At 45.1% G+C, this 137,159-nt stretch overlaps 1 long non-coding RNA gene across 1 annotated transcript; it reads right to left on the reverse strand.

The window, feature by feature from the left end:
• Positions 1-21,886: 21,886 nt before the first annotated feature.
• LOC122922368 lies at positions 21,887-58,132 on the reverse strand. Its single transcript, XR_006387131.1, has 3 exons — positions 58,001-58,132; positions 24,348-24,494; positions 21,887-22,106 (listed from the first exon to the last, which is right to left on the reverse strand). It is a non-coding gene; the product is annotated as an uncharacterized LOC122922368 (long non-coding RNA).
• Between the last annotated feature and the right edge of the window lie 79,027 nt (positions 58,133-137,159).

Here is a 137,159-nt window from a genome sequence, read left to right on the forward strand (position 1 = left end):
AGCATGGCTTGTTACTGCTTCCCCACTGCAGTGCTACACTGCTTCCAGCTACTGACTGATGACTAACTGGTGCTGAACGCGGATAATTCAGAGGTGGAAGTGGAGGAGAAGTGGGGTTTGGAGCCACTAACATAGGTGCTGGCAGAAACCCTGATAAACCTAGGGCCCGCAATCCTTGGTTTCGGTAGCACCTGTGCCATCCGAGGGTACGACTTGCTCCCGGCCTCCACAACATTCACCCAGTGCGCAATCAGGAAAATGTAGCATCCCTGGCCGAATGCACTGGTCCATGTGTCCATGGTTAAGTGGACCTTCCCAATAACTGCATTGGTTAGGGCACATGTGATGTGTGATGTGAAAAATAGTGGCAGCTGGGGACTGCATAACGAGGGATTGCCGCCGACATCAGGCTATGGAAGGCTTCAGTGTCCACAAGCCTTAATGGCAACATTTCCAGGGCCGGTAATTTGGAAAGCTGCGCATTTAGTGCTATGGCCTGTGGGTGGGTGGCTGGGTATTTTCTCTTGCGTTCAAAGGCCTGGTATAAGGACATTTGGACGGTGCGCTGGGACACGGAAGTGGATATGGTCGCTGATGTTGCTTGCAAAGGTCCAGGAGCAGGGCGGGAGGTATCCGGGCCTGCGCCTTCAACACGGGATTGGCCACATGTAATATAGTGGAAGAGGAGGCAGTGGTGTGACCCGCACACACAGATTGTGAACCCAGGCGTTCGTCCCACTTATTACGGTGCTTGGATGCTATGTGGCGGATCATGCTGGTGGTGGTGATGTTGCTAGTGTTCACGCCCCGGCTCATTTTCGTATGGCACAGGTTGCAAATTACTATTCTTTTGTCGTCCGCACTTTCCTCAAAAAAGCGCCATACTGCAGAACATCTACCCCTTGGCAAGGGAGATTTCCGCAGTGGGTGCTCCATGGAACAGTTGCGGGCCTGTTTGGTGTGGCCCGCCTTCTTCCTTTTGCCACCCCACTGCCTCTTCCAGCCTGTTGCGGTGCTGCAGATCCCTCCCCCTCTGTACTGCTGTCCTTGCTCGGCTTTCCATCTTCCCAGGTTGGGTCAGTGACCTCATCATCCACCACCTCCTGTTCCACTTCTTCACTCTTATCATCCTCCTGCTTTGTTGACCTAACCACAACCTCAGTGATTGACAACTGTGTCTCATCCTCTTCATCAACCTATTGTCACAGATGAAGTTAGCAGAAAGCTGGAACTTATAAATAAACGAGTGACTGGCTTGATACCAAACTAAGGAGCATATAGGTGAGCCCTATAAAACCCTAAAAGCTCTCCCTGACTGCTATGCCCATGCAAAGGTCTTTATAGTAGACGATTGCATGCCCACATACCTAAGTCTGTGTGACACCTGAAAACCCTATAATAGTAAGGGGACACGACCACCGGCTCCCTGCACTTAATACGGACGGAGTCAGGGTCAACTAGAATCAAGCCAGCAAGGGAACACGATAACGTAAAGGACTTATCTGAACAAACAGCAGGCACAGCCTCCAGCAATGACCACTTCATCCAGGAAGTAATATAAACCGCAAAGTGAGGCAGTATGGGAGGGAATATAAAGGAAAAGGATTAGTCTGAATAAGTGGCACCTGGCAGAAGGAAAGGAGATGATAAAGTGAAACCAAAACAAAGAACATCATACAAGAGGTAGAGAAGAACCTCTGCCAGACCTTCTCACAGGACTGGCGGTGACACCAATAGACACAGTAATTGCAGTTGACTCATTGGCAACTGTGGATGCTCCAGAGGTTGGGAATCAGGACACAAGATCTCTCTCCCTCTTCAATGGTGCTTGGTGAGAGGGCCAAATCAAGTAATATCCGAGTGTGGGATCACTTGTTTGGCCACACTGTACATGGTGGAAGGAAGGAGGATCAGGGTGAGGATTCTGTTGACCAGACTCTTGGCTACAGAGACTGGACTTTGTGGAAGACAGGGTGGTGCTTAACTGACTGGAAGCATTATGTGCTGCAATCCAACCGACCACCTGGTCGCACTGGTCTGACTTCAAGAGTGGTGTCCTGCGCCATCCTGCAAATTGGGACATGAAGCTAGGTATCGTGGATGAGTGTGTTTCTTGTGCTCTGGCAGCAGGCACAGTTTCTCCGCGCACAGGGCCACGGCCTCTGCGTGCACCATCAGCATCGTGGCCACTTCCCTGTCCCCTACTGCTCACCTTCTTCATATTAAATGTGATATATGCTTGAAAGTATATCACACGTACAGTAGCGTAGGATTTGTAAGGGTATGCACAAAAAGATTTACAAAGGTATTTGTGATGAGGAAACGTTACACAGGACAGATACCACAGGTAATGTCACTGTTCGTAGTGTGTATGGAAAAAGGTACACTGGATGTCACTGATATTTTAGAGATGCGCACACTTTAAACAGGAGATGTGGCGCTGATAATTTAACTATCCGCAGCGGACACTGTCTACGGAAAAAGTACACAAGATGTCACTGATATTTTAGGGATGCGCACACTTTAAACAGGAGATGTGGCGCTGATAATTTATAGCTGCTGTCACACACAATAGTCCTTAAAAGGACTTTTGGGTCTCTGAAATTTTTTGGGTATAAAAATGTTCCTATTACACTCCCTACACTGTCTGTCCCTTCCTATGCACAGCTCTCCTTAACAGTGAGCAATTTAGCGCAGGTTGCGCTACAAACATATATTGCTGCTGTCACACACAATAGTCCTTACAAAGACTTTTGGGTCTCTGAAATGTTTTTGTACAAAAAAAATATATTCAATTACACTCCCTACACTCTCTGCCCCTTCCTATGCTCAGCTCTCTCTGACTACAAATGAGCCGAACATGCGTCATTGGGTGCTATATAGAACCCGATGACGCGTTCCGGCCAGCCAATCACTGTAATGCCAGTAGCCAACATGGCTACGGCATTACAGTGAGGGCAGTACTTACCCGCACGTTTATTGGCTGCGTAGCAGCCAAGAACTGTGCGGGGAGGAGACTCGAGCATGGTGCTCGAGCACATGCGGTACTCGGCCGAGTACCGCCATGTGCCGAGCATCGAGATGCTCGAGCCGAACAGGTGTTCGGTCGAGCATGCTCGATCATCACTAGTTTTTATAGCATTCACTGTGCACTAAAAATGACATGATGACCTTAATCTGTGGGCAGTCGCGTAACTAGAAATGACTGGGCCACACAGCAAATTATTGAATGGGGCCCCCCTCTTACCCCAGTAACTTCTTCACAACCCCCTCCTTTCATGCAACCCCTACTCCTGTGGCTAGTAAAGATCGCTCTCTGAGACCATGCCCGTCAGCCGCTCTGTCTGTTTTCTACACGGTACACACTATCCCTGTATATAATGTCATTATATAATACTGTTCAGGGGGCCCTGACAAAAAAATCTTTTGGTCCTCCTCCTGGGTGGGCCCCTTCTGAGTCAGGGCCCCAAAACAGCTTATTCCCCTATAGCTATGCCCCAGACTGTGGGTCAGTATTTGGAATGTCTAATTTATATAGTTTTTTTTATGTTTATGTTTTACTACTTTGCAAAAAATAAAAAACCTTTGAAAAAAATGTTTTTCTTTGCATCATCATATTCTGACAGCCCTTACAGTCTATTGAACTGTGTGGGAGCCTGTTTTTTTGCTGCACGAACTGTACTTTTAATTGATACCATTTTGGGGTACATACCACTTTTTGATGATATTCAATTTTCAGGTGGGGCACAAGGTGACCAAAAAAGGTGAATCGTGCATTTTTATATTTTCCTCCATTATGGCATACTTGGCAAATTTTTTAAATATTTTAATAGAGTATTTTTCGACCTATATGACTCACCTGCTCATAAGACGCCCCTAGATTTTAGAGGAGAAAATTAAACAAAATAAATATTTTTCATCAAACCTCATCTTAGAACCCCAGTGTTAATAAGACCCCCAATTAGACCTTAGATCAGACCCCCATGATAATAAGACCCTCAATCAGACCTCAGATCAGACCTCTATGTTAATAAGACCCCTATTCAGACATATAAGATCAGACCCCCAATGTTAAGACCCCCGATTCAGATCACAGATCAGACAAAAACAATAAATCAACTTACCTCTCCTTCTACATTCGTTGACGCTGCTCCGAGGGTCTAACCGTTGCGTTGCAATCTGTGCCTGAAATACGTCTAATATAGGCGAATTTCAGCATCAGTCCAAAGACTGTATTACTTTATTCTTATTCTCTCTAAGCAAAATAATATTGGCCCCATCACCAAACCTTGGGGTAAAACACGACCGGGCCCATTCGAAGTATGAACATGTTGTATCCTTCATGAGATATTTGATGTCTCATATTTCACAAATTCTGTATGTGTAGTGTCGTTCTGCTGAATGATTCACACAGAATGTATTTATGACCTCCAGTCATTGATAGCAGCTGGGATACCACAATGAGCTATAAAAGAGTTTTTTGAATTGCCAGCACCAAAGACTCATATAATGACTCCGCAAAGACAAACATTAACATTTACGGTAAACGTGTTCTTGATCTGAAACATTTGCAAAACTGCTTCTAATTTTTGGTTGCAGTAGTGCCCGTCACACTTTTACTGTATGTTGTGTATTAAGGCCTCTTTCACACTTGCGTTGTCCGGATCCGGCGTGTACTCCACTTGCCGGAATTACACGCCGGATCCGGAAAAACGCAAGTGTACTGAAAGCATTTGAAGACGGATCCGTCTTCAAAATGCTTTCAGTGTTACTATGGCCCCAGGACGCTATTAAAGTCCTGGTTGCCATAGTAGGAGCGGGGAGCGGGGGAGCGGTATACTTACAGTCCGTGCGGCTCCCGGGGCGCTCCAGAATGATGTCAGAGCGCCCCATGTGCATGGATGACGTGCCATGCGATCACGTCATCCATGCGCCTGGGGCGCCCTGACGTCACTCTGGAGCGCCCCGGGAGCCGCACGGACGGTAAGTATGCTGCTCCCTACTACACTTTACCATGGCTGCCGGGACTTTAGCGTCCCGGCAGCCATGGTAACCATTCAGAAAAAGCTAAACTTTGGATCCGGCAATGCGCCGAAACAACGTTTAGCTTAAGGCCGGATCCGGATCAATGCCTTTTAATGGGCATTAATTCCGGATCCGGCCTTGCGGCAAGTCTTCAGGATTTTTGGCCGGAGCAAAAAGCGCAGTATTTTCTCCGGCCAAAAAACGTTCCGGTCCTGAACTGAAGACATCCTGATGCATCCTGAACGGATTTCACTCCATTCAGAATGCATTAGGATGAAACTGATCAGGATTCTTCCGGCATAGAGCCCCGACGACGGAACTCTATGCCGGAAGACAAGAACGCAAGTGTGAAAGAGCCCTTAGATTCCTTCATCAGTATCATTACTACTACTGTGATATATTATATGTCCTATGTGCTTTTGTTTTACTTCATCTGGATCAACAATTAAGGAGGATCTCTGCTTGTCATAATCCCTACTGATTAGAAAGGTCCCTTGACAATTAGCAGATCACAAAGTGCTGGGACCCCCAGTGATCATTTGCTGTTTTTGGGATAACCTAGCAGTAAGCGTTCAGTTTCCCTGCAGTGTTTTTTCAAACCAATAGGCTGTCTTTATAATACGGAGAGGCGCTCTCCACTGTGGCCAAAAGCTGAGGATTCTGAGCAGAGGACCCCCTCATTTACTCAAGAGTTCTATTATAGGGTATAAGTTTTAATTTTGTCTAAACTGGACAGATCCTTTTGTTTGAGATTATTTCCTATTCTATTCAGTCTCTTCTGAATTATCTCCTGCCAGCAAAATACAGTAAATGATACGTGATAATTAGTGATGAGCAAAGTTATTCAATCAAAGAAATTCGATTTGTTAAAAAATTACCCTGTCAAAAATCGCATTTCTTTGTAAGTAGGGGGCGCAATGACAGGGAACGGCGATCACTCACCTTATCCATTTGCTCACGGAGAGGAAGCCACAGCCATCTTGATTGAAGACACCGTGCAAAATCTGATGCGGCAACATGATCACATCATCTCGTTGGCTGGGTGTGGTGATGTCATCACTAGAGTTGAGCGGACACCTGGATGTTCGGGTTCGAGAAGTTCGGCCGAACTTCCCGAAAATGTTCGGGTTCGGGATCCGAACCCGATCCGAACTTCATCCCCAACCCGAACCCCATTGAAGTCAATGGGGACCCGAACTTTTCGGCACTAAAAAGGCTGTAAAACAGCCCAGGAAAGAGCTAGAGGGCTGCAAAAGGCAGCAACATGTAGGTAAATCCCCTGCAAACAAATGTGGATAGGGAAATTAATTAAAATAAAAATTAAATAAATAAAAATTAACCAAAATCAATTGGAGAGAGGTCCCATAGCAGAGAATCAGGCTTCACGTCACCCACCACTGGAACAGTCCATTTTCATAAATTTAGGCCCAGCACACAGGCAGAGGAGAGAGGTTCCGTAACACAGAATCTGTCTTCATGTCAGCAGAGAATCAGTCTTCATATCATAGCAGAGAATCAGGCTTCACGTCAGCCACCACTGCAACAGTCCATTGTCATATATTTAGGCCCAGCACCCAGGCAGAGGAGAGAGGTCCCTTAACAGAGAATCTGGCTTCATGTCAGCAGAGAATTAGTCTGCATGTCATAGCAGAGAATCAGGCTTCACGTCACCCACCACTGCAACAGTCCATTGGCATATATTTAGGCCCAGCACCCACCCAGGCAGAGGAGGAGTCCCATAACAGACAATCTGGCTTCATGTCGGCAGAGAATCAGTCTGCATGTCATAGCAGAGAATCAGGCTTCACGTCACCCACCACTGCAACAGTCCATTGGCATATATTTAGGCCCCGGCAACCAGGCAGAGGAGATGTTCATTCAACTTTGGGTAGCCTCGCAATATAATGGTAAAATGAAAATAAAAATAGGATTGAATGAGGAAGTGCCCTGGAGTCCAATAATATATGGTTAAGGGGAGGTAGTTAATGTCTAATCTGGACAAGGGACGGACAGGGCCTGTGGGATCCATGCCTGGTTCATTTTTATGAACGTCAGCTTGTCCACATTGGCTGTAGACAGGCGGCTGCGTTTGTCTGTAATGACGCCCCCTGCCGTGCTGAATACACGTTCAGACAAAACGCTGGCCGCCGGGCAGGCCAGCACCTCCAAGGCATAAAAGGCTAGCTCTGGCCACGTGGACAATTTAGAGACCCAGAAGTTGAATGGGGCCGAACCATCAGTCAGTACGTGGAGGGGTGTGCACACGTACTGTTCCACCATGTTAGTGAAATGTTGCCTCCTGCTAACACGTTGCGTATCAGGTGGTGGTGCAGTTAGCTGTGGCGTGTTGACAAAAGTTTTCCACATCTCTGCCATGCTAACCCTGCCCTCAGAGGAGCTGGCCGTGACACAGCTGCCTTGGCGACCTCTTGCTCCTCCTCTGCCTTGGCCTTGGGCTTCCACTTGTTACCCTGTGACATTTGGGAATGCTTTCAGTATCGCGTCTACCAACGTGCGCTTGTACTCGCGCATCTTCCTATCACGCTCCAGTGCAGGAAGTAAGGTGGGCACATTGTCTTTGTAGCGTGGATCCAGCAGGGTGGCAACCCAGTAGTCCGCACAGGTTAAAATGTGGGCAACTCTGCTGTCGTTGCGCAGGCACTGCAGCATGTAGTCGCTCATGTGTGCCAGGCTGCCCAGGGGTAAGGACAAGCTGTCCTCTGTGGGAGGCGTATCGTCATCGTCCTGCCTTTCCCCCCAGCCACGCACCAATGATGGGCCCGAGCTGCGTTGGGTGCCACCCCGCTGTGACCATGCTTCATCCTCATCCTCCTCCATCTCCTCCTCATCCTCGTCCTCCTCGTCCTCCAGTAGTGGGCCCTGGCTGGCCACATTTGTAACTGGCCTCTGCTGTTGAAATAAACCTCCCTCTGAGTCACTTCGAAGAGACTGGCCTGAAAGTGCTAAAAATGACCCCTCTTCCTCCTCCTCCTCCTCCTCCTGGGCCACCTCCTCTTCCATCATCGCCCTAAGTGTTTTCTCAAGGAGACATAGAAGTGGTATTGTAACGCTGATAACAGCGTCATCGCCACTGGCCATGTTGGTGGAGTACTCGAAACAGCGCAACAGGGCACACAGGTCTCGCATGGAGGCCCAGTCATTGGTGGTGAAGTGGTGCTGTTCCGTAGTGCGACTGACCCGTGCGTGCTGCAGCTGAAACTCCACTATGGCCTGCTGCTGCTCGCACAGTCTGTCCAGCATGTGCAAGGTGGAGTTCCACCTGGTGGGCACGTCGCATATGAGGCGGTGAGCGGGAAGGCCGAAGTTACGCTGTAGCGCAGACAGGCGAGCAGCGGCAGGATGTGAACGCCGGAAGCGCGCACAGACGGCCCGCACTTTATGCAGCAGCTCTGACATGTCGGGGTAGTTGTGAATGAACTTCTGCACCACCAAATTCAGCACATGCGCCAAGCAAGGGATGTGCGTCAAACCGGCTAGTCCCAGAGCTGCAACGAGATTTCGCCCATTATCGCACACCACCAGGCCGGGCTTGAGGCTCACCGGCAGCAACCACTCGTCGGTCTGTTGTTCTATACCCCGCCACAACTCCTGTGCGGTGTGGGGCCTGTCCCCCAAACACATCAGTTTCAGAACGGCCTGCTGACGTTTACCCCGGGCTGTGCTGAAGTTGGTGGTGAAGGTGTGTGGCTGACTGGATGAGCAGGTGGAAGAAGAGGAGGAGGAAGCTGAGTAGGAGGAGGTGGCAACAGGAGGCAAAGAATGTTGCCCTGCGATCCTTGGCGGCGGAAGGACGTGCGCCAAACAGCTCTCCGCCTGGGGCCCAGCTGCCACTACATTTACCCAGTGTGCAGTTAGGGAGATATAGCGTCCCTGGCCGTGCTTACTGGTCCACGTATCTGTGGTTAGGTGGACCTTGCCACAGATGGCGTTGCGCAGTGCACACTTGATTTTATTGGATACTTGGTTGTGCAGGGAAGGCACGGCTCTCTTGGAGAAGTAGTGCCGGCTGGGAACAACATACTGTGGGACAGCAAGCGACATGAGCTGTTTGAAGCTGTCTGTGTCTACCAGCCTAAATGACAGCATTTCATAGGCCAGTAGTTTAGAAATGCTGGCATTCAGGGCCAGGGATCGAGGGTGGCTAGGTGGGAATTTACGCTTTCTCTCAAATGTTTGTGAGATGGAGAGCTGAACGCTGCCGTGTGACATGGTTGAGATGCTTGGTGACGGAGGTGGTGGTGGTGTTGGTGGTACATCCCCTGTTTGCTGGGCGGCAGGTGCCAACGTTCCTCCAGAGGCGGAGGAAGAGGCCGAGGCGGCAGCAGCAGAAGAGGCCGAGGCGGCAGCAGCAGAAGAGGCCGAGGCGGCAGCAGCAGAAGAGGTAGCAGGGGGAGCCTGAGTGACTTCCTTGTTTTTAAGGTGTTTACTCCACTGCAGTTCATGCTTTGCATGCAGGTGCCTGGTCATGCAGGTTGTGCTAAGGTTCAGAACGTTAATGCCTCGCTTTAGGCTCTGATGGCACAGCGTGCAAACCACTCGGGTCTTGTCGTTAGCACATTGTTTGAAGAAGTGCCATGCCAGGGAACTCCTTGAAGCTGCCTTTGGGGTGCTCGGTCCCAGATGGCGGCGGTCAGTAGCAGGCGGAGTCTCTTGGCGGCGGGTGTTCTGCTTTTGCCCACTGCTCCCTCTTTTGCTACGCTGTTGGGTCGGTCTCACCACTGCCTCTTCCTCCGAACTGTGAAAGTCAGTGGCACGACCTTCATTCCATGTGGGGTCTAGGACCTCATCGTCCCCTGCATTGTCTTCCACCCAGTCTTGATCCCTGACCTCCTGTTCAGTCTGCACACTGCAGAAAGACGCAGCAGTTGGCACCTGTGTTTCGTCATCATCAGAGACATGCTGAGGTGGTATTCCCATGTCCTCATCATCAGGAAACATAAGTGGTTGTGCGTCAGTGCATTCTATGTCTTTCACCGCTGGGGAAGGGCTAGGTGGATGCCCTTGGGAAACCCTGCCAGCGGAGTCTTCAAACAGCATAAGAGACTGCTGCATAACTTGAGGCTGAGACAGTTTCCCTGGTATGCATGGGGGTAATGTGACAGACTGATGGGCTTGGTTTTCAGGCGCCATCTGTGCGCTTTCTGCAGAAGACTGGGTGGGAGATAATGTGAACGTGCTGGATCCACTGTCGGCCACCCAATTGACTAATGCCTGTACCTGCTCAGGCCTTACCATCCTTAGAACGGCATTGGGCCCCACCATATATCGCTGTAAATTCTGGCGGCTACTGGGACCTGAGGTAGTTGGTACACTAGGACGTGTGGATGTGGCAGAACGGCCACGTCCTCTCCCAGCACCAGAGGGTCCACTAACACCACCACGACCATGTCCGCGTCCCTTACTAGATGTTTTCCTCATTGTTATCGTTCACCACAACAACAAAAATATTATTTGGCCCAATGTATTGTATTCAAATTCAGCTGGATATCAATTTGAGGCCTAGTATTTAGGCGCTGGGTGACAGGTATGGGTTTAGTGACAGAATTAGAATTGGAAATGCACAGTAGCGGGTGTGTGAAGTTATTCTGAATGACCCTATGTGCACCTTCAATATGATCTACCCTTTTAGGGATAGATTTCAAATAGCTCTGATATAGCAGAAACCAATAAATTTTTAAATTGCTAAATTGGGAATTGTATTTCAACCCAGAACAAGAAATGTGCTTGAACGGACACTAAATAACTCGCCCAGCTACAGCACTAACGACAGATTTAGCTGGATATAAATTTGAGGCCTAGTATTTAGGCGCTGGGTGACAGGTATAGATTTACTGACAGAATTAGACTGGGATATGGCCAAAAAAAAAACACACTATTGCTGGTTAAATGCACTTGGTGTGACAGCTTGACCAACCACACTACTGAGGGTTAAATGCACTTGGTGACGGGCGCAGCTTGCCCCTGATGTAGTATATGGCCAAAAAATAAACAGACTATTGCTGGTTAAATGCACTTGGTGTGACAGCTTCACCCTGATGTAGGCTTTAGCCAAAAAACAACCACACCATTGAGGGTTAAATGCACTTGGTCGCAGCTTGTGCTGGCGCACCACAAGACACAAAATGGCCGCCGATCACCCCAGAAAAAAGTGACTGACAAACGGTCTGGGCAGCCTAAAAACAGTGAGCAATTGAGTATCAGCAGCTCAATGATGCACAGCTGCAGATCGATCAATAATCAAGTCCTTTGGAGGAGTTAATCAGCCTAATCTCGCCCTACTGTCGCAGCCGCAACCTCTCCCTACGCTAATCAGAGCAGAGTGACGGGCGGCGCTATGTGACTCCAGCTTAAATAGAGGCTGGGTCACATGGTGCTCTGGCCAATCACAGCCATGCCAATAGTAGGCATGGCTGTGACGGCCTCTTGGGGCAAGTAGTATGACGCTTGTTGATTGGCTGCTTTGCAGCCTTTCAAAAAGCGCCAAGAAAGCGTCACAAAAGCGCCAAGAAAGCGACGAACACCGAACCCGAACCCGGACTTTTACGAAAATGTCCGGGTTCGGGTCCGTGTCACGGACACCCCAAAATTCGGTACGAACCCCAACTATACAGTCCGGGTTCGCTCATCCCTAGTCATCACTGATGATGTCATCATGTCTGGCCAGCATGGTGACGTTAGTTTCTTCAATATGTTGAAGAAGAAACTATGTGATTATGTTTAGAGTTGAGCGAACACCTGGATGTTCGGGTTCGAGAAGTTCGGCCGAACATCCCGGAAATGTTCGGGTTCGGGATCCGAACCCGATCCGAACTTCGTCCCGAACCCGAACCCCATTGAAGTCAATGGGGACCCGAACTTTTCGGCACTAAAACGGCTGTAAAACAGCCCAGGAAAGGGCTAGAGGGCTGCAAAAGGCAGCAACATGTAGGTAAATCCCCTGCAAACAAATGTGGATAGGGAAATTAATTAAAATAAAAATTAAATAAATAAAAATTAACCAAAATCAATTGGAGAGAGGTTCCATAGCAGAGAATCTGGCTTCCCGTCACCCACCACTGGAACAGTCCATTCTCAGATATTTAGGCCCCGGCACCCAGGCAGAGGAGAGAGGTCCCGTAACAGACAATCTGGCTTCATGTCAGCAGAGAATCAGTCTTCATGTCATAGCAGAGAATCAGGCTTCACGTCACCCACCACTGTAAGAGTCCATTTTCATAAATTTAGGCCCAGCACCCAGGCAGAGGAGAGAGGTCCCGTAACAGACAATCTGGCTTCATGTCAGCAGAGAATCAGTCTTCATATCATAGCAGAGAATCTGGCTTCCCGTTACCCACCACTGGAACAGTCCATTCTCAGATATTTAGGCCCCGGCACCCAGGCAGAGGAGAGAGGTCCCGTAACAGACAATCTGGCTTCATGTCAGCAGAGAATCAGTCTTCATATCATAGCAGAGAATCAGGCTTCACGTCAGCCACCACTGCAACAGTCCATTGTCATAAATTCAGGCCCAGCACCCAGGCAGAGGAGAGAGGTCCCGTAACAGACAATCTGGCTTCATGTCACCAGAGAATCAGTCTGCATGTCATAGCAGAGAATGAGGCTTCACGTCAGCCACCACTGCAACAATCCATTGGCATATATTTAGGCCTAGCACCCAGGCAGAGGAGAGAGGTCCCGTAACAGAGAATCTGTCTTCATGTCACCAGAGAATCAGTCTGCATGTCATAGCAGAGAATGAGGCTTCACGTCAGCCACCACTGCAACAGTCCATTGTCATAAATTTAGGCCCAGCACCCAGGCAGAGGAGAGAGGTCCCGTAACAGACAATCTGGCTTCATGTCACCAGAGAATCAGTCTGCATGTCATAGCAGAGAATGAGGCTTCACGTCACCCACCACTGCAACAGTCCATTGGCATATATTTAGGCCTAGCACACAGGCAGAGGAGAGGTTCATTCAACTTTGGGTAGCCTTGCAATATAATGGTAAAATGAAAATAAAAATAGGATTGAATGAGGAAGTGCCCTGGAGTCCAATAATATATGGTTATGGGGAGGTAGTTAATGTCTAATCTGGACAAGGGACGGACAGGTCCTGTGGGATCCATGCCTGGTTCATTTTTATGAACGTCAGCTTGTCCACATTGGCTGTAGACAGGCGGCTGCGTTTGTCTGTAATGACGCCCCCTGCCGTGCTGAATACACGTTCAGACAAAACGCTGGCTGCCGGGCAGGCCAGCACCTCCAAGGCATAAAAGGCTAGCTCTGGCCACGTGGACAATTTAGAGACCCAGAAGTTGAATGGGGCCGAACCATCAGTCAGTACGTGGAGGGGTGTGCACACGTACTGTTCCACCATGTTAGTGAAATGTTGCCTCCTGCTAACACGTTGCGTATCAGGTGGTGGTGCAGTTAGCTGTGGCGTGTTGACAAAAGTTTTCCACATCTCTGCCATGCTAACCCTGCCCTCAGAGGAGCTGGCCGTGACACAGCTGCCTTGGCGACCTCTTGCTCCTCCTCTGCCTTGGCCTTGGGCTTCCACTTGTTCCCCTGTGACATTTGGGAATGCTCTCAGTAGCGCGTCTACCAACGTGCGCTTGTACTCGCGCATCTTCCTATCACGCTCCAGTGCAGGAAGTAAGGTGGGCACATTGTCTTTGTAGCGTGGATCCAGCAGGGTGGCAACCCAGTAGTCCGCACAGGTTAAAATGTGGGCAACTCTGCTGTCGTTGCGCAGGCACTGCAGCATGTAGTCGCTCATGTGTGCCAGGCTGCCCAGGGGTAAGGACAAGCTGTCCTCTGTGGGAGGCGTATCGTCATCGTCCTGCCTTTCCCCCCAGCCACGCACCAGTGATGGACCCGAGCTGCGTTGGGTGCCACCCCGCTGTGACCATGCTTCATCCTCATCCTCCTCCACCTCCTCCTCATCCTCGTCCTCCTCGTCCTCCAGTAGTGGGCCCTGGCTGGCCACATTTGTACCTGGCCTCTGCTGTTGCCAAAAACCTCCCTCTGAGTCACTTCGAAGAGACTGGCCTGAAAGTGCTAAAAATGACCCCTCTTCCTCCTCCTCCTCCTCCTCCTCCTGGGCCACCTCCTCTTCCATCATCGCCCTAAGTGTTTTCTCAAGGAGACATAGAAGTGGTATTGTAACGCTGATAACGGTGTCATCGCCACTGGCCATGTTGGTGGAGTACTCGAAACAGCGCAACAGGGCACACAGGTCTCGCATGGAGGCCCAGTCATTGGTGGTGAAGTGGTGCTGTTCTGTAGTGCGACTGACCCGTGCGTGCTGCAGCTGAAACTCCACTATGGCCTGCTGCTGCTCGCACAGTCTGTCCAGCATGTGCAAGGTGGAGTTCCACCTGGTGGGCACGTCGCATATGAGGCGGTGAGCGGGAAGGCCGAAGTTACGCTGTAGCGCAGACAGGCGAGCAGCGGCAGGATGTGAACGCCGGAAGCGCGAACAGACGGCCCGCACTTTATGCAGCAGCTCTGACATGTCGGGGTAGTTGTGAATGAACTTCTGCACCACCAAATTCAGCACATGCGCCAAGCAAGGGATGTGCGTCAAATTGGCTAGTCCCAGAGCTGCAACGAGATTTCGCCCATTATCACACACCACCAGGCCGGGCTTGAGGCTCACCGGCAGCAACCACTCGTCGGTCTGTTGTTCAATACCCCGCCACAACTCCTGTGCGGTGTGGGGCCTGTCCCCCAAACATATGAGTTTCAGAATGGCCTGCTGACGTTTACCCCGGGCTGTGCTGAAGTTGGTGGTGAAGGTGTGTGGCTGACTGGATGAGCAGGTGGAAGAAGAGGAGGAGGAAGCCGAGAAGGAGGAGGTGGCAACAGGAGGCAAAGAATGTTGCCCTGCGATCCTTGGCGGCGGAAGGACGTGCGCCAAACAGCTCTCCGCCTGGGGCCCAGCTGCCACTACATTTACCCAGTGTGCAGTTAGGGAGATATAGCGTCCCTGGCCGTGCTTACTGGTCCACGTATCTGTGGTTAGGTGGACCTTGCTACAGATGGCGTTGCGCAGTGCACACTTGATTTTATCAGATACTTGGTTGTGCAGGGAAGGCACGGCTCTCTTGGAGAAGTAGTGCCGGCTGGGAACAACATACTGTGGGACAGCAAGCGACATGAGCTGTTTGAAGCTGTCTGTGTCCACCAGCCTAAATGACAGCATTTCATAGGCCAGTAGTTTAGAAATGCTGGCATTCAGGGCCAGGGATCGAGGGTGGCTAGGTGGGAATTTACGCTTTCTATCAAATGTTTGTGAGATGGAGAGCTGAACGCTGGCGTGTGACATGGTTGAGACGCTTGGTGACGGAGGTGGTGGTGGTGGTGTTGGTGGTACATCCCCTGTTTGCTGGGCGGCAGGTGCCAACGTTCCTCCAGAGGCGGAGGAAGAGGCCGAGGCGGCAGCAGCAGAATAGGCCGAGGCGGCAGCAGCAGAAGAGGTAGCAGGGGGAGCCTGAGTGACTTCCTTGGTTTTAAGGTGTTTACTCCACTGCAGTTCATGCTTTGCATGCAGGTGCCTGGTCATGCAGGTTGTGCTCAGGTTCAGAACGTTAATGCCTCGCTTCAGGCTCTGATGGCACAGCGTGCAAACCACTCGGGTCTTGTCGTCAGCACATTGTTTGAAGAAGTGCCATGCCAGGGAACTCCTTGAAGCTGCCTTTGGGGTGCTCGGTCCCAGATGGCGGCGGTCAGTAGCAGGCGGAGTCTCTTGGCGGCGGGTGTTCTGCTTTTGCCCACTGCTCCCTCTTTTGCTACGCTGTTGGCTCGGTCTCACCACTGCCTCTTCCTCCGAACTGTGAAAGTCAGTGGCACGACCTTCATTCCATGTGGGGTCTAGGACCTCATCGTCCCCTGCATCGTCTTCCACCCAGTCTTGATCCCTGACCTCCTGTTCAGTCTGCACACTGCAGAAAGACGCAGCAGTTGGCACCTGTGTTTCGTCATCATCAGAGACATGCTGAGGTGGTATTCCCATGTCCTCATCATCAGGAAACATAAGTGGTTGTGCGTCAGTGCATTCTATGTCTTTCACCGCTGGGGAAGGGCTAGGTGGATGCCCTTGGGAAACCCTGCCAGCGGAGTCTTCAAACAGCATAAGAGACTGCTGCATAACTTGAGGCTGAGACAGTTTCCCTGGTATGCATGGGGGTGATGTGACAGACTGATGGGGTTGGTTTTCAGGCGCCATCTGTGCGCTTTCTGCAGAAGACTGGGTGGGAGATAATGTGAACGTGCTGGATCCACTGTCGGCCACCCAATTGACTAATGCCTGTACCTGCTCAGGCCTTACCATCCTTAGAACGGCATTGGGCCCCACCATATATCGCTGTAAATTCTGGCGGCTACTGGGACCTGAGGTAGTTGGTACACTAGGACGTGTGGATGTGGCAGAACGGCCACGTCCTCTCCCAGCACCAGAGGGTCCACTAACACCACCACGACCATGTCCACGTCCGCGTCCCTTACTAGATGTTTTTCTCATTGTTATGGTTCACCACAACAACAAATATATTATTTGGCCCAATGTATTGTATTCAAATTCAGCGGGATATAAATTTGAGGCCTAGTATTTAGGCGCTGGGTGACCGGTATGGATTTAGTGACAGAATTAGACTTGGAAATGCACAGAAGCGTGTGTGTGAAGTTATTCTGAATGACCCTATGTGCACCTTGAATATTATATACCCTTTTTGGGATAGATTTCAAATAGCTCTGATATAGCAGGAACCACTAAATTATGAAATTGCTAAATTGGGAATTGTATTTCAACCCAGAACAAAAAATGTGCTTTGACGGACACTAAATATCTTGCCCAGCAACAACAGTACAGCGGTAACGAGAGATTTAGCAGGATATAAATTTGAGGCCTAGTATTTAGGCGCTGGGTGACAGGTATGGGTTTAGTGACAGAATTAGACTTAGAAATACACAGTAGAGGGTGTGTGTGAAGTTATTCTGAATGACCCTATGTGCACCTTGAATATTATATACCCTTTTTGGGATAGATTTCAAATAGCTCTGATATAGCAGGAACCACTAAATTATGAAATTGCTAAATTGGGAATTGTATTTCAACCCAGAACAAAAAATGTGCTTTGACGGACACTAAATATCTTTCCAAGCAACAACAGTACAGCGGTAACGAGAGATTTAGCAGGATATAAATTTGAGGCCTAGTATTTAGGCGCTGGGTGACAGGTATGGGTTTAGTGACAGAATTAGACTTGGAAATACACAGTAGCGGGTGTGTGTGAAGTTATTCTGAATGACCCAATGTGCACCTTGAATATTATATACCCTTTTAGGGATAGATTTCAAATAGCTCTGATATAGCAGAAACCACTAAATTATGAAATTGCTAAATTGGGAATTGTATTTCAACCCAGAACAAAAAATGTGCTTTGACGGACACTAAATAACTTTCCCAGCTACAACAGGACAGCGGTAACGAGAGATTTAGCAGGATATAAATTTGAGGCCTAGTATTTAGGCGCTGGGTGACAGGTATGGGTTTAGTGACAGAATTAGACTTGGAAATACACAGTAGCGGGTGTGTGTGAAGTTATTCTGAATGACCCAATGTGCACCTTGAATATTATATACCCTTTTAGGGATAGATTTCAAATAGCTCTGATATAGCAGAAACCACTAAATTATGAAATTGCTAAATTGGGAATTGTACTTCAACCCAGAACAAAAAATGTGCTTTGACGGACACTAAATAACTTTCCCAGCTACAACAGGACAGCGGTAACGAGAGATTTAGCAGGATATAAATTTGAGGCCTAGTATTTAGGCGCTGGGTGACAGGTATGGGTTTAGTGACAGAATTAGACTTGGAAATACACAGTAGCGGGTGTGTGTGAAGTTATTCTGAATGACCCAATGTGCACCTTGAATATTATATACCCTTTTAGGGATAGATTTCAAATAGCTCTGATATAGCAGAAACCACTAAATTATGAAATTGCTAAATTGGGAATTGTACTTCAACCCAGAACAAAAAATGTGCTTTGACGGACACTAAATAACTTTCCCAGCTACAACAGGACAGCGGTAACGAGAGATTTAGCAGGATATAAATTTGAGGCCTAGTATTTAGGCGCTGGGTGACAGGTATGGGTTTAGTGACAGAATTAGACTTAGAAATACACAGTAGCGGGTGTGTGTGAAGTTATTCTGAATGACCCAATGTGCACCTTGAATATTATATACCCTTTTAGGGATAGATTTCAAATAGCTCTGATATAGCAGAAACCACTAAATTATGAAATTGCTAAATTGGGAATTGTACTTCAACCCAGAACAAAAAATGTGCTTTGACGGACACTAAATAACTTTCCCAGCAACAACAGTACAGCGGTAACGAGAGATTTAGCAGGATATAAATTTGAGGCCTAGTATTTAGGCGCTGGGTGACAGGTATGGGTTTAGTGACAGAATTAGACTTGAAAATACACAGTAGCGGGTGTGTGTGAAGTTATTCTGAATGACCCAATGTGCACCTTGAATATTATATACCCTTTTAGGGATAGATTTCAAATAGCTCTGATATAGCAGAAACCACTAAATTATGAAATTGCTAAATTGGGAATTGTACTTCAACCCAGAACAAAAAATGTGCTTTGACGGACACTAAATAACTTTCCCAGCTACAACAGGACAGCGGTAACGAGAGATTTAGCGGGATATAAATTTGAGGCCTAGTATTTAGGCGCTGGGTGACCGGTATGGATTTAGTGACAGAATTAGACTGGGATATGGCCAAAAAATAACCACACTATTGCTGGTTAAATGCACTTGGTGACGGGCGCAGCTTGCCCCTGATGTAGTATATGGCCAAAAAATGAACAGACTATTGCTGGTTAAATGCACTTGGTGTCACAGCTTGACCAACCACACTACTGAGGGTTAAATGCACTTGGTGACGGGCGCAGCTTGCCCCTGATGTAGTATATGGCCAAAAAATAAACAGACTATTGCTGGTTAAATGCACTTGGTGTGACAGCTTCACCCTGATGTAGGCTTTAGCCAGAAAACAACCACACCATTGAGGGTTAAATGCACTTGGTGACAGGCGCAGCTTGCCCCTGATTTTGTATATGGCCAAAAAATGAACAGACTATTGCTGGTTAAATGCACTTGGTGTGACAGCTTCACCCTGATGTAGGCTTTAGCCAAAAAACAACCACACCATTGAGGGTTAAATGCACTTGGTGACAGGCGCAGCTTGCCCCTGATTTTGTATATGGCCAAAAAATGAACAGACTATTGCTGGTTAAATGCACTTGGTGTGACAGCTTCACCCTGATGTAGGCTTTAGCCAAAAAACAACCACACCATTGAGGGTTAAATGCACTTGGTGACAGGCGCAGCTTGCCCCTGATTTTGTATATGGCCAAAAAATGAACAGACTATTGCTGGTTAAATGCACTTGGTGTGACAGCTTCACCCTGATGTAGGCTTTAGCCAAAAAACAACCACACCATTGAGGGTTAAATGCACTTGGTCGCAGCTTGTGCTGGCGCACCACAAGACACAAAATGGCCGCCGATCACCCCAGAAAAATGTGACTGACAAACGGTCTGGGCAGCCTAAAAACAGTGAGCAATTGAGGATCAGCAGCTCAATGATCCACAGCTGCAGATCGATCAGTTAATCAAGTCCTTTGGAGGAGTTAATCTGCCTAATCTCGCCCTACTGTCGCAGCCGCAACCTCTCCCTACGCTAATCAGAGCAGAGTGACGGGCGGCGCTATGTGACTCCAGCTTAAATAGAGGCTGGGTCACATGGTGCTCTGGCCAATCACAGCCATGCCAATAGTAGGCATGGCTGTGATGGCCTCTTGGGGCAAGTAGTATGACGCTTGTTGATTGGCTGCTTTGCAGCCTTTCAAAAAGCGCCAAGAAAGCGTCACAAAAGCGCCAAGAAAGCGACGAACACCGAACCCGAACCCGGACTTTTACGAAAATGTCCGGGTTCGGGTCCGTGTCACGGACACCCCAAAATTCGGTACGAACCCGAACTATACAGTTCGAGTTCGCTCATCCCTAATTATGTTGATTTTTTTCGTGAAGAATCACATTTTTCCTGAAGTCAATTTGTTTGGCTTCGCTCAACACTAGTGATAATCTATATGTGCGCCATAATAGCCACCATTAGTGGCTGTCACCCCTCTTATGTGGCAAAACTTTGGATCACTCGATACACCAGTGAACTGATGCATCTGCTAACCTGTGCGCCGCCTCTAGGTATACACATGAAGAATAAAGCACAGAAATCAACAAGGGTATATAGGACCAGGAAAAAATCAGCTCATGATCTCAAGACAAGATATGGAGAGAATATTTTATATTCTTAAAGAAAAACCTACCTACACGATGTCTTGAGACGTAAGAACCTCAGCTGGACTCTGACTGATCAAGTAAGCCCTGTAGATTTTACTTTTGGTAAATGTTATACGCTAGTATAGAGAGTGTAAAATATCTGAATCTAAGGCTACTTTCACACTAGCAATTTTTGCGCATCCGTCATGGATCTGCAAAAAAATGCTTTTGTTACAATAATACAGCCGCATGCATCCATCATGAACGGATCCGGTTGTATTATGTCTTCTATAGCCAAGACGGATCCGTTTTGAACACCATTGAAAGTAAATGGGGGACGGATCAGTTTTCTATTGTGTCAGATTGTGTCAGAGAAAACGGATCCGTTCCCATTGACTTGCATTGTGTGTCAGGACAGATCCGTCTTGCTTTGTATCACATCGCGGACAGAAAAACGCTGCTTGCAGCGTATATTCTGTCCGCGATGGGGACGCAACCAAACGGAACGGAATGTATTCTGGTGCACTCCGTTTCGTTTAGTTCAGTTTTGTCCCCATTGACAATGAATAGGTGCAAAACGGAAGCGTTTTCCTCCGCTATTGAGATCCTATGACGGATCTCAATAGCGGAATTGAAAACGCTAATGTGAAAGCAGCCTAAGCTGTACAGAAAGTATAAACTTGGCAATAATGCAACATGCTTCACACAGAAGAGTGACAATATCAAAGCCTCAGCCTACAATCCCCTCAGCTCCTCTTCCCCCAGAACAAGCTTCTCCATTATTATAGAAGAAAAACTTTCCACCCTACTCTCCAGATCACTAACCACTGACATCTTTTCTTTCTTGTCGCGATGTTTATGTTGATTTCCCCCCAAAAAAGTTTTAAACTTAATATAGTAAATTTCTAAATAAATTACCAATTTAATGCTAGAAAAAAATTATAAAATTTCATAGTAGAGCTATTTTTTATTGTATTTTAGCGCAATATATTATATATATATATATATATATATATATATTTATATATAGATAGATATATATATTAACCTTTATAAAAAAAGAAAAAAAAGAAACTAAAACATGATGATTTAAATTCTTACCACCCTAAGGAGAAGAGAGGAGAAAGGGAAAAGAATACAATACAAACTACCAGCACTTTTATTGTATATCCATCACTGATGTTTTGCAACTTTTTGGCTCTGTCTAGATCCCTTCTTTCTTTGGTTAGCAGGCATTGATGATTTGGAAATCCCTTTATTGGAATGTATGCACTTGCAGGAATCCTGCTACTTAACTGTGAAATGAAACCATGTTTTTTTTTTTACGATGGTGTGGGTGTAAATTGTGGGAGCTTTTCACCGCTGGCTGGAATCAACGCCCCCGATTCTTCCTGTAACTTGTAAGAAGACAACTATAAACTTTTTTTTTTCAATTGAAATTTGTAACCCCTGAACTCCAGAGCATCTCCAGAAATGGAACTGGAAAGGGAAGGCTGTAGATGGCACAATTGTGTAGAAATTGGTATTGATTGTGTTGCATTTTTGTATATTGTTTATTGGACTTTTTTTTGGAGGCAATTAAAATATGAAAAAAAAAGAAAGCTTTCAGAGGAATCGGGATAAAGTTGATATTAAAAAATGAATGAAAAGAAATCATTTCAGTTCCTCGATGCTCCTGATGGATTGCAGAATACTGTGTCTGTCATGTGACCCTAGGGGAGAAAAAATAATGCAATAATCACAAAAATTCCAAGTTAGTAAATTAACGTAAAGATGAGAATCAGACATCATATTGTACACGACAATCTCTTTCTAAAAAACCAAGAACCAGCCTTGGACCTCACATGGATCCAGAGATCTCCCCATTCATTGCACCAATCGTTCTTCTAGATTTATTTCAAGCTGGCAGCTCCAGGGGGGAAATGTCCTTTCTCACTGGGGTGTGTTCTTTCTCAGGGGGTGTGTTCTTTCTCAGGGGGTGTGTCCTTTCTGTTGCAGTTGGTGACAGTTGAAGGATGTAACTGAGCATGTGCTTCCATCTCAGTGAGCAGGACAGAGAAATTAGAAAAAGTGTAAACAGCAGGTGGCGCTGTACTGATAGATGTAATTGAATAGCTCAATAGCTATAATAAATTATTAATTACATGCAATTACAAAAGTATTGAGACCCAGGTGGTTTGAAAACTGTAGAATACTATTCATGGGACATCCCCTTTAACTATTGTAAGTACAGTGGATTGAGAGAGGGACCTACTGGGGGTATAGCAGCTGCAACCGGGCCTTTATGTCTGAGGGAGCTCAGAGGGTACACGCATATTGAGGTCCTGGTACTAATGTTTGCATTGGGATCCAGCAATTATATCTCTAGATGAGCCTATGATGACCTGAACAAATGAAAAAAAAAAAATGGCTGGACCAAGGATATTCTAACAAAGTCAAAGAGCCACTGCAGGACAATGGTATAGCAGTCTGTAGATTTTCCTGGTGGTAAGAGCTGATTAGCGCGGTTCCACTGCCAAACCCATGGTGATCAGGGGGCTTCTTTAAAGAAGGAGTTCTCCCTTCAGGAGATTTATTAGCTAAAAGATATTATTTAGGTTTACAATAAATACATATTATTTGTTTTGTTCATATGGATATTAAAATACTCAGGTAAACGGGGCATAGCTATAGAAGGTGAAGAGGTAGCGGTTGCATCTGGGATCTGGTGGCTAGGGCCCATCTGCCACATAGGAAGACACTAGTATTATAAATGGCGCATGTGGGTGGGCACTGTACTACAGATTTGACATCCTCTACATGGGATTGGTATATACAGTATGCAGTGGAGCACTATTTATATTCTATGTGTCATAGCGGCAGTCTGTGCCCACTGCTGCTCCACTCTTTCCAAGGGGCAGAGCTTTGCTTACTAGCTCTGAGGCTCCTGCGCTCCGGGGGCCTGGACCTGTCAGCATCTATCTTCTCCTGCCCAGCAGGCCTGGCCATGGAAGTAGTGATGTTTACATGTTCACACAGTCTAAGGCCTGATTCCTGCCAACAATGCTTCTCTCTGCCCTTAGGGGGCAATCTCTGGCTCTTACAGGCCATGTGAGTGCACCTTGTTCTCGCCTGCCTATGGCTGATCACTCTGGCGTTCTTAAAGCAACTTCCTGAGTGCCTGAGCAATAGGTTCTAGTCTGCTAGTTTCCTGCCAAGGGGTACCAACTTCAGTCTGTCTTCTGGTATTGACCCTTTGCTGCCTGACCTCTGCCTGATCACTGCACTGACCCTGAGCTGCCTGACCTGACCTCTACCTGATCACTGCACTGACCCTGAGTTGCCTGACCTGACCTCTGCCTGATCACTGCACTGACCCTGAGTTGCCTGACCTGACCTCTGCCTGATCACTGCACTGACCCTGAGTTGCCTGACCTGACCTCAGCCTGATCACTGCACTGACCCAGAGTTGCCTGACCTGACCTCTGCCTGATCACTGCACTGACCCTGAGTTGCCTGACCTCTGCCTGATCACTGCACTGACCTGAGCCTGATTACCGCACTGACCCTGAGTTGCCTGACCTCTGCCTGATCACTGCCTGCCCTGACCTTGGCCTCTTTCTTTGCCTGACCTCTTGGTGCTCCGCACTGGTCTCACTTGAGTCAGCAATCACTTGAACAGAATCTACTCCGAGAGGTAGCGGCCTGGTGGTTCCCCTGCAGCAAGGTCCATATTTCTGTTATTGGGTTAAAGGGTAAACACCAAGGGGGCCACTTAGATAATGCCTTTAGGAGTAGCATCAAGTCAAATCTGCTCAAGGGACACAGAAGATCCGCATCTGCTTTGTTTCACACACTAATATGAATAAGAGCTGTGTACACAAAGCAGAGATGTTCAATTAAGCAAAGCTGCTTCCTTTTTTTTAATTTTAGATGCATTTCAGCAATAAAAATAGTTGCACAAATATACATACCCTTTAATGTTGCATCAAGAGGATAGTTATCACACCACTTGAGATTTGGTCACGGTCTTTCTTAATGATTCTTCAGTAATTAAAAAAGGACGCTGTTCCATGTTGAGGGTTAAGCGATCAGCTCTGTTCTAAAAAGTTTATTAAAATCTAAGAAATTAGAAACATTAATTATTACTAAGTCTGCCAAATAATATTTACATAATTGTTTCCAAATCATTATCAATTCTTCCATGTGTGCATAATTCAGCCGCATTATCATAATTAAGTAATATTATGTACGTCAATTTATGGGAAGGGATCTGGCTTACCTCTAGGGGGCAGTGTTGCTGTTTTTATCCAACTTTTTTTTGTTGTGTTTAAACTTTGCAGACATAATGAAGAGTCTATTATTCATCCTTGGGTGTAACTCTTGTACAGAGCAGATTGCAAAATATCAACTCATTGCCCATCTGTTCTCTGCGAGACTGGAAAAAAAAAATTCTTCTTGTTTCGAATAACGTATTCCCATTATACAAAAAGCAATCCTTCACTTTTTGGTAAATTATTGAAAAGTTAAGAAAGAATCTGTGATATGATCTACATATAAAAAAAAAACGATTAACATAGAAGTGAGCCTAAAAAAATAAATAAATTGGGGGGCTTAACCCCTTAACGGACCTAGATGACCAGTGGAATATTTCATCTTTAGGAAAGGTGAGCTTTTTGTTTTAAGATTTTTTTTGGTCCTATTGTTTTTATATAGAGAAAAATGGGCACAAAAAGGAAAAAAATACACCTGAATCAAGCATCTAAGAAGTGAATTTGAAAAATAAATTGAAAAATATATAAAATAAAATTATATAAAATTAAATATTTTATAATATTAAAAATGTATAAAAATACATAATTTTTTAATCTTGTTTTTAGTTGATGAATGCTCGATTTATTTGCATTTCATACATTTGTTTAAAGTTCCAAAAACTTCTTCTATAGTTGTCATCTATACGCTTACTTGGCCAACAGCTATTCCTTCCGAATCCCCAAAGAGATGCACACCCGGCCAGCCAGTAGGTTCACAATGAGAGACCTCTGAGTTGAATTTTACATGCCCGATCCTTAAAGGGGTTATTTCATCATAGACAATCGGGGCATATATCGCTACGATATGCCCCCATTGTCTTATAGGTGTGGGTCCCACCGCTGGGACCCACACCTATATTGAGAACGGAGCCCCGCTAGGTGGTGGATGGAGGACTCCGGTCCAGCCAAGACCAAGCCGGCTCTCCATAAAAGTGAATCGGAGCATACCCCGCATATGCGGCCTCCCGCTCCTATTAATTTCTATGGGGCCGAGCCAGCGACGGCCTCAAAGAAAATGAATGGAGGGCGGATGTGCATGCGCAGTGTGCCCTCCTTCACTTGCCGGGCTCCATTCTCAATATAGGTTCGGGTCCCAGCGATGGAACCCACACCTATAAGACAATGGGGGCATATCCTGAGACAACCCCTTTAAGGAGGAAGTTAGGACTGGGACTACCCAGCAGATAGCTGTCAAGTCTGATTGGCCAGAGTTAATCTAGAAATATATCTATCTAAGGCCTCATGCACACGACCGTTGTTGTGCCCTGTTCCGCAAAATGGGGTTCCGTTGTTCCGTGATCCGTTTCCGTTTTTGTTTCCGTGTGTCTTCCTTTATTTTTGGAGGATCACCAGACATGAAGGAAAGTAAAAAAAAGTCTAAGACAGGTTTGCCATGCAAATGATAGGAAAAAAACTGATGCGGACGCGGATGACAATCTTGTGTGCCTCCGTGTTTTTTAGCGGTCCCATTGACTTGAATGGGTCCGCAAACCGTTTTCCGCGAAAATAATAGGACAGGTTATTTTTTTGGGACGGACTGGAACCACGGATCACGGATGCGGATGACAAACGGTGCATTAGCCAAGTTTTCAACGGACCCATTGAAAGTCAATGGGTCAGCAGAAAATCAAGAAAAACTGCACAACAGACACGGAATAAAACAACGGACGTGTGCATGGGGCCTAAGGCCTCATGCACACGACAGTTATTTTTTTCGGCCTCCGTTCCGGTTTTTTTTACGGATAGGATGGGGACCCATTCATTTCGATGGGTCAGCAAAAAATGCTGATAGTTCATCCGTTTGTGTTCCGCATCCGTTGTCTGTGTTTCCCTTCAGCAAAAAAAATGGTGTAGTGTATTTTTTCACATTTGCGGACAAGGATATTACAAGGGATCTGTGGAAAAAAACGGATCCTCCCCAAAAAACAGATGCCGCATCTGTTTTTTTTGGGTGGACCCACAATTTGCGGACGCAAAAAACAACTGCCGTGTGCATGAGGCCTTAGATAGATATATTTCCCTCCCTTAGCTTTAAGGCTCTATTACATGGAGCAAATATTGTACAGAACGATTAAAAAACGAGCGACAAATCGATAATTTCAGGTCCATTGTGATGGCAGATATTACAGTGTCAAATAATAATAAAATCATACTTACCTCATCCATTTGATCGCAAAGAGCCGGCCGCCACCATCTTTTTTGAAGATCTAGCGTGAAATCTTGCCCGGCCAGTGATGATGTCATCATGTCGTCTGGTGTGGTGACATCATACATTACCACGCATGGGATTTCATGTGAGATCTTGAGGCCGGCGGTGCCCAGCTCTTTGCGCTCAAACGGATGGGGTAAGGCCTTCTGCGCTATGTGATGTCTACACTCATCAAAGTGATAAGGGACGGGAGGAGTAGGTTGTGTGAGCCGAAACGCGTCACATATGTGTATTCAATGTGACAATAAACCTAGAAGCATTACTACAACTACAGTGAGCGTGAGTCTGTTTTCTTCAGCAAGTGCAGTGCCGACTGAATAAGGCCTCATGCACACGACCGTTGTGTGTTTTGCGGTGAGCAAATTGCGGATCCGCAAAACACAGAGGGCGTCCATGTGTGTTCCGCAATTTGCTTAACCCCTTAACGGACCTAGATGACCAGTGGAATATTTCATCTTTAGGAAAGGTGAGCTTTTTGTTTTAAGATTTTTTTTGGTCCTATTGTTTTTATATAGAGAAAAATGGGCACAAAAAGGAAAAAAAATACAATTGAATCAAGCATCTAAGAAGTGAATTTGAAAAATAAATTGAAAAATATATAAAATAAAATTATATAAAATTAAATATTTTATAATATAAAAAATGTATAAAACCCCAAACCCGTAACACTGACGTGAACCTTTATTGCAGGCTGCTAGAATTTCATTTATAAACTTCTAGCAGGAATAATAAAGGAATAGTTCAATATAAGAAAAGTTGCTCCAGAATTGTTATTATATGGGGAATGCTAGTCGTTGCTAAAACAGACACGTCAGGAGAGGCTAACCTTCTCTTTAACCCTTTCAGGACACAGACTATTTTTATTTTTGCCTTTCGTGAGCCATACTTTTTTTTCCTTTCTGTTCACATAGCTGTATGAGGGACAAGTTGTCTTTTTAATGGCACTGTTTATTTTTCCATGGCTTGTACTGTAAAACAGGGGGGAAAAAATATTTCTGGGGTAAAATGGAGGGAAAAAAGCAATTCTGACAAGGTTTTTTGTTTTTGTCTTTATGACGTTCATTGTGCTCTAAAAATGACATGACGACCTTATTCTGGGGGTCGGTACAATTACAGCGATACCAAATATGTATAGTTTTTACTATGTTTTATGTAGTACATAAAAATATGTAATAAAAAGGAAAATAAGTAAAAAAATAAACTAAAAGAATCAGATCACTAAATGTGTTTACAGATTTTCACTTTCTTAAAAACTGTAAAAGGACTGTTCTGGGTGAGGTGTACTGGTCATAAAACTTGGTGTTTGATCAACTGTGTTGACATTACGCGCAGGGTAGATCTATGGTCCATCTGGTTGGATCTTACGCAGTAAACTCTTATGTATGACATCATTTATTACGCTTTCACAATAAAATCTCACAACAAAGTATCTTAATTATCATCATTTTGACTCCTAATGTTACCAGCCTCCTCTAGAAAATGCTGTTCCATTTCAGCATTCTTCCTTTTTCATTTTTAAAGGCCTCTACAGTTGTGGCCAAAAGTTTTGAGAATGACCCAAATATTAGTTTTCACAAAGTTTGCTGCTAAACTGCTTTTAGATCTTTGTTTCAGTTGTTTCTGTGATGTAGTGAAATATAATTACACGCACTTCATACGTTTCAAAGGCTTTTATCGACAATTGCATGACATTTATGCAAAGAGTCAGTATTTGCAGTGTTGGCCCTTCTTTTTCAGGACCTCTGCAATTCGACTGGGCATGCTCTCAATCAACTTCTGGGCCAATTCCTGACTGATAGCAACCCATTCTTTCATAATCACTTCTTGGAGTTTGTCAAAATTAGTGGGTTTTTGTTTGTCCACCCGCCTCTTGAGGATTGACCACAAGTTCTCAATGGGATTAAGATCTGGGGAGTTTCCAGGCCATGGACCCAAAATGTCAACGTTTTGGTCCCCGAGCCACTTAGTTATGACTTTTGCCTTATGGCACGGTGCTCCATGGTGCTGGAAAATGCATTGTTCTTCACCAAACTGTTGGATTGTTGGAAGAAGTTGCTGTTGGAGGGTGTTTTGGTACCATTCTTTATTCATGGCTGTGTTTTTGGGCAAAATTGTGAGTGAGCCCACTCCCTTGGATGAGAAGCAACCCCACACATGAATGGTCTCAGGATGCTTTACGGTTGGCATGACACAGGACTGATGGTAGCGCTCACCTTTTCTTCTCCGGACAAGCCTTTTTCCTGATGCCCCAAACAATCGGAAAGAGGCTTCATCGGAGAGTATGACTTTGCCCCAATCCTCAGCAGTCCATTCACCATATTTTCTGCAGAAGATCAATCTGTCCCTGATGTTTTTTTTGGAGAGAAGTGGCTTCTTTGCTGCCCTTCTTGACACCAGGCCATCTTCCAAAAGTCTTCGCCTCACTATGCGTGCAGATGCGCTCACACCTGCCTGCTGCCATTCCTGAGCAAGCTCTGCACTGGTGGCACTCCGATCCCGCAGCTAAATCCTCTTTAGGAGACGATCCTGGCGCTTGCTGGACTTTCTTGGATGCCTTGAAGCCTTCTTAACAAGAATTGAACCTCTTTCCTTGAAGTTCTTGATGATCCTATAAATAGTTGATTGAGGTGCAATCTTGGTAGCCACAATATCCTTGCCTGTGAAGCCATTTTTATGCAACGCAATGATGGCTGCACGCGTTTCTTTGCAGGTCACCATGGTTAACAATGGAAGAACAATGATTTCAAGCATCACCCTCCTTTTAACAGGTCAAGTCTGCCATTTTAACCAAATCAGCCTGACATAATGATCTCCAGCCTTGTGCTCGTCAACATTCTCACCTGAGTTAACAAGACGATTACTGAAATGATCTCAGCAGACCCTTTAATGACAGCAATGAAATGCAGTGGAAAGGTTTTTTGGGGATTAAGTTAATTTTCATGGCAAAGAAGGACTATGCAATTCATCTGATCACTCTTCATAACATTCTGGAGTATATGCAAATTGCTATTATAAAAACTTAAGCAGCAACTTTTCCAATTTCCAATATTTATGTAATTCTCAAAACTTTTGGCCACGACTGTAGATGCAGTGACCCAGCAGATTACTGCTAATAGTTAATTCACTGCTAAAAGGGTTAATATCTGTCAGTAAGGGTTAATGTGTTTTCTATGCCATAATTGTGATCCTAAGAGCTGTATACAGGTGGCCCGGCTTAGTTATTGTGCCTTACTCAAAAGCAGGAGGCTGGACATCCCCCTCTGAATCAGGTGCTGTCTAGAGGAGTCTGATTGTATCAGCCAGTAATTCCAGGCCTGGCTAACGAAGTGAGAGGAGCTGCATGGGCCTGTGCAGTGTGAGGCTTCCTATCAGGATACTCTATCTCTATGCTGAGGACAAGTGCCAGACCTCTGAGATAAGGAAGAAAAGAATCTATAGACCAGAGATGCCCAACCTGCTGTTGCAAAACTACAACTCCCAACATTCCCAGACATCATATGGTTATCAGCCTACAGGAGCGCATGATGGGAGTTTTACAACAACTGGAGGGCCGCAGGTTGAGCATTCCTGCTATAGACTGTCTAGGATTGCTGATATTGTGTGAGGTAATGCTCGTGTATGGCTATGGACTTTGCTGCTTGCTGAGAGGGTATATTGCTTCCCACCACACTTATATAACTATTTGAAGATCTGCACCCCACTGTGAGAACTGCCATACTGATTGTGAGAGCTTTGCACGTCTGTGGTCGATTTGGAAGGATTCCAAAGTGGTTAGAAAGAGACAGGGACTACTACTACTATCATTGTCATTGGCTATACGCAGCCATTGGGAAAAGCAAGCTCTGTAAAATACCTCAGAACTGTGCCTGATAAATGCTTCTACCACCTCACCTATCATCTGCACTAAAAAGACTGTTCTTTGTTATCATCATATTGGACATGGTCATTTGCTCCACCACACATCTTCTAGCCTCGGCATAACCCCTCCTGACTTGCACCCTAGCATCTATCTATCATCAAGGGCTTCACAACTGCCACAAAGAAGGAACCCCAATACCATGGTGTGCCCTGAGAGTATAAAGGGCGTGCCCACCATTAACTGTGAACGGCTCAGGGTTAGGATTTCCACTGTGAACTGTGACTATTAGTACCGCCACCACCATAGCCACTACCACTCCTTCCTTCCCCTCCAGGTTGCTTCGTAGATTTGCAGATTCATTTTCCTCGATACATTGTTGCCGTTAATATTGACATATTTTTGCCATGGTTGCTTGAAATAAAAAAAAATATGGCACATTTCATTTTCTCTCCCATTTGACAATATGTCTTCTCTTGTTTTTTTGTGAACTAGCCTCATTAAGGCCCGAGGAAATTATTTGCAAAAGACTTTGAAGATATTTGGAATTTCCCCAACTGTCGTGGCTCCATTGATGGAAAGCATATTCAGATAATCCCTCCAAGCTATTTGGGTTCATACTTTTATAACTACAAAGGACACTTTAGCATCGTCCTCATGGCGGTGGTTAAAGGGAGACTGTCGCCACAAATTCACAAATTAGATTGTTCCTGGTGCCCTGCAGTTGACATGTACAGTATCCCAAACATGGCTGCATGTCTATTTCTTGATATTCTGAGACCCTGAAAATCCTCTTTTGATTTATAGGAAAATTAGTTGAAAAGAGGCCAAAGGCCGGGCCCCATCGCTAACGGTGCCCAGGTACTTCCAGCTGAATCGGGCCCCTCTCCTCCCCTTGGTGCCTTATCTCTGCCTCCTTCCGTTCCCGACACCATTGGCCAAGTCACCAGGTTTACTGCACTGACCGAGCGAGATTTCAACCGGTGGCTCAATGGCTCCTGAGGAAAGGTCATCAATAGTGATGAGCGAAGTATTGGAAAATTTGATTTGTGACGAATTGCTTCATCACGAAGCGCATTTCTTTGTAAGTAGTGGGTGCAATGACAGGGACCGGCGATTGGGCAACCCCCCATGATTGTACACCTCAGATGCAGCATTCATAGCTGATCACGGCATCTGAGAGTAAAATTACAGTGTACAATAAAATAATAAAAAAAATCATACTTACCTCATCCATTTGATCGCGATGAGCCGGCTGATGCCATTTTGATAGTAGATCTAGCGCGAAATTTCATGCGGCCCGGGATGACATCATCATGTCGGCAGGCGTGGCGACGTCAAAAGTTACCACGCACAGGATTTCGCGTGGGATCTTCAATCAAGATGGCGGCTGGCTCTTCGCGATCAAATGGATGAGGTAAGTATGATTTTTTTTACATTTTTTACCGCCATTCAGGCAAAATCTATTTGCTACCATGAAACATGAGGAAATTCGGCTTTGTGGCAAATTGAATTTTCCCTAAAAATTTGGATCGAATTCCACTAGTCATCTATATTGAACACCCGGGAATACTCCTTTAGCACCGTATACTGTACATGGAGCAATATTGCAAACCGGCATAAATACTGCATAAAGTGTATGTCGCCATGTTGCATGCTGCAAGTTTAGAACCATAGTAACGCTATATTTTCAGCAGATATATCTGATATGGCCTGATGAAGTCACCAATGGGATGATGACATCACTTAAACTTCCGACACCTTATGTTTCCAACCTTGCCCTACAGATTATGATTCCAATGCTCACACGGGTGAATGGTATAGGGATATTACTTGTGGACTCCCCCTTTGGGGCTGAATCTTCCAAATGTTCCTTGGAGGTTCACCCATTTCCAACATAGACACTCAACCACCAGTGTCCAGAGGCTGACTAGTTTTCATACGATGATGATTTTAATACACGGTCATTCAAAAACAATTGTTTGTTGTAACATGAATGACAGGCGATAGTCCATGGTGGAAATTGTCCTTTTTGTGAGAGGAGCTGCATGGGCCTGTGCAGTGTGAGGCCTCCCATCAGGATGCCCCATCCCTCTATGCTCAGGACAAGTGCCAGACCTCTGAGAGAACGAAGCAAAGGATCTATAGACTGTCTAGGATCACAGAAACTGTGCAAGGTAATACTAATTTATGGCTATGGACTTTGCTGTTTGTGGAGAGGGTATATTGCTTCTTACCACACTTATATAATGGATCGGCTGTCCATTTAAAGATCTGTATCCCACTGTGGTAACTGCAGTACACCTGGACGGGTTTCCTCTGGACGTTTTTTGGGAACTTAAAGTGGCCCTGGAAAAAAACTGAAAGTGACTACAAAGTTATAAGTGGGTCCAATTCGACAAAAGGTGGTGCTCAGAATACCATCCCACAGAACCGAATACCCCAGTGCGGCACATAATACCTCTTCAGAAGCTGCCCCTCTGTGATGGTCATCAATAGCTGCCTTGTTCTGTCCTCCTCCTCCAATTGTCTCTAATATGGATATGGAGCAAGGTGTTTGGGAGGTGAGATGTGGGTCACAACACCAGGCCAGCCCTACCTTCAGCATGGCATCCTCTAAGAATGACCTCTATTGTTCCCCTAGTAGTATGTACCCGGCCAGCTGCAGTGAGGAGGGCTTGGGTGGCCCTATGGGCATCAGCCCACCAGGAAAATTCCCTGTAGGGTCTATGGTTAATCCACCCCTGTTTGGAATGATTGAAAAGCATTTAAAGTGAAAAAGTGACTACTACTACCATCATTGTCCTTGCCTATACAAAGCCATTGGGAAAAGCAAGCTCTGTGAAATACCTCGAAAATGTTCCATCAAGCTGGGCATGGCCATTGACTCCACCATACCTCGCAGGTATAGTGATATTAATTTTGGCTTCCGCTTTTGTTCCTTGAAGGTTCATCCATTTCTACCATAGACTCCCAACCACTAATGTCCATTGGCCAAAAATATTAACAGAGGCCGGTTTATGCACAAAGACGATTGCTCAGTGTAAGATGAACAACTTTTGACTAATGCGTATGGGGGCCTTAAGTGCTATTCCAAACCTTACAACCGCTTTTAAATAACACATTTAGCTCTGCTACATCTGCATAATTCGCCTACGGTAGTGGCTCCCTATGTAACTGTGTAGCCCGCTGATATGGAATAATGACCTAAGTAGCAGTTTGTACTTTCCCTGATACATACTAAACGGTGGGAAATTTGCTTAACTGATCTTCGGACCAATCTTACTAATTATATTGAAGTGTTTGACATCTTTATTGTCAGAAAACCACAAAAATGTGTTCACAAGAACGTTTCCTGTTAAGAAATGTGGAGGCAACAAAAGACGTTCCCTGCTCCGCTTTGTGTCCCACACGTGATGGAATAATCCGGCGTCATCAATCAGCGATAACCAGAGTGTGAATATGGACTGTCACATTGTATCTCACAGCCAGAGAATACAACACAAAGCGTGTGAAGGTGCAACAACTGTATCTCGACATCTCTACTCTCTGCAGTTGGTTGTGTTATAGAGAAATTAACCCTTGTAATGCTGCAGGCTTGTGGTAACATTGTTGCTCAGGGCAAAGATTTTTTTTTTTAACAAATCCATATACGGTAAAATTATTTTATTTGGCAGCAATAGGACTGTAGATGTATCCATTCTGGATTATCATAGACTCTACCAGCAGAATAGTGAGTGCAGCTCTGGAGTATAATGCAGGATGTAACTCTGGGTCAGTACAGGATAAGTAATGTAATATATGTACACAGTGACTGCACCAGCAGAATAGTGAGTGCAGCTCTGGAGTATACTATAGTATGTAACTCAAGATCAGTACAAGATAAGTAATGTAATGTATGTACACAGTAACTGCACCAGCAGAATAGTGAGTGCAGCTCTGGAGTACAATACAGGATGTAACTCAGGATCAGTACAGGACAAGTAATGTAATGTATGTACACAGTGACTCCACCGGCAGAATAGTGAGTGCAGCTCTGGAGTATAATACAGGATGTAACTCAGGATCAGTACAGGATAAGTAATGTAATGTATGTACACAGTGACTGCACCAGCAGAATAGTGAGTGCAGCTCTGGAGTATAATACAGGATGTAAATCAGGATCAGTAATGTATGTACACAGTGACTGCACCAGCAGAATAGTGAGTGCAGCTCTGGAGTATAATACGGGATGTAACTCAGGATCAGTACAGGATAAGTAATGTAATGTATATACACAGTGACTGCACCAGCAGAATAGTGAGTGCAGCTCTGCAGTATAATACAGGATGTAACTCAGGATCAGTACAGGATAAGTAATGTAATGTATGTACACAGTGACTGCACCAGCAGAATAGTGAGTGCAGCTCTGGAGTATAATACAGGATGTAACTCAGGATCAGTACAGGATAAGTAATGTAATGTATGTACACAGTGACTGCACCAGCAGAATAGTGAGTGCAGCTCTGGAGTATAATACAATATGTAACTCAGGATCAGTACAAGATAAGTAATGTAATGTATACAGTGACTGCACCAGCAGAATAGTGAGTGCAGCTCTGGAGTATAATACAGGATGTAACTCAGGATCAGTACAGGATAAGTAATGTAATGTATGTACACAGTGACTGCACCAGCAGAATAGTGAGTACAGCTCTGGAGTATAATACAGGATGTAACTCAGGATCAGTACAGGATAAGTAATGTAATGTATGTACACAGTGACTCCACCAGCAGAATAGTGAGTGCAGCTCTGGAGTATAATACAGGATGTAACTCAGGATCAGTACAGGATAAGTAATGTAATGTATGTGCACAGTGACTGCACCAGCAGAATAGTGAGTGCAGCTCTGGAGTATAATACAGGATGTAACTCAGGATCAGTACAGGATAAGTAATGTAATGTATGTACACAGTGACTGCACCAGCAGAATAGTGAGTGCAGCTCTGGAGTATAATACAATATGTAACTCAGGATCAGTACAGGATAAGTAATGTAATGTATGTACACAGTGACTGCACCAGCAGAATAGTGAGTGCAGCTCTGGAGTATAATACAGAATGTAACTCAGGATCAGTACAGGATAAGTAATGTAATGTATGTACACAGTGACTCCACCAGCAGAATAGTGAGTGCAGCTCTGGAGTATAATACAGGATGTAACTCAGGATCAGTACAGGATAAGTAATGTATGTACACAGTGACTGCACCAGCAGAATAGTGAGTGCAGCTCTGGGGTATAATACAGGATGTAAAATCAGGTTTTTCAGCAACACGTTCAAAGCTATTCTGAGCTTTCTGTGCTAATCACACAAGCACAATGAATATATTCCCCTGTATTGTGTGTTAAACAGTTAAAAAAAACAGCTTGTTGCTTCCATCCTCTTGTCGCTCTTTATATAGATAATATATTTCCTTTTCTTCACTTTCATTCTCTTTACTATGTCTGGGAGGGTTAATGAGATGACAGGATGCTCGTCCTCCCACTATGCACAACGCTGCCTCAACTTTCTCCGGAAGTGCACTGTGATTGACAGGGCGATAAAGAGTCACATGTTCTTGTTATTTCATTCATAAAAACTGTTTTTGTTCTGAGGAAAAGCATTTTCCTGCAAACTCACAATGGACAAAAACCATCCAGAGGAAACCCCTCCTCATACGGAATTTCCTAGTATCACAGACTCTGGCCGAAGAATGCTGCCGAGAATCCTCTGATTATTTGTGCAGGGTGAGCATCATCCTCCGGTGCTGCTGCTAGAATGATTTGAGAGAACAAATTACTGACAAGACCACAAGTTTCCATAGGTGAAATGCTCACACATGTTGGGGAGAAAAATATTCAGATCTCATAAGATTGTTAAAAGTTTGAGTTTTTATAGAGCCTCCTTTTGCGGCAATCACAGCTCCAAGTCGCTTTGGATAAGTCTCTATGAGCAGTTGCCACATCTTACCACTGGGACTTTTTCCTCCTTGCAAAACTGCTCCAGCTCCTTCAGGTTGGATGGTTTGCGCTTGTGACCAGCAATCTTTAGGTCTGACCACAGATTTTCTATTGGATTGAGATCTGGGCTTTGACTCGGCCATTCCAACACATTTTCATGTTTCCCCTTAAACCACTCAAGTGTTGCTTCAGCCGTGTGTTTGGGGTCATTGTCCTGCTGGAAGGTGAACCTCCACCCTAGACTAAAATCACACACAGAGTGCTACAGGTTTCGCTGAAGAATATCCCGGTATTTAGCACCATCCATCTTTCCCTCAACTCTGACCAGTTTCCCAGTCCCCCCCAGCATGATGCAGCCACCGTCATGTTTCACTGTTGGGATGGTGTTCTTTGGGTGATGTGATGTGTTGGGTTTGTGCCAGACATAGCGTTTTCTTTGATGGCCGAAAAGTTCAATTTTAGTATCATCAGACCAGAGCACCTTCCTCAATACATTTTGTGAGTCTCCCACAGGCCTTTTCGTAAACTCATAACGTGCCTTTTTGTTTTTAGCTGAAAGTAATGGCTTTCTTCTGGCCACTCTGCCATAAAGCCCAACTCTATGGAGGGTACGGCTTATTGTCGTCCTATGTACAGATACTCCAGTCTCTTCTGTGGAACTCTGCAGCTCCTCCAGGGTTACCTTGGGTCTCTGTGCTGCCTCACGGATTAATGCCCTCCTTGCCCAGTCCATGAGTTTTGGTGGGCGACCATCTCTTGGCAGGTTAGCTGTTGTGCCATGTTCTTTCCATTTGGTTATGATCGATTTGATGGTGCTCCTGGGGATCATCAAAGAATTGGATATTTTTTATAACCTAACCCTGACTTGTACTTCTCAACAACATTGTCCCTTACTTGTTTGGAGAGTTCCTTGGTCTTCATGGCAGTGTTTGGTTAGTGATGCCTCTTGCTTAGGTGTTGGCAGCCTCTGGGGCCTTTCAAAAAAGGTGTGTATATGTAATGACAGATCATGTGACACTTAGATTGCACACAAGTATGTGACTTCTGAAAGTAATTGTTTGCACCAGAGTTTTTGATGGGCTTCCTAACAAAGGGGGTGAATACATACGAACATGCCAATTTTCTGTTTTCTATTTCTAAACAATAGTTTTATTTAGATATTTTTCTTATTTCACTTCACCGACTGAGACTATTGTGTTCTGATCCATCACATACAATTCAGATTAACACAACATTGAACTTAAGGCTGTAATGTAACAAAATACGAAAAAAGTCAAGGGGGGGGGGTTGAATATTTTTTCAAGGCACTGTATATGATATTCAACCACCATTAGGTGGGATAACATTATCACAAGCCCCAATCCAAAGGGTGACATATAGGTGTTGGATTAAGGGTATTAAATATACCTCAGAGTGAGACAAGGAAAATGGGAACCTAACGCAAATGATGAATATAAAATATATTCAATAGGTAAACATATAGATGTCTTACGTGTCAAATGGTTACCTATCAATAAAACATGCGTAAGAGATATGGTCATTAAGTCCCATTGGACGAACTGTATTCAATCTGAAAGTCTATTGGGCTTCTTTCTGAAGGACACGCTGATCATAGTTTCCACCTCTTGGGGACAGTCTCACGATTTCTATTCCTTGAAAGGAAATAGAACACACATCGCCGACATGATGCGAATTAATATGACGTGCAATTGGGGTATCAGCATCTTTCTTGATGTCATTCGCCAATCGTTTTACCGACATATTGTAAGCCACATATGCACGTGGCAAGATAGACGAGACCAGAGGACCTACAATTAACAAAGCATATTGAAGGCTTTAGCTGTGGCCGTGGTTACAAAAGTGGCACCCAATTTGATAAGATCACACGCCACACAACCGCTACATCTAAAGGTGCCTTGCGGAGGATTATTCAGCCATGTGCTAGAGCTTGGCCTCTGAAAAAACTATGATCCCAGCGGTCCTTCAAATTCCGTCCTCTACGGTAGGTGATAGCTAGATAATCACCAACCAGGTTTTCAACGTCCTTGTCCATTTTTAAAACACTCCAAAAACTATTCACGTGTGCATGCCAATGAGTGTTGATATGCAGATGCAAGGATTTTATGTGGATACCCGCGTTTAAGAAACCCATTCTCCAGGTCCCTGGCTTTCGATTTAAAGTCTACAATGGAGGAACAGTTGCGGCGTACCCAAAGGTACTGCCCCTTCGGAATCCCTCTTTTAAGCGGGAGAGGATGGCAGCTGTCCCAATAATTCAATTTTTATGCCAGGAAACTCCAATCTCAAGGTACTTGCTGAGAGAGAGGAGGCATCCTCAATAATGTGCCCAATAACATCCACACCATCTAATACATTTTTGGACGAATTACAAATCATACATTTATCAGATAGGGCTCTTACGGATGCAGAAATTAGCATCCTGAAAAAGGGTCTTTCCATTGTTCCCACACATGCGTTTGACCTATTTGGCTGGGTGAAGGACCTTAATCTCTTTGTGAGGAAATTAAAGTGGAGGAAATTCTTCTCTAACCAGGACAAACGTCAGTGTGATGAATTGGGTATTGATGTAGCAGATTTGACAGATGTGAGGAACCTGGTAGATTTGATGCAAGGAAATGAAAAAATCCCAGAGGAGGGCCCCTTCACGTCCATGAAAGTTTGCTCCCAGCTGAATCCCCCCATTAGTGATACTACTCCAATGGATGTTTTCTTAAAGTTAGTTAGAAGATCTGACACAGGTAGAGGGTCTCAGACATAACACTACAAAGCCTCTTGTCCTTGGAGAAAGACACTAATATTGTAATTAAAGCAGCGGACAAGGGGGGCAATATTGTGATATTGGAACAACAACAATACCTCAATATGTGCATGGACATTTTGAAGAACAGAAAATGTTATGAGTTGTTGTCATCTAATCCCACTGAACAGTACCTTCATGATTAAAAAAATCTCCTTAATCCGGCCTTGGCATCTAATCTTAGCAAGATGGAATATCAAGCCTTGTTACCTAAGTATCCACAGTTGGACTGCTTCTATGGTTTGCCCAAAATAAATAAGGGTTTACATCCACCTAGAGGCAGGCCAACTGTATCATGTACCAACAGTATCACTCATCCGATCAGCAATTATGTTGAGATGGTCCTCAAACCTTTTGTAATGTCATTGCCCTCCTATGTGAGGGATTCATTGATTGTGAATAAATTGGATGGCCTCTACGTCGAAGATAAGACCCTACTTGCTAGTCTCGATGTCAAGGCCTTTATAGTTCCATCTCTCTCATTGGTGTTGAGGCTGTACGTTACTTTCTGCAAACAAGGGGTAGAGAGTACACACCTCACAATGACTTTGTCATTGAATTTATGGAATTCATCTTACATCACAATGTATTCCTTTGCAACCGTCGCTTCTACCACCAGCTCAGGGGCGTTGCCAAGGGAAGTCCATGTGTACCAACTTATGCCAATTTATACCTGGCCTGGTGGGAGATGGAAATTGTGTTCGGTGATGAATTAGCAGAGTGTTTGTTTTTACATTTCATTATGGCTGAGATATATCGACGACGTGCTGATTTTTTGGACAGGAACAGTTAAGCAATTTGAGGATTTTGTAAAGGCCTCGAACATTATTAAATGTGGTCTCTTCTTTACGTTCGATATTAATTCAACTAAAATTACGTTCTTGGACTTAACTATCATGAAGACGGAAGATGGCAAAATTCATACTAGCTTCTTTCGTAAAAAGACGGCCAGAAATAGCCTATTACATTGGGACAGCTGCCATCCTCTCCCGCTTAAAAGAGAGATGCCGAAGGGGCAGTACCTTCGGGTACGCCGCAACTGTTCCTTCATTGTAGACTTTAAATCGAAAGCCAGGGACCTGGAGAATAGGTTTCTTAAACGCGGGTATCCACATACAACCCTTGCATCTGCATATCTCAACACTCATTGGCATGCACACGTGAATCGCTTTTGACTCCTAGAGATAAATAATCAATGGGCAAATACATTTAATAGCAACTTTTGATACAGCCAATAAAGCAATGTGTGACATTCTACGCAGACACTGGAGTGTTTTAAAAATGGACTAACCTGGTTGGTGATTATCCAGCTATCACCTACCGTTGAGGACAGTACTTGAAGGACCGCTTGGTTCATAGTTTTTTTCAGAGGCCAAGCTCTAGCACATGGCTTAATAGTCCTCTACAAGGCACCTTTAGATGAGACTGTCCCCAAGAGGTGGAAACTATGATCAACGTGTCCTTCAGAAAGAAGCCCAATGGACTTTCAGATTGAATACAGTTCGTCCAATGGGACTTAATCACCATATCTCTTACGCATGTTTTATTGATAGGTAACCATTTGACACGTAAGACATCTATATGTTTACCTATTGAATATATTTTATATTCATCATTTGCGTTAGGTTCCCATTTTCCTTGTCTCACTCTGAGGTATATTTCCTAACCTTAATCCAACACCTATATGTCACCCTTTGGATTGGGGCTCGTGATAATGGTATCCCACCTAATGGTGGTTGAATATCATATACCTTCACCATGCATTGACATTTGATGACTGATGATTTTTGGGGGCAGTTAAGATGCCTATATTAGTATCTTGTGTTGATACGCTGTTTGCATCTCTGCCTTCTGTTAATTATCCTTTTTGATATCCCACCTACAGTGATACCACACACCCATATCACACACTGACAATGTGTGATTGATGATCTGTGAGGGCTGATAACATTTATATATCTTGATCCTTTGTGGTCTCTGCTTTTATCTGTGCTCCATGTTTACCAATTGATTCATGTTGAGCGGCTATTACTAGCGCTGATACATGATCATTTTTGTCCTAACTAGTTTTGCTGTCCCCTGCCCCCGTTGGGCTGTCCATACGGTTACCTGCTTAGCTATCTCCTTTATGAAGTATTTACAGTTGGCGGACGAGTGACTTGCAGTGTTCTGTCTCTGTGACACGGAGGGTATCTGTTTCCCTCCTTCTAGTGTCTCATTGGCTGCGCGTCCTCTGCCCGCCCCAATGGGTGTCTCACCTGCCTTTATGTGTCGGCGTTCTCCGCGGCCGTTCACAGCCGCCACAGTGCCGATATCCCATTACGCCACACCAGTTTGACAGTGTTTGTTATCTATCCACTATGACAGTGATGGCGAACCTATGGCACGGGTGCCAGAGGCGGCACTCAGAGCCCTCTCTGTGGGCACCCACACCCTGGAAAAAGTCTATGGTGTACCAATATGCCTTAGACTTTCCTGTCACTCATCAGCGCAGGGCGCACCATGAACAGCACAGGCAGAGCACTGAATGTAGGCAGGATATTGTAGATAAATGATACAGTACATGGAAGATATACTATATTGGACTGTAGTATTCAAGGTAAATTGCTGTGTTGGCACTTTGCGATAAATAAGTGGGTTTATGTTGCAGTTTGGGCACTCAGGCTGTAAAAGGTTCGCCATCACTGCACTATGAGCTCTCCCGGATTGCTTTAAAAGTGCTCCTGATGATTCCGTTTTGATGAAACGCGTTGAGCGTTTACTGCGGCACATTGGGCAATAGTTAGCGGAGGATAGAAGGGTTTAGAGGTCTGAGTGAGGTCTGCTTATAAGTAAGGTGGTGATTAACAAGTACCACTCATAGCAAAAGGGTTTAATCCCTAGCGGACAAATACTTGTCATTAATCTAGCAGTTACCAAATGATCTCTCGCACCCTATTAATATAATATATAGCGCCCTCTACCCTGTATTCATTAAATCAATCGTTGCACCGTGTACTCGACCTGGTAACCGATAATTGAGTCGACACATCAAGCAACCAGTTTTTGTTTGTGTATATATGCGTGCTGCTGACACAATCTCTTGATTTTAATGGTTTGAATAAAATGTTATAGTTTTAGCGCCTCACATCATGGAGGAGATACCATCCAATAGGATTACCTGGGAGATTACTGTATCCCATGGAGTCATCACATAGTGGACATAATTTATCTAAGTCATCATGAAGCAAACAGCGTCCAATTGGATTACCAAGAAGAGAACTGTATCTCCTAAGGTCATCAAATAGAGGACAACATCCAAACTAAGTCTTCACAGGGAAGACACCGTCCATCGAGATTACCAGGGGGCACCCTTCTACTTTGCTGTTTTGTCATAGTCAATGCCACTTTTCATCCTGTGATGAGACAATCCTTTGGACTCAATCTCAAAGAAGTCTTATTGCAACATAGAAGGTGGCAGGATGGAAATTATTTGATCATTTTTTATACATAATACATAAAGTTTCCGCCAAACAATCTGCAGGTTATTTTGTCATGGTTACTACTGCACCCAAAAATTATCATCTGTCCTGCTTTACATAAATTCCTGTAGAAATCCTCCTGTGCTGAAGTTTGTTTGTTTAATCATTCATGTTAGGCCTCTTGCAGGCGAACATTGTGTGCCCGTGGCCGTATAGCGGCCCGCATATGGCGGGTCCACAATACACGCAACCGGGGTTACCTTGAGGGAAGCACATGGATTTCCCATTCAAATGAATGTAATTGATTTTCAGTTGCAGACATTTTCTGCAACAAAATCTGTCATGTCTGAAGGCACCCTTATGGCCCTTGCTGCTGATGCCCCCTCGGCACTAGGACTCAGAGATGACTGATACTTCTTTACCACCCATGGCTCCATGAATAGACTTTCCCTACGGTAAGGTGGGTGCTTATAAAGGGGATATCCAGTTTTATTAAGTCAAGAATAATGTGTTAATAGGTAAAGAGAATCTAGACATACATTTCTGAGTCCTGACAATGAAACAAAGGACACGACTTAGGCTACTTTCACACTAGCGGCACGGAGCTCCGGCAGGCTGTTCCGTCGGGTGAACAGCCTGTCGGATCCGTCCTGCCGCTAGTGACCGTGTGCCTCCGGACTCCAGCTCCGTCACCATTGACTATAATGGGGGCGGAGTTCCGGCAAGGCATGGCAGCGCACGGCGAGAGGCTGCCAGAATAAATGTCGGACATGTAGTTTTATTCCGGCAGCCTCTCGTCGTGCGCTGCCGTGACTCAGCCGGAACTCCGCCCCCACCCCCATTATAGTCAGTAAGGACGGAGCGGCAGTCCGGAGGCACACAGTCACTAGCGGCAGGACGGATCCGACAGGCTGTTCAGCCGACAGAACAGTCTGCCGAAGGTGCGTGCCGCTAGTGTGAAAGTAGCCTAAAAGGCTATGTACACCTTTTGAGGGTAATTTTTTAAATTATTGCATTGTACTTATTTTGAGCTAAATAATTTTTTTCAATTGGTCTTTAAAAAAAATATGGAATCCTTTTTTGTGTACAGAGCTGACATGCTTTAGTAGCAGCCTGCGGATTTTCTGTCTTTTCCGTCATACCAGGAGCTGACGGACTCCTTATCTCTGCTCTCTGACCTTATAAGCACTCATTATAGTTCAGTTCTTATTATTTTACTGATAAGAATGTGGCTTAAATATATGTTTATGACCTCTTAGTAGCTTAGAGATAAGGTTTATTAGATGACCGTCTCAAAGTGAAAATGAAAGTACCAGTCACACAGCTAGAAAAACTGTTAACTCTTTGTGACAGAAGGGCTCAATATTTTAAATAAAGGCCAATTAAAAATATGATTTTTTTAGCCTCCAGAGGTGTACATAGCCTTTACCAAAGTGATGAGCGAATTCAGGGCTAATTCGATTTGCTGCAAAGCTAAATTTCCTCGTGCTTCGCAGTTGCAAATCTATTTAATGTGAAATAGTGTAAAAAACAAGAAACAAAAAAATACTTACCTTCTCCATTTGCTCGCGACGGGCCGCCCGCCACCATCTTGCTTGAAGATCTCGACCGAAATCCCATGTAAGAGCGCAGCATCAAATAGAAACTAGCCTTTCAACAAACTTTGCATGAATCAATAGTACCAGTGAATATAACTTTGTAATATATCTTCTTTGCTAAATTCCTCTTGAGAGGCCATAACGAACTGTCAGTTCACCAGAGGATCAGCTTACAGATCCCCATAAATATGCAGAGTGTAGGGTTGGATGAATGTGCTGCTAGACAGAGAAAGATAAATCATACATTTCTTCAATAAGATATCTTACTGAGTTTCTCGTATTCACCTGTACTAATAACTTATGCAACCTTTATTGAAATGTCAGTGACTGTTTTTGATCCACTTTATACAGTTGCAAGAAAAAGTATGTGAACCCTTTGGAATGATATGGATTTCTGCACAAATTGGTCATAAAATGTGATCTGATCTTCATCTAAGTCACAACAATAGAAAATCACAGTCTGCTTAACCTAATAACACACAAAGAATTACATGTTACCATGTTTTTATTGAACACACCATGTAAACATTCACAGTGCAGGTGGAAAAAGTATGTGAACCCTTGGATTTAATAACTGGTTGAACCTCCTTTGGCAGCAATAACTTCAACCAAACGTTTCCTGTAGTTGCAGATCAGACGTGCACAACGGTCAGGAGTAATTCTTGACCATTCCTCTTTACAGAACTGTTTCAGTTCAGCAATAGTCTTGGGATGTCTGGTGTGAATCGCTTTCTTGAGGTCATGCCACAGCATCTCAATCGGGTTGAGGTCAGGACTCTGACTGGGCCACTCCAGAAGGTGTATTTTCTTCTGTTTAAGCCATTCTGTTGTTGATTTACTTCTATGCTTTGGGTCGTTGTCCTGTTGCAACACCCATCTTCTGTAGAGCTTCAACTGGTGGACAGATGGCCTTAAGTTCTCCTGCAAAATGTCTTGATAAACTTGGGAATTTATTTTTCCGTCGATGATAGCAATCCGTCCAGGCCCTGACGCAGCAAAGCAGCCCCAAACCATGATGCCCCCACCACCATACTTCACAGTTGGGATGAGGTTTTGATGTTGGTGTGCTGTGCCTCTTTTTCTCCACACATAGTGTTGTGTGTTTCCGCCTAACAACTCAACTTTGGTTTCATCTGTCCACAGAATATTTTGCCAGTACTGCTGTGGAACATCCAGGAGCTATTGTGAAAACTGTAAACGTGCAGCAATGTTTTTTTTTGGACAGCAGTGGCTTCCTCTGTGGTATCCTCCCATGAAATCCATTCTTGTCTAGTGTTTTACATATCGTAGATTCGCTAACAGGGATGTTAGCATATGCCAGAGACTTTTGTAAGTCTTTAGCTGACACTCTAGGATTCTTCTTCACCTCATTGAGCAGTCTGTGCTGTGCTCTTGTGGTCATCTTTACAGGATGGCCACTCCTAGGGAGAGTAGCAGCAGTGCTGAACTTTCTCCATTTATAGACAATTTGTCTTACCGTGGACTGATGAACAGCAAGGCTTTTGGAGATACTTTTATAACCCTTTCCAGCTTTATGCAAGTCAACAATTCTCAATCGTAGGTCTTCTGAGAGCTCTTTTGTGCGAGGCATCATTCACATCAGGCAATGCTTCTTGTGAAAAGCAAACCCAGAACTGGTGTGTGTTTTTTATAGGGCAGGGCAGCTGTAACCAACACCTCCAATCTCATCTCATTGATTGGACTCCAGTTGGCTGATACCTCACTCCAATTAGCTCTTGGAGATGTCATTAGTCTAGGGGTTCACATACTTTTTCCACCTGCACTGTGAATGTTTACATGGTGTGTTCAATAAAAACATGGTAACATTTAACTCTTTGTGTGTTATTAGGTTAAGCTGACTGTGATTGTCTATTGTTGTGACTTACATGAAGATCAGATCACATTTTATGACCAACTTGTGCAGAAATCCATATCATTCCAAAGGGTTCACATACTTTTTCTTGCAACTGTATATCTACTATGTATATAAAATGAGTGCTTTGTACCTTTTTAATTATTAGATTTTTGTATTTATTTTTTATTTCTACTGGCTTTCTGAGCTATAATATGTGTGATATTATTATTATTATTATTATTATTATTATTATTATTATTACTGTTATTATTTTATTGCTATTCATGTTATTATTCTTTTGTTTATTATTATTTTATTATTTTATTTATATTGTGTTATTATTATTATTACTGTTATTGGTGGCTCAGTAGTTAACACTGCTGCTTTGCCTGGGGTCCTGGGATCAAATCCAACCAAGGACAACATCTGTACAGAGTTTGCATGTTTTCTTCATGTTTGTTCCGGGAACTCCTTACACATTCTAAGGGCTCATTCAGACAACCGCATGCGTTTTGCGGTCCAAAAATTGCGGATCTGCAAAATACAGATACCGGCCATGTGCGTTCCGCATTTTGCAGAACGGAGAGGCCAGCCCTCATGTCTGTAATTGCAGACAAGAATAGGACATGCTTGACCTTTTTTGGGGTTCACGGAACGGAAGTATGGATGCCGACAGCACACTCTGTGCTGTCGGCATCTTTTGCGGCCCCATTGAAATGAATTAGTCCAAATATGTTCCAGAACGGATGCAGACACAAAAATACGGTCATGTGAATGAGCCCTAAAAAACATACTGATAAATATGGAATTTTGATTGTGACCCCCACTGGGGACAGTGCATGATGACAATCTCTGTGCAGCGTTGTGGGATATTCTGGTGCTAAGCATCGGTAAAATATATATATTTTTATTTGATGTGTCGTATGTTTTCTGGACGTCTCATTATCTTATCTATGTGTCACAGATCAACTCCTCAGAGATAACATTGAAAAGAAATCTCTATAAACTTTTGGAGTCATTGACAAACATTTCATTTTCTCCATGCGGATTGTCTGTATTGCCCAGGGAGTGAATTCTGTGTTGACATAGAGGAGGAGACCAAATAAAAGCTGAAGGTTTGTGGAAGTAGTCACCTTAGACAATATGTCCTCTTGGACTGTGAGATGACGCACATAACTCTTCAAAACAAGTCTGAAGGTGTCCTGAGACCCTGGTCATCACCTCTGATTGGCTAGAGGGTGGGCTGGAAATGGCCAGAGATGCCTCCTCAGCCAATCAGCAGCAGCAGTTATGACTCGTCCAAACCAGTGATCGGCTGAGCAGGAATTTCCAAAAATTTCCTGAGTGTTGAGCTGCTTGAGCATAAATCAGGAAGAATCAAAGGGAACCTGTCAAAAACATGATCGTTCCTTAAGTACCCAAGGTACCTACAGCTCTAAACATCATGTCAAGTCAAGCTTGATGCATCCCTATTCACCTCTTCACTTTTGATGTACGTCTCTGAGATTATTTACATCAGACGTGATCCGCCCTGAGTTCTGACATATGCAAGCTCAGAGACGTCCATCAAGAGCAAAGAAGCAGGACAGGGGCACGGCAAGCTTGACTTGGAGCACTATGATCCCCTTTTCGTCAAATGGTCAATATGCATATGGCCCACATTGAGAATAAAGTGGTTTTGCGGCAAAGCTATCAGCAGACGATTCACTTTAAAAACATCATTGGGTACATGATGACCAGAGCTGTGAGGTACTCCAGGTGGTTGGGGAGGACTTTATGCTAGTGACAGGTTCCCTTTAAAGGAGTTTTTAACACAAAATATTCTACATTTAACTTTTTTAATCGGTGTGTAATTAATAATTTTGTATAGCCACTTGGTTATTCAATAAATTGTATCTGAATAGCGCCACCTGCTGTTTGTTCTTTTTCTATATTTCTCTGTCCACCTCAGTAACAATGCAAAGGTGGTCACACATGCTCAGTCCCAGCCTTGCAGCACTGGGGTCCTAGGTTCGAATCTGACCAAGGACAACATCTGCATGGAGTTTGTATGCTCTCCCTGTGTTTGCTTGGGTTTTCTCTGGGTTCTCCGGTTTCCTCCCACACTCCAAAGACAGACTGATGGGTAACTATCATTGGGGACCCCATTGGGGACAGCAAGTAATGCTAATTGCTGCGGAATATAGAAGCGCTATGTAAGTGCATTGAATAAATAAAATAAATAATAAATAAATCCTTCATCTGCCATCAGTCATATTTACTGTGACAGTTAGAGGGAGAGAGTTGCAGCGAAGGACATGCCCCCTGTGCTGTGATAGGGAGAGAGATGCAGCAGAAAGACACACCCCTTGCGCTATGATAGAGAAAGAGCTGCGGCAGAATTAAAAAAAAACTGAGCTGTGTTAGGGAGAGAACTGCAACAGAAAGGTCACACCCTCTGAAGTATGATAAGAACAGCTGCAGCAGAAAGGACACCCCCTGAAAAAAGACATGCCCCTGAGATGTAACAGGGAAAGAGCTGCAGAAGAAATTACACTCCCTCTAAGAGATTGTCATGTGCTATGGGATAACACTTTTATGAAATCATCAGAAAGCAGAAAAAGCAGCAGGGGATCGGTGAGATAAGTAATGCTTCTTTATTTTTCTTTAAAAAAACAGTATATATATATATATATATATATATATATATATACACTCACCTAAAGAATTATTAGGAACACCTGTTCTATTTCTCATTAATGTGATTATCTAGTCAACCAATCACATGGCAGTTGCTTCAATGCATGTAGGGTTGTGGTCCTGGTCAAGACAATCTCTTGAACTCCAAACTGAATGTCAGAATGGGAAAGAAAGGTGATTTAAGCAATTTTGAGCGTGGCATGGTTGTTGGTGCCAGGCGGGCCGGTCTGAGTATTTCACAATCTGCTCAGTTACTGGGATTTTTACGCACAACCATTTCTAGGGTTTACAAAGAATGGTGTGAAAAGGGAAAAACCTCCAGTATGCGGCAGTCCTGTGGGCGAAAATGCCTTGTTGATGCTAGAGGTCAGAGGAGAATGGGCCGACTGATTCAAGCTGATAGAAGAGCAACGTTGACTGAAATAACCACTCGTTACAGCCGAGGTATGCAGCAAAGCATTTGTGAAGCCACAACACGCACAACCTTGAGGGGGATGGGCTACAACAGCAGAAGACCCCACCGGGTACCACTCATCTCCCCTACAAATAGGAAAAAGAGGCTGCAATTTGCACGAGCTCACCAAAATTGGACTGTTGAAGACTGGAAAAATGTTGCCTGGTCTGATGAGTCTCGATTTCTGTTGAGACATTCAAATGGTAGAGTCCGAATTTGGCGTAAACAGAATGAGAACATGTATCCATCATGCCTTGTTACCACTGTGCAGGCTGGTGGTGGTGGTGTAATGGTGTGGGGGATGTTTTCTGGGCACACTTTAGGACCCTTAGTGCCAATTGGCCATCGTTTAAATGCCACGGGCTACCTGAGCATTGTTTCTGACCATGTCCATCCCTTCATGACCACCATGTACCCATCCTCTGATGGCTACTTCCAGCAGGATAATGCACCATGTCACAAAGCTCGAATCATTTCAAATTGGTTTCTTGAACATGACAATGAGTTCACTGTACTAAAATGGCCGCCACAGTCACCAGATCTCAACCCAAGAGAGCATCTTTGGGATGTGGTGGAACGGGAGCTTCGTGCCCTGGATGTGCATCCCTCAAATCTCCATCAACTGCAAGATGCTATCCTATCAATATGGGCCAACATTTCTAAAGAATGCTATCAGCACCTTGTTGAATCAATGCCACGTAGAATTAAGGCAGTTCTGAAGGCAAAAGGGGGTCCAACACCGTATTAGTATGGTGTTCCTAATAATTCTTTAGGTGAGTGTATATCAGACAACCCCTTTAAAAATGGAATTGGGGCTACCTGCAGTCACCACTAGAAAGAACTCTTTGCCCATATATTAATCCCCCATTGAACTGAGAGATGTATCTAGCTGTACTCAGTGAACTCCCCCTAGTGGTGGCTGCAATTAGCCAGAATGTTATAATTGCACTCTATAAAAGGCATGAAGGGTGTTCAAAGTTGGGCATATAAAAAAAAAAGCTCCTCCACTGCCCATAATAAATTTATGGAGCAGTTTTTTGCTCCCTATGTACATGAATACTCATGGATACTCACACCTTGTATATTTATAATACACTGTATAGCATCATGATAGAGTGAATCAGCCAAAATCAGGTTCCTGCTTGCCCTTCAATTAGTGCACAAGAAGTGTGGAAGTAATACTGTGTCAGGGTGGATAGATGATACAGGATGTCCCTGCGTAAACTGCTGGCGCCCGCTAATGTTTCGCCCAGATGGGCTCTCTCCAGTTATATCTGCCATTTCTAATTTTACAGCAAGGTCAGGCTGTTTATTTAGTTCCAAGTGTGATATCAGTGCTGGTTCCCTCAGCGCCACTGGATGAGTCGAGAGGAAAGTCAAACATCCGCTTTTTTTTTCTTTTTTTTTTATTATTTTTGCTCTTTCTGATCAAACAATAAAACTCCAGGTCATTTCTTAGTCATTGAGTAATCAAATCTGTCATATCGCTGGCAGAGAGCGAGAAGATCTGTCAGTAGGGCCGACCTGCTGTTACAGTTACCGTGAATGAGCCTTGTTTTTGCACATGAAAGGAGCACACGACAAAAGGAGCAACCGTCTGAAACAGTGACATTCTGCTGTGTTTGCTTAGTTTTCCTGTGCACATGTCACGGGGATGTTTGAAGCTCACCTTCTTGGCACGGTCACAGAGCGCACTGTTGTTGTAAGGCCGGGCTTCGTTGTGGCAAAGATCAAAATGGGGCCCCCGTCTGGCGCTGTGTAACACATTTGCCAATTTTTGCAGAGCAATTTCCAGATACTTTTTTGGGACATTGCCCTGCCCCTCTTAGCGGGCTCCATCCATTCAGTATGGTGCCCCACTCTCTTTCATATGCACTTTTGTGCCTCTAAGCACTATATACATTAAGGGGGTAATTCATTATACTGAAATACGCCTACATTAGGCATATTTCAGGCACAGATGGCGGCACAATGGTTCTGCGACTTTTCCCTGCTCACACCAGGTCTAAAAAGTGGGTGTGACGAGGGCGACGAAAGGGACGGTCCGGCAGACCCATCTCATTCATCATTTTCTACCAAGGAAGGAAGCTGTCTTACATTTAGAAGCGGCGCTGGATACGCCGAAGTGATGTAGTGGCCGGCGCCTCTTCATAACTTCGGCGATACTCTGCCAGTGCAGGGGCTTCATTAAGACCGGGGTCTAAAACGCCGGGAGACATCAGCTCTCCTTGCGGGGGACTGGGAGATTTGCTACCTCTTCAAAGAGTCCTGAGATCTGAGAAGTATGGTTTAACGTCACCACGCTCCTAACGTTGTAGAGCCAGAGGCTGGCACTTGGTGGTTTCCCTCATTTGGCTGGGCATTCATCAACCTCCCGTTCTGCCTCATAAGGATGATGAGGAAGAACGGCACCGGGTGTCATTACCGAGGGAAAGTATTTCCATTAGTTTAGGGCCTATCAAATACAGGAGTCCAACAGCTTACACAAGAAGAAAGAAGAGTAGGAAAGCTTAACTCTGCCGTGCTCAGAGGCAGAGTTAAAAGGGTTAAATAGTAGTGTAGTTGGCGCTCAAAGTTGTCAGATGAGATAATGCCCTGTGGTGACTGGGTCAGGAGCAGCAAGAAATGTGAGACCACAAAAATGGGAAGACAGGAAGGGCCGGTTGTAGAGCTGCCACGAAAGGGCGGATAGAGTGACAGAAACTTACATGTCTGGGTTCCAGAGGTGAGATCTCCAGCTTCGGAGCAACCACCCCAGGAGAGACATGCTGCTAAGCCACACCTCCTGTTGATTCGACAGCATCCTTAGCAACAGGATGCAATGCTCTTTTTCCCCAGAATGAGTGTGTGCTGGAGGAGATTATCAGTGGGCTGATTGCTCTGCTGCTCTATTCCTATGCGCTGTGTTCAGACTAATGGAGTGCCGAGTCATGTATCTATCAGGTTCGGATTCTGAAACTCGGTGCTCTATTTAAAACCAGTCCTGGTCCAGTGGTGGGGCGGGGATCCACCCAAGGTGTCCTCTCTCAGGGCGGTGCAAGAAGCAATGAGCGCTTCCATCACTACAGATGGAAGTGCTCATTGCTGGAGTGCCGGGGAGCTGCGGTCCTGTTACTCACTGACCGTTAAGCTCCCCGCATTCCATCACTTCTTCAGGCCAGCGCACTGAATGGTGAAGCACGGAGCCTTCTGCTCCCTGCTCCACCATTCAGCTTGAAGCACAAATAGTGCTGCAGGCCTGTGCGGGAGGATCCTGCAGCCCGGGAATCTCTCTGTGTTCCTCCCACACAGGTCTGTGCCTGCAGGGGAGAGCTGGATCTGAGCTTCATTAACACAGAGGGGTCACAGAGGGCATTACTACTATAAATGGGGCACAGAGGACTTTCTCTGTCTCACGTAATTTGTACTGTGCATCACGTCTGGTATTTGATCTCGGCTTTTGACTACTCTCTGTCTTTCGTTTTTGTACTGTGTTTTCCACCTGGTTCTGACCCATTTTTGTACTACTATCCCTTTGTGTTGTTTTCTACTCTTGGCACTTGTATGTGCAGTATGCCGCCCTGCAGGGTGAGGCGAATGGTGAGGTCACAGGGGTAGTTACTAACCGAGGGTGGTTATCGTACTCACAGTCTTTTATATACCCTGGGCAGACGTACAGCAGTGATGGAGAGGCTGGCACAGGGGACCTCTGGGGCACTCTCTGTGTATAGGGACCAGGCCTGATGGTAGGTGAGGTGCCCTGGATGTTGCAGGTTTGTTTAATGTGCCGGTGGCAAGATCCCTTTAAATTTGTGACGCCAGTGCCGATAACGGTGGCACACCGATTTATTGTAGTAATAATTGAGGAACACGATGTTGTGGTGAACCAAAACTTCTGTTTACTGGAACAGTTAACTATATACAGTCTTTGGTCAAAGTTCCATATGCAAGAGGTAGTAACATGCAGGCTTTACATCAATTGGCAGGCACAATGTTCTTGCAAGATACTCAGAGGGTTAAACACTTACAGATCAGGCTGCACTTTCCTCAGAATCCTGTCTGTCTTTATCCCAAGGCCCGTATGCCCTATTGCTGGCTTTATCCTTGGTTAGGGAAAACTTCCTCAGGTATATGTCTCCTTGCTTTAAATAAATCCTTCTGCCCTTCAGCTCTCAGGTTGGCTAGCATCAATTTGGCTCTGCACTGTACTCTGTAGGAACTTAGTTTCTCTCAGGAGGCAAACCCTTCCCCTGGTGACAAGTTAGGAGCCTGGGCTATCCAGCTGCATGTCAGTAGTTGGCCTTTAGCTCCACTCTGGCTAAAGTACACACTCTGAACTCCCAACTCTGCTGACTCTTAACTCCTCTCCCTGAGCTGAGCCTGACTATAAATACTAGGGGTTCCCTAGCTCCCTCTACTGTCTAGGAGGAGGAACTACCCCTAACAGGCCTGATGCAAAGATAACAGGGAAAACACACAATAAAACATTATATAAAATTCAATGACCCTGTCCCGCAGGAGGTGAGAACAACGTGGCCCAATTGACACTTGTGTAGTGCCCACATTTACCTAGTGGGACACTACATACCCCACTGCTTTGAGGTTGCCCGACCTCGGCGCAACACAGGGGGCCCTGCCCAGCTGGAAACTGTCACCCGAAAGACAAAAAAATGCAAAGCAGGCACATACATCTACATTTGCGATAAAATATCAGGCAGCTCCGCTGGCAAGTGCGGTGAAAAGGGGCGTCGTTCTCTTTATGCAGGATAGAACAGGGAACATGGGCGCTGACCTGGTGCAGCGTATCAGGAATAACCAGGATAGTCCATAAGAATAAAATACAGTAGTCCCATAAAACAGCATCTCAGAGGCCCACATCAATTAGGGTCATCTCTGGGCACATCTCTGTAAGTTTAATATTGCACACGTAAAAGTCACAGCACACAAAGTCCACATCTCAGGGATATTTTTCCCTGGCAAGTCCTAGGTTAATAAAGTAGTGCTATAATGTCCCCTATTCTACCTGAAAAAGGGTAAAGTGCAAAGAAAATCAAGGCACAACTTGGCTCTAGTTAACTTAGAGCAGGCAGGGGGTACTGTAAACAATATGGCCGAAGAACATTGGTATTTTCAATGGCCTCAACAACCACCACTGAGCCGTGGGTAACTGGCAGCAGCTCATCGGGCCAAAACAAAAGACTCCTGTCCTGAAACGGTTAAGTTCAATGTGAGGGTCCGTCAGCAAAAACATGGCCTAGAAGGCCTACTTACAGGTACGTGTCCAGTTCATACTGGTCATCAGATGTGGTGCATCCTGGCTCTGCTCTTAGTCTTGGCCTGAAGCGAGGGTCCATGCATGGCTGGGCCCACAAGATAGTATTGGCAGGCAATTGTAGCATAAATGGGCCGGTCACTGGTATAGGCTCTGCAAGCCTGGGGGTGAATGCTGCAGGAGGCTCCATGGGTTTGGGTGGCACCGGCTTTAGACGACGGACCCGACTCCTTGCATAACAAAGTTTCTCAGATACCGCAGCGGCGGGCACATCTATGGAGGTCGCCAAGCTGGCAGGGAGAGGAACTCTGACTGCAGGCTCAGGGACATCTGAGTTCCTAGGGGGATAATACTCATCCGGTGGTGTTGGTGCCACTCTGGACACGACAAGTTGGCGCAGGCCATGAAGGTGGATCTCTAACCTGGCAATTTAATCCTCCAGTCTCTCGGGCGCTGCTTCACTGCAGGCCTCCGGCACAGTCACAGCAGGTTCTGTCGCTGGGTCCGAACTTTCCGGCACAGTCGCAGCAGGTTCTTGCGCTGGATCCGAACTTTTTCCTCTCCGCAGGGCATCAAGGGCTTCTTGGAACTTTTTCAAATTCTCCATATCCGCCTGTGTCTTTTCCCTGCGAGGCAACTCAGGTGAGGGGTAGGGATTCACCCATTTGTCCAGCACTGTGGGTTGCCAAAGATATTGGGGCCAGTGAAGGAACCCCTCTCTTGGTATGTGTTGTAGGCAGGTTCCACAGGTCTCTCCTGTTCACATCCCGGACTGAGGGGCTCTTCAGGTTCTTCCCAGTCCTCTGGTTCCAGCTTGGGACGGGCCAGTGCCGTGGCGTACGGCCCTCTGAGGCCCTCAGCAGGGGTGAACTCCACCTCTTCTCCTTCGCAGAGGTTGTGCAGATGCTCCGGTAGGTAGCTGCGCTTTACAGACCACCGGTTTACAAACAGGTCTCTGCCTGTGGAGTAATCCTTAATAAATCCAAACCCCCGACTCTTGTCAAATGCCACCACTACCCACATCCTTCTTTCCAGGCGGGGTTGGGTGTTCGCGTGGCGCTCATAGACAGTTTTTGCGAGCTCCTCTAAAATTTTTTTTTTCTGGGTAGTCTTTTGTATGGCCGCGGTTCGTATCTCGGCCATCAGCGAAGACCATTGCGCACTGGGCCGGCCAAATCCTTCCCACGAGCCAAGGCACGGCTCGGGCTGCGACCCTGGTGGGAGGCAGGGTTGCCTCTCCGGTCCCGGAGTATAGGCTGGTGGTGCTTCTTCCTCCTTGAACATTGCAGGCTCTGCAGTCCGGACGGTAGGTGAAGCCATTAAATTAGAGCAGTCCTCTTTCTCCATCACGCCCGATCCTTCTCTGGTGGACGTCAGGGCGGCACTCAGTATCCTGCCCAAGACCTCCCACTGCTCCGGGAGGCTGCCCCCTAGGTACTCCAACATGGGGGAGGCGGAGTCCATCTTAGCAGACATGCAAATTTTCTGATAAGGCGGTGGCGCTAACATACAGTCTTTCCCACACTTTCGGCAGACGGCGCCAAATTCTTCCCGCCAATACAATACAGCGATGGCGCAGCAATAAATTCAGTCAGCTTAGGCGGCCATCTTTAGGCATAAGGCTGTCCGTTCACTGACAGCAAGCGGTGACTTAGGAAGCAGCAAACAGTCCACAAAATACAGTTTTCACACCGCAAATTTTCACTGTTCTTTGGCCCAACAATTTTCAAATAAACGGATGGGGCATTCATCACTTTATAGCAAATAATGGCACACAGTTCAGATTCCACAATGGCACAGGAATATTCGTATCCTGTTTGTGATGCCGAAATATGCAGTACGTCGCCCTGCAGGGTGAATGGTGAGGTCACAGGGGTAGTTACTAACCGAGGGTGGTTATAGTACTCACAGTCTTTTATATACCCTGGGCAGACGTACAGCAGTGATGGAGAGGCTGGCACAGGGGACCTCTGGGGCACTCTCTGTGTATAGGGACCAGGCCTGATGGTAGGTGAGGTGCCCTGGATGTTGCAGGTTTGTTTAATGTGCCAGTGGCAAGATCCCTTTAAATCTGTGACGCCAGTGCCGATAACGGTGGCACACCGATTTATTGTAGTAATAGTTGAGGAACACAATGTTGTGGTGAACCAAAACTTCTGTTTACTGGAACAGTTAACTATATACAGTCTTTGGTCAAAGTTCCATATGCAAGAGGTAGTAACATGCAGGCTTTACATCAATTGGCAGGCACAATGTTCTTGCAAGATACTCAGAGGGTTAAACACAGATCAGGCTGCACTTTCCTCAGAATCCTGTCTGTCTTTATCCCAAGGCCCGTATGCCCTATTGCTGGCTTTATCCTTGGTTAGGGAAAACTTCCTCAGGTATATGTCTCCTTGCTTTAAATAGATCCTTCTGCCCTTCAGCTCTCAGGTTGGCTGGCATCAATTTGGCTCTGACTGTACTCTGTAGGAACTTAGTTTCTCTCAGGAGGCAAACCCTTCCCCTGGTGGCAAGCTAGGAGCCTGGGCTATCCAGCTGCATGTCAGTAGTTGTCCTTCAGCTCCACTCTGGCTAAAGTACACACTCTGAACTCCCAACTCTGCTGACTCGTAACTCCTCTCCCTGAGCTGAGCCTGACTATAAATACTAGGGGTTCCCTAGCTCCCTCTACTGTCTAGGAGGAGGAACTACCCCTAACAGGCCTGATGCAAAGATAACAGGGAAACCACACAATAAAACATTATATAAAATACAATGACCCTGTCCCGCAGGAGGTGAGAACAACGTGGCCCAATTGACCCTTGTGTAGTGCCCACATTTACCTAGTGGGACACTACATCTGTCTCTGCGCCTTAGTAGCATAGGGACTGTTGACCAGTTGCGGTCTTGCTACTTAGAGCTTGAACTGCATATAGGTAGGGAAAGTGGGCTGGGTTCCAGGTCAGGGATCACTGTCCATGTCTGTCCCTGACTACAAGCATTACATAGAGACTCCAAGTGCAGCATGATTTAATGAAATTTTTGTGTGAAAGAAAGAGAGGCGAGGCTGTGTTGGGTGACCACCAAGTTAAGTGGGTTGTCTGAGGGAATAAAAATAATTTTTAAACAGGACCGAAATGGGTTTAAACTATAAACTAAGAGTTACTCACCTGACCGATCTCCCCTCTTCCCTCCTGACATTCCGATTCTGCTCCATTCCCCTCTGTTCTCTACTGCCTGTTCCTGGTTCCAAACACAGGTAATGACTTCAAATGTCCTCTCAGCCAATCAGTAGCTGAGGGGCTACCACTGCACTTAGTGATTGGTTGAGCATACAGGAACCATCACAGCCACCAGAGTGGATGACCCCATAGGAAGATAAGGGTCAGTATTTTTGACCGGGGTCAAATCTGTTCACGTCCCCTTCAAGACAATGGGCATGCTGTGTCATGACCATGAAGTTACATAAGTTTATCCAATCATTTCTAAACATTTCAAATCCCTTTTGTGTTAATCAGGCGGCATCTGCTCGGAAAACAAATTCTTCTCCAACTTTCATTGACTTTACCAAGAGCTCATGGCTATAAATTCTTCTGTGTTCAAACACTGTGAGAGGATGTGAGGGCATGAGTCACCTCTCCTGCTTGTTCAGTCTTGTGTCCTGTGCGAAACAAGGCAATATTGTCCGTTCAAAAGGATAGAAAGTACAGACGTCAGTGCGCTTAGGGAAATTTATTCAAATTCTAGAAGGCTTTATCTGTGGATCTCAATCATCCTTTGCATTATTTATCAAAAAGACGTCTTTGCGGTTGGGCTGCGGTGAACATTCAAATATGATAATACAATTAAATTGGTATGAAGGCTTTCTTAAAGTGAACCTTTCCTTATTTGTGACTTGTTGCAATCTAGACAAACGTACAGTACATCATAAGGTACTTGCAAACTTTACAAATTCAGGATGAGGAAGATGGAGCTCAAAAGCTTTCTTTCTGTTGGCCATGCCCACTTTTGCATAGGATACATCACTTTTTGTAATGTGTCACTCCCCTTTTGTGATGCACCATGCCTCCCCCTGTGCATGTTGTGGTACCGGGGATGAGTCTGATGATTCAGTATTCTGGTACCATAAACAAATGAAGTTCATAAAGGGCTGCTTTCCGAGAGATTAGCAAGCTCTTCCAAGAGTCCGGGAGATATGTCAGCTCTTCCAGGAGTCCAGAAGATGTGCCAGCTCTTCCAGGAGTTCAGGAGATATGCCAGTTGTTCCAGGAGTCCAGAAGATGTGCCAGATGTTCCAGGTGTCCAGAAGATGTGCCAGCTCTTCCAAGAGTCCAGAAGATGTGCCAGCTGTTCCAGGAGTCTAGAAGATATACAAGCTCTTTCAGGAGTCAAGAAGATGTGCCAGCTCCTCCAGGAGTCAGCAAAATGTGCTAGTTCTTCCAGGAGTCCGGGAGATATGCCAGCTCAGACCCTTATCTAATTTCGCTAGTAAAGAGTATCTCTTTGGAGGACCCAACACAACTATACATTCCATGGACAGGCCATTGATTACAATGCACAGCCTGTAATACTTGACTTCTCCTGTGGTAGTGCTGCAGACCCAAACACGATGTAAGCATCAGCTGATCAGTGAGGATTCCATACCTACAGTCTGGAGACCCATCTGACATCTGATTTTCTAAAATGGAGAACTCCTTTAAGGCTTCTTTAAACTTGTTGTCCTGTTGCGTTCCCATTCAACCCTTGTCATTGTTGGCTGTGTAAATGCTACAGTGTGTTGCTATTGTATTAACGAACCAGGTTGAACTGGATGAACACTAGACTGATTCACTCCCATTACCATCAGATTTGAAGGGAGGGCACCTAGAATAGCTCAGGAGAACAGTGGAGACTACTGTCGCATAAGACTATGCACCTTTTGTGTATGTGATGTACAACTTAGTTTAAGAAAGTGCAAACGGGAGGTAAATGAGTAACTACCGATCTTAAAGTATAACTGTCATATTTTTATTTATTTGCTAGTTTATTAGAGCTAGGCATGTATACCTGAGTTAGTCTGTCAATGATTGTCAAAAGATCTTTAACCACCTCAGCCCCCTAGCTTAAACACCCTTAATGACCAGACCACGTTTTACAATTCTGCACTACACTACTTTCACGGTTTATTGCTCGGTCAAACTTACCACCCAAATGAATTTTACCTCCTTTTCTTCTCACTAATAGAGCTTTCATTTGGTGGTATTTCATTGCTGCTGAAATTTTTACTTTTTTTGTTATTAATCGAAATTTACCGAAATGTTTGCAAAAAAATGACATTTTTCACTTTCAGTTGTAAATTTTTTTTTAAAAAACGACATTTCTATATAAATTTTTCTCTAAATGTATTGTTCTACATGTCTTTGATAAAAAAAAATGTTTGGGTAAAAAAAAAATGGTTTGACTCTGAGCACCTGTCATGTTCCTGAGGTTCTACAATCCCCAGACAGTAGAAAAACCCCCAAAATAACCCCATTTCGGAAAGTAGACACCCTAAGGTATTCGCTGATGGGCATAGTGAGTTCATAGAACTTTTTATTTTTTGTCACAAGTTAGTGGAAAATAATGATTTTTTTATTTTTATTTTTTTTCCTTACAAAGTCTCATATTCCACTAACTTGTGACAAAAAATAAAAACTTCCATGAACTCACTATGCCCATCACGAAATACCTTGGGGTGTCTTCTTTCTAAAATGGGGTCACTTGTAGGGTAGTTATACTGCCCTGGCATTTTAGGGGCCCTAATGCGTGAGAAGTAGTTTAAAAACCAAATGTGTAAAAAATGCCCTGTGAAATCCGAAAGGTGCTCTTTGGAATGTGTGCCCCTTTGCCCACCTAGGCTGCAAAAAAGTGTCACACATGTGGTATCGCCGTACTCAGGAGAAGTAGGGCAATGTGTTTTGGGGTGTCTTTTTACATATACCCATGCTGGGTGAGAGAAATATCTCTAAAAGTTAACTTTTCCCATTTTTTTATACAAAGTTGTCATTATAGAGAGATATTTCTCTCACCCAGCATGGGTATATGTAAAAAGACACCCCAAAACACATTTCCCAATTTCTCCTGAGTACGGCGATACCACATGTGTGACACTTTTTTGCAGCCTAGATGCGCAAAGGGGCCAAAATTCCTTTTAGGAGGGCATTTTTAGACATTTCAATCCCAGACTTCTTCTCACGCTTTAGGGCCCCTAAAATGCCAGGGCAGTATAAATATCCCACATGTGACCCTATTTTGGAAAGAAGACACCCCAAGGTATTTAATGAGGGGCATGGCGAGTTCATAGAAGATTATTTTTTTTGGCACAAGTTAGCGGAAATTGATTTTTTTTGTTTTTTCTCACAAAGTCTCCCTTTCCGCTAACTTGGGACAAAAAGTTCAATCTTTCATGAACTTAATATGCCCCTCAGCGAATACCTTGGGGTGTCTTCTTTCCGAAATGGGGTCACATGTGGGGTATTTATACTGCCCTGGCATTTTAGGGGCCCTAAAGCGTGAAAAGAAGTCTGGAATATAAATGTCTAAAAAAATTTACGCATTTGGATTCTGTGAGGGGTATGGTGAGTTCATGTGAGATTGTATTTTTTGTCACAAGTTAGTGGTACCAAAAAAATGTCTGAATGGAGCCTTACAGGGGGGTGATCAATGACAGGGGGATGATCACCCCATATAGACTCCCTGATCACCCCCCTGTCATTGATCACCCCCCTGTCATTGATCACCCCCCTGTCATTGATCACCCCCCCTGTAAGGCTCCATTCAGAGGTCCGTATGTGTTTTGCAGATCCGATCCATGGATCCGTGAATCCGTAAAACACATACGGACGTCTGAATGGAGCCTTACAGGGGGGTGATCAATGACAGGGGGGTGATCAATGACAGGGGGGTGATCAGGGATTCTATATAGGGTGATCACCCCACTGTCATTGATCACCCCCCTGTAGGGCTCCATTCAGACGTCCGTATGTGTTTTGCGGATCCGATCCATGGATCCGTGGATCCGTAAAACACATACGGACATCTGAATGGAGCCTTACAGGGGGGTGATCATCCCATATAGACTCCCTGATCACCCCCCTGTAAGGCTCCATTCAGACATCCGTATGTGTTTTGCGGATCCGATCCGTGGATCCGCGGATCCGCAAAACACATACGGACGTCTGAATGGACCTTACAGGGGGGGGATCAATGACAGGGGGGGTGATCAATGACAGGGGGGTGATCAGGGAGTCTATATGGGGTGATCAGGGGGTTAATAAGGGGTTAATAAGTGACAGGGGGGGGGGTGTAGTGTAGTGTGGTGTTTGGTGCTACTTATTACAGAGCTGCCTGTGTCCTCTGGTGGTCGATCCAAGCAAAAGGGACCACCAGAGGACCAGGTAGCAGGTATATTAGACACTGTTATCAAAACAGCGTCTAATATACCTGTTAGGGGTTAAAAAAAATCGCATCTACAGCCTGCCAGCGAACAATCGCCTCTGGAAGGCTGTAGATCCACTCGCTTACCTGCAGTTCCTGTGAACGAGTAACATATGCTAAAATTGATTGTTTTTAGATATAAACATGACAGTTACCCTTTAAGACTGAACCAAGAATGTTCTGTACATGTCAGTGGGAGAGGTAGAGATATGCAGCTGGTATGGAATGTACAATGTGAGACCTATACACAAGGAAGACGACATGTGTACACCTTAGGGTGGGTTCACATCTGCGTTCTGGATTCCGTTATGGCTTTCCCTTATAACATGGTTATAACGGAAAATAACGGAATCCATAAGACGGAAGTCAAAATGGAAGCCTTTAAGAGGCATTCAGTTTTGATCCGTCTTTATAGAAGTCTATGGGAATCATAACAGATCCGTCTGGTTCCCGTTATGCAAGACGGAAAACAAAGACCTGTCGACAGGACTTTTTTCTCCGTTCAGCATAACGGAAACGGGACAGATCCGTTATGATTCCCATAGACTTCTATAAATACGGATCAAAACTGAATGCCTTTTAAAGGCTTCCGTTTTGCATTCCATCATAATACAAGTCTATGGGCAGGAGAACGGATCCATCCTTCCGTACAGTACCTCTGGGCCCCCCTGGCTTAGGGGTCCGGTCGCAACTGCAACCGCTGCGACCCCTATAGCTAAGTCACTGGTGTTACCAGTTGTGGGTGTGTCCCTGCACATTTGACACTATCCAATCAGTGCTGGCATACTCCCAACTGGTAACACCCATCTGGACCTTCTGCTGCAATTCATTCATAACTTCTGACATAAATAATACAGGAATGGCACAACATAGAGTCATAAGATAAGATGCTCCAGAATTGTTATCACACGGGGAGCGCAAGCAGTTGCTACAGCGGAGATGAGCGAACCTGAACTGCAAAGTTTAAGTTTGTACCGAACGTTGCGAGTTCGGGGACCTGGACCCGAACCCGGACTTTTTCATTACTTTCCATTATAACATGGTTCTATCGGAAAACAATAGCATTCTTAAGACAGAATGCTAAAGAATATGGCCATTTACAGGTTAAAAAAAAACAACTCACCTCATCCACCTGATCGTGCTGCAGCGGTCTCTTCTACCTTAATTCAACAGGACCTGCCAAAAGACCTGCGATGAGCGTGATGACATCACCGGGCTCACCACAGGTCCTGCTGAATTAAGATAGAAGAGTCCCTGCAGCACAGTCTTTTGCATTCTGTCTTAAACCATGTTATAACGGAAAATGATAAAGTGAAGTTCGTGGTCAAGTTCGGGTCCCTAACCTGAACTTTGACCTGACGTTCGGCCGAACCCGGCAAACCCGAACTTCTATGGGTTCGCTCATCCCTAGTGAGAGTTACTCATTAAATGAGTACGACCCCATTATTTTCTATGCAGAATACAGCAGAAAAGCTAATTAAGGTTGGGGATGTGGACACTGTTAAAGGGGTTGACTCCCCCAGAAAAGCCAGAGTAAATAGAGAATTGTAAGCTAATAGAGGGGGGTTCCAATTTAGGAGCCCAATATATTGTGCATAGTGGTTACACAGCGTGTCTCCCAATCTGGATGACCCAAGGCGTCGGTGAATCGCATTGACAGCCCATTTATTTAAATGAGCACCATGTAATACTTGAGTTCCCCTGCGGAGGCGCTGCATCATTTGTGCCTCAGCTGAGGCTATTGTAGCATTAGACTGTGCAGCTTATTGTAGAATTAGGTCAAGAAAATGCAAATATTGTAAGTCAATGAGTAACTGGTGATCTAAAGGCAGAAATCTGAAAATGTACTGTAAATATGGATATAAAGATATGCAGTTCACATGAAGTGTGAGACCTATAGTCACAAGTAACCAGAGAGACACACGTCTTACAGATCAAAGCCACGGCCGCTTTTATTGTGCAGCCGGATCGTTTGAAAGGAGAAAGACACCATTTTTTTATGCATAATACAGAGAGATACAATTAAGTAGCATTGGAGGGGAAGTGAAGGCCAAAATAGAGTGTGGACATTGGATTGTCCTACAAAAAAAATAATAGAAATCAAATGCCTTAGAGCAGAGATGGCGGACCTCCGGCACACCAGCTGTGGTGAAACTACGACTCCCGGCATGCTCCATTCATTTCTACGGAATTCTGAGAACAGCCAGGCAGATGTACATCTTGGGAGTTGTAGTTTTGCCACAGCTGGGGTGCCAGAGGTTAGCCATCACAGCCTTAGAGAATTCTTATTTACTTGGGGGGAATCCCTTATTTGGGACTGTCATATAATAACCAGAGAGGCTAGAAAGAGTGTCTCCCACTCTGGAGGACCAATCATGTCCATGAATTACATGCAGTGGCAAATGTAGAAGAGCACAGGCACAAGCTGTTGGACCCCAAAACTCAAGATTAGAAGCCTTGAACAAATACAGACCCTCAGACCAAGGCCTCCTGCACACGACCGTATGGCTTTTTCAGTGTTTTGCTGTCCATTTTTTTACGGATCCGTTGTTCCGTTTTTTGTTTCCATTTCTGTTCCGTTTTTCTGTATGGCATGTACAGTATACAGTAATTACATAGATAAAATTGGGCTGGGCATAAAATTTTCAATAGATGGTTCCGCAAAAAACAGAACGGAAATGGAAGACATACGGATGCATTTCCGTATGTGTTCCGTTTTTTTGCGGACCCATTGACTTGAATGGAGCCACGGAACGTGATTTGCGGGCAATAATAGGGCATGTTCTATCTTTAAACGGAACAGAAAAACGGAAATACGGAAACGGAATGCATACGGAGTACATTCAGTTTTTTTTTGCTGAACCATTGAAATGAATGGTTCCGTATACGGAACACAAAAAAACGTCCCGTACACTCGCAAAAAAAAGTTTGTGTGCATCCGCGTCCGTTCCGTCATTTTTCACAGTTTAGCGGAGGTCCCATTAATTTCTATGGAGCTGTGAAAAAAAACTGATAGGCCTCTTTCACACGAGCGAGTAGGTACGCAATTGCAGTCAGTTTTAACTGCGATTGCGTTGCGTTGTTCAGTTTTTATCGCGCGGGTGCAATGCGTTTTGCACGCACGTGATAAAAAACTGATTGTGGTACCCAGACCCGAACTTCTTCATAGAAGTTCAGGTTTGGGTTCAAGGTTGTGTAGATGTTATTATTTTCCCTTATAACATGGTTATAAGGGAAAATAATAGCATTCTGAATACAGAATGCATAGTACAATAGGGCTGGAGGGGTTAAAAAAAAATAAAATAAATTTAACTCACCTTAATCCACTTGTTCGTGCAGCCAGCATCTCTTCTGTCTTCATCTGTGAGGAATAGGACCTTTGATGACGTCACTGCGTTCATCACATGGTCCATCACATGATCCATCACCATGGTGATAGATCATGCGATGGACCATGTGATGAGCGTAGTGACATCATCAAAGGTCATATTCCTCACAGAAGAAGACAGAAGAGAAGCCAGGCTGCACGAACAAGTGGATTAAGGTGAGTTCAATTTTTATTTTATTTTTTTAACCCCTCCAGCCCTATTGTACTATGCATTCTGTATTAAGACTGCTATTATTTTCCCTTATAACCATGTTATAAGGGAAAATAATAATGATCGGGTCCCCATCCTGATCGTCTCCTAGCAACCATGCATAAAAATCGCACCGCATCCGCACTTGCTTGTGGATGCTTGCGATTTTCACGCAGCCCCATTCACTTCTATTGGGCCTGCGTTGAGTGAAAAACGCACAAAATAAAGCTTGCTGAAATTTTCACGCAACGCACAAGTGATGTGTGAAAATCACTGCTCGTGTGCACAGCCCCATAGAAATGAAGGGGTCCGGATTCAGTGCGGGTGCAATGCGTGCAACTCACGCATTGCACCCGCGCGGAAAACTCGCCCGTGTGAAAGGGGCCATAGTCCTCTGTTTTTTCCTATTCTTGTCAGTGGAAAACGGAGGACGGACCCATTCAAGTCAATGGGTCTGTCAAAAAAAACTGATACACAACTGGTATGTCATCCGTGTCCGCGTCCGTGTCCGTTTTTTTTTTTTTTTACAAGACCTTGGTGCAATAAAATTACACCTTTCATTAACCTTCCTTTTTTTTCCCCTGTCAGACAAAAAATAAGGAAGACACAAGGAAACACAACTGAAGCAAAATCGGACACGGACCACTGAAGCCAAATCACTGACAGTGAAAAAACACTGTTGTGTGCATGAGGCCTAAGGGTCCATTCACATGTCCGCAAAATGGACCCGCATCCGTTCTGCAATTTTGCGGAACAGGTGCGGACCCATTCATTTTCAATGGGACCGGAATGTGCTGTCCGCATCCGCATTTGCGGATCCGCACTCCCGTTCCGCAAAAAAATAGAACATGTCCTATTCTTGTCCGCAATTGCAGACAAGAAAAGTTATTTTCTATGAGAGTGCCGGCAATGTGCGATCCGCAAAATGCGGAACGCACATTGCCGGTGTCCGTGTTTTGCAGGTCCGCAATTTGCGAATCCGCAAAACACATACAGACGTGTGAATGGACCCTTAGGCCTCTTGCACACGTCCATATGGCTTTTTGAGTAGTGTTTTTCAGTTTTTTGTTTCAGTAGTGTTTCCATTTCCGTTCCGCTTCCGTTTGGTTTCCGTTTTTTGCGGATCTCAAACGGAAACGGAAGCATAGCATATACAGTATACAGTAATTATATAGAATAATTGGCTGGGCTTGAAAGTTTCAATAGATGGTTCCGCAAAAAGGAAACGGATACGGAAGACATACGGATGCATTCCGTATCCGTTCCATTTTTTTTACAGCCCCCATGACTTGAATGGAGCCAAGGAATGTGATTTGCGGGCAATAATAGGACATAATCTATTTGCACGGAAAAACGGAAATACGGAAACGGACCATATACCGACCATATACAGAACGCAAAAAACGGAATGTAAACAGAAAAAAAAAAGTTAGTGTGCAAGAGGCCTAAGGCAATAGATCCTAGTGGCAAGTGATTCGGGCTGAAACGATTATGCGATTGAATCAAGTAAATCGACACAAAAAAAATCCTTGATGCAAATGTTTTGCATCGAAAATCCATTTGTGTCACATGACCACGGAGCGGAAGTGAAGCGCTTGCTATTACTCCTGCTCCATGGTCTCCTGCTGGCCCGCAATACTCACCTTTCCAGCAGGGGGCCTCCGGACACTCTACAGCACATCCATGGTCTCGCGCTGTACTGACCTCCTGACGTACACACGCCATGACCTGACGCGCTGTGTGGCGCGTCAGGCGCAGAGCAGCGCAGAACGATGGAGTGTCGGTGGCGCCCCTGCTGGAAAGGTAAGTTGGTGTGACTAAGGCCGGGCGCCTGGAGTGCACAGCGTCATAGGGGGGAGAGCTGCTGGCACAATAGGGGGGGGGAGAGCTGCTGGCACAATAGGGGGGGGGGGAGAGCTGCTGGCACAGAGGGGAGAGCTGCTGGCACAAGGGGGGAGAGCTGCTGGCACAAGGGGGGAGAGCTGCTGGCACAATAGGGGCGGGGAGAGCTGCTGGCACAGATGGGAGAGCTGCTGACACAAGGGGGTGAGATGATGGCACAAGGGGGAGAGCTGCTGGCACAAGGGGGGAGAGTTGCTGGCACAAGGGGGGAAGAGCTGCTGGCACAAGGGGGGATAGCTGCTGGCACAAGGGGGGGTGAGCTGCTGGCACAAGGGGGGTGAGCTGCTGGCACAAGGGGGAGAGCTGCTGGAAAAAGGGGGGAGCTGCTGGCACAAGGGGGTGAGATGATGGCACAAGGGGGAGAGCTGCTGGCACAAGGGGGGAGAGTTGCTGGCACAAGGGGGGAAGAGCTGCTGGCACAAGGGGGGATAGCTGCTGGCACAAGGGGGGGTGAGCTGCTGGCACAAGGGGGGTGAGCTGCTGGCACAAGGGGGAGAGCTGCTGGAAAAAGGGGGGAGCTGCTGGCACAAGGGGTGAGAGCTGCTGGCTCTAGGGTGGGGAAGAGCTTATGGCTCTGGGGTGGGGGAGAGCTGATGACTCTAGGGTGGGGGAGAGCTGATGGCTCTGGGTGGGGGAGAGCTGATGGCTCTGGGGTGGGCGAGAGCTGATGACTCTGGGGTGGGGAGAGCTGATGGATCTGGGGTGGGGGAGAGCTGAAGGCACTGGGGGAGTGGAGCTGATGGCACTGGGGTGGGGGAGAGCTGATGGCACTGGGGTGGGGGAGAGCTGAAGGCACTGGGGTGAGGAGAGCTGAAGGCACTGGGGGAGTGGAGCTGATGGCACTGGGGTGGGGGAGAGCTGATGGCACTGGGGTGGGGGAGAGCTGAAGGCACTGGGGTGGGGTAGAGCTGAAGGCATTGGGGTGGGGGAGAGATGATGGCATTGGGGGATAGTGGAGCCGATGGAACTGGGGGGAACTGAAGCACTTGGATCCTCTGACTCTCTGGTGTGGCCAGTCCAACCTTGATATGGTCATTAAACTTATTGATGCAGGTCCGAAGGATCATTATTCAAAGCAGTTTTGTTATGTTTTTTTACTACAATTCACTACAAAAAATGTGATTAAAACACAAAATGCATCAAATCTTTGGGGGCTTTGGATGGCCATGGGCCAAAGCAGAGCCTCATGTCCCTGGTGGCCACCCAAACTGCCCTAATTATAGTCCACCACTGATGACATGGACAGCCTATTGAAATGTGTAATACTTACTTTCCCCTGCGGAGGCACTGCAGAGAAATTTAATACTTCCGGCCGGAGATAGTCCTTGATTCCTTACACTGTCCCAGTATGCTACACATGTGATGAAAAAGATAAATCAATCATAGATAGCTTCTGCCTTATATATAGCGGCTTAATGATTGATGTATATTTACCTCCAAAACCACACATCATAGTAATATTGTGCTGAGTGACTGACAATACTACAAATAGTTAATTTAGCTCTGCTACGTCAGTATGTCATGCTGCCACTACAATTTTACCTTGCTACTCTAAGAGGAGTTTATCAGGAGTAACTAGGGATGAGCGAACTCGAACTGTATAGTTCGGGTTCGTACCGAATTTTGGGGTGTCCGTGACACGGACCCGAACCCGGACATTTTCGTAAAAGTCCGGGTTCGGGTTCGGTGTTCGTCGCTTTCTTCGCGCTTTTGTGACGCTTTCTTGGCGCTTTTTGAAAGGCTGCAAAGCAGCCAATCAACAAGCGTCATACTACTTGCCCCAAGAGGCCATCACAGCCATGCCTACTATTGGCATGGCTGTGATTGGCCAGAGCACCATGTGACCCAGCCTCTATTTAAGCTGGAGTCACATAGCGCCGCCCGTCACTCTGCTCTGATTAGCGTAGGGAGAGGTTGCGGCTGCGACAGTAGGGCGAGATTAGGCAGATTAACTCCTCCAAAGGACTTGATTAACTGATCGATCTGCAGCTGTGGATCATTGAGCTGCTGATCCTCAATTGCTCACTGTTTTTAGGCTGCACAGACCGTTTGTCAGTCACATTTTTCTGGGGTGATCGGCGGCCATTTTGTGTCTTGTGGTGCGCCAGCACAAGCTGCGACCAAGTGCATTTAACCCTCAATGGTGTGGTTGTTTTTTGGCTAAAGCCTACATCAGGGTGAAGCTGTCACACCAAGTGCATTTAACCAGCAATAGTCTGTTCATTTTTTGGCCATATACAAAATCAGGGGCAAGCTGCGCCTGTCACCAAGTGCATTTAACCCTCAATGGTGTGGTTGTTTTTTGGCTAAAGCCTACATCAGGGTGAAGCTGTCACACCAAGTGCATTTAACCAGCAATAGTCTGTTCATTTTTTGGCCATATACTAAATCAGGGGCAAGCTGCGCCTGTCACCAAGTGCATTTAACCCTCAATGGTGTGGTTGTTTTTTGGCTAAAGCCTACATCAGGGTGAAGCTGTCACACCAAGTGCATTTAACCAGCAATAGTCTGTTTATTTTTTGGCCATATCCCAGTCTAATTCTGTCACTAAATCCATACCGGTCACCCAGCGCCTAAATACTAGGCCTCAAATTTATATCCAGCTAAATCTGTCCCTAGTGCTGTAGCTGGGCGAGTTATTTAGTGTCCGTTCAAGCACATTTCTTGTTCTGGGTTGAAATACAATTCCCAATTTAGCAATTTCATAATTTAGTGGTTTCTGCTATATCAGAGCTATTTGAAATCTATCCCTAAAAGGGTATATAATATTCAAGGTGCACATTGGGTCATTCAGAATAACTTCACACACACCCGCTACTGTGTATTTCCAAGTCTAATTCTGGCACTAAACCCATACCTGTCACCCAGCGCCTAAATACTAGGCCTCAAATTTATATCCCGCTAAATCTGTCCCTAGTGCTGTAGCTGGGCGAGTTATTTAGTGTCCGTTCAAGCACATTTCTTGTTCTGGGTTGAAATACAATTCCCAATTTAGCAATTTCATAATTTAGTGGTTTCTGCTATATCAGAGCTATTTGAAATCTATCCCTAAAAGGGTATATAATATTCAAGGTGCACATTGGGTCATTCAGAATAACTTCACACACACCCGCTACTGTGTATTTCCAAGTCTAATTCTGGCACTAAACCCATACCTGTCACCCAGCGCCTAAATACTAGGCCTCAAATTTATATCCCGCTAAATCTGTCCTTAGTGCTGTAGCTGGGCGAGTTATTTAGTGTCCGTTCAAGCACATTTCTTGTTCTGGGTTGAAATACAATTCCCAATTTAGCAATTTCATAATTTAGTGGTTTCTGCTATATCAGAGCTATTTGAAATCTATCCCTAAAAGGGTATATAATATTCAAGGTGCACATTGGGTCATTCAGAATAACTTCACACACACCCGCTACTGTGTATTTCCAAGTCTAATTCTGGCACTAAACCCATACCTGTCACCCAGCGCCTAAATACTAGGCCTCAAATTTATATCCCGCTAAATCTGTCCTTAGTGCTGTAGCTGGGCGAGTTATTTAGTGTCCGTTCAAGCACATTTCTTGTTCTGGGTTGAAATACAATTCCCAATTTAGCAATTTCATAATTTAGTGGTTTCTGCTATATCAGAGCTATTTGAAATCTATCCCTAAAAGGGTATATAATATTCAAGGTGCACATTGGGTCATTCAGAATAACTTCACACACACCCGCTACTGTGTATTTCCAAGTCTAATTCTGGCACTAAACCCATACCTGTCACCCAGCGCCTAAATACTAGGCCTCAAATTTATATCCCGCTAAATCTGTCCTTAGTGCTGTAGCTGGGCGAGTTATTTAGTGTCCGTTCAAGCACATTTCTTGTTCTGGGTTGAAATACAATTCCCAATTTAGCAATTTCATAATTTAGTGGTTTCTGCTATATCAGAGCTATTTGAAATCTATCCCTAAAAGGGTATATAATATTCAAGGTGCACATTGGGTCATTCAGAATAACTTCACACACACCCGCTACTGTGTATTTCCAAGTCTAATTCTGGCACTAAACCCATACCTGTCACCCAGCGCCTAAATACTAGGCCTCAAATTTATATCCCGCTAAATCTGTCCTTAGTGCTGTAGCTGGGCGAGTTATTTAGTGTCCGTTCAAGCACATTTCTTGTTCTGGGTTGAAATACAATTCCCAATTTAGCAATTTCATAATTTAGTGGTTTCTGCTATATCAGAGCTATTTGAAATCTATCCCTAAAAGGGTATATAATATTCAAGGTGCACATTGGGTCATTCAGAATAACTTCACACACACCCGCTACTGTGTATTTCCAAGTCTAATTCTGGCACTAAACCCATACCTGTCACCCAGCGCCTAAATACTAGGCCTCAAATTTATATCCCGCTAAATCTGTCCTTAGTGCTGTAGCTGGGCGAGTTATTTAGTGTCCGTTCAAGCACATTTCTTGTTCTGGGTTGAAATACAATTCCCAATTTAGCAATTTCATAATTTAGTGGTTTCTGCTATATCAGAGCTATTTGAAATCTATCCCTAAAAGGGTATATAATATTCAAGGTGCACATTGGGTCATTCAGAATAACTTCACACACACCCGCTACTGTGTATTTCCAAGTCTAATTCTGGCACTAAACCCATACCTGTCACCCAGCGCCTAAATACTAGGCCTCAAATTTATATCCCGCTAAATCTGTCCCTAGTGCTGTAGCTGGGCGAGTTATTTAGTGTCCGTTCAAGCACATTTCTTGTTCTGGGTTGAAATACAATTCCCAATTTAGCAATTTCATAATTTAGTGGTTTCTGCTATATCAGAGCTATTTGAAATCTATCCCTAAAAGGGTATATAATATTCAAGGTGCACATTGGGTCATTCAGAATAACTTCACACACACCCGCTACTGTGTATTTCCAAGTCTAATTCTGGCACTAAACCCATACCTGTCACCCAGCGCCTAAATACTAGGCCTCAAATTTATATCCCGCTAAATCTGTCCTTAGTGCTGTAGCTGGGCGAGTTATTTAGTGTCCGTTCAAGCACATTTCTTGTTCTGGGTTGAAATACAATTCCCAATTTAGCAATTTCATAATTTAGTGGTTTCTGCTATATCAGAGCTATTTGAAATCTATCCCTAAAAGGGTATATAATATTCAAGGTGCACATTGGGTCATTCAGAATAACTTCACACACACCCGCTACTGTGTATTTCCAAGTCTAATTCTGGCACTAAACCCATACCTGTCACCCAGCGCCTAAATACTAGGCCTCAAATTTATATCCCGCTAAATCTGTCCTTAGTGCTGTAGCTGGGCGAGTTATTTAGTGTCCGTTCAAGCACATTTCTTGTTCTGGGTTGAAATACAATTCCCAATTTAGCAATTTCATAATTTAGTGGTTTCTGCTATATCAGAGCTATTTGAAATCTATCCCTAAAAGGGTATATAATATTCAAGGTGCACATTGGGTCATTCAGAATAACTTCACACACACCCGCTACTGTGTATTTCCAAGTCTAATTCTGGCACTAAACCCATACCTGTCACCCAGCGCCTAAATACTAGGCCTCAAATTTATATCCCGCTAAATCTGTCCTTAGTGCTGTAGCTGGGCGAGTTATTTAGTGTCCGTTCAAGCACATTTCTTGTTCTGGGTTGAAATACAATTCCCAATTTAGCAATTTCATAATTTAGTGGTTTCTGCTATATCAGAGCTATTTGAAATCTATCCCTAAAAGGGTATATAATATTCAAGGTGCACATTGGGTCATTCAGAATAACTTCACACACACCCGCTACTGTGTATTTCCAAGTCTAATTCTGGCACTAAACCCATACCTGTCACCCAGCGCCTAAATACTAGGCCTCAAATTTATATCCCGCTAAATCTGTCCTTAGTGCTGTAGCTGGGCGAGTTATTTAGTGTCCGTTCAAGCACATTTCTTGTTCTGGGTTGAAATACAATTCCCAATTTAGCAATTTCATAATTTAGTGGTTTCTGCTATATCAGAGCTATTTGAAATCTATCCCTAAAAGGGTATATAATATTCAAGGTGCACATTGGGTCATTCAGAATAACTTCACACACACCCGCTACTGTGTATTTCCAAGTCTAATTCTGGCACTAAACCCATACCTGTCACCCAGCGCCTAAATACTAGGCCTCAAATTTATATCCCGCTAAATCTGTCCCTAGTGCTGTAGCTGGGCGAGTTATTTAGTGTCCGTTCAAGCACATTTCTTGTTCTGGGTTGAAATACAATTCCCAATTTAGCAATTTCATAATTTAGTGGTTTCTGCTATATCAGAGCTATTTGAAATCTATCCCTAAAAGGGTATATAATATTCAAGGTGCACATAGGGTCATTCAGAATAACTTCACACACACCCGCTACTGTGCATTTCCAAATCTAATTCTGTCACTAAACCCATACCTGTCACCCAGCGCCTAAATACTAGGCCTCAAATTTATATCCCGCTAAATCTCTCGTTACCGCTGTCCTGTTGTGGCTGGGAAAGTTATTTAGTGTCCGTCAAAGCACATTTTTTGTTCTGGGTTGAAATACAATTCCCAATTTAGCAATTTCATAATTTAGTCGTTTCTGCTATATCAGAGCTATTTGAAATCTATCCCTAAAAGGGTAGATCATATTGAAGGTGCACATAGGGTCATTCAGAATAACTTCACACACACGCTTCTGTGCATTTCCAAGTCTAATTCTGTCACTAAATCCATACCGGTCACCCAGCGCCTAAATACTAGGCCTCAAATTTATATCCCGCTGAATTTGAATACAATACATTGGGCCAAATAATATATTTGTTGTTGTGGTGAACCATAACAATGAGAAAAACATCTAGTAAGGGACGCGGACGTGGACATGGTCGTGGTGGTGTTAGTGGACCCTCTGGTGCTGGGAGAGGACGTGGCCGTTCTGCCACATCCACACGTCCTAGTGTACCAACTACCTCAGGTCCCAGTAGCCGCCAGAATTTACAGCGATATATGGTGGGGCCCAATGCCGTTCTAAGGATGGTAAGGCCTGAGCAGGTACAGGCATTAGTCAATTGGGTGGCCGACAGTGGATCCAGCACGTTCACATTATCTCCCACCCAGTCTTCTGCAGAAAGCGCACAGATGGCGCCTGAAAACCAACCCCATCAGTCTGTCACATCACCCCCATGCATACCAGGGAAACTGTCTCAGCCTCAAGTTATGCAGCAGTCTCTTATGCTGTTTGAAGACTCCGCTGGCAGGGTTTCCCAAGGGCATCCACCTAGCCCTTCCCCAGCGGTGAAAGACATAGAATGCACTGACGCACAACCACTTATGTTTCCTGATGATGAGGACATGGGAATACCACCTCAGCATGTCTCTGATGATGACGAAACACAGGTGCCAACTGCTGCGTCTTTCTGCAGTGTGCAGACTGAACAGGAGGTCAGGGATCAAGACTGGGTGGAAGACGATGCAGGGGACGATGAGGTCCTAGACCCCACATGGAATGAAGGTCGTGCCACTGACTTTCACAGTTCGGAGGAAGAGGCAGTGGTGAGACCGAGCCAACAGCGTAGCAAAAGAGGGAGCAGTGGGCAAAAGCAGAACACCCGCCGCCAAGAGACTCCGCCTGCTACTGACCGCCGCCATCTGGGACCGAGCACCCCAAAGGCAGCTTCAAGGAGTTCCCTGGCATGGCACTTCTTCAAACAATGTGCTGACGACAAGACCCGAGTGGTTTGCACGCTGTGCCATCAGAGCCTGAAGCGAGGCATTAACGTTCTGAACCTGAGCACAACCTGCATGACCAGGCACCTGCATGCAAAGCATGAACTGCAGTGGAGTAAACACCTTAAAACCAAGGAAGTCACTCAGGCTCCCCCTGCTACCTCTTCTGCTGCTGCCGCCTCGGCCTATTCTGCTGCTGCCGCCTCGGCCTCTTCCTCCGCCTCTGGAGGAACGTTGGCACCTGCCGCCCAGCAAACAGGGGATGTACCACCAACACCACCACCACCACCTCCGTCACCAAGCGTCTCAACCATGTCACACGCCAGCGTTCAGCTCTCCATCTCACAAACATTTGATAGAAAGCGTAAATTCCCACCTAGCCACCCTCGATCCCTGGCCCTGAATGCCAGCATTTCTAAACTACTGGCCTATGAAATGCTGTCATTTAGGCTGGTGGACACAGACAGCTTCAAACAGCTCATGTCGCTTGCTGTCCCACAGTATGTTGTTCCCAGCCGGCACTACTTCTCCAAGAGAGCCGTGCCTTCCCTGCACAACCAAGTATCCGATAAAATCAAGTGTGCACTGCGCAACGCCATCTGTGGCAAGGTCCACCTAACCACAGATACGTGGACCAGTAAGCACGGCCAGGGACGCTATATCTCCCTAACTGCACACTGGGTAAATGTAGTGGCAGCTGGGCCCCAGGCGGAGAGCTGTTTGGCGCACGTCCTTCCGCCGCCAAGGATCGCAGGGCAACATTCTTTGCCTCCTGTTGCCACCTCCTCCTTCTCGGCTTCCTCCTCCTCTTCTTCCACCTGCTCATCCAGTCAGCCACACACCTTCACCACCAACTTCAGCACAGCCCGGGGTAAACGTCAGCAGGCCATTCTGAAACTCATATGTTTGGGGGACAGGCCCCACACCGCACAGGAGTTGTGGCGGGGTATAGAACAACAGACCGACGAGTGGTTGCTGCCGGTGAGCCTCAAGCCCGGCCTGGTGGTGTGTGATAATGGGCGAAATCTCGTTGCAGCTCTGGGACTAGCCAATTTGACGCACATCCCTTGCTTGGCGCATGTGCTGAATTTGGTGGTGCAGAAGTTCATTCACAACTACCCCGACATGTCAGAGCTGCTGCATAAAGTGCGGGCCGTCTGTTCGCGCTTCCGGCGTTCACATCCTGCTGCTGCTCGCCTGTCTGCGCTACAGCGTAACTTCGGCCTTCCCGCTCACCGCCTCATATGCGACGTGCCCACCAGGTGGAACTCCACCTTGCACATGCTGGACAGACTGTGCGAGCAGCAGCAGGCCATAGTGGAGTTTCAGCTGCAGCACGCACGGGTCAGTCGCACTACAGAACAGCACCACTTCACCACCAATGACTGGGCCTCCATGCGAGACCTGTGTGCCCTGTTGCGCTGTTTCGAGTACTCCACCAACATGGCCAGTGGCGATGACACCGTTATCAGCGTTACAATACCACTTCTATGTCTCCTTGAGAAAACACTTAGGGCGATGATGGAAGAGGAGGTGGCCCAGGAGGAGGAGGAGGAGGAGGAAGAGGGGTCATTTTTAGCACTTTCAGGCCAGTCTCTTCGAAGTGACTCAGAGGGAGGTTTTTGGCAACAGCAGAGGCCAGGTACAAATGTGGCCAGCCAGGGCCCACTACTGGAGGACGAGGAGGACGAGGATGAGGAGGAGGTGGAGGAGGATGAGGATGAAGCATGGTCACAGCGGGGTGGCACCCAACGCAGCTCGGGTCCATCACTGGTGCGTGGCTGGGGGGAAAGGCAGGACGATGACGATACGCCTCCCACAGAGGACAGCTTGTCCTTACCCCTGGGCAGCCTGGCACACATGAGCGACTACATGCTGCAGTGCCTGCGCAACGACAGCAGAGTTGCCCACATTTTAACCTGTGCGGACTACTGGGTTGCCACCCTGCTGGATCCACGCTACAAAGACAATGTGCCCACCTTACTTCCTGCACTGGAGCGTGATAGGAAGATGCGCGAGTACAAGCGCACGTTGGTAGACGCGCTACTGAGAGCATTCCCAAATGTCACAGGGGAACAAGTGGAAGCCCAAGGCCAAGGCAGAGGAGGAGCAAGAGGTCGCCAAGGCAGCTGTGTCACGGCCAGCTCCTCTGAGGGCAGGGTTAGCATGGCAGAGATGTGGAAAACTTTTGTCAACACGCCACAGCTAACTGCACCACCACCTGATACGCAACGTGTTAGCAGGAGGCAACATTTCACTAACATGGTGGAACAGTACGTGTGCACACCCCTCCACGTACTGACTGATGGTTCGGCCCCATTCAACTTCTGGGTCTCTAAATTGTCCACGTGGCCAGAGCTAGCCTTTTATGCCTTGGAGGTGCTGGCCTGCCCGGCAGCCAGCGTTTTGTCTGAACGTGTATTCAGCACGGCAGGGGGCGTCATTACAGACAAACGCAGCCGCCTGTCTACAGCCAATGTGGACAAGCTGACGTTCATAAAAATGAACCAGGCATGGATCCCACAGGACCTGTCCGTCCCTTGTCCAGATTAGACATTAACTACCTCCCCATAACCATATATTATTGGACTCCAGGGCACTTCCTCATTCAATCCTATTTTTATTTTCATTTTACCATTATATTGCGAGGCTACCCAAAGTTGAATGAACCTCTCCTCTGCCTGTGTGCTAGGCCTAAATATATGCCAATGGACTGTTGCAGTGGTGGGTGACGTGAAGCCTCATTCTCTGCTATGACATGCAGACTAATTCTCTGCTGACATGAAGACAGATTCTCTGTTACGGGACCTCCCTCCTCTGCCTGGGTGCTGGGCCTAAATATATGCCAATGGACTGTTGCAGTGGTGGGTGACGTGAAGCCTGATTCTCTGCTATGACATGCAGACTAATTCTCTGCTGACATGAAGACAGATTCTCTGTTACGGGACCTCTCTCCTCTGCCTGTGTGTGTGCTGGGCCTAAATATATGCCAATGGACTGTTGCAGTGGTGGCTGACGTGAAGCCTCATTCTCTGCTATGACATGCAGACTAATTCTCTGCTGACATGAAGCCAGATTGTCTGTTACGGGACCTCTCTCCTCTGCCTGTGTGTGTGCTGGGCCTAAATATATGCCAATGGACTGTTGCAGTGGTGGCTGACGTGAAGCCTCATTCTCTGCTATGACATGCAGACTAATTCTCTGCTGACATGAAGACAGATTCTCTGTTACGGGACCTCCCTCCTCTGCCTGGGTGCTGGGCCTAAATATATGCCAATGGACTGTTGCAGTGGTGGCTGACGTGAAGCCTCATTCTCTGCTATGACATGCAGACTAATTCTCTGCTGACATGAAGACAGATTCTCTGTTACGGGACCTCCCTCCTCTGCCTGGGTGCTGGGCCTAAATATATGCCAATGGACTGTTCCAGTGGTGGGTGACGTGAAGCCTCATTCTCTGCTATGACATGCAGACTAATTCTCTGCTGACATGAAGCCAGATCGTCTGTTACGGGACCTCTCTCCTCTGCCTGTGTGTGTGCTGGGCCTAAATATATGCCAATGGACTGTTGCAGTGGTGGCTGACGTGAAGCCTCATTCTCTGCTATGACATGCAGACTAATTCTCTGCTGACATGAAGCCAGATTGTCTGTTACGGGACCTCTCTCCTCTGCCTGTGTGTGTGCTGGGCCTAAATATATGCCAATGGACTGTTGCAGTGGTGGCTGACGTGAAGCCTGATTCTCTGCTATGACATGCAGACTAATTCTCTGCTGACATGAAGACAGATTCTCTGTTACGGGACCTCTCTCCTCTGCCTGTGTGTGTGCTGGGCCTAAATATATGCCAATGGACTGTTGCAGTGGTGGCTGACGTGAAGCCTCATTCTCTGCTATGACATGCAGACTAATTCTCTGCTGACATGAAGCCAGATTGTCTGTTACGGGACCTCTCTCCTCTGCCTGTGTGTGTGCTGGGCCTAAATATATGCCAATGGACTGTTGCAGTGGTGGCTGACGTGAAGCCTGATTCTCTGCTATGACATGCAGACTAATTCTCTGCTGACATGAAGACAGATTCTCTGTTACGGGACCTCTCTCCTCTGCCTGTGTGTGTGCTGGGCCTAAATATATGCCAATGGACTGTTGCAGTGGTGGCTGACGTGAAGCCTCATTCTCTGCTATGACATGCAGACTAATTCTCTGCTGACATGAAGCCAGATTGTCTGTTACGGGACCTCTCTCCTCTGCCTGTGTGTGTGCTGGGCCTAAATATATGCCAATGGACTGTTGCAGTGGTGGCTGACGTGAAGCCTCATTCTCTGCTATGACATGCAGACTAATTCTCTGCTGACATGAAGACAGATTCTCTGTTACGGGACCTCCCTCCTCTGCCTGGGTGCTGGGCCTAAATATATGCCAATGGACTGTTGCAGTGGTGGCTGACGTGAAGCCTCATTCTCTGCTATGACATGCAGACTAATTCTCTGCTGACATGAAGACAGATTCTCTGTTACGGGACCTCCCTCCTCTGCCTGGGTGCTGGGCCTAAATATATGCCAATGGACTGTTGCAGTGGTGGCTGACGTGAAGCCTCATTCTCTGCTATGACATGCAGACTGATTCTCTGCTGACATGAAGCCAGATTGTCTGTTACGGGACCTCTCTGCTCTGCCTGTGTGCTAGGCCTAAATATATGCCAATGGACTGTTGCAGTGGTGGCTGACGTGAAGCCTCATTCTCTGCTATGACATGCAGACTAATTCTCTGCTGACATGAAGACAGATTCTCTGTTACGGGACCTCTCTCCTCTGCCTGTGTGTGTGCTGGGCCTAAATATATGCCAATGGACTGTTGCAGTGGTGGCTGACGTGAAGCCTCATTCTCTGCTATGACATGCAGACTAATTCTCTGCTGACATGAAGACAGATTCTCTGTTACGGGACCTCCCTCCTCTGCCTGGGTGCTGGGCCTAAATATATGCCAATGGACTGTTGCAGTGGTGGCTGACGTGAAGCCTCATTCTCTGCTATGACATGCAGACTGATTCTCTGCTGACATGAAGCCAGATTCTCTGTTACGGGACCTCTCTCCTCTGCCTGTGTGTGTGCTGGGCCTAAATATATGCCAATGGACTGTTGCAGTGGTGGCTGACGTGAAGCCTCATTCTCTGCTATGACATGCAGACTAATTCTCTGCTGACATGAAGACAGATTCTCTGTTACGGGACCTCCCTCCTCTGCCTGGGTGCTGGGCCTAAATATATGCCAATGGACTGTTGCAGTGGTGGCTGACGTGAAGCCTCATTCTCTGCTATGACATGCAGACTAATTCTCTGCTGACATGAAGACAGATTCTCTGTTACGGGACCTCTCTCCTCTGCCTGGGTGCCGGGGCCTAAATATCTGAGAATGGACTGTTCCAGTGGTGGGTGACGGGAAGCCAGATTCTCTGCTATGGAACCTCTCTCCAATTGATTTTGGTTAATTTTTATTTATTTAATTTTTATTTTAATTCATTTCCCTATCCACATTTGTTTGCAGGGGATTTACCTACATGTTGCTGCCTTTTGCAGCCCTCTAGCTCTTTCCTGGGCTGTTTTACAGCCTTTTTAGTGCCGAAAAGTTCGGGTCCCCATTGACTTCAATGGGGTTCGGGTTCGGGACGAAGTTCGGATCGGGTTCGGATCCCGAACCCGAACATTTCCGGGATGTTCGGCCGAACTTCTCGAACCCGAACATCCAGGTGTTCGCTCAACTCTAGGAGTAACCACTGATGGTCTATCCTTAGGATAAGCCATCCAGAGGCCAACATATAGTCTGCTAAGCCGGTATTTCAGTTCACTATCCTGGACCACCAGGGATGTTATTGATAAAAAACTCTTTACTGCCCTAGACCACCAAGCATGTTATCATTAACCCTACCCTAGCCTGCCAGGGATTTGATCACTAACCTGCAATGTCTTTAATGGCAGTGAGTGTGTCAATCAACAGATTTGACTTTGGGCTAAACCTAAGGGCGTTATCCTGGTGGTCCCCTGGTTTTCACCAATCACCTTCTGTACGGGGATCTGTACTTCACTGCAGGGGAACCACCAGACACCTATCTCCTGGAATAGTCTCTCTATGATTGACTGCTGATCCACAAAGGTCAGAGACACTGATGCAGAGCACTGAAGGATCAAACAAAACCATAGTCTGGGAAAGGAAAAAGTCAGGGCAGGCAGAGTACGAACAATCCCAAAAAAAGTCAGAGGTCAGGGCAAGCAGTAAAGGGAAATGGGCAGAAGTCAGTCCATGGGAAGTCAAACAAATACAGCATACTTTTCCAGGAAGCAACCTATAGCTCAAGTGCCTTAAGTACCTAAAGGTGACCAGTCATTGGTTTATGAGACTTAGGTTGCCCATGCCATGGCCCTTTAGGAGCCAGGCGAAGCACACACACATTCTCACCCTACGATATAGAAGGGAGAAGCCTATCCAGCAAGAAGCAGATTGTGGTCTGCAAGGAAGGAAGGAAGGCACAAACTAACCCACAGCTGGACCCACCAAAAAGTAGAAGTGGAAGGCCGGCAGGTATGGTTTGCTGGAGGAGAAGGGTAAGTGGGGCAGTGCCCAGGAAAGCAGGACTGTAGTCAGCATGGGCTGCCTATATATTCCTAAAAATGTTTACTGCCTTACACCACCAAGGATATAATTATTAACCAAGAGCTAGGCCACCAAGAATGTGATCGCTAAACCCTCCACTGCCCTAGACCACCAGGGATACTACCTGAACATTCTCTATAGAGATATCATAGTAATTTAGTCATTATTTTAAAGATGCGAAAATGTAAAAATTGCTGAAGAGCCACACACACACTTTTTGCACAGGGTTCTTCAGCCATTTGTGTTCTTGAAGCCATCAATAGGTGAATAATGGGCATATGGTCACCATACCACCATCGATCAGCAGGATGAAGTGGTTGTGGGCAAGGTGCGGTGGCACATCCACGAGTATGCGGAATCTTTGGCAACAGCTTCACACATGTAGTATGGGTTTATCCAGATCTCTATGGACCTTCCAAGGCCAGTAGATCCTGGCATTTGTTCATGTTTGCCTGATACTGACACCAGCCCAACACTTCATTCTGCACTTGACAACTTGTTTCTGGGGAATTGAAGAAAATGCAGGGAACGTACAATGTATAGTATAATTACTTATAATCAGTTATTCCCTGGTCATTATTTTTCTCAATGAGTCGTAACCTATGGCACACATTCTTGTCAAATAATGACTTTCCCCGCTCTTTAAGCCCCGTGATCCATACATGTGTCTACAGCGAGGCTTTCCTACCACCTCCGGGGGTTTGTTAATCTCTCAACTATGAAAAGGAGTCACTCCCAAGTATTAATAGTATTATTATTGCAGATGAAGTGTTCCTATAATTTTCTCGCCCCCACACAAAGGAATTTCAACTGTGTTTCGAAATAAAGAATAAAAAAAAATATAAAAAATGCAGAACGCAAGTAAAAACATTGCCCTGGGAAGTAAAATTGGCAAAACGTGTGATGGACTCATATATTTGGAAATTATGTAGGTAATTATTGGGTTTATATAGTCAAATAACTCGAGAATCAAAGGGAAATCCTACAAATCAATCTGACTTAAGGCAAATAATTGGAAAATGATTCTTCCAATGTATTTTATGGGCTGGCAAATCATTGGATCACAGGTAACAGAAAATTGCACAGCGGTTACAAGTTGTATTTTTGAGTTTAAAGAGTTTTTGTTAAAATTTCCCTAATGTCATAATAACACTTTTTGTAATATACCGTACTTTATTGATGTATTTTGTATATTTAATAACCTTTAAACCCCCTAAAGTGTACCTTTCACTGTGCGCTTCAAATAGATCTTTCTGTAGTAAAAGTACGGAGTTGACTGTTTCTCCATGGGGTCGCAGTGCAGGGAGTACGGGCAGGAGCGCATATTGCTGCTCCCGTCTGTAACCCCCCCGCCCCCCGGAGTTTACTAAATCCTGGCATAGCACATGGGTACCTGCTCACCATTTGTGATGCCAGGATTAGGCTACTTTCACACTGGCGGCATCAGGGTCCGGCAGGCTGTTACGGCGGGGAACAGCCTGCCGAATACGTTAATGCTAGCCCACCGCGCCGCTGGACCTCTGCTCCGGCCTCATTCACCATAATCAGGGCGGGCCGGAGGTCCGACCACAGCATGGCAAACAAGCCAAGAGGTGCCGGACAAAAGCCGCAGCATGTTGTAGATTTTTTCCGGCCGCCTATCGGCATTTTTGCAGTGCTGCGGCCGGACCGTTATAGTGAATGGGGCCGGAGCGGACTTCCGGCGGCACGGTGGGTTACCGTTAGCACGGATCCAACAGACTGTTCCCCCACCGGAACGGCGGGCCGGACCCTGCTATCGCAAGTGTGAAAGTAGCCTTAGCTGAGCGGAGTGGCTCCTGCTTCTGCCTGCACCTCTAAGCTACAAGCCGACATGCGGGACTCTGAGCTTAGCGAAGCAGGCGCAGGCATAGTACATGGTTACAGGGTACCCATGTGCTATGCCAGGATTTAGTAAACCTCCAGGGTGCACGGGCAGCAGCAGCAATGTGCACTTCTGCCCACACTCCATGGCGCAGCAGCCCCATTGAGAATTTGTCAACTCTATACACCGCTGAAAAGTTAGCGATGTACAACAAAGTGGATTTTAAGCGCACAGGGGCGGTAAAGTTTATTAAAAATACAAAAAGCATTAATAAAAAATGTTATCATGGCAATAGGGACATTTTAACAAAGATTTATTTAAAAGTTTAGTTACTCTTTGAGGTGAGAGGAGGCGGTTAGGGTTTGGGTGTGCGGTTTAAGGCTACTTTCACATTAGCGTTTTCTTTTCCGGCGCTGAGTTCCGTCACAGGGGCTCTATACCGGAAAAGAACTGATCAGTTTTATCCCCATGCATTCTGAATGGAGAGTAATCTGATCAGGATGCATCCGGATGTCTTCAGTTCAGTCTTTTTGACTGATCAGGCAAAAGAGAAAACCGTAGCATGCTGCGGTTTTATCTCCGGCGAAAAAAACTGAAGACTTGTCTGAATGCCGGATCCGTCATTTTTTTCCATAAGAATGTATTAGTGCCGGATCTGGCATTCAAAATACCGGAATGCCGGATCCGCCCTTCCGGTCTGCGCATGCGCAGACCTTTAAAAATGAGAAAAAAATAAATACCAGATTCGTTTTGCCTGATGTCACTGGAAAAACGGATCCGGTATTGCAATGCATTTTTCTGACTGATAAGGATCCTGATTAGTCTAAAAAATGCCTGATCAGTCAGAAATAATGAGATGCGTTTGCATACAGTTCAAGCAACGGAACTGCCTGCCGGAATCAAACAACGCAAGTGTGAAAGTACCCTAAAGCAGTGTTTCCCAACCAGTGTGCCTCCAGCTGTTGCAAAACTACAAATCCCAGCATGCCTGGACAGCCTTTGGCTGTGCGGGCATGCTGGGAGTTGTAGTTTTGCAACAGCTGGAGGCACACTGGTTGGGAAATACTGCCCTAAAGGGTAGAAGGGCAGAATCAAAGGTTATCCCAATGTAGCTGACTTAAAGGGAATATGTCACCAGATTTAACCCTATTAAGCTAGCTGACATTAGCGATGTTCAGCGCAGAAGAGGTGAGGAAGCTGGCAGCCTGTGAGCGTCTTTCCCTCACCACGCCAAATGCTGAACGGCGCGAGATTTCTCCAGAGCACAGGGCTGGCAGACGGATGCCTGGCCCTGTCAATCAGGAGGGAAGCGGCAAAGGTAGGAGCACGGAGCCTCTAGGAGCAGGAACATACCCCCCCCCCCCGCTCCTAGAGGCTAATTAGCATATTATAAAAGTTCGATTTCTGGCGTAACGGGGGCGTAGATACAAGTAGGAATAGGCTAGTTAGGTTTAGCTGACATTAGCACATCGCTAGCTTAATAGGGCTAAATCTGGTGACAGAATCCCTTTAAGAGACTGGAGAAAGCATGAGCCATTACCTGTGATTGATAGGAAAATTATGAAGTTGGTCTTCTCCAAGTTGAGCTTTAGAAAGAGGGATGTGACATCTGGACCAAAGAATGCCAAGGTATGGCGTTGACCAGGGCATAGCAAATGCCACTAATGACAGAGACACCACCTGGTCTTGTGTCTCAGGCATGAAAGATTGCACAGGCTATGGAAGAATATCAGAAAGTGTTATTTAGGCAACTCTCGGGCGGTGTTATTTTAGCACCATATGCCAGTGTTGAGCAATGAATGTATAATTTGGGCACTATATGCAGTAGTACACCACATGGGAGTAGATCACAAGGGTTGGGGGAGGAACATCAATAGAAAGTACAGGACACCATTCTACCTAAGGTCGGCAAAAGCAGTTGCCAATGGACAGATGGGTAACCTGAACCTACGGGGCCCCAATATCTATAACTGGACCCCCAACTATGACAATTATAGTATTGTCCTTCTCATATGGAGCAAAGGAATATTTGGCCCTTCAGACTCTTCTCAAACTACCATGTTGTGAACATCACTTAGAAAACAAGCCTGGGGGAAAATACTACGAATAGGGCGATGATCTCCAAGTGATGTAGCAGTGTCGAATTTGACATTTAAAGACTATGCCATTTAAAGCAAATTGTCTTGAAATGAAAAATAAATCTTCTATGAAATCCTATGTTCCTCCATGGTCACAAACCATGTGTCTGATCTGATCCTGCAGTCATGGATGAAGCTATTCATTTGCATCTTATAACCTAATAAGAGACAGAAGGAAAAGAATAAGACATACTGGCAGAATGAATCAGACTACAAGGGTTTGACTGTAGTCTGTAACCATGGAGACACATAAGTATGCACAGGGACTGTATACAGTAGACAGTAGTTATCAAGACTATGTCTAAATTTGCTTCTTCTTTTTTTTTTCCTTTGAATTTCATTGGAATACAGAGATGCTGTTTGGTGGGGTCTTCCTATAGCAGTTGCTCCTGTGACCATAGTGTTATCTCCGTGTGATAGTCATAGGGACAGCTGCTGTGCATCATTTTTTTCGTGTTAAGCTCCAAACAGCTCCCATAACTCTGCTTCCTAGACCCCTCTGAGAGGTGGTGGGGGTGAACTTTCCGGTATTGAGTGGATTTAGACTTCCATCGCTGAACTCTGCATTCAGTATATGCTTTCACCCGAAACTAGAGTTCATCATCACTTACTGCTTATATTTAGCTAAATGTCACGTAACAAAGCTCTTCTTCCGATCCATTAAAATAAAGAGAGTAAATGTTATTTTTCCGTGATACTAAAAAATGCTGCGCTGAGCAGGATAAAATAGGGTCTCTGAGTAGATCTGTCAGTCCCTATTTCTCACCATTGACACACACTTGGCTGCCTTACTGGAGTAATATTGTCTCAAGGATGAACTGTTCCTGAATATAATATGTGACTCAAATCATTAAGGAATATCTCTCCTATCAGACAATGTACTCTGCCCAGTGTCATCCAAACTGGTGATGAGAATATAGCTACTATTATACTTTCTATGGTGTACGTAATAATAACTACTATAATACTGCCTCCTATGTACAAGAATATAACTGCTATAATACTGCTCCTATGTACAAGATTATAACTACTATAATACTGCCTCCTATGTACAAGAATATAACTACTATAATACTGCTCCTATGTCCAAGAATATAGTAACTGCTATAATACTGCTCCTATGTACAAGATTATAACTACTATAATACTGCCTCCTATGTACAAGAATATAACTACTATAATACTGCTCCTATGTCCAAGAATATAGTAACTGCTATAATACTGTCTACTATGTACAAGAATATAATTACTATAATATTTCCCCCAATGTACAAGAATGTAACTACTATAATACTGCTCCTATGTCCAAGATTATAACTACTATAATACTGCCTCTTATGTACAAGAATATAATTACTATAATACTGCCCCCATGTACAAGAATATAACTACTATAATACTGCTCCTATGTACAAGAATATAACTGCTATAATACTGCCCCCTATGTACAAGAATATAACTACTATAATACTGCTCCTATGTACAAGAATATAACTACTATAATACTGCTCTTATGTACAAGAATATAACTACTATAATACTGCCCCCTATGTACAAGAATATAACTACTATAATACTGCCTCCTATGTACAAGAATATAACTACTATAATACTGCTCCTATGTACAAGAATATAACTACTATAATACTGCCTCCTAGGTACAAGAATATAACTACTATAATACTGCTCCTATGTACAAGAATATAACTACTATAATACTGCTCCTATGTACAAGAATATAACTACTATAATACTGCCTCCTATGTACAAGAATATAACTACTATAATACTGCTCCTATGTATAAGAATATAACTACTATAATACTGCTCCTATGTACAAGAATATAACTACTATAATACTGCTCCTATGTACAAGAATATACCTACTATAATACTGCTCCTATGTACAAGAATATAATAACTACTATAATACTGCTCCTATGTACAAGAATATAACTACTATAATACTGCTCCTATGTACAAGAATATAACTACTATAATACTGTCTCCTATGTACAAGAATATACCTACTATAATACTGCTCCTATGTACAAGAATATAACTACTATAATACTGCTCCTATGTACAAGAATATACCTACTATAATACTGCTCCTATGTACAAGAATATAACTACTATAATATTGACAGGATGCCCAGCTGTTAGGCCTGTATGGCATATGCCATATCTAACATTATGATTATTATTATTGTTACTAATTCTCTCTCTGAACATATAAAAACAATACCCTGGGGTGCTAGAAGAAGACTTCTCCACCCACATATTGTACCTGAGGTCACATGCCTGACAATAGTAAGAGGCTTTAGTGTATTGAATGGTAGCACTTCAAATATCATGTTCAGAATGGCTTTGCAATGTTTGAATGAAAGTTGGCAAACATCGAGATAATACATGTTTCATAAGAGCCTTTCCTCAACATTTATCTTATGAAATTTCTTAACCTTTCGTTCAGCTGGAGCTGCGGGTGCAGCAGAGCTGAGCTTGTCATTCCTAGTGCTGCTGAGTTTAATGCAGTGGTGAGGTGTCTTTTAACAAACATAGTAATATTGCAATATCTTATGATATGAAACATAATGAAACTGACTCAGAATGGGATGAGCCTTGTTTGACTGCTACCAAGCTGCTTTTTCACCTTCTATGATTTCATTATATAGCCAATTCAGTTTTGAGTTTAAAGGGGTTGTCCACTTTGGACAATCCCTTTTCATTAGAAGGGTTCCCTGACAATAAACTGATCACAGGGTGCCCTTCTGCTTGATCCTCCAGTGATTAGCCGTAATCTGTAGGAGAACTTGGTGTTCCGTTGACCTACATCACCACCAAAGAACAAATTAGGCATTACACCATTATAATCAGTGGGCTATCTGTGCAGTGCAAGAACATACTGGGTCGTCAAAAGTGATTTTATAGCCCGCTTGGCCAAGAATTATCTCTCTTGACCCATTCCTACACATGCATTCTCAACTTGGCCCAACACACATGTGTCCTGAACAGGTAGAAGAGGAAGGAAAGCTGCTGTCAGACTCCTTTTGTGGTGGTTTATCTCCTCGAGAAAAAGGATTGGGTAGTTGAAATCCAACAGCCCAATTCTTGTTTCCCCTGACATTTGGCATTGGGAGGTAGTCCGAAGGCCTCCATGCACACCAGATGGTCAACTGGTCTTTACCTCAAGGCTAAATTGCCACTAAACTTGGCAGGACTCAGGATGACTTCTTGTTCTTGGCAAAGAGGTTTTAATGAGACACTCACTGTAATTACAACACAACTTGGCCTTCTCATGATCCACGAGGAACATCTCATCGTGAGTTATACCTTAGTGCCTTCAATGTCTTGGTTTGACTACATTTTATCTTTGTCACAGATAATGTATGCACAATACATGAATAATGAAAGACATCTCGCAGGAACAGGATGAAGCTTTCAGGTTGAGATACACTGCACCGTTTTGTCACATGTACCTGCAATCTGCAGTGACACTTGTGTAGCTTTGTGTTGGGTGTTCAAACCTCACCTACTAATCAACAGGATGTGCTGCGGTGGGATGATAAGGGTTATATCTCTAGTTCAAGTGTATGGGGTGATACAAATAAGCTTTATGGTGGTAAAAAGTAACAGTCATTGTGCTCGTCAATGCCAAAGTCAGTGTACTATTATACCGAAGGGACAAAGGTCATTTATTAAGTGGCAATGCCTTTAGCATGGACTCCAAAGCCCAATCACTAATTTCCAAAGGCAGATCACTCTTTTTCCACTCTTGTCTAGTTTTGACACTGTATAAAGCCGCTCATTTCAGGTTCCACCACAGTATTTCTGTTCGGTTCAAGTGAATATTTTCAGAGGTCCATCCAAAACTTTCCTAAGCTACTATGAAATCGAGTTACTCTTGCATTTTGGATCCTTTACCCTTTGACAGACCAAGGTGAATTTATGAAGAGAAGAACTTGTGAAGAACTCATAATTAGTTTACTTCAATTATATAAATTTCTTTCAATTAGGTGTAAGGTCCAAAGCAAGGTAAACAACACCATGTGTGATGTTTGTAACATTCATACTCCATACATAATGGAACATTTGCTGTCTTACATCTTGGATCCCCTATGCTGCAATCATTTTGCCTCTGTTTACAGCGGTAGACAGAGTCTAAGAAATCTCTCCATTCTTCTCCCTGAATACACTGCAAGGAGGAATGGTCTTTCTCTGTCAAATTCCCAGGCCATGGTCCCCAGAATGGCCACAACTAAAACTAGCAATAGCCAGGGGTCATCAAAAGAATAGCTTGGGGATAAGATGGAACCATAGTCAGGAGAGAAACCAGCAGTCAATACCAGAAATAGAACCAAAGGAACTAAGTAACAATCCAAATGACAAGGCAGGATCCTAATCCAGGAACAAGACCAAGATCAGGGTTAGAAGTCAGGACTGACTTAATAAAAACAACTTTGATCTGCATGCAAGATACCATAGCTAGATTCCCCTTTTAATAGACCTGAACCTGATGTCATCTTCAAGCAAAGCCCGTTGAAAGTGGAGTGGAGGAGGCATCCAGTTGCTAGACAGGAACTTCAGGAATTGGGTAAAGTAAGTTACAGCCACATTTTGCTGAGTCTCGATCATTGTTAAATCATGGGCAACCTCTTGGACTGAGTCTATAAAGGTCTGTAGATTTTTGGGTAGTCTTGTTATTGAACATTTGTGGTTTCTCGTAATATTGTCTCTCTGCCTTTGAGTACTGTTGGCAGGCCGATTCGCTGTTTTCTCTATTTGCTGGTAATGACATACAGTAGATGACATAGGGATTTTGGGCTATAATGAACTGATTAATACTAATGAATAAAGATTTGTTCCACTGGTGAGGGAAAATTTAGAACCTGTGCTCAATTTTCCTAGGCCAAGAAATTTCCATGTACAAAAAGAAAGATAAGTCATGTGGTTTTCTAACCATGCTCTATAAACATTAACATCTTTTTCGCCATTGCATGCTCTAGTTTGAGCAAAACTAGGAGACATCTTTCATCTTTGTGTGCTCTCAAGGGCTCCTATATGAATTATTGTCTTTGACCATGACACTAAAGGTGGCCATTCATTAGTCATTGTTTTCATCCATCCTGGAAGTTTTTGACTACTGATCGACGTCAACGCTGACATGAATGATCATTTCAGAGAAGGACCCAAGTGAAAATTTAACTTGACCTTGTTGAATTTTTTGGTCATCATCAATACTTGTAAAGGGCAACCAATCCAATGAAGTCCAAGTCAGCCCAACCCCAACAGATCAAGACAGAGATCAACTTTAGGTTTAGGTAGACAGACTGTATGATCAGTGTCAGACTGGGGTGCTTAGGGCCCACCAGTAAAATTTATTTTGGGGGCCCACAGTACGGATTCAGTCTGCAGTCAAACAAGGCTCATCCCATTCTGAGTCAGTTTCATTATGTTTCATATATAATAAATAATCTAACAAGTTTTTATATGAACATAGGCTGGTTGAGGTTCTGTACATTGAATATATGTATGTAGTGCAGTAAGTCTACTTTGTTGTTTACCACTTGTGCAGGGGGTGGGAGACTAAGGGCCCACCTTGCTCAGGGGCCCACCGGGGATTCACCTGTACCCCTGTGGGCCAGTCCGAGCATTGAAGCCAGGAGGACATGTGGAACAGCAAACATGTTCTAATGCCGATAGACTAGACAGGCGACTGTATCTCCTGCTGGTCTTGTCCTCTACTCTTATCTAATAGTAATCTAGTCCTAAGGATCAGTAGCTTGACCCTGCTTGGCCAAGACCTTGCTGGTTTTGACAAGACTATGGCTATCAAGTCAACTCTAATAGAAGTGTCTGTTATCACATTTGCATGGTGCTGTCAATCAAGTTCATTGCTTGCAATGATTATTCATGTGAGCGTCTGAAGGTCTTCCTAATGAGCCATTACAATGAGAAACTATTTTTCTATTTAATTAAAGTTCTAATTGATTTCATATTAATGTTGTGGCACATGAGCTGAAGTTGACATCACAATGACTGCTATTAGACTATTTATGTATAAAGGAGTAGCTACACAACGCTGGAAACTGTGAAGTCCTAATTCTGTCCACCCTAGTTATTTTTATGGTAAATAATTGAGTTTAGAAACATTTTAAAAGATACTACACATTTCATGACCCTATAGTCTATACTATGGGCGGCTGCATTGTGGTTGCGGAGACACACGTGTCTCTTGGGTCTCTGCAATTCTCCAACTCTATGGCAAACAAGTGTGTGATGCTGGCATCCCATGCCCACTGCTGAGCCGCTCCTCCTTGCGGGCACTACTCATCCCAGTTGGCCCCTCCATTGTGCTGACAGACCGGTCCCATTCTTCTTCCTTCTCCAGCCAGAGGTGGTCCCAGCATTCTAAGCTTCTTTTCCAGCCTGTGTGTTTGAGTTAAAGGGAGTCTGTCACCACATTTTAGCATGTTAGACCATTAAAATAGGGTTATGTGATCCAGCCAGAACATAAAAACGGTACCTTTGTGGTAGAAAACGGACTTTTCAATTTGCAGAAAACGAAGTTATAAGATTATTTTCTGAGCCCTCTCAAGTGCCCAGGGCGGTCTCTCAATCCTCGGAGCCCCAGGCTGGCACCTCCTAAACGGCTGATAACTCCGCCCTCCCGTTTACTCCCCTCCCCTGTCCCTTTCCACTGCGGCTGTGCGGTACAAATCGTAGCGGGCGCATGCGCAATAGGTATTGCGATGCCCTGCCAGGAGCGGGCATCGCATTGCGCATGCGCCCGCTACGATTTGTACCGCACAGCCACAGTGGAAAGGGACAGGGGAGGGGAGTAAACGGGCGGGCAGAGGCGCACGGAGGGCGGAGTTATCAGCCGTTTAGGAGGTGCCCGCCTGGGGCTCCGAGCATAGGCGTGCGCACGGGGTGTGCCGGGGATTGAGAGACCGCCCTGGGCACTTGAGAGGGCTCAGAAAATAATCTTATAACTTCGTTTTCTGCAAATTGAAAAGTCCGTTTTCTACCACAAAGGTACCGTTTTTATGTTCTGGCTGGATCACATAACCCTATTTTAATGGTCTAACATGCTAAAATGTGGTGACAGACTCCCTTTAAAGGCCTCCAGTCCTACTCTATAGGATATGCCACCCCTGAGTACGAGAACCTTTTGAGAGAAAGAAAGAGAATTGACATTTTTATGATTCCTACTCCCATCGTCCTATGACTAAGGCTCTTGAATAGCAGCTGGCCTTTATCGTACCTCCCTTAAATTACCCGGCTCCACTGGTCCATATTACAACAATCTCATCTGTAGCTCATTGGAATTTGTCTATTGCTATAATGTAATTACAATTTACCATCATCTGATCTGGCATTTATGAGCATAGATCTGTTCTGCCATATACCTGTAACTGGTGGTCTGCCTGAGCTTGTAGTAGTGGCATCTGACCACTAGGAGGAGAACTTGTAAAATGTTTAGAATCTGTATCAACAGTACAAAAGAGCTTTAACTATTCATCTGCCTATAAAGATGCCAACATTTATATCTTCACTTTATTGAAGGAATCTTAGGACATTATGATTACTATATTTAATCAAATAGTTTTATAAAATAAATGAATAAACTGATAGAATTCATATGATCCCTCCAAAATGTTCTGGATCTAGAGGGACAGTCCCAAATTGTGAGTAACTCCCCACGGTTCCTTTTCCTATTCAAGATAAACCATCAGTGACCTAAAACAAGTAATGTCAAGTAGACATTACTAGATTTTTCAGATGCTACCAGCAGAGGGCAGCAAACTTCATGGGAAGAACTAGCCACTGACTATAATCTGTGTAGGTTAACCTCCGTCACTCCAGCTCTGGTGAAACTACTACTCCCAGCGTGCTCCATTCATTTCTGTGGAAATCTGAGAACAGGCAAGCAAGTTTGCATCTTGGAAGTTTTACCACAGCTGGAGCGAATTTCATTGGCATTTTTATAAAACCCCAACCCCGGCAGTGCCCCCAGTATATATTATGGCCTCCACTGTAGTGCCCCCAGTATTATAAATGGCCCCCATAGTTTCCTACGTACGAGGGGTCGACCGATTATCGGTTTTACCAATATTATCGGCCGATATTCAGGGTTTTCAAGGTTATCGGTATTGGCATCTATTTTGCCGATAACGAATCGAGAACAAGGATCGCGCTGCTGTCAGCGCGATCTGTGTTCCCTCCGCCGCACAGGGGAGAAGGAAGCAGTGTCTCCCTACCCCTGTGCTGCTGCTGCCACCAATGAAAGGAGAGAGGAGAAGAGGAGGGGAGGGGCTGTGGCCACTGCGCCACCAATGATGTTAAATCACTCATTGATTCAAATGCAACAGGAGGCGTGAACTGGCTGCAGAATCATATAGCCGCACCTGAGGGGTTAACTGCCGCGGATCGAAGCTACCGTTCATAGACGTCGGGTGCAGCTATATGATTCTGCAGCCAGCACCCACCTCCTGTATTTGAATTAATGGGCAAATTATCTTCATTGGTGGCGCAGTGCGCCCCCCCAACCTCAGTATTAAAAACTTTGGTGGCGCAGTGTGCCTCCCCACCCAAGCCCCTCAGTATTAATCATTGGTGGCAGTAGCCACAGGGTCCCCTCCTCCTCATTGGTGGCAGTGGCAGCTTCTGATCGGAGCCCCAGCAGTGTAATCCTGCACTAGAGATCTATCAGGGTGAATAGGACAAGGGAGCTAGCCCCTAAGGGGGCTAAAAGTTAGTAAAAAAAAAAAAGAAGTAAAAAAAAAAACCACATACACCAAAATATTAAGTATAAATGAAAGAGAAAGATTTACAAAAATCTACGTACATCTGAAAAAAAAAATGCTCTTGGTATATTAATGGGCCCCATATATGGTCCCCTCTCCCCCAACCCTGGTAGTGCTAACTAATGGGGGGAAAAAAAATAAAAATGAAATGCCCACCTCATCACAACCATGCACTGGAACACTTGCTTCGCACTGGAGACAGCAGGACCTGACACTCCCAGTGTGATCACATGACGTCACCACACTCTCAGGTCCTGCAGCCTCCAGTGCAGATAGAGTGTTATAGTGAGTTCCAGTGGCCTTCCGGGCCACCCATGCACCCATTTTAAAAGGGGTCTTCTGAGATGTTAGTCCTCTGAATAGGTCATTAGTACCTGATTGGTGGGGGTCTGACACCCAGCACCCTTGCTGATCAGCTGTTAGTGAAGGCAGCATTGAGATGACACGTTCAGCGGTCTTGTGGCCTAGGAGTCGATCGGCCCTATTCAAGTGAATGGGGCTGAGCGCTATACCAAGCATGGCCACTATACAATGTATGGCGCTGTACTTGGTAAGCCCTCCTCAGACAGCCGATCGGCAGGGTTACTGGGTGTCAGACCGCAACCGATCATATACTGCTTCTGATTACCTATCCTGAGGATAGATCATCAGTATAAAAATTTTGGAAAACTTTTAACGTCATTAGCCAGGTGCCCTTCTGTCTAAATGGCTGTCAAAAATGAACCCGTTGATTTTAATGAGGTCCATCCATCCATCAAAATGGCCAGAAATAGGATGTGCCATTTTTTCATGGCCACCATGTGAATAGCTCCATAGATTGCAATGGCTCTGAAAATGGGTGTCGTGTGAATTCACCCTTAGCATGACCAAAAGATGGACACCTACATGTTTACTATGATAGTACATAGGACCCTTACAAGCACAAATGTGATAGAACTAGCAATGCATTTCTACAAATGAATGATGAGGGTTATCCTAGTGTTACAAGACAGAATGTGGCCCTGGGCAAAATCAAAAGAGGGGGCCCACATCTTGTACTAATGTGCTAAAAACACAGTCCGACGTCCGACACCCCCGCCGATCAGCTGTTTGAGGAGACTGCTGCTGTCCCATAGACTTACAGCAGCAGAGCAGGAAGAGAGAAGGGAGACGGCGCGTGCGCACACCGTCTCCTCAAACAGCTGATTGTTGGGAGTGTCGGGTGTCAGATCCCCGCCGATCTAATATTGATGACCTATCCTAAGGATAGGTCATCAATATGAAAAAACCTGGAGAACCTCTTGAAGCTACCCCCAAAACTGTGCCTATTGTGCCTCCCCATCTCCCAAACACTATACTATATACCCAGACTGCCCTCATTAGTAATGGTGCCCCCAATACTGATAATACTTCCCCAAGATAGCCCCCATTAGTAGCAATGCCCTCCATATTGCATCAAATAATAATAATAACGCCCCTACAGCACCCTAGTAGTAATAATATATCCATAATGCTCCCAGTGGCTCTAATGTCCCCCTGTATTGCCCCCCCACTAGTTCCAATATATAATGCTTCCCCCCCATAGTGCCAATATATATATAATGTTCCACCGTAGTGCCAGTATGTATATAGTGCTCCTCCATTCCTCCCCAGTAGTGCCAAGTATATATAATGATCTCCTTCCCCTTCCCTGGTGCCCCCAGCAGTGTGGACATTTAGTATAAAAAAAAATAATAATAATAATAATGCATTCCCTCCCGTCCGTCCGGCGCTAGTTTTATCTGTGGCTTGTGTTGCTGCATCCTGATGCATGCGGTCCCAATGACATCACCACTCCTGCTCCGGGTCTCACGTGATGACGTCATCATGCGAGACCCAGAGCAGGAGGTTGCAGTGATGTTTTTGTGGCTTCTTGCTCTGTTCGCCTCACAGGCTTAAGGACTAGCGGCCTGAGGCTTGTGAAGTTGGACCGCCATGAGTGCGCCCCCCTTTGTAGGAAGCGAAGTGGCACCCTAGGCGGATGACTACCCTCCCCTATTCAGAGCACATTACTGCAGGAGGTATAACAGGTGAGGACTATAACTCCCAGCATGTCTAAGCCATTATTATTTATTATCAGAGCACATTACAGGGGGACGTATAAGAGGATGGCACTACAACTCCCAGCATGTCCAAGCTGTTATTATGTAATATCAGAGTACATTACAAAAGGAGGTATAAGAGAAGACTACAACTCCCAGCATGTCCAAGCAGTTATTATGTAATATCAGAGTACATTATAACAGGAGGTATACAACTCCCAGCATATCCAGGGTGTTGTAATGTACCCTGATATTATATAATAATGGCCTGGACATGCTGAGAGTTGTAGTCCTCTCATCTTATACTTCCTCCCCTAATGTACTCTGATATTACATAACAAGCTGGACATGCTTGAGTTGTAGTCCTCTCCTCATACCTCCTCTTGTAATGTACTCTGATATTACATAACAGGAGGTATGAGAGGAGAGGACTACAACTCCCAGCATCTCCCTTGCACTTACATTGAATCCATACTTCTTCACATGCATGGCTGATCTTCTTCTTCTTCATTATTTTACTGCACTGCTGAGCTCCGCCTCCTGTTCTGGTCACATGATGGTGAGGTCATCGCAGGTCCTTCATCCCCTCTTCTCTGCTCAGCTCCGCCTCCTGCATCTGACATTATCGCAGGTCCTGTCAGCACTAGGGTAATGATTTCTCTTATATGTATAATCGGGAGGGGACCTTACACTGCATTGTAAGCTGTCTGCCCGTTTGCTTCCTCGGACGTTCAGCTGAACAGCAGCACTGAAGCAGGGGGCCCCTTAGACAATGGGGGCCCTGGGCAATTGCCCAGTTTGCCCCCCCCCCTAACGCCGGCCCTGGTTACAAGAAGTGGCGTACATAGAGAAGTAAGGGCTCCATAGCAAGGATCAAATCAGGCCCCCACATAGGACAGTAGGGTTTCCGCCTAAACCCCTTTCAATGACCCTTGGGCCATTTTTTCTACTGCTTCATTTGTTAAAAGTTGTTCCTTTAGAGCAGGGATGGCCAACCTGCGACTCTCCAGCTGTTGCAAAACTACAACTTCCAGCATGCCCAGACTGCCTACAGCTGTGAGCCTACAGCAGGGAATGGTGGGAGTTGTAGTTTTACAACAGCTGGAGAGCCGCAGGTTGGCCATGCCTGCTTTAGAGGGTAGAGTCCTGACCAAGTTTTCACCTCCAGTTGCCGTAATTTACCATAGAATTCAACCAGGCTATACGTTTTAATATTGCCCCCACAGGTCTATTTCCGCTGCAGATTTTTCTTGCAGCATGTGAATGAGGTTTTGTGAAATCTCATCCACTTTGCTGGGATTGTAATAAGCTGCAGATTTTCCATCTGCAATTCAGCGACAGGAAATCCGCCATGTGTGAACATACCCTGGACGGAGTCCAAGAAATAAAATCAAACATTTCCTACCCTCTAAATATCTGCCAATTATTAACTCATGAGTGGGAGGAATTGCAGGAAAAACCATTGCGGCCTAAACAAAATTGTGGCTAGGGGTGTAGCTATAGGGGATGCAGAGGTGGTACCCCATCTGCCACCTAAGAAAACACGAGTATTTGAATGGCATATGGCAGTTTCGGGACCTGATACAAATTTTGCGTTGGGGCCCAAGAGCTTCAAGTTGCACATCTGATTGTCCTTTCTATGGCTCAAGAAAATGACTCATTATATAGTTTTGTTATTAAAGGAGTATTCCAGTAACAACACGTTATCCACTTCGCACTCAAATGGATGAGGTGAGTATGATTATTTTTTTCAACGCCATTTCAGTGAAAATTTATTCAATCCCACGAAGCATGAGGAAATTCAGCTTTGCGGCAAATCGAATTTTTACCTGAAATTTAGATCGAAGTCCACTTCGGATACTTCGATTGGCTCAACACTAGTAGCCATCCTTGACCACTGCTTCAATCAAATGCCTGGTTAACTCCTGTTGTCCCGCAGAGTTTGAATGGAGCAGTAGTGGGCACGCTCAACCATTGCTCCATTCAAATATTTTGTTATATCCAGCTGTTCCGTACGGTTTGAATGGTGGCCATGCTTGACTATCGCCCCATTCAAATGGTTGGCTATCTCCGGATGTCCAATAGAGTTTGAATAGAGCGGTAGTGGGCATGCTCGACCATTTCTCTATTCAAATATTTGGTTACCTTCGTTTATCCAATACAGTTTGAATGAAACAGCATTGGCATGCTCAACCATTGGGCCATTGACATGGAGCCCTTGTTCCCCCAGTGGTTGAACCCCTCTGCCAATCTAACAGTTGTTACCTATGGAGTGGATAGAGGATCACTTGTTGTAACCAGAATACTCATTTAATGACATAGTGATTACTCATTACACGACTATAATTTACCAGTAAAGCTAAAAGTTTCCAGTGAAAAAAAAAATTCTCAATGAAGTTCCTTGAATTAACAGAGTTATCTCTTCCACCTGCTGCACCGTACAGTTGGGCTGAAGATAATATAACTCAAAGTTGCAAATGTTTTAACGCCTGGCGGCAAAGATCAAACAGCTGGGACTGTAAAAGTCCTCAAGGTTGCACATTCCAAGTATTGCGTGTTTTACAATAATTCCACCTTGCCAGAACAGTAGAACAGATATTTCCATCAAACAAAGGCTTGTGTTGTACAAGGTCTCAGGTTTATGATACATCATATGTAGGTCACAAGGCAGATACAATGTGAACTCCATTCATCTGCCACTGGCTCCATTTAACAAGCCGTTATGTACGACAGGAGTCGGTGATATTACTGTTTATGAACGCACGTGATGTACACACAATGGAAAGACAAATATTTCACATGAAAGTCAATTCATTATGACCCATAAAGCCAAGATGACCTGTATGTTAGACACTAGCTGTGGGAAGCGTAACCACCATCATCTTTAGGGACAAAGGTTGCTACGTATGTAGTGAGAATCCAAACTAGCAGTTGCCCCATCTTTTTCTGGTGATGGACCCATAACTGAGCAGAGGAGGAAAAGTGTCTAATCATTTGTGAGCCAAAGCAGTGGCAGATATAGAGAGTGCAAAAAGTGAGCATTTTTGGCATGTGGACCTTGGCACCTTAAAGGGTGCAAATCGTCATCTAGCACATAAAAGAAAAGTATTGTAATAAAATATATTTGGGGGGACTAGGAGTAGGTAGAGTAGATGGCCTAGGGTAGCATTTAGTGGTGGGTGGCATGGGCAGTTTTAAAAAATATACAGTATGTATATTTCTATTTTTTATGGCTGCTCCCCTCTGCCAGACGCTTCAATTTCCAGGTAGTCTCCCCGGTGGACACCAAAACCAATATTCGGCCCTCAGAATAGTGAGCAAGGCTGTAACTCAGTGCTTGAGAAGGTGCTACATCAACATGTAGTGGGTAGTGTTGCGGTGCAAACTAGGAGGAAGTAAATAAAGAATAGATTATGAGTGAAAATAGCAAGAATGGTGGTCTTAGTACTGACTCTGCCGCTCCCCTGGGCCGTGTAGTGATTGGATGGGGCCCATGGGGGCACCTTTCTTCCCTTCAGGGCTCACCCTAGTCTTGGCATTCTTCTGCTTGATGATGGTCTGGGGTGCCCTTGATGGTGACGAATTATAAAGTGCATGGCAGGGTCCCGTGCAGCAGTGGAGTCAATGATGAGGCAGTTTTTCAGTAGAACAGATTCAAGTTTACGGACATCAGTTACAGTTGTCAGCATGCATGGACTGGCAGGTGTTACCCAAGTGCACTTTCCACAGATCTTACAGGTTATAAGGCATCAAAGGTAGCTAAAGAGGTTGTCCAGGTTCAGAGCTGAACCCGGACATACCCTTATTTTTACCCAGTCAGCCCTCCGAGGCTAGCATCAGAGCATCTCATGCTCCAATGCGTTCCCTTGCCCTGCGCTAGATCGCGCAGGGTACAGGCTCTTTTGTTTATCATAACACACTGCTGGGCGGAAGCTTCCGCCTGGCAGTGTGTTCGGTGACGTCACTGGCTCTGATGGGCGTACTTTAGCGCTGCCCTAGCCGTTTTACTGCCTAGTCATTAAAGCAGACTTCGTTCAACTGTAGAACTAAAGAAATGGCGCACCATAGGGTAATATAGTCTTAAATGAAAAATAAGTAGTATCTCCAAAAATGGAGGCTCACCTGGTAGAGTTGTGCTAGATTAGGCACAACTCTAATGTAGACATGTATCAGGTTGGTAAAAAGCCCCTCATGGCGGATGGTATGCAGCCCGGGATAAATACTTCTGCTCAGGGATGCCTGAAATCCCTCAGAATGCCAGTAATTCAGTAGAAAATAGAAATGTCCCACGGCGCAAAAACCACCCAGTGGTTTGATTAAGGGTTCTTTTTTATTAATGAGCAAGCGGTACAACGTGTTTCGGGGATATACCCCTTCTTCAGGTACAGATGACTTGCAAGTCATCTGTACCTGAAGAAGAGGTATATCCCCGAAACGCGTTTTACCGCTTGCTCATTAATAAATAAGAACCCTTAGTCAAACCACTGGCTGGTTTTTGCGCCGTGGGACATTTCTATTTTCTACTGTTTTACTGGCTAGGGCAGTGCTAAATACCGCCCATCAGTGACGGTGATGTCACCGGGCTTCCTGGCAGCCCCATGGAGAGCCCGGTACGTCACTGGATCTCCAAAAAATGCCTTTGCCCTGCGCGATTTAGTGCAGGGCAAAGGAGAGCATTGTAGCATAAACTACTCCGATGCTCAAGTCAGGAGGGCTGCCTGGGTGAAAATGGAGGTTTGTCCGGGTTCAGCTTTGAGCGCGGACAACCCCTTTAATAGGCAATGTTTCTTTATAGCAATTCTCCTCACACTGCACCTCTCTAACTGAATCTTGCACAGGCATCCAGAAATGGGGTGTACACTGCTCCTTCTGCAATGCAACCACAGGGCGAACCCTACTGTCACTGCACCTTTTTTTTTATAAGTTACAATGTATGCTTCTACGATGTCTTCTGTGCGATGTGAATATTTGCTTACACAGATAGCCAATCTGCTCCTTAAGTGTGTCCAGGAACTGGAAGACTTTACTCTCCCTGACATGTGGCTATAGAGACTCAGTTCTCCTTTTCAGTCAGCAATTCTCCAAAGAACTTCTCCCTGCGCCTCCTTTTACACGTTTGGCCTGCTTTCTGTGGGTGCAAATTTGTTTTAGGGCCTTGCTCTGGTCTGTATCTATTCCAGGGCTGTCTATTCCTTCAGCTTTCTTACTTGACATGTGCTCTCTCCTTTCTGCTCTCAAGCTCACTCACTCACCCACTCACTCAGGTCTCAGGACTGGACCAAACTGGACTAACCCCTCCTCTCTATATAAAGAGGACAACATCAACCCCATCTAGTGGTGGATATGAATAGAGCCTATTAACACCTTTCATGCAATTAATTACAGTAAATGCATATAACACAGAAAAGTATTTTTTAACTCTTTTACATAGTATATAACATAGTACATGAGGCCGAAAAAAGACACTTGTCCATCCAGTTCGTCCTGTCATCCTGCAAGTTGATCCAGAGAAAGGCAAAAAAAAAACTGTGAGGTAGAAGCCAATTTCCCCCACTTCCCCTCTCTAGTAGCTATAGCCTGTAATATTATTACACTCCAGAAACACATCCAGGCCCCTCTTGGACTCTTTTAGTGATCTCCCCATCACCACCTCCTCAGGCAGAGAGTTCCATAGTCTCACTGCTCTTACCATAAAGAATCCTCTTCTATGTTTGTGTACAAACCTTCTTCCCTCCAGACGCAGAGGATGTCCCCTCGTCACAGTCACAGTCCTGGGGATAAACAGATGATGGGATAGATCTCTGTACTGACCCCTGATATATTTATACATAGTAATTAGATCTCCCCTCAGTCGTCTTTTTTCTAAAGTGAATAACCCTAATTTTGATAATCTTTCTGGGTACTGTAGTTGCCCCATTCTAGTTATTACTTTAGTTGCCCTCCTCTGGACCCTCTCCAGCTCTGCTATGTCTGCCTTGTTCACAGGAGCCCAGAACTGTACACAGTACTTCCTGTGTGGTCTGACTAATGATTTGTAAAGTGGTAGGACTATGTTCTCATCACGGGCATCTATGCCCCTTTTGATGCAACCCATTATCTTATTGGCCTTGTCAGCAGCTGCCTGACACTGGTTTTTGCAGCTTAGTTTGCTGTTTATTAAAATTCCCAGATCCTTTTCCATGTCAGTGTTACCCAGTGTTTTACCATTTAGTATGTACGGGTGACTTGCATTATTCCTTCCCATGTGCATAACTTTACATTTGTCAGTGTTAAACCTCACCTGCCACTTATCTGCCCAAGCCTCCAATCTATCCAGATCCATCTGTAGCAGTATACTGTCCTCTGTAGTATATATACAGTATACTGTCCTCTGTAGTATATATACAGTATACTGTCCTCTGTAGTATATATACAGTATACTGTCCTCTTCAGTGTTAATTACTTTACACAGTTTAATGTCATCTGCGAAAATTGATATTTTACTATGCAAGCCTTCTACAAGATCATCAATAAATATATTGAAGAGAATAGGGCCCAATACTGACCCCTGAGGTACCCCACTAGTGACAGTGACCCAATCTGAGTGTGTACCGTTAATAACCACCCTCTGTTTTCTATCACTGAGCCAGTTACTTACCCACATACAGATGTTTTCTCCCAGTCCGAGCATTCTCATTTTATATACTAACCTTTTATGTGGTACAGTGTCAAATGCTTTGGAGAAGTCCAGATATACGACATCCATTGATTCGCCGCTGGCTAGTTTTGCAGTGTACCATTGCTCTGCATTTGGACGCTGCAGGTGCACACAACATCTTGACACCTTTTAGCATAAAGACATGAAAGAAGACAGCATATTTAGGTGTCCTGCCGACAAGCTCTCTGAGTGCCGTGAATCTTAGGAGCCTGCTTAAAAAAGTTCCGCAGATGCAAGTCTCTTCATAGACTATCGAGCCTTACATCTGTGCGTATCCAATTCATTATAGAGATTGTTGGGGGTCTTAACATTTTAGATGCTATTGACAGGGGCTCATGTACACCTTTTTTTCTACTCGGTGCTGATGAATTTGCTGTGGGCTTAGCTCCACTATACAGCGAGGACGAGCTACTAGAGGACAGTCAGCAGCTACTGGCCAGCCAAGATGTGGAGGAGACATCCACCACTTCTTCTGGTAGGCGGCCAAGTAGTGAGGAGAGTGACGTGGGAGCTGGTGTTGCAAGAAGTCAGGCTCCTGACCCAGAGACCGTTGAGGAGGACATCAGTGATGTGCGGACAATACTCGAAGATGATCGCACTTGGGAGCAGGGTGAATTAGGGGCTTCATCATCATCGGGGGAAGAGGGGGGCAGCTTGTCGCTAGCGTGGCCAGAAGTGAGCAGGGTGGCAGCAGTGGGAGGTCGGGAGCTAAACTTGCTCGGGGTAGACCACCCGCTTTGCAGGAGTCTACCTGCCCCGAAATCAGTGGCGGTAGCAGTCAGTCAGTGCGGAGTGTTGGGGGAAAAATCACCTACTCGGCGGTGTGGCAGTTTTTTTTAAGCCGCCGGAGGAGTTGAACATGGCCATTTGAAGAATCTGTGGACAGAAGGTGAAGCGTGGCCAGGGTGCCAATGTTGGCACCACAGCCCTGCGTCAACATATGCAGCGTCACCAGAGAGTGGACTGGGAGAACCGTGGCTCCGATGTGGTGGTCCAGCTTACCACAGCTGCATCACCCAGTAAGATGCACCCGATTTCAGGCAGTCAAGGCTCCACCACCTCAGCCGAAGGGAGCTGTCTGTCCTTCCCATCATCTGCTGGTCCTGATGCTCCTGCTCCTCCTACTTCTCGTCAGTGATTCCGTCAGCAATCGATCACCGAAGCGATTGCCAAGAGACAACAGTATGAGTGCACTCATCCAACAGCGCAGCAGCTGAACGTGCTCCTGTCCAAGTTGCTGGTGCTGCAGTCCCTCTCTTTTCAAGTGGTGGACTCTGCACCATTCAGAGAACTGATGGCTTGAGCCAAGCCGAGGTTGAGAGTCCCAAGCCGTCATTTCTTTGCCAAAAAGGCAGTACCAGCCCTGAAATGTATAGCAGAAGGTGGGCCAGTGTCACAGATGTAGTAGGGGAGAACACCAAAAGACAACAAGAAGGAAGGGGAAAGACACTAGGCCTCACCGCTAGAGAAGGAAAAGGGTCACCACCTATGAAAGCCAGTCCTTGAGCCTGTCGGTGTCTGCCAAAGTTCACGGACGCGCCGACGTGTGGAGCTGTAACTACGGTCAGGGACAATACATGTCCTTTACGGCTAACTGGGTGAATGTGGTTCCTGCACAGTCACACCAGCAACTTGGCCAGGTCACACCCTGCGACAATGTCTGCCTCTGCCTCCTTATCCTCCACCGTGTCCTCAGCCTCCACTGCAGGGACAATTCATAGTGCCCCTCCAGCATACCACATGTGCAGGGCACGGCGGTGTCACGGTGTTCTGCACCTCGTTTGCCTGGGCGAGCGGAGTCACACAGGGGAAGAACTGCTCTGTGCCCTTCATCAAGAAATCGAATCCTGGCTTTCTCAGCGACAACTCATAATCGGAACCATGGTGACTGACAACAGGAAGAACATGGTGTCGGCGCTGCGTCAAAGAGGGCTGAGCCATGCGCCCTGCATGGCACATGTTTTCAATCTGGTTGTCAAGTGGTTCCTGAAGTCTTCCACCCATCTGCAAGACATCCTAAAAATGGCCAGGAAACTTTGCATGCACTTTAACCACTCGTACACCGCAAAGCACACCCTCCTTGAGCTGCAGCGGCAGAATGGCATCCCTAAACAAAGGCTGATATGCGACATCTCCACCCGTTGGAATTCGACCCTCTATATCAGGCATCCTCAAACTGCGGCCCTCCAGCTGTTGTAAAACTACAACTCCCACAATGCCCTGCTGTAGGCTGATACCTGTAGGCTGTTTGGGCATGCTGGGAGTTGTAGTTTTGCAACAGCTAGAGGGCCGTAGTTTGAGGATGCCTGCTCCATATGATGGCCCGACTATACGAACAGAGAAAGGCCATAAACGATTTCTTGATGATCCAAGCGGACAGGAGTTCTTCCCTGTGTAACTTCGATGTCAGACAGTGGCAGCTCATGCGTGACACCTGTCGTTTGCTCAGGCCCTTTGAAGAGGCCACATTATTTGTCAGTCGCCAAGTCTACGGGATAAAAAACATCATTCCGCTGCTTCATGTTCTGGAACAGAAGGGGTCAGTCAGGGGACTAGAGATGTGGCGCCTAGATCTCACGGCCACATGAGCCCTGTGGGGGATGAACTGTAGGAGCAGGAGGACATTGAAGCACAAGCAATGTGTAGCAAAATGGGTGTTTTTTATACACAGGTGACAGGAGAGGAGGAGCAGGAGCAGCCAGAGGAGCTACAGGGCAATGAGGAAGACGAGGCAGAGGACCCAGACACACCGTAGCAGTATGCAGTGGAAATGGAGGCAGGGAGTCCCTCCGAGTCACTTGAACAAATGGCCCAATGCATGCTCACTTGCTTGCGTAGTGACCGCCAAATTGTCACCATTCGGCAGAGGGATGGCTTCTGGCTCTCCACCTTGTTGGACCCTCGCTACTAGTCCAAATGGGGGCCTTTTTACACCCGCTGAGAGGGAGGACAAACTGAACTACTATAGAGACATCCTATGTAGTGAGTTGGCCGCTGCCTATCTGCACCATCATCCATTCTCCCGCAGGTCTGACCGGGGGGGCCCTCTGCACTCACGTTCCTCTGCCATGACTGCTGTGGCAGGGTGGTGAGGTAGGAGCAGTTCCAGCTCCATCAGCAGCAACTTGAGTCTAGAGTCGCTGATGAGCAGCTTTCTTCACCCGCCTAGTGAAGAAACTGCTCACCAGCAGCAGAAGCAGCTAGACCGGGAGCAGGACCTGAACCAGCAGGTGGTGGCATACTTGGACAGCACCCTGCCATCCCACAGTGAAGATCCGCTGGACTACTGGGCAGCCAAACTGGATTTGTGGCCGCAACTGGCAAAGTTTGCACTGAAAACCTGTCCTGCCCGGACAGTAGTGTGGCATCAGAATGCGTGTTTAGTGCGGCGGGAGCTATAGTTACCCCAAGAAGAACTTGCCTGTCCACCCAAAATGTGGAGAGACTGACCATTGTCAAGATGAATCAGGCGTGGATCAGCCAGGATTTCCACCTACCAATGCCTGATGCATCAGACTAGATCATCCACGGTGCCACACCAAAATTTTGACAAAAGAGACCGGTTTCTTCTGGCTACCTGCCTCAGCTACTATTCTGATGCTGCCACCTGCCTGATGCCACACATCTGATTCAAAGTGCTCCTTCTTTCACCCACCATCTTCAGCTAGTACTGGTATTGCCACCCACCTCCCTACTCTGTCAACGGGTCATTCTGTGGTCTCCTGATGCTGCTTCCTCCTTCACACTACGTTACCTTGCCACTCTGTGGTCTCCTGATGCTGCTGCCACCTACAAACTATGTCACCTTGCCATTCTGTGGTCTCCTGATGCTGCTGCCACCTCCACACTATGTCAATTTGCCACTCTGTGGTCTCCTGATGCTACTGCCACCTCCACACTGTCACCTTGCCACTCTGTGGTCTCCTGATGCTGCTGCCACTTCTACACTATGTCACCTTGCCACTCTGTGGCCTCCTGATGCTGCTGTTGTCGCCTCCACTCTGTCATTGTGCCACCCTGTAGCCTCCTCCTAGCAATAACATCGCGGGGGAGCGAAGGGTCCAGACCTTTAGGCTTGGGCACTCTGTGGATGCGATCTATGATCAGGTCCTGCTCTGTAGACTCAGGCAACGCCGCTTTCAGAAGTTGCTGCAGGAAATGTTCCAGCTCATGTGCATCAACAGACTCTGGGATCCCACAGATTCTAACATTATTCCGCCTGTGTCTGTCCTCCAAGTCTTGCAGCTTAGCCATTAGCTTAGCGATATCATCTTCCATGGCTTCATGGGCATCGATGAGGGTATTGTGGGAGGCAGCAAATTCAGCCATCTTCCCCTCTAGGTGCGCAGTGCGGTCACCAATGTTTTGGATGTCCTTTCTGAGGTCCTTTAGAAGCCCCAGCATGTCCTCCTTCATAGAGGAGCGCAGAGTGTCCAGCATGGAGCGCATGACATCCGCAGTAAGCTGAGTGTGCTCAAGAGATTCCCGCTCAGGCCCGCTCCTAGAAGCCGGGATATGTGCAGGCAGCGATGGCATTTCCGCCGGAGGAGTCAGCATGCAGGTTGGAGGTGAAGTCCCTCTTAGGCTAGACTCTGCTTTGGTCATTTTACCGAAGAATTCGGTTAGCTTCGTCGGAGCAGGGCGCCTCCGCACTTTCCCCATGTCTGATGTTCTTTATAGGATCGTACCTGATAGTATTCGGGTGTCGGAGTAGAAACTGTGAGCCGCTTTAAAGATGTTCAGTCCGGAGCAGATGCGCTATGCGACCGTCGCCATCAGCGATCAGGCCACGCCCCCCCTGTAGCTTCCTCCTGATGCTGCTGCCACCTCCACAATCTGTCATTGTGCCACTCTGTGGCCTCCTGATGCTGCCGCCACCTCCACACTGTCACTGTGCCACCCTGTGGCCTCCTCATAATACTGCTGCTGCCACCACCTCCACACTCTGTCATTGTGCCACTTTTTGTCCTTCTGATGCTGCTGCTGCCACCTCCACACTGTCATTGTGCCACCCTGTGGCGTCCTTCTGATGCTGCCGCCACCTCCACGCTCTGTCATTGTGCCACTCTTTGGCCTCCCGATGCTGCTGCTGCCACCTCTACACTGTCATTGTGCCACACTATGGCCTCCTCCTGATGCTGCTGCTTCTGACACCTCCACACTTTGTCATTGTGCCGCCCTGTGGCCTCCTGATGATGCTGCTGCCACCTCCACACTCTGTCATTGTGCCACTCTGTGGCCTGCTGATGCTGCTGCCACCTCCACACTGTCATTGTCACGTGCAACTCTGTGGCCTCCTCCTGGTGCTGCTGCTGCCGCCACCTCCACACTCTGTCATTATACCACTCTGTGGCCTCCTGATGCTGCTGCTGCCACCTCCACACTGTCATTGTGCCACCCTGTGGCGTCCTTCTGATGCTGCCGCCACCTCCACGCTCTGTCATTGTGCCACTCTTTGGCCTCCCGATGCTGCTGCTGCCACCTCTACACTGTCATTGTGCCACACTATGGCCTCCTCCTGATGCTGCTGCTTCTGACACCTCCACACTTTGTCATTGTGCCGCCCTGTGGCCTCCTGATGATGCTGCTGCCACCTCCACACTCTGTCATTGTGCCACTCTGTGACCTGCTGATGCTGCTGCCACCTCCACACTGTCATTGTCACGTCCAACTCTGTGGCCTCCTCCTGGTGCTGCTGCTGCCGCCACCTCCACACTCTGTCATTATACCACTCTGTGGCCTCCTGATTCTGCTGCTGCCACCTCTACATTGTCATTGTGCCACCCTGTGGCCTCCTCCTGATGCTGCTTCAGCCGCCACCTCCACACTTTGTCATTGGGCCACTCTGTGGACTCCTGATGCTGCTGCTGCCACCTCCACACTGTCATTGTGCCACCCTGTGGCCTCCTCCTGATGCTTCTTCTTCCGCCACCTCCACACTTTGTTATTGGGCCACTATGTGGACTCCTGATGCTGCTGCTGCCACCTCCACACTGTCATTGTGCCACTATGTGGACTCCTGATGCTGCTGCTGCTGCCACCTCCACACTGTCATTGTGCCACTCTTTGGCCTTGTCCTGATGCTGCTGCCACCTCCAGACTGTCATTGTGCCACCCTGTGGCCTTTTCCTGATGTTGCCGCCACTTCCACGCTCTGTCATTGTGCCACTCTGTGGCCTCCTGATGCTGCTGCTGCCACCTCCACACTCTGTCATTGGGTCACTCTGTGGTCTCCTCATGCTGCTTCCACCTCACCACTATGTCAAAGGGCCACTCTGTAAACTTTTTATGCTGTTCCCACCCTCCCCACTTCATGACTGGGCCACTATTTTTCCTTTTGGCCTGGCTGACATCATCATTTATATGACCCTTCTTCTGATCTGTCAGAAGGAAGGAAAAATGAGACGCACAATGGATCCTGTCTATTTAACAGCTGTAAGGCCTGCATGACATGGCCAATTGCATCAGAATTGGCTTATGATTTGGTAGCCAAAAGCAGGAGTGGGTACAAAACACAGAAGACATCTCTGTTTTGGATCCACTCCTGGGTTTTTGGGCATTAGCAATACTGATGGATGACTGAGTGAAGGTGAGTGAAGGCAGATGCTCCACAGACAGGATCTAGTTTTTGGAGGTTATTGTTTTGACGGATCAGAGGAAGGGCAAAATAATCAGTGACGTCAACACAAACTTACTGCTGACACCCTCTCCACTCTGTCGGGGGGCACTACTTGTATAAGCGTTTAATAGAACAGGTTTTGTAGAAATCTATGTGGAATCAGTAAATTGGTGTAAAAGGAGTGCGCTCTTTTACGCTATAGTAGGATCTTGGGCCTCTGCACGGTACTTTATATCTGGCGCTAACATTGACCTATAAGGCTGAGTTCACACTTGAGTTATTTGGTTAGTTTTGGCCCCCTAACTGCTCAAATAAGTGAAGTGTGCAGTGATTCTTAGAGTGACGCCTGTCATCTGCATGTCATACTGACTCACAGTATTGTTTCACTACCACAGCAGATTCCCTATGCGTGTTTTACACCACTATAAAGGCTCTCTACAGTCAGGAAATAGCCGTTTTTTAACACGATTCACCACAAATAAATTCAGATCAAAACACATTTTTCTGGAAAATTCGCCGAACCGGCCGAATCGAATTTTTGAGAAATTTGCTCATCTCTAATTGGCGACCTTTATCAAGGGATCTGTGGCCAAAAGCTGTAAGGCTTGTCTGGGTGCGGACGCCGTAATGGCTGTACCGCCTATCAGTAGTAGAGCAAATTGTACAATTGTCTCTCTTTACTTAAGTGCAAAACGGGAGTTGTAGTACATCCAAACATAACAAGCTCCAACTGTACTCAGTTCAGTTCTTCCGAAATAGCAATATATGAATTTAGGCAAGGATGAGAGTTATGGCATTCTTCCTTCCAGGGGCGGATTAAGTGCATGATAGGCCCGGGGCTGTCTACCCAACTTGCCCCCCCCCCCTCCATTTTAGTTTATTTATTTTTTTTGTATGAAGAGGCTGCGGTGCTTCATGGGCGCCACAGTCTCTTCTTAGGCCATATGACATCTTCAGACTAAAAAAAAATACCACAAATTGGGTCCTAAACTGAAAAATTTGGTCGCCAAATTTAAAATACATATAATTGTAATAAAAAAGACATGGAGGAGAATACAGCACCACATACCTGTTACTACGACCTTCTCTTTCCTCTTCTCCTCCATTTGACCCAGACCACCATGGCAAATTCTTTCAGCCGCATCTCGTCTCTACAGTTTGTAACACAGACACGTTATATTTCTCAATTTTTCCATCAACCTCCTCATCCTGGTGTCCCCACAGTGTCATCCTGCTGCCACCCCCAATACTGTGCCCGTTGTGCTCCCCAATGCCCCAGGAACTATACTGCTGAAAAAATAGTGACCCTGATAGATATCATTGGGGTAATTTATCAAACTGGTGTAAAGTAGAACTGGATTTCCAAAAGAGCTGTCAAATATGAAAGGTGGAATCCGATTGGCTGCTATGGGCAACTAAGCCAGTTCTGCATTACACCAGTTTGATAAATTACCCCAAATGTTCCTATAGTGTTCACAGCAGATATAATGTCCCCTAGAGACCCCCAGTAATAATAACACTCTCTATTGTGCTCCAGGTAATAATCCCTGTATAGTGTCCCCAGAAATAATAGAATTGCCCCTACAGTGCCTCCCCAATAGCAACACCCCCATATAGTAATTTCCACCACACTGCCCCCACATAGTTAATCCCCCATAGTAATTTGCCCCCACACAGTAATTTCCCCCACACTGCCCCCCACACAGTAATTTGCCCCACACTGCCCCCACATAGTATTTTCCACCACACTGCCCCCACACAGTAATTTGCCCCACACTGCCCCCACACAGTAATTTGCCCCACACTGCCCCCACATAGTAATTTCCACCACACTGCCCCCACATAGTAATTTGCCCCCACATAGCAATTTCACCACACTGTTCCCACATAGCAATTTCACCACACTGCCCCCATACAATAGTTCTGTATCTTGCTCAAGTCTCTTCTTGCAGGATCTATGGTGGAAAAATTGTAAACTTGTAATGGTGGTTCTAATGTCCACTGAAGGATACAGGTTTTTAGAGATACAACTGGCCAGGTTGTGTCCAGGTGTGAAGGGTGTGTTAACAGTGCCCCTTACAACAGTAAAGTCTTAACAGCTTTAGTAGCAGGATACCTTACTGACTCCATTTCTCAGTCATGCAGATTCTAAGATCTTCAGATCTCTCCTTCTCCCTTCTGTAGATCTTACAGGAATCTTTGTTTCTGTAGCTTGAGCCCTAAGAGGAGGGAGCACAGGTCACAGCTTCCACCCTCTTCCAAAACTTTCCCTATCACTCACTGGGGGCAGATACTGGATCCCCACCTAACCTCCTGCAAGAGCTCAGCCAGGACCCCCAGCTGTGCCATCCATACAAGACTATGTTGGGTGCATTATATAGCATAACATTAGATTACATTACATAAGAACAAACTAATTATTCTGGGTACTGCACTAGTCATGAGCGGCAGCGGTCATATTCGAATTCGCAATATTTTGCAAATATTTTGTAGAATATTCGGCGAATATTCGTTATATTCTACTTTTTTTTACTCGAAAAATCGGCAATGAAATGATAGCGTAATATGCGAATAATACGCAATCGATACAGGCGTGAGTCAAAAAGGAATATATAGCACTATATTCGATATAGTGCTATATATTAGTTTTTTAGAATATTTGTCATTTTTTCTATCTGAAGTTATGACTCCTCCCTGCTTAAGTTGCTTGTCAACCAATTTAAGGAGGGAGGAATCATGACTTCACATGGAAAAAAATGACGAATATTCTAAAAAAACTAATATATAGCACTATATTCGATATAGTGCTATATTGCTGTACCGTGACATCACTGTGTTCATTTTTCACATACCATGATATCACTGTGACATCACTCTTTTCATATTGTGAACATGGTGCTAAAGGTGTTCATGGGGGACTGGGGTCCTATTCCTAATTTTGCTATGGGGCCTCATGGCTTCTTGTTACCCCTCTTAGCCATGGGTGCACCTAGCCTTTCTGCTGCCTGAGGCAAAATCTGAAACGCCGCTGCCCCCCTCTTGCACCTTCCTGGTCACACCCATGGTGGTGCACCCATGGTCTTAGCTCTGAATCAGAAAAACAACATTCACTTTAAGTTTTTTTTTCTTTTGTTTTCTGTCATAGAGGCGATGCGGCTTTGTGTCCCACCACAACCACTGCGTTCGGGTTTCTAACCAGCTTTTTGAAAAAATATGAATCGCATAGTTATCTACTGTAGAAAACTGCACTCTTGTACATGATCTTTCGGTGTCAGTCTAGACCGTACTTCAGGAATTCTATACATGAACCAGGAAGGCTCATTTCAAGAAGGTGACTTCTGAGGGGCATAGACTTGTTGGAAGATACAGGAAAAAAAAATTAAAAAGATTTTACATTTAAAAAAAAAAGATTTTAATGGGGGGGGGGGTGGCGTAATACGACTACTATGTATGGGTATTCTAGAATAGCTCTGTCATGTGATTCATTGCACATATATATTTTGTGTAATTCTAGGTTTTTGATATGATACTAAAAATGTGTCATCTGTTGCCAAAAATGAGGTTTGGTGGCCTCTAATGCATAAACCTCCATTGTATGAGTAGCTGGCTGTTAATCTTATCTGTGTTACATATTGTAAGACATACACGGTGTTATTTTGTTTTATTTCACTTGAAAGAGCCGCTCCATTAATGTCTGATAATGAGCAGGTCATCTTATCAGTTCCCTCAGGGAATGTGACCTTATGTTCTCCAGCAGGTGTGGGAAATCATCCCATGAATCATTGCTCAGTCATATTAGCTCAAAGAACAAGCGCCCTGTTGTGAAAGATGCTAAAACCTTAAAGGGATTGTCTCATGTATTGCATTTTAGTTCCAAAAGTTGGATATAAGTCCGTAAAACAAAAATGTTTTTATGTTTATATATTTTTTTTATTATTAAAAACCTCCCTGGGGTGGCCAATAGTGATGAGCGAAGTTTTGGAAAATTCTATTCGACTGGCTGGCCGAATTTTGCAATAAAAATTCGCTTTGTGACTAATTATCGCCTGGATCCCTGGATCTCCCTCTTTTCTGAAGGTCACAGATACGGTTGAGCTCGCAGTATATTTTTTATTCTAAAACTGATCTTATTAATGTATATGGAGCTCAAGGCTCATTCACACATATATCTGTTCCATAGAGATCACTCAGCAGTCATCTAATTATCATCACAGACAGGATTACAAAACCAGGTAACAGATTCAAGTTTAATTATATCAGCTTTGTGGCGTAAGTAATCTTAGCTCTGTTGAGCCAGATATTATCCACCGCTGCCATCCATTTTTTTTAGAAAATAGGTGAGTTTGGTGTAATAGGGCCAAAACCTCACATTTTTGCATGAAGGGTGGTTTACACAAACACTTTTAACTTTTTTACACAAGAAATAAAGCATACAAGCATTAATAAATCCCCCCTCCAATGAGTTATCTCTAGACTGCAGTTTCCTATGGTCTAGGTGGCTGCTGTACATCTCTGTTGCAACAGCAGCTCAGGAAACATGGGCGCCCAATAATCACAAAAAAAAAAAAAGACCTGAAAGAATAACATCTGATTAAACAAAATGTTTCAGTCTGATTTTGATCAGTAAAAAAAAAAAAAATCTCAAAATGTATGCTTTCATATAAGCTATTGGAGAGCAAATGGCTCATGTTCTTACATAAGGGCTGTAGATGCTCCTGTCCACCCCTACGGAGCCATACTACACATCCATGGAGTTTCATGGTCCGGTACCATAGTTCTGTGGGCTCCATCTTTCATCGGTTCACACTTTCCATAATATGCCTTTTGAAGTATCACTCATCCTCATGGAGGCACCATAAGGTGGCATGCAGAGTGCCTATTGACCCCCTGAGGCTATATGTGCCACCATACATGGTGGTGAATGGTCCGATCAGTTCTCCGCAGACGACGGCATCACCTACAGTAAGGTGGTACAGGAAACCTCTTTAATTGATGGTAAGATTTGAAACATACATCACCAAACAATGGAGGACCACAATTTTAAGATTATCTAAGACACACCCTGAGCAGAACCGGTAGGAGGAGGAGTAGCCAACACCAGATACTACAGTCTATTCCACATAGACATTAGGACCTACAATTCTACCTTCTTCACCCCCTTCTACAAAGTCTGAATGAGCCGAATGATGCCTTCGTGCTGGAAATATATAGATTACTCATGAGTCACATGCCCTTAAAGGAGAGACCTGATTGGCTGATGTACTTCAACATTCACCAGATTTCATTGCCAAGTGTTGAAACGGTGGTCTCATCTCTACCCATAGGTCCTAGTGCTCCAACTAAACAATTTACTGTACATCCTCTTGCCTAATTGTTGGTCCCATGAAAAATATTCTACGGTTTTCAAACCAACACCTGGATCTGAATTCTTTTGTAATTGCATATAATTAAAAATGTATTATAGTTATTAAGTTATTCGATAAAATGTATCTGTATAGCGCCACCTGCTGTTTGTTTTTTTCTTATTTCTTTGTCCGGCTCTTTGTCTATGCTCAGTTTCAACCCCTAACTGCCTCCTGAGCTGTGATAGGGAGAGAGCTGCAGCAGAAAGGCCACACCCCCTGAGCTGTGATAGGGAGAGAGCTGCAGCAGAAAGGACACACCCCCTGAGCTGTGATAGGGAGAGAGCTGCAGCAGAAAGGACACACACCCCTGAGCTGCAGCAAAAAGGAGACGCCCCCTGAGCTTCCAGCTTTATATAAATTTAGTAGAGCAGATTAAGCAATGAATGTGGAGATCTCTGGATCCATGTGAGGTACAGGGCTGGTTCTAGCTTTGTTAGAAAGAGATTGTCATGTTCTATATGATGTCCGATTTTCCTTGTTTACATTAATCATGAGAAAATCCCTTTAGGAAGGAGGAAATCCTCACCCTAAATAACTGTTAGGCCCCTTTCAGACGAGCGTCCCTCCTGCAGCGAGTCCGCAACGCAGCTCCCGGCCTGACCTCCCAGTGTTGCCGGGGGTCACATAGCATTATATTGATTTATGATGCTATGTAACCCTTACAGTTCTGGAATGTATTGGATAACACTGGCAGCATTATGTCAGTGTTATCCAATACATTCCAGAACTGTAAGGGTTATATAGCATCATAAATCCATATAATGCTATGTGAATCCCGTCAGTGCTGGGAGGTCAGGCCGGGTGCTGCGATGCGGACTCGCTGCGGGAGGGACGCTTGTCTGCAAGGGGCCTTAGCAACTGCATATGACTCACACCTTACACCCCATCTATTCATAGGATGCGGCGGTAGCGAGACGAATGAGAATGTTGATACGTTGCTCATGAAAATTCAGCATCTTCTTCTGATGGATCTCAATGTGCTGTTTATCTTACATTATGGAATCGCTGCTCTTCCCAGCTCAATAGTCATTAATCCGCCGTCACGGTGCCTGCGCGCCGGAGTGCTCGCTCTGCTCCCAGCACTTTACCTCGTATAGCTTTACAAGAAAAATCAATGTTGTTGAAAATCTGAAATTTGCAATTCAATAACAGAAAATGTCTATTGTCTGCGCCATAAAGATGTGATCAGACAGACTGTTACCCTCTGAGGTATCCGAGCGTCTGATCCGACATTTAATTATCGTAGGGAATGTTTTAGTAGAGGAACCGTGAAGTCATCAGAATATTCTAATGGAATATACTGTATATAATTTCCGTTTATTTTTTTAAACTTTTAAACTTATTTTTAATTTTTTTTAAGGCTGGGGGCGGCCACATTTGGAAACACACACGTCTTTTCTATATTGTCTGCGTGCAGGGTATTCAGGAGTGGATGCAGTAGAGCCCCCTTACTCCAAAAACCAGGGAGTAACAGAGAGCTGCATACAGAGCGCCCAGCAGAACGACTAAGTACTCTGAAAGGTGGGGCAATATCCAGGGGAGAATTTGGCATTTCTGGGGCCCTAAGCAAGGTTGTTTTTGGGGTCCCCTGTTGCATCTCTAAACTCCACCCCTAAGCTCCACCCCATCCGATCGCCAAGCTCTACTAAGGTTAGCAGTGCAGTCTGGGCACTTCTGCTGCTGCACTTCAGCTAGGTAGGACCCCCCTCCATCTTTGGGCCCCCATGTAACTGAACTGGCCTCATAGGCAGTATGTCTGCTCCTTGTTCAGTCAACTGCTTTTGGCCAGAAGGGTGCCCCCTGATCTCTGGAACCTCAAGCATTTGTTTGGCTTACATGGTGGTAAAGTCCACCTCGGTCAATATCAAATTGAAACGTTTCCTTTAAGTTAACTGATTGTCGGGTGTCAGACACCCGAGACCCCCCGACGATAAGCTGTTTGAGAAGGCATCGGCACTTACAGTCATCAGATACTGATGACCTATGCAGAAGATAGCGCATCAGTTAAAAAAAACTCCATTAATCAAAATTCTATCTTCCATATACTAGGAAGTTTACATGATAAGACTACATAGTGTTTGTTTGTAGTCTGACGCCATGGAAACACATACATCTGCATGACAGCTGTGTAAGTAAAACAGTAGACAATTTTTATTCAAAAAGTTGCTTTGATTTGATGAAGTGGATGAATAAAAAAATCTTTTTCAAACTCTGCATATAGTACATGTCAGGTAAAATTTCCACAGTCATAATATTAGTTGAGTGACATATTAACATTTAACAGGATGGTCATCTTTTGGCCTCATTGTTGGTATCTTCACAGCACGACCAACCATTAATCCCCCTTATCGGTCTACTTCATCCGATGCGGTCTCAGCCTGAAGCTGTCCTTACACCACACTGCTGACTCCACGTGAAATTCTATATTACGAGATTCTTAGCTTTAATTACATAGTTACACAGTTACCGAGGTGGAAAAAGACATAAATCTGTCAGGCTCAGCAATTCGCACATTCTTATTTCTCTTGCTCTTGATTTTCAAGAAAATTAAACCAATTGAAGATTTTCAATCCAACTGTTTAGACAGAAAAAAAAAATATTCTTTTGAGATCTCAGGAAAGGAACATTTTTGTTTCGGCAAATTTTTACTTCTAATTAGTAGGAACCTGGGTTCAGGTGTCGCAGCTTGTTCCTTTCTCTGCAAATTAACTCATGATACGGCTTATTCTAAGCAGATTTGGTATAAATGGGGAGTGGGTTTACTGGTATAGCCAGGAACTCTCATATTTTCATATATACAGAGAAGGGTTTTTGCTATGAGTACAAGAAAACTAGGGGTGTTACCCTGCCCTGAATTTATTTTATTTTAACTACTTTATTTACCCAAACCCATTAAGACACACACATCACAGACCACCAGGCACTTTACAAATAATCCCTTCACTGTCCTAGATCACCAAGGAAATTACAAATAATCCCTTCAGTGTTCTAGATCACCAGGGACATTATAAATAATCTCTTCACTCTCCTCGACCACCAGATACTTTACAAATAATCCTGCAGTGTCCTAGACCGCCAAGGACATTATAAATAATCTCTTCACTCTCCTTGACCACCAGATACTTTACAAATAATCCCTGTAGTGTCCTAGACCGCCAATGATATTATAAATAATCTCATCATTGTCCTAGACCACCAAGGATATTACAAAAAATCTCTTCACTGTCCTACATCACCAGGAAAATTACAAATAGTCCTTTGAGTGTCCTAGACCAACAGGGACATTATAAATAATCCCTTCACTGTCCTAGACCACCAAAGAATTTACAAATAATCCCTTCAGTGTCACAGACCACCAGGACATTATAAAAAATCCTTTCACTGTCCTAGACCACAAGGGATTTAACAAATAATCTCTTTACTGCCCTACACCACCAGGGACTTTACAAATAATCCCTTCACTGTCCTCGACCACCATGGACTTGACCATCGACTCTGTCACTGTTTATGGTTGTACTATTATATTGAGTGATTTTTATGTGCACATTGTATGGAATATTTAGAGAAGAAAACAGCACTACTCACTGGATATATTTAAAAAATCTGTCCCAATGGTGGCGGTGGCAGCGGTGTTAGGTCCAAGCCCGACAGGCCCCCAGCAATCCATAGAAGAGAATAATTACCGCAGCACTCTCTGTCTTCAGTCATATATGGAGAAATTGAACAACACACCTCTTTTTGTGCGGGTGGTGCTCAGTGGTATTTAACATTCATATAGTAGAAGATAGACCACGGCACTCTGTTGCTGATGTATCAAATATACTTGTTTTTGATTAGTAGATCATTATAGCATTCGTCCAGAAGGTGAATACAAAGTTACTGGCCAACGTTTCGGTCAACACTAGACCTTGGTCACGGCTTTAGTATGTACAGGTGAAACTCCAAAAATTTGAATATCGTGCAAAGTTCATTTATTTCAGTAATGCAACTTAAAAGGTGAAACTAACATATGAGACTCATTACATGCAGAGCGAGATATTTCAAGCCTTTATTTGTTATAATTTGGATGATTATGGCTTACAGCTTATGAAACCCCAAAGTCACAATTTTGAGGTTTCCTTTGCTCAGGGGGTATGGATTAATTAGCTGACCAGAGGGTGACACTTTGAGCCTAGAATATTGAACCTTTTCACAAAATTCTAATGTTAAGCTGCATTAATGCAACTCCTTTTAATTTGCATTACTGAAATAAATGGACTTTTGCACGATATTCTAATTTTTCGAGTTTCACCTGTATGTAGAGATGCCTCTCTACATACATACTAAGGCCTCATGCACACGACAGTGTTTTTTCACTGTCAGTTATTTGGCTTCAGTGGTCCAGTGATTTTGCTTCAGTTGTGTTTCCTTGTGTCTTCCTTTTTTTTGTCTGACAGGGGAAAAAAGGAAGGTTAATGAAAAGTGTAATTTTATTGCACCAAGGTAGAAAAAAACGGACACGGACGCGGACACGGATAACATACCAGTTGTGCATCCATTTTTTTTGACGGACCCATTGACTTGAATGGGTTTGTCCTCCGTTTTCCACTGACAAGAATAGGACAGGTTATTTTTTTTGACTGACTGGAATCATGGATCACGGACATGGAAAAAAAACGGAGGACTATCAGTTTTTTTTCACAGCTCCATAGACCTCCGCTAAACTGGGAAAAATGACAGAACGGACGCGGATGCACACAACGGTCGTGTGCATGAGGCCTAAGGCTGTGACCAAGGTCTAGTGTTGACCGAAACATTGGCCAGTAACTTTGTATTCATCTCCTGGACAAATGCTATAATGATTTACTAATAAAAAAAAAGTATATTTGATACATCAGCAACAGAGTGCCGTGGTCTATCTTCTAATATATGGTTTATTCACCAACCGTGCGAGAGTCCTGTGGTAAATATTGTCTTCTACACATTGTATGGAAGCATTATTTGGCACTGCATGCTAGTTTTTGGGGGGTAAGCATTCAAGAAAAAGCCCATCAAAGATCTGTGTTTTGTATAGGACAGTTCGTGGAGGTTGCATTGAAAATGGTCTTCTAGAAAAGTGGTTTTGTCAAAGAAGATGGCCAGGGGTGGTCTTTGGGAGATATAATTGTGGAGAAACGTATCAGAAATGGAGCTTGTCGAGCTACTTTCAAACCGTAGTGGGTCCAAGGAAACCGGGTTCAATGTTGAAGCTACTGGGTCCTAATGCAAAGTCCCTCACCAACCAAGTGCAATTAATAATACTGCTCCCTTTTTTATGGTGTCCGTTGCCCCCCCCAACACACCCACACACCCAGGAACTGGTGTGACTACTACTTCTGTAGTCTCTACTAAGGATAAGTGAATCGAAGTCCATGCAAATCCGAATTTCCTTGCCATCTTGCTTGAAGATCTCGGCCGAACTCCTTGCGTGATGATGTCATTTCGGGCTGTGCTAGATTTCATGCCAGACCTTCACGCAAGATGGCTGTAGTTGGCCCATTGTGAGCAAATAGATGTGGTAAGTATTTTTTATTTTTTTTATTTTTTTAATTTTAGACTCTTTTATGTATGAACGCGGCATCTGAGGGGTACAATGACGGGGAGCAGTGCAATCGCCGCTCCCTGTCATTTCACTCACTACTTACAAACTACTTACAAAGAAATGCACTTCCTGACAAAGTAATCTGTGATGAAGTGGATTTTTGGGTAAAGTTCGGCAAATCAGCTGAATCGAATGTTACAAAACTTTGCTCAACTCTAGTCTCTATGGCTAAGGCTCCTGCAGTCAATAGTATTGAGCCTTTAAAGGCATATCATTTTGCAAAAAGAGGTAAATGTCAGGTAAAGCTCCTTAACCCTAATTTCAGGTGAGCGACCCCTCTTCTTTTTAACACTGATAAGTGTTATTCCTAAGAACTTCATAACCAAATGTTGCCCATTGTATTCCATGTTTACGCTCGGCGCTTAACACTTGACAGAAGTTGTCAGATAATTGAAAAGGAAGAATGTTGGCAGTTAGGGCAAATTAGGATGCCTGTTCCTGCGCTGACAGATTGCTCCACTCACTTTTGTGCCTTATGTCAAGAAGAAACTATGATTTTACAGCAAAATAGATCAGCTTCTCGCTAAGTACTCATCGTGAAATTTGACGTTACCATCTTTTAATAATCCATCACTAGAACCAGCACAAAGGGCCAGAAGGGCTTGGATTTCACTTAATGATGGGAACATATTGTGACATGGAAACAACTTGCAAACACGCTGCTTAACGAAAGATGTTTATTTGCACACGTCAGATTGAGTTCCCGTGCTAAAGTAATGACAGCGAATACATTCTGTATATTTGATCATTACTAAGACTTTTAAAGAGGAAGATGAAAAAAATGGAGCGATGACAAGTGGATCTGATGTTCATTGTTAGTTTCTTCAAGTTTGAGGGTATCTGAGGACTGTTATGAAAGGATGAGACATTTCTCATCCATCTACTGTATTAGCTCTGTCCGTATACATCAATCCGAGGTCCTACACAATTTTATATGTGGGAATTAGTTTTGGCACTTAGGTAACATTTCAGCATAAGGTCGATGGTTTATGAAAGGGGAATATGAAATCTTCCTTGATCACTCGCCAACTCGTATGACAGTTGATGCTGCCTCAACGCATCATATGCCAAGAAACACTTGTGTAGCCACTTTTTAGTGCAAGGAGGCAATGTAAAGTCACTATCATGTCTCCATAAGGCCACCTGGTGAAGCCTTCTGAAACCACAGTCAAAGATTTCACCTAAGGATGGGCAAATTTCTCAAAATTCGTTTCGTTCCCATTTGCCCAAATTTTTGGTTGAACTTCAATTCAATAGAATCGATTCACTCTACAGTCGTGGCCAAAAGTTTTGAGAATTACATAAATATTGGAAATTGGAATAGTTGCTGCAATTTGCATATACTCCAGAATGTTATGAAGAGTGATCAGATGAATTGCATAGTCCTTCTTTGCCATGAAAATGAACTTAATCCCCAAAAAAACTTTCCACTGCATTTCATTGCTGTCATTAAAGGACCTGCTGAGATCATTTCAGTAATCGTCTTGTTAACTCAGGTGAGGATGTTGACAAGCACAAGGCTGGAGATCATTATGTCAGGCTGATTGGGTTAAAATGGCAGACTTGACCTGTTAAAAGGAGGGTGATGCTTGAAACCATTGTTCTTCCATTGTTAACCATGGTGACCTGCAAATAAACGCGTGTAGCCATCATTGCGTTGCATAAAAATGGCTTCACAGGCAAGGATATTGTGGCTACTAAGATTGCACCTCAATCAACAATTTATAGGATCATCAAGAACTTCAAGGAAAGAGGTTCAATTCTTGTTAAGAAGGCTTCAGGGCATCCAAGAAAGTCCAGCAAGCGCCAGGATCGTCTCCTAAAGAGGATTCAGCTGCGGGATCGGAGTGCCACCAGTGCAGAGCTTGCTCAGGAATGGCAGCAGGCAGGTGTGAGCGCATCTGCACGCACAGTGAGGCGAAGACTTTTGGAAGATGGCCTGGTGTCAAGAAGGGCAGCAAAGAAGCCACTTCTCTCCAAAAAAAACCCATCAGAGATAGATTGATCTTCTGCAGAAAATATGTGGAATGGACTGCTGAGGACTGGGGCAAAGTCATTCTCAGATGAAGCCTCTTTCCGATTGTTTGGGGCATCAGGAAAAAGGCTTGTCCAGAGAAGAAAAGGTGAGCGCTACCATCAGTCCTGTGTCATGCCAACAGTAAAGCATCCTGAGACCATTCATGTGTGGGGTTGCTTCTCATCCAAGGGAGTGGGCTCACTCACAATTTTGCCCAAAAACACAGCCATGAATAAAGAATGTTACCAAAACACCCTCCAACAGCAACTTCTTCCAACAATCCAACAACAGTTTGGTGAGGAATAATGCATTTTCCAGCACGATGGGGCACCGTGCCATAAGGCAAAAGTCATAACTAAGTGGCTCGGGGACCAAAACGTTGACATTTTGGGTCCATGGCCTGGAAGCTCCCCAGATCTTAATCCCATTGAGAACTTGTGGTCAATCCTCAAGAGGCGGGTGGACAAACAAAAACCCACTAATTCTGACAAACTCCAAGAAGTGATTATGAAAGAATGGGTTGCTATCAGTCAGGAATTGGCCCAGAAGTTGATTGAGAGCATGCCCAGTCGAATTGCAGAGGTCCTGAAATAGAAGGGCCAACACTGCTAATGCTGACTCTTTGCTTAAATGTCATGTAATTGTCGATAAAAGCCTTTGAAACGTATGAAGTGCGTGTAATTATATTTCATTACATCACAGAAACAACTGAAACAAAGATCTAAAAGCAGTTTAGCAGCAAACTTTGTGAAAACTAATATTTGTGTCATTCTCAAAACTTTTGGCCACGACTGTAGTTTGGCCCCATGACTCGGGAGACATAAATGCTGCAATCAGCATTGACAGGGGCAGCGCAATCGCCATTCCCCATCACTGCCCCAGTCCATACAATGGAAAGTGAATTGTGACAAAGTAATTCGTAACAAATCAAATTTCTTGTCAAAATTCGACAAAGCTGGCAAATCAAATTTTTCAAAACTTCGCTCATCTCTAGTCATGCCCTAAGGATCTAAAGGGGACAGCCCAAGGCCTTCATGCCCTCATGAGATGTTCAATGGCTTGAGCCAGCTTTAGTTTGATTTTTGCCATGGGGCCCACATGTCATATTCCTTTACCTCTACCAACAGGCTACTGAAAGTCATTAATAAGGCAACAGAATGAAAGTGGGGTGCAGCAACATGGTTGACTGAATCATAAGTAGAGATACGCAAATCGAAGTTTGACAAAGTGGAATTCAATCCGAGTTTCAGGAAAAATTTGATTTGCACTGAATCCGAATTTCCTCACGATTTGTGGTAACGAATCGCATTTTTTCCTAAAATGGCTGTTGCACGTGTTAGGACATGGAGCAAGGAACTCTGGGAACGAGGGATGACACGCAATGCCATGCATGCAGCCAATCAGCAGCCAGCCAGCCCTGTGATGTCACAGCCCTATAAATAGCCTCAGCCATCTTGGATTCAGCCATTTTCCAGTGCACTTAGTGCAGGGAGAGACGTCAGCAGGCGCTAGGGACAGTGCTAGGAAAGACTTTAAAACTTTTATTTTGCTGTATAAAAGCTCAGGGAAAGTATAGAGAGAAATCATTCCACAATATTGAAGCAGAACAGGGTTCAGTCGGGGAGGTTACAGCCTGGGTAATAGGAACAATCCTATTACACCTTGCTGCACTGACTGGGGATCCAAATTACCATTATACAGCTCTTTAATTCCAGAAAACTGTTCTTATTATTAGGGTGCAAGTGCTGCGTGATACAGCCATTAACAGGGTTTATTACAAGGAAATATTTCTACGTCTTATTTGCCCTTGTGCGGTGTAGTTATATGTTCTAAAGCATTTTCTGGCTTGTATTAGTGGGAAAAAGGGCTTATTAGCTGTTATGTGGTAAACTGAGAAAATTACAGCCCTTTTTGGTGTGTATTAGTGGCAAAAAAATATATATTATTTGCTGTTCAGCGGTGCAGTTACATGTTTTAAAGCCTTTTGTGGAGTGTATAAGTGGCACAAAAAAAAGTATTTGCCGTTGTGTGGTGAAGTGAGAAAATTGCAGCCCTTTTTGGCATGTATTAGTGACAAAAAATATATATTATTTACCGTTTAGCGGTGCAGGTATATGTTCTAAAGCCCTTTGTGTAGTGTATAAGTGGAAAAAAGTAAGGGCCTATTTGCCGTTCAGCGATGCAGTTATAGGTTCTAAAGCCTTCTTTGTCGTGTAATAGTGGAAAGGGCAGAGGCCTTAATGTTTCTGGCGCAAGCACAGGTAGCAGCAGATTAAGGGGGTGTGGCAGCAGTAGTCGCAGAGAGAGGCCTGAGCTCCTGGTGTCATCTAGAGGTCATGTCTTGACCAGCAACCCAGCGATTCTTGAATGTTTGACTGATCCCCCAGCCAGCCAAGAGTCAGTGGGTTTGTCAGACACAACACTTAGTTGTCATGGCCCGGGAGCAGGCCCTGTGCCCTCATCTGTCCTCAACCTGCCTGTGTCCTTTTCTGTTCCCTCAGCCAAAGAAGTATTATATGCTGTGGGCTCAGCTCCACTATACAGCGAGGACGAGCTACTAGAGGACAGTCAGCAGCTACTGCCCAGCCAAGATGTGGAGGAGACATCCGCCGATTCCTCCGCTAGGCGGGCAAGTAGTGATGAGGAGAGTGGCGTGGGAGCTGATGTTGAGAGCGGTCAGGCTCCTGATCCAGAGATAGTTAAGGAGGACATCAGTGACATGCAGACAGTACTTGATGATGATGTAGCTGATCGCACTTGGGAGCCGGGTAAATTAGGGGCTTCATTATCATCGGGAGAAAAGGGTGGCAGCTTGCCCGTGAGGCAGTGGCGGAGCCAGCAAGGTGATAGCATGGCTGGTGTCAGTAGGGTGGCAGCAGTGAAAGGTCGGGAGCCAAATGTGCCCGGGGTAGACCACCCGCTTCGCATGAGTCTATCGGCCCAGAAAGTAGTGGTGCAGGGGTTTACGGAAGCAGCAGCGGTAGCAGTCAGTCAGTGCAGAGTGTTGTGGGTAAAATCACCTACTTGGCGGTGTGGCAGATTTTTTTAAAGCCGCCGGAGGAGGTGAACATGGCCATTTGTAAAATATGTGGGCAGAAGGTGAAGCGTGGCCAGGGTGCCAATGTTGGCACCACGGCCCTACATCAACATATGCAGCGTCACCATAAAGTGGCTTGGGAGAATCGTAGCTCCAATGTGGTGGTCCAGCCTGCAGCAGCAACCGCTGCATCACCCAGTGGCACGCACCCGAATTCAGGCAGTCAAAGCTCCTCCACCTCAGCCGAAGGGAGCTGTCTGCCCTTCCTATCATCTGCTAGTCCTGATGCTACTGCTCCTACTCCTCGTCAGTCATTCCGTCAGCAGTCGATCACTGAAGCGATTGCCAAGAGACAACAGTATGCGTGCACTCATCCAACGGCGCAGATGCTGAATGTGCTCCTGGCCAAGTTGCTGGTGCTGCAGTCCCTCCCTTTCCAAGTGGTGGAGTCTGCACCTTCCAGAGAACTGATGGCTTGTGTCGAGCCAAGGTAGAGAGTCCCAAACAGTCATTTATTTGCCAAAAAGGCAGTACCAGCCCTGCACACGTATGTAGAACAGAAGGTGGGCCAGTCCTAGAACCTGTCGGTGCCTGACAAAGTGCACGGCAGCACCGACGTGTGGAGCTGTAACTATGGTCAGGGACAATACATGTCCTTTACCGCCCACTGGGTGAATGTGGTTCCTGCACAGCCACACCAGCAACTTGGCCAGGTGACGCTGCTTCTGCCTCCACGTTTTCACGCTATTGGTCCTGCGACAATGTCCGCCTCTGACTTCTCATCCTCCACCGTGTACTCAGCCTCCACTGCAGGGATAATTCACAGTGCCCCTCCAGCATACCACATGTGCAGGGCATGGTTGTGTCACGCTGTTCTGCACCTTGTTTGCCTGGGTGAGCGGAGTCACACAGGGGGGGAACTGCTCCGTGTCCTTCATCAAGAAATCGAATCCTGGCTTTCTCCGCGGCAACTCAAAATCTGAAACATGGTGACTGACAACGGGAATAACATGGTGTCGACGCTGCGTCAAGGAGGGCTGAGCCATGCGCCCTGCATGGCGCACATGTTCAATCTGGTTGCCAAGTGGTTCCTGAAGTCTTCCACCCATCTGCAAGACATCTAAAAATGCACTTCAACCACTCGCACACCACAAAGCACACCCTCCTTGAGCTGCAGCGGCAGAACGGCATCCCCCAACATAGGCTGATGTGCGACGTTTCCACTGTTGGAATTCCACCCTCCATATGTTGGACCGACTGTACGAACAGACAAAGGCCATAAACGATTTCTTGATGATCCAATCGGACAGGAGTTCTTCCCTGTGTAACTTCGATGTCAGCCAGTGGCAGCTCATGCATGACACCGGCCGTTTGCTTAGGCCCTTTGAGGAGGCCACGTTATTTGTCAGTCACCAGGACTATGGGATGAACAACGTAATTCCACTGCTTTATGTCCTGGAACAGATGCTGGTAAATCTGGTTGGTCTGGGGACTGAAAACGTGGTACCTAGATCTCACGGCCACATGAGCCCTGTGGGGGCTGAACTGGAGGAGGAGGACATTGGAGCACAAGCAATGTGTAGCAAAATGGGTGGTTTTTCTACCCAGGTGACAGGAGAGGAGGAGCAGGAGCAGCCAGAGAAGCTACAGGGCGATGAGAAAGACGAGGCAGAGGACCCAGACACACCATGGCAGTATGCATTGGAGATGGAGGCAGGGAGTCCCTCCAAGTCACTTGCATATATTGCCCGATGCAAATTTGCATGCTCACTTGCTTGTGTAGTGACAGCCGAATTGTCAGCATTCGGCAGAGGGATGACTTCTGGCTCTCCTCCTTGTTGGACCCTCGCTACTGGTCCAAAATGGGGGCCTTTTTTACACCCCCTGAAAGGGAGGACAAACTGAACCACTATAGAGACATCCTATGTAGTGAGTTGGCCACTGCCTATCTGTGCAGTTGTCCATCCCCTCGCAGGTCTGACCGGGGGGGCCCGCGGCGCTCACGTTGGCTGCTGTGGCAGAGGATGGGGGGGTAAGAGCAGTTCCAGCTCCATCAGCAGCAATTTGCATCTAGAGTTGCTGATGAGCAGCTTTCTTCACCCGCCTAGTGAAGAAACTACTCACCAGCAGCAGCAGCTAGACCTGGAGCAGGACCTGAACCAGCAGGTGGTGGCATACTTGGACAGCACCCTGCCACCCCACATTGAAGATCCACTAGACTACTGGGCAGCCAAACTGGATTTGTGGCCGCAACTGGCAGAGATTGCCCTGGAAAAGCTGTCCTGCCCGGCCAGTAGTGTGGCATCAGAGCCAGTGTTTAGTCCGCCTAGGCCCATAGTTATCCCACAATGTCCACCCACAATGCGGAGAGACTGACCATTGTGAAGATGAATCAGGGATGGATCAGCCAGGATTTCCACCCTTTAATGCCTGATGCATCAGACTAGATCATCCATGGTGTCACACCAACACTTTGACAAAAGAGACAGTTTTTTTCTGGCTACCTGCCTCAGCTACTATTCTGATGCTGCCACCTGCCTGATGCCACACATCTGATGCCAAGTACCCCTTCTTTCACCCACCATCTTCAGGGGGTACTGGTATTGCCACCCACCTCCCCACTCTGTCAACGGGTTACTCTGTGGTCTCCTGATGCTGCTGCCACCTCACCACTCAGGCCTCCTGATGCTGCTGCTGCCACCTACACACTGTCATTGGGCTACTTTGGGGTCTCCTCATGCTGCTTCCACCTCACCGCTATGTCATAGGGCCACTCTGTGGACTTCTCATGCTGTTCCCACCCTCCCCACTTCATGACTGGGACACTATTTTACCTTTCGGCCTGGCTGACATCATCATTTATTTGACCCTTCTTCTGATCTGTCAGAAGGAAGAAAAAATGAGACGCACAATGGATCCTGTCTATGTAACAGCTGTAAGACCTATTTTACATCAGAATTGGCTTATGATTTGGTAGCCAAAATCAGGAGTGGGTACTAAACACAGAAGACATGCAAATATTCCATTCACGTGTCATCTCTGTTTTGGATCCACTCCAATACTGATGGATTACTGACAAAATGCTGACCGAGTGAAGGCGGATACTCCACAGACAGGATCCGTTTTTTGTGGGTTATTGTTCTGACGGATCAGAGGAAGGGCAAAATAATCAGTGACGTCAACACAAACTTACTGCTGACACCCTCTCCTTTCTGTCGGGGGCTCTACTTGTATAAGCGTTTAATAGAACAGGTTTTGTAGAAATCTATGTGGAATCAGTGAATTGGTGTAAAAGGAGCGCGCTCTTTCACGCTATAGTAGGATCTTGGGCCTCTGCACAGTTCTTTATACCTGGCGCTAACATTGACCTGTTAGGGCTCATGTACACAACCGTTGTTTTGCAGTCCGTTTTTCACGGATCCGTTGTTCCGTATCTGAGTTGTTTTTTTTTCCCTGATTTAAGTCCTCTTCCGTTCCGTTATTCCACAAAACATATTTGTATGGTTTCCGTATGCGATCCATTTTTTGCAGATCGGAAACGGAAACAGTAACTTATTAATCACCAAACACATGAGCAACATGGGCTGGGCATAGCATTTCTACAGTATAGATCTGCAAAATACGGATGCCATACGGATGTGTTCTGTGTGCGTTCTGTAATTTTTGTGGACCCATTGACTTGAATGGGGCCTCGGACAGTGATTTGCGGACAATAATAGGACATGCAATAAACGGAATGCACACGGAGTACCTTCCGTTGTTTTTGCGGACCCATTGTAGCGAATAAATCCGCATACGGTTCGCAAAAAAAATAAATGGAACGGAAGCGGAAAGAAAATACCTTCATGTGCATGAGACCTAAGGCTGAGTTCACACTTGAGTTATTAGGTCAGTTTTGGCCCCGTGACTGCCCAAATAAGTGAAGTGTGCAGTGATTCTAAGAGCGACGCCTGTCATCTGCATGTCATACTGACTCACAGTATTATTTCACTACCACAGCAGACTTACTATGCGTGTTACTGCAAGGCACAGTGTTCTACACCCCTATAAAGGTTCTCTGCAGCCAGGAAATAGCTGTTTTTTAAAGTGATTTGCAACAAATAACTAACCAAATTTTTTCTGAACATTCGGCGAACCGGCAGAATTGAATTTTTGAGAAATTCACTTATCTCTAATCAAAAGGCTTCATCCTATTTCATGCAATATTAGTAACTATTTCAGAAGAACGAAAAATGAAATGGACATATGAACTCTCCTTTAGTGATTCATAATTCATAAAAACCCTAAAACTTTCACTATGTGCTCCCTGCAAGATCCAACAATGCTATGTCATTTATGCATTGCCCTAGCGCTGTCAGCCACCTATAAATGAGCACTATAACTATGACTCCTCCCACTGTCAGCACTCTACAAAAATGACTCCGCCTACTGCAAGCACTGTACAAATATGACTCCTCCCACTGTCAACACTCTATAAATGAGATCCCCCCATTGCGAGCACTCGAGAAATATAACTCCTCCCACTTCCAGCTCTCTAAAAAATGACTCCGTCTACCGCAAGCACTCTACAAATATAACTCCTCCCACTGTCAGTACTCTACAAAAATAACTTTGCCTGCTGCAAGCACTCTACAACCCCCCCCCCCCCCCCCCCCCACTGTCAGATCCTCCCATTGCGAGCGCTCGAGAAATAGGACTCCTCCCAGTGTCATCACTATAAAAAATGACTCTGTCTACTGCAAGCATTCTATAAATATAACTCATCCAACTGTCAGCAGTCTCAAAAATGACTACAGCAAGCACTCTCTAAATACAACTCCTCCCACTGTCAGCACTCTATAAATTAAATCCTCCCATTGCAAGCACTTGATAAATGTGACTCCTTCTACTGTCAGCTGTGAAATCTCCCACTGTAAGAACTCTATAACCCTGGGTTCAGACCTGAGCGTTCTGAAACGAGCGCTCTGTATGCGCGATTGTACGGGCGTTTACAATCGCGCATACAGAGACAAGCGAACGCCCATTGTCGCGCGTTCCCGAAAGTCTATATAGGGGAACGCGCGACAAACGCCCCGAAAAAAGCTCAAGAACTTGTTTGAGCGTCGGGCGTTTTACAGCGCGATCGTACGCTCTGTAAAACGCCCAGGTGTGAACCATTCCCATAGGGAAGCATTGGTTTCTCCTTGTTGAGCGTTTTACAGCGCGTAGGAACGCGCTGTAAAACGCTCAGGTGTGAACTTAGGGTTAATGCAAACCCTCCTGCTCAATGCACCCAATAAATCAAATCCATTGGTGTGTGCAGCCTATAAATAAGTTCTCCACCGTGCGCACCCAACTTAGGAGAGCCCTCCCCCCTCTCACCTTATGTGTGTGACCCATTACTGTACGCATCTCACTGCATAGACATAACTAAAGCTTTTTGTGCCTTCTTGGGCCCCATCGGACACCGGGGTCTGAATGCAGATGCTTTATCTGCATCCCTGCTACAGATAAATCCTTGCATACCTCTGTGCGCCCTAAAAATGGGTTCCCGATGTTCCGTGAATATATAATCCCCACTCACTCACCATGTGCACTCTATAAATGTAATCCATTTATTGAGCAACCTGCAAGGTGTGCAGCCTCGGCATTCTCCGTCATCTATATGCACCATTGACAAAACTGTACAAGACTGTTCAACATTTGATCCTGCAGCTGTTGCAAACCTGCTGCTCCCACCGAGCCCCAGAGGCCGCTTTGCTATATCTAAAAAGATATTGACTGAATGTAATGTCACCAAAGTGCCATACCCTCCATTCCCTCGCTGTATGCAGTGACAAGTGTGTATCCTGAAAAAAGTTTCAGAATGTGCTAAAAAGGAAAGTGCCAACAGCCCGACCAGGGAAAATTTTTGCAAGATTGGACATGAAGTTTTGATTGAGGAATGAGATTTGTATAATACAAAACTAACATAGCAGGCGTGGGAATGAGAGGACGGTGGCGTCACACAGCGCGCTGACAGATAATACACTGGATTAAAGAAAGTAGGAGATGAGGAATTTATTACTGACGTGCATTTTTTCAAATTTGAAATTTCTTACAAGTGGAATGTTGGGCTGAAGAGTTTCTAGTTCATGTTCATATGACAGACAGAACGCATACAGGCGGCAGCCATACTGTATTAACGATCAGCAGGGCACATGTCACCTGCAGAAAACAGATGGGAAATGTGTCCTGCCTAAATATAATGCACTGTCATTTCTCTGAGCTGCTAAACCATCATCAGAGAGGCATTCATTTTCTAATGAATTAGTGTACTGATAGAAATGTATCCTATATGGCTGCTATAGTACAGAAGTCCGTAGTAAAGAGAAACTAATACAATGCAGTGTCTTATGAACAAGAATATAACTACTATAATACTGCCCCCTATGTACAGGAATATAACTACTATAATACTGCTGTTATGCGCAAGAATATAACTACTATAATACTGCTCCTATGTACAATAATATAAGTACTATAATACTGCCACCTATGTACAAAAACATAACTACTATAATATTGCCTCCTATGTACAATAATATAAGTACTATAATACTGCCACCTATTTTCAAGAATATAACTACTATAATACCGCCTCCTATGTACAAGAATATAACTACTATAATACTGCCTCCTATGTACAAGTATATAACTGCTATAATACTTCTCCTATGTACAAGAATATAACTACTATAATACTGCTTCTATGTACAAGAATATAACTACTATAATACTGCTCCTATGTACAAGAATATATTACTATAATACTGCCTCCAATGTACAAGAATATAAATACTGCCTCCTATGTACAAGAATATAACTGTTATAATACTGCCTCCTATGTACAAGAATATAGCTACTATAATACTACCTCCTATGTACAAGAATATAACTACTATAATACTGCTCCTATGTACAAGAATATAACTACTATAATACTGCCTCCTATGTACAAGAATATAACTACTATAATACTGCCTCCTATGTACAAGAATATAAATACTGCCTCCTATGTACAAGAATATAACTACTATAATACTGCCTCCTATGTACAGTAATATAACTACTATAATACTGCTCCTAAGTACAAGAATATAACTACTATAATACTGCTCCTAAGTACAAGAATATAACTACTATAATACTGCTCCTAAGTACAAGAATATATACTATAATACTGCTCCTAAGTACAATAATATAATTAATATAATACTGCTGTTGTGTACAACAATATAACAACTATAATATTGCCTCCTATGTACAAGAATATAAATACTGTAATACTTCTCCTATGTACAAGAATATAACTACTATAATACTGCCCCCTATGTATAAGAATATAACTACTATAATACTGCTCCTATGTACAAGAATATAACTACTATAATACTGCTCCTATGTACAAGACTATAACTACTATAATACTGCTCCTATGTGCAAGAATATAACTACTATAATACTGCTCCTATGTACAAGAATATAACTACTATAATACTGCTCCTATGTACAAGAATATAACTACTATAATACTGCCTCCTATGTACAAGAATATAACTACTATAATACTGCCTCCTATGTACAAGAATATAACTACTGTAATACTGCTCCTATGTACAAGAATACAACTACTATAATACTGTCTCCTATGTACAAGAATATAACTACTATAATACTGCTCCTATGTACAAGAATATAACTACTATAATACTGCTCCTATGTACAAGAATACAACTACTATAATACTGCTCCTATGTACAAGAATATAACTACTATAATACTGCTTCTATATACAAGAATATAACTACTATAATACTGCCTCCTATGTACAAGAATATAACTACTATAATACTGCTCCTATGTACAAGAATATAACTACTATAATACTGCTCCTATGAATTAGAATATAATTAGCTAATACTGCTGCCCAAAATAATGAATATAGTAGTAATATGACGTTTACGGTCACTTCTGTACACAGTACATATCACCTTATAAAAAGTTAAAGTGATAAAGGGCTGGGGCTGTGTGGGGAGGGGATTGAAGTGACATCTGCCCTGTAGTATATTGGAGTTTAGCGTGGATGTCTTGTCAGGCCAGGTCTATCACATACCGCTATAATAATGCCTATCTTTAGTGGCAGGATTTCACAGTTTAAACTGACTTATCACCCTCAACATTGTGCAGTCATTGGCCGACATGGGTGAGGATTTGACCTCGCGCGGCAGCGTGTGAACTTAGCCATAACCTTGGCTGTTTGTATCATTCGCGGACAGAATCTGGAGGATCTCCCACACCTGACGGAGCAGCCACTGAGGTGTCGCTTTTGTCCCAGGATCTGAAATACACATAATATCACTTCCTTCCCTCTTGAATTTGCCTCCAGAATCTTCTGGATTTGTTGGAGGATTTACAGTGTACACAGAGTAACATGTTTAGAATCCTGCGTCATTAGCATGTACCCGGTGAGCTAATCCAGATGAATGATTTTAGCATGGGAACCATCCCGGATGCCAAGTACCTACACGTCCCGTCATGCCATTAAATATTTCTCTCATTGTTGTACAGTGGATTATTTTCCCAGGATGTGACCATAAATCATTATGTTCTATACTACACCCAAAAAATGTCACAAGGGCTTTGTCCCGAGGAAAGTATCAGAGTAAAGCCGGCCACACCGATTAATGCTGACCAAACCCCGGCCAATAGTCTGATGTGTGTAAAGGTCTCCTAACAGCAGATGTGGGCAGGGGCGGACTGGGAACTTAAAGGGGCCCTGGAAAAAAAACTACATGTGGCCCCTATGGTGTAGACGGGTCAAAATTGACAGAAGACCGGGCAACAAAAGTAGACAGGGATAACACAAGTAGGCAGGGCCAGCAATACCACAGTGCAGCACAAAATACCGCCCCAGCAGAACCAAATACCACAGTGCAGCACAATATACTGCCCCAGCAGAACCAAATACCACAGTGCAGCACAAAATACCGCCCCAGTAGAACCAAATACCACAGTGCAGCACAATATACTGCCCCAGCAGAACCAAATACCACAGTGCAGCACAATATACTGCCCCAGCAGAACCAAATACCACAGTGCAGCACAATATACTGCCCCAGCAGAACCAAATGCCACAGTGCAGCACAATATACTGCCCCAGCAGAACCAAATATCAGAGTGCAGCACAATATACTGCCCCAGCAGAACCAGATACCACAGTGCAGCACAATATACTGCCCCAGCAGAACCAAATACCACAGTGCAGCACAATATACTGCCCCAACAGAACCAAATACCACAGTGCAGCACAATATACTGCCCCAGCAGAACCAAATACCAGAATGCAGCACAATATACTGCCCCAGCAGAACCAATATCACAGTGCAGCACAATATACTGCCCCAGCAGAACCAAATATCACAGTGCAGCACAATATACTGCCCCAGCAGAACCAAATACCACAGTGCAGCACAATATACTGCCCCAGCAGAACCAAATATCACAGTGCAGCACAATATACTGCCCCAGCAGAACCAAATATCACAGTGCAGCACAATATACTGCCTCTGCCACAGTGCTGCACAAAATACTGCTTCCCCACTACAGTATCCAACTGTATCGCTGTCTTGATGTTGGCAATAAAGTTAAATTCAGGAGAGAACCTGCGGATGCCAGACAGATGCAAAAATGCCCGATGCATGAAAGATACATGCGAGCAGACACAAGACATAGTCATATGTGTCTGTAACCAGATAGTTGGAGGCCTCACAGAATGGTATTGAGGGCCGCATGTGGCCCATGGGCTGCAGGCTGTGCACCGCTATCGTAACACATAGTATGGAGCATTGCTGTTGTTGGATCTTTAATGGGATATTCACATCCCATAATGTTAAGGCATTTAGAGTATCGTCGGGAAAAGTTATAATACTGCCTCCTATGTACAAGAATATAACTACTATAATACTACCTCCTATGTACAAAAATTTAACTACTATAATACTGCTCCTATGTACAAGAATATAAATACTATAATACTGCCTCCTATGTACAAGAATATAACTACTATAATACTGCTCCTATGTACAAGAATATAACTACTATAATACTGCTCCTATGTACAAGAATATAACTACTATAATACTGCCTCCTATGTACAAGAATATAACTACTATAATACTGCCTCCTATGTACAAGAATATAACTACTATAATACTGCCTCCTATGTACAAGAATATAACTACTATAATACTGCCTCCTATGTACAAGAATATAACTACTATAATACTGCCTCCTATGTACAAGAATATAACTACTATAATACTGCTCCTATGTACAAGAATATAACTACTATAATACTGCTCCTATGTACAAGAATATAACTACTATAATACTGCTCCTATGTACAAGAATATAACTACTATAATACTGCTTCTATGTACAAGAATACAACTACTATAATACTGCACCTATGTACAAGAATATAACTACTATAATACTGCTCCTATGTACAAGAATATAACTACTATAATACTGCCCCTATGTACAAGTATATAACTACTATAATACTGCTACTATGTACAAGAATATAACTACTATAATACTGCTCCTATGTATAAGAATATAACTAGTATAATACTGCTCCTATGTATAAGAATATAACTACTATAATACTGCCTCCTATGTACAAGAATATAACTACTATAATACTGCTCCTATGTACAAGAATATAACTACTATAATAGTGCCCCCTATGTACA

The sequence above is a fragment of the Bufo gargarizans genome, unplaced genomic scaffold (genome assembly GCF_014858855.1).
Source record: "Bufo gargarizans isolate SCDJY-AF-19 unplaced genomic scaffold, ASM1485885v1 fragScaff_scaffold_289_pilon:::fragment_2:::debris, whole genome shotgun sequence".
Classification (NCBI taxonomy): Eukaryota; Metazoa; Chordata; class Amphibia; order Anura; family Bufonidae; genus Bufo; species Bufo gargarizans.